The following is a 142,771-nucleotide window of genomic DNA, read 5'->3' on the forward strand; positions in this document are numbered from 1 at the left end:
CAAAAATTGAAGAAATTCAAGGAAATAACTTTTTTAAAATTAATTGAAACCGATGAAATTCGAAATAAAAAGTTGATTATAACTTCCACATGAAATGCCATACAATATGAAATTAAACAAATTCATGTCATTTATTATGTATGTAAATATAGAAAATAAAATAAAAGTAATCATTGCAAATGGGGTCATGATGGAAACGTAAATAAATAAATTATTAAATAGAAAGAGACACCACTCCGCAGCCACAGCCGCCATTTCTTCTTCCATCACCTTTTCGTAATCATTATTTGTTATTAATAAATTAATAAATAATAATTCATAATTAATAATTAATAATTAATAATCAATACTAATTATTATGTTATTAGCACTTCATCGGTCCTACTGAGAAAGCCCAAGGGATATATGGAAAAAGAATCGATAGAGACTTTCCCCAAAATATTTTATTTAATATTTAATATTATATACACAATAAAAAAAGAATAAGAAGAAAGAACAAAAATTGTAGGGGGTAAATTTAAAGTTGGAATTTTTTTTAAAGGGAATTTTCCTTGAAAGCAATTGAAGATCTAAGTTAAGATTTTGCTATTTATTTGTCGAATATGCACCCAATTATTGTAAAGCTACCAAATACCCCCCCCTTGTTTTTTTAATAATTAAATATTAATTTGGAATTGGAATAGAATTTTCGAATTCTGCTGAAAACCTTCAATTTGGAGCTTTCCAGCTATATATTATTTGAATCAGAATTGAGATATCACGAGATTTCAATTTTTAATTTACATAAAATAATCTTGAAAAGTTTATTACTTTCAAAAAATCATATTTGTTATATCAAATATTATTATGGATTATATATTATAGGTGAATGAAAAAGTTGAATTTTTTGATTTAGAAACAAATGTTTTAATTCCAATTTCTAATTTTTTTTCCTTTTTTCTTAACAGAATTAAAATTAATTTTCCATTTAAAAAATTAGAAATTAAAAAGAAAACCTAAAAGTGAAAGCCCCTCTCAGAAACCAAGTATAAAAATTAAAAAGGTTACTAAACGGAGCACTAGTCCAACATAAACCTAGCTCTGAGAAAAACTCTACTGAAGAAAACACGTTTTTCTCTCGCACTAAAATCGTGTTTAAGAAACACGATTTTTTGCACCTTTATCTTCCTCGTGCTGTTCTTTCTCTGCAACTTTTTTTAGCCCTCTTTATAACCGTATTTAGATTTTTCAGGCTTCTTTTCTGACTTCGAATACACGTCATTGGCCTTTCAAAGGGCACCTACATTTATAAATACAGAGACGTGTGTGTGTGTATGTATACGGAATTAATTAGAGGAGAAATGGCGGCGGAAGACGGCGGCGTGGCGGCGGCGACGGTGGTGGTGAGGGAATACGACGAGGGAAAGGATCGGGCGGCGGTGGAGGAAGTGGAGAACAGATGTGAGGTTGGGCCGAGCGGCAAACTTTCGCTTTACACCGACCTCTTGGGCGACCCCATTTGCCGCGTCCGCCATTCCCCCGCCTACCTCATGCTGGTGGCGGAGACGGTGGTTGTCGGCGGCGGCGGCGGCGGCGCAGGTGAGAATGAAAGGAGAGAGATAGTTGGGATGATAAGGGGTTGCATCAAAACCGTCACGTGCGGAACGAAGCTCACCAGAAATAATAACAATTGCGGAAACGCCAAACCACTCCCTCTCTCCACCAAACTCGCCTACATTTTAGGCCTCCGTGTTTCTCCTCTTCATCGGTACTACTTTCTCTCTCTAAAACAGTTTCTCTCTCTAAAACAGTTTCTCTCTCTAAAAATCGAAGTTTCTTTCCGGAAACGGATTATTAATCACAAGAGGTCCCTTTTTGGTCTTATTTCTATATTTACGTGTGAAAAATAATATTTCTTTAAACTGTAGGGACAATTTACCAATTAAATTAAAAAAAATAATTAATTTTTAAATTTTAATTATTTTGCAGGAGAATGGGAATTGGGGTGAAGCTGGTGCGAAGAATGGAGGCGTGGTTCTCCGAAAACGGCGCCGAATATTCCTACATGGCAACGGAAAACGACAACGTGGCATCCGTTAACCTCTTCACGCACAAATGCGGCTACTCCAAATTCCGTACACCCTCCATTTTAGTGCACCCCGTTTTCGCCCACCGGGTCAGGGTCGATAAACAGGTCGCCGTCGTCGAGCTCGGCCCCGCCGACGCGGAGGTCCTTTACCGCCGCCGCTTCTCCACCACGGAGTTCTTCCCCCGGGACATCGACTCCGTTCTGAACAATAGACTCAGTCTGGGCACATTCCTCGCAGTCCCGAGACGGTGGTGCTCCGCCGCCGCGTGGCCGGGGGCGGAGGAGTTTCTGGCGAGTCCGCCGGAGTCGTGGGCGGTTATCAGCGTCTGGAACTGCAAGGAAGTTTTCAGGCTCGAGGTCCGGGGCGCGTCGCGCGTGAGGAAGGCGGTGGCGAAGACCACGCGCGTGGTGGACCGGGTTTTTCCGTGGCTGCGTGTCCCTTCGGTTCCGGAGGTTTTCAGACCGTTCGGTTTTCATTTCTTGTATGGGCTTGGAGGCGAAGGCCCAAATGCGGTGAGTTACGTAAAAGCCCTTTGCGGTGTGGCCCACAACCTGGCGAAGGCGCGTGGGTGTGGAGTGGTGGCGACGGAGGTGGCGGGGAGGGAGCCGCTCAGGTTAGGAATACCGCACTGGAAAAGCTTATCGTGCGCGGAGGATTTGTGGTGCATTAAGAGGCTGGGGGAAGACTACAGTGACGGGTGTGTGGGTGACTGGACAAAGTCACCACCTGGTCTGTCTATTTTTGTTGATCCTAGAGAGTTCTAGAATCTTCCTAGTAGAGTGTCCTTTTGTTTTAGCAAAACAACAAAAGTCCTTTTGTTTTATTTTATTTTATTTTTTCTTAATTTCTTCGAATTGGGTTTTTGTTTTGTTTAAGGTTTTAGTGATGTGTTTGGATAAACACTAGGATGTGGTGGGATAAGAATAGAAGATTTGGTTAAAAAGGGAATATCCCCTCTTTATTTGTAAATTTGGTGGTGTTGTTGCAAAGATTTTCTGTCAGGTGTGTGAACGGACCGAACTCGAGCTCGAATTCATTTTGTCGACCTCAAATTCGTCGAGTTTATTTTTTTGGCTCGAGCTCACGTTCATTTTTTTTAATTATTAAAAAATATTTAGATTGTAATAAAACAAATAATAAACTGTAATTATATATATTTTTTTCATATTTATATGTTTTGCTATGTTATTTTTATAATATTTTATATTCTTATACATTATTTAAATAAAAAATAATATATAAAAACAAAGAAAAAATAAAATAGTAAGGCGCGCGAGCTAGCTCGTAACCTCTCGAGTCGTGACCTTGCGAATAACTAAAAACAAGCTCTAGCTCGAAAAACTCGAGTTTGAGTTCGAACTTTTTTTAAGCCGGCTCATCGAGCTTACGAGCGGTTCAACTCGTTTACCACCCCTAATGGTAACTATTAATGTTATGTTTACATACATCCCCAAAAGTATGATATAGAAGTTAGAATAGTTAGGCCCGATTTGATTGGAAAGATTCGCTAAGATTAATAAATATGACAGTATTCAATTAAACTATATATATATGTAATTCGAAAAGAAAAATTATTCAAAAAAATAAAAAATAAAAATAAAAACAAAGACGAGGGTCGACCCTTGAAAAAGTACATATGTTTTGATGATTAACTAAAAAAGAAAAAAGAAAAAGAGTTGGACTTGTTTTGGAGATAAAATATGAAATATTGTAGTCAAACGAAGGTTGACCCGTGAAAGAAATATTAAACAGGACCAATTAAAGTACAAAGTGTTAGGCCCAAGATTTAATTAAGGCCTTCTTTTTTATCCAAAATTTCAAATCCTTTTTCAAACAACGAAACTAGGGTTCGTCAGTCTTTAAAGGTACGCTAATAATTTTTCTGCTCTTTTTTTTTTTTTTTTTTTTTTTTAAATCTTGTGTAAATTGCGGTTAGGTTGAAGATAACGAAAGGTTTGGCGCTGTTTTTTTTTTTTTCTCGTTCGATTTCTTTATTATTGCGTTCATATTATACACAGTAGAACCTCGATAAATTAATACTCGATAAATTGATAATCTCTACTAAATAATAGTTTCTCACGGTCCCGACTCGATGAAAAAGTATTAAATTATTGACTCGATAATTTAATTATTCGCTAAATTAATAGAATTTCCCGAGTCCTTACTGTATTAATTTATAGAGGTTTAACTGTAATTGTGTTTTTGTGTGAAATTATATTTATTGCTTTTCTCGAGAAAAATATAGTTTTCATCCCTCAAGTTTGCACTGATTTCACATTTGATCCTCAATGTTCATTAAAAACACATTTGATCCTTCATATTTCAAAAATTCAACCCTTTCAGTTTTCTTCCGTTAATTTTCCGTTAGTATCAAACTTGTGCCGTCACTGTCTTAACAGACGAATTAACAGTAAATTGACGGAAATGACCAAAAGTGTTAAATTATTATAACATAAGGGACCAGATGTGTTTTTTTTGTGAAAATTGAGACCAAATGGGAAATCAGTGCAAACTTGAGGGATGTAAACAATAATTTTCCTGTTTTTCTCCGTAATGTTTATTTCTTAGGCTTAGGCTATGTTTGGATTTTGGATTTCAAAACGAAGAATTGGAATTGAAATCAGATAATTTTTAAAATCAGAAAATTTGTTTTAGCAATTTTGGTGGATTTCAAATTCAAATCCCTTTTCATTTAATTGCATTTAAAATCCAGATTTGTGTTGGTGTGTGTGTGTATTATCCAGGAAATTCAGGGGGGGAAATAATTAATAAAAAAAAAGTAATGTTGTCGGACAAGGACCACCGTGAAGTCCATTACGCACTAGAATACGCGACGGCAACCAGGCTGAACAAGCTGCCGCCGCCGGTTCCCTCGCCATCTACATGGTCTCAAATATGTCAAAATTTCATCGACTTAAAAAACGGAACGGTGCGCCCGATTCCGGTCCCACGCGATTGGGCCCCACAACACACCGTGGGACCACACGTGCTCGCAGCTAAAGGAACGGCTCTCGGAGCTGCGGGACGTGATTGTTGAAACCCTACACAGACGCCTCCGCATGGGCCTCTGTCACAACGGCTACTTGGTGAGGGCTTACAGGTACCTCGTCACGGCTAATAATTACCACGTTAGTGCTATCGAAGAAGAACGAAGGGCTGATAATGAACGTGTGAGGGCTGAATCTGATCAATGGTTGGCCGAGAAAGAATCGAGGATTGAGATTGAACAGTTTACGGATCTGGCTGGAAAATACAGTTAAACCTCTATAAATTAATACAGTCGAGACTAAGAAAATTCCTATTAATTTAGCGAATTATTAAATTATCGAGTTAATAATTTAATACGTTTTCACTGAGTCGGAACTGGGAGAAGCTATTATTTAATCGAGGTTATTAATTTATCGAGTCGATGTTCTACTGTATAGGGCTTAGAAACACAAGGATTGAGGCTATAAACAATGTCCGAAATTCTGATTAAGTTTCGTGCTTTCGACTCCAATATTTTCTTTTGGAAATAACTTTAGATTTCGCGAAATCGCCGTGTCGTCGAATCGCAAAATGAATAGTCATTTCGGGTGCAAACACATAACCTGAATCTTCGAGTTTGAGTTTCATCACTTACAAGAACTCGTATCGAAAACGCAGCCTTTTTCACTTGTGTTTTTGCATATGAATCTTTTGTCTCCGATCCCGTTTTTCGCGGAGATTTAGCGTCAAGGTAAAACCCGATTGAACAAATGAGGAAAAAACAAGGTCTCGTTACTACAAATTCGTGGCCACTAATACACAACTAAACCTACAATTTTCTTCTCTGCTTGAAAATAAATAACCAAAAAATTCCAAAAGAAAACTATTACATTACCGGTTTTCCTCAGCACCCAAATTCCCTATCTTGAAAGTTCCAAAAGCCCGGCACTAAAAATTTACTCTTTCATCCGCCCAATCATTTTCTGCCAAGTGTCACTTCCGTTGTACTGGTTTAAGCACTTTCACTTTCACCGCCACCTCATTTTTCTCTTCGGCGCTCGTGGAAGCAAAGCTCTCCGAAGTAGTATCGGAGCTGCTATTCTCACCCTGCCTTTCTTTATTTGACCACAGCCTCGAAAACACCTTCTTCACCTTCTTCGACTTAATAATATCGTCACCATTATTATTAATATTATTATTATTATTACCACCACCTCCTACATTGTTGTTTCTCAACCTAAGAGAAGCGAGCTCCCCTTTCAAATCCTTCAATTCTTCGGAAGTTTGATTCCCTTCCCAATCATCGTCAGAGTTAGTGGTGGTTGACCTAGAGCTCCCGTAAGATCCCCTAGGGAGGAGTGCCCTAACGGGGCCCGGCAAATCGTGGGCCCCACGAGACTGCTCGAAGAAAAGAACCTGCACCACTACTCGTAAGGGCAGCCTCTCGTTTTGCACCGCGTGCGAACATGCTTCGGGGGATAGCTTACGGCAATCCATTAGCCGGCATATTCTCTTCTTGTCACTCTTGCTCAATCCCGCGTGCTCCTGCAAAAGAAAAATAGGACAACTTTTGGTTTTAGAATAAAGTTAAGCAATTTTGTTGCAGCCCAAGACACAATTCCTTAATATATATCAAGATAAGAGCTAATTCTTCCTAAAATATTCGGACCCACCCGATATTTTCGGACCGACTCGAAAATATTATTTTCTTGTTTGGTTCCCAAGATTAGAGCACGAAATCTTATGAGAAGTAATTGTATAACCTAATAAGCCAAGTTTCTCGTTTTTCTATGATTGTGAGCCGGCCCGGCTCGGGGCCCGGAAATTTATTGCACTAACCGAACATCAAACAAGAACTAGTTATGTAATTAATGATGGCTTATCTTACCAACCAAACAATGCCTTATTCAAGGTTGGCCCGCTAATTAGGCATGGGTGGGTCCGAAAAATAAATTATATATATTGTACTCGACGCCCAATTTTTTTAATGAAAATATATATAATGAAAGGGCCTCAAATTCGTGAATTGTATATATGAAATTAAAAAAAAAGTTCTAACTATTTCACTACTTAATCAAGATTTATGTTGTCAACCAAACGAGACCTTAAATGAACTCAAAAATTAAGTCAAAAGCAGAGGGTAAAATGAAAAAACCCGGAAAGAGTAAAAATGATTCGAATAAACAAACCTTGAGGTACATGTCAATCGCTCGGTAAATCCCATCATGACTCGATCTCGGAAAACCCGACACCATTTCCGCTAAATCCACAAATTTCGACAAAGGCAAAGACGAATCTCTCGCAGCTTCCGCCAAATAGCCGTCAACTAATCTAGCCACCTTAGCCTTGGAAGCTTCCGAAGCAAAATCATCGTCATCACTATGCTCCATCATCACAAACCGCTCGATCAAATCACGCACTAAATCCACATCACACACCGTCGATTCGCCGTTAGGGCAACGGATCAAGAGATCGCCAGCTGTCGCCTCATCGAGCTGCTCCGCAATTTTCCTCATAAGCTCCCTCCTCCCCGTTTCTCCCGATTCCAAAACCACCGAAGCTTGTAGTAACTTGAGCAAGAAGCTGCAAGAAACGCAATTTTTCTCCTTCGGCAACAACCAAATTATGGTATCTAACAAGTACTTGTATTTCAGGATATCGCCCCCTTGGATATTGCCGAAAATCGGAAGTCGTTTTAAAGCGTACGCCTTTAAAGATTCTCCGATAACACCTTCGGACACCCTTTCTTTACTTCGTATCGTTGTAATAACCCGTTTGTACAAATCGATTTGGAGTTCGCACAAGTCCTCGACCCACCAATCCCTAGGCACTTTTTTAACCCCGCCCGTTTTCCAATGTGGGTCCGACCCGTTTTCTGTTTTACGGTTATTGTAACTGTACGACCAATCGACCCTCAAGGGTTCAACGGACGCCCGCGTGGCGATCGAATCGAGACAGTGGCTCACAATCTTCAATTCCTCGGACCATGGGAGGAGGGATTTTGTCGTCTGGAGTACGATGATGGAATCTTTCCAGGTGCTACGGAATATGCTCGACGTAATGAATACGTCTATTTTGTAGACAAGATTGCCCTTTTCGAGGGTTTCGTACATTTCGAGATACTCCGCCGCACATCGAGCGGCCACCACGTTGTAGGCGTTTAGGGTTACGACCATTCCGTAGCAGAACTTGGCACAGATCTCGAATGCTGCGGGCCCGCCCGGTATATCGTGGATGTCAATTTCCTCGCTGATGTCATCGCTTGATGTGGCGACGAGCTTTTGGAGGTGGGAGCTCTTTGAGAGAAGAGGAAACTACATACAGGGTATTGCTATTAGTAAAAAAGTTTTCTTTTTTTTTTTTTCTTTTAAATTCGAAAACGGGGAAAAAATGTTTTTAGGGAAATAATACCTTGTGGACATAAAACTTGACATCACCTACACTAACGACCATGTCGGTTGCTAATTCGGTTGCTACATACCTGAAATACGAATGCTTGTCAAAATTTGGATTTTGCAATAAAGATTATAAATAATAAAGGAGGAACTTCGATCGAAGTACTTATGAATACTTTAAGTTGCACTTCGATTCTACGTTCCTTTTTTTTCAATTTAACGACACGGGCAAATGAATCAATTACCTAGTTTACCCTAATGCAGACATGGGAAAATGTGATTTAAAAGCTTAAACAAAACTAACTCCGATGAACATAATAAAGAAATTACTAAACATAGACAGAGTATATGCAAACCTGATCGAGTCGCCATCTGTCTGAAACTGATCAGGCTTCGATCCAAGTTTCATAAACTTCATTTTTACAGGCGAAAGTTCGTTCCAATTCAATCACTTGCACCTCAAATCGAAAGTCGGAATAGCAAATTGGAGGCCAAACGAAACGAAGAATATATGTATAAACGGAGAAAAGTTGATCTTTTTTGTAAAGAAAAAAGACCCAAAGATGAGATTTTTTATATACTTCTCAAAAAGAAAAAACTGAGTTTCTCTCTCTAGAAATCAAGAAATCCACACTTGTCAACAAAATGAAGTTTCATTCACCAATGTAAGTTGAAGAGAGCACCTGTTAAAACCAAAACAAAAACCTCGGTAAGGGAAGAGGTGGACAAAAAAACCCTAAATCACAGACAAAAAACATATGAACAATCAAACACAATAACCAACAAATTTGTTCCTTTGAAATTGGAAATGTAAAAAAAAAACCCTAAACATCAATTACCCAAATCCCAAATCAAGAACCCATTTTTTAGGTTTAAAGCAGAACCCAAGTGAAGAAAATGCATAAATATCAATTCTTTACCATGAAAAATGCAATATAACAACATCTCACCTGAGATTGGGAAAAATAAATAAAAAATAAAATAAAAAAGAAAAGCCCTAATTCTCTCTCCATACAAAGAAAGAAGAGCAAATCTGAATGGGGAACAAACAAGTACAAGAAACGGTGTAAGAAGAGCACTAACTAAACAATATTATACGACAATACAACTTTTTTTTTGAGAGGAACAAAAAAAAAACAAAGGAAAGAAAACAAATTAAACCCCACCACCAAAATACTATTACCAGAAAAAAGATGACTTGTCCCTAATCTTTTGCCAGCCACCATAGCTACACCATGTCTTTACACACACACAAAACACACACACACACACAAACACACAAATACACACAGTTGGGTTCAGATTTCAGAATGTTCGCAGTCTCATCTATCCCTTTAGAATCAGCACCACCGCCCCACCACCACCACCAAAAAACAAACCCCTCTCTCTCTCTCTCTCTCTCTCTCTCTCTACCTCTTCAATAAAGAATGCTTTTTTATAACCATGAATCAAGAAAAATGACCATTTTCCAATAAAAATCTGTAAATAATACTGCCAAAGGTTCAACACATATTAAAAAAAAAATTAAACTTTAATAAAAAAAATAGCCGTGCTGCTTTTTTCACCCCCTATTTTTATTTTGGCTAAATTACAAAAAAGCCCCTTATATTTGGATAATTACAACCAACCCCCTTAACTATGAAGCTTCTTACGCGTCCACCCTAACGGTGTCAAACTCAACATAATTTTCTACATTCAGTGGAATACTGTCTAGCTTGTACTCGACTACTCGTGTTGTGTAAAAATTGCAGTTTTTTATGCACCACAATCTGATGTTTATAAGCCAAGAAGCATCAAAATGTGAAGTTCGAATGGGGTAAAACGAGTACAAATTGGAGAATATTGCACGTAATGTAGAAGATTCTACTAAATTTGACATCGCAATCAACCTGTTGATAGATTCATAATTGAGTGGATTATTGTAATTATCCAAACATGAGAGGCATTTTCATAATTTAACCTTACCTTAGGGAGTTGGCCGTAATTTACGGTTTTATTTATTTATTTATTTATCTTGGTAGCCAATGAGGACCCCTCAATCTTTTCAATCAAAATAAATATATAAATTCAAAAACTTTATTATAGTGTTAGGCACGCCAAGCTGACACTGTTGCCTCCTCCTTTTATCATAATAAACTAAACTTTTTCCTCTTCTGTTTGGAATTTTATCAAATTAATAATAATAAATAAATAAATAATGTATAATTTATTTATTTATTTTTATTTTATTTTTTAAAATGGAAAACGACTCATCCATCTTTTTTTTCTTCTCGGACTTCGATAATAATGGCATCCAACGCTATCCATATTTAAAACAAAAAATTGGAGAAGTATATAATTTATTTATTTTAATTAATTAATAGAATTTAAAGAATTTTTATTTTATTTTATTTAATTTATTTTGTGAAAATATATATATGAAAGAATCATATGGGGTCACATGGGTTACTCATGACTGATTACTTTGGAGTTAGGATTCAATCACACCCCCACTATCTTATGTGCCTAATTTTATTGTTAATTGATTATAATGTTAATTTATTTCAATTAAAAACTAAAAAGTGTTTAATTAAGACATTAATTATATATTTCCACCGTTTATAACAATAGTTGTAAAGTAGAGTATAAACAATCGAGTTGAGCCGAACATATGATTATTAACTTATGATTATTCAAAAGTTTCCTAATTTTTATTTGGATTTTAAAATTGTATTTGAATTTGGTTTTAATAAATCAAGCTAAGTATATTTGGATTTTTTCTGATAATGAATCGAGCTCGAGTAGTTTGATATTTTTACACAGTATAGTTTCCATTTTTGCATGTAGTTTATTATATTATAAGTTGCAATCATATATAATTATTCAATATATAATGAATAATCTCTTTGGAATATACGAATTGTCGATCATATATTATATTTTTTTAATTGTACCTCATTCATAAATTTGATAGTAGAAGGAATACATGTAGGTATTGTCGATGTTACATTCTCTGAAATACACTGGATGATAACTATTGATCTGTATATATAATAACACACACTCATTTATACGTGTGCTTAATAAATAGTTATCTATATAGATATGCAATTCAAAACCACTCATTGCATCACACCAGATATAACATCTAATTAGACCATACATATAAAACTACTTAAAATAATATATTGGATGTTCATTCTATTTACACGTGTAGATACAAAAAATGATTTTAAAAAGAAATATTAGTAGAGAAATTTTAAAAAATAACCTAAATTCAAATAATTACCTAGTTTTATACATGCATATATAAGCATTCTGTTAAGTATATATTTTTATACTTTATTGTACCTTTTTATTTGAGCTTTTGGTGTGATTTAACGATAATTGGTGCTTAAAAAGTTGATTTATTGTATTTTAGGTATAAATTAAAGTATTGGAAAGTTTGGGGTCAAAACTGCAATTTTGGAGAAAATATGGGCCAAAAGTGAAATAATCAAAAAATGCTGAAATTGGCTGAAAACAGGCCCGCACGGCCGTGCCAAAATTGGCCTATTTTTGGCACGGCCGTGCCAAATGCTGAATTTGGGCAGAAGGTTCGGCGATTCTCGCGCGGCCGTGCGAGAATTGCACTGATTTTCGCGCGGCCGTGCCAAATCACGTTGGAGGCAATTTTGGACTTTTAAACACACAAGGAAACCTAGAATCATCTACCAAGTTGGGACAACTATTTAAGCCCAAACCAAGCACGAATCACGGGAGACTTTTGACACAACCTTGGAGCAAGAGGAGCGAGAGAACGAAGAATTGAAGACGGAGAATTGACAACTCTTTATCACAATTCTTCTTTTATCTATCTTTTCTTAATCTTTTCTTTTTATGTTTTTATTTTGTTTATCATAAGAATTACGCGTAGATAAGTTTTTAATCTAGGATTTTGTCGGAACCCTATGTGGGGATGGTGAATCCGTTTTCTTGAGATTATGCAATTATGATTTTATGATTATTTCTTATACTTGTTATGATTGTTAGTGCATGAACTTGATCAATTTATGTGCTTTATCTGTGATTATTGGGATTGACTCGATAGAGCTATTTTGATAATTAGACGGTAAGTATAAGAACCTTCGAGTAGTTTTCACCGGATGAGTGTGTCAATTGCATGTGGTGTCGTAGACATACAGATATCACCTTAGGTAGCCAATTACGAGACTTGTTAGTTAATGCTTTATTCATAATTTGTTCGCATAGACATATAGTGAACCGTTTATGAATAATAGACTCATAATACACGCGACAGCGGGTTATGAGTAAATTAGTGTCTCGGGTTAATAATCATGAATCATATATTTCATAATTGAGGGGTTTTGGGTGAGCAATTCTTGCATAGGGGGAAGATAAAATCCTAGATCCGTTTTTACATTGATACTTTTTCGTATTTATTTGCTTTTTTAATTAGTTTAATTTATTTAGTTGATTAATTTGACAACCTTGCGTAGGCTGGATAAAAATCGTAATTGTTAAAATTTGGTACTTAGGATTAAATAATTTGCGTATTCCATGTGGGATCGACATCCGACTCTCACGAGTCCACTTTTACTACTTGTTCGCGATACGTACACTTGCGTGTGGGTATTTAGCACCCAACACATTCATTATAGATATACTTCCATTTTATTTTACATGTGTCACAAAAATCCATGTTAGAAATAGAATCCAAGCCATTGTGGCCGACAAAACAAAAGCTAAAAGTTGAATACTTTGTTTATCTCAATGAACACTCTTTGTTAGGACAAATCATATTTAAATTCAATTTCATATTTTAATTCATCCTCATATTGTTTAATCTATATATATAGCAGACTTCCTCATAAGATGAGTATTAGTTATATCAAGTTACTCGTTGTGGCGTACGTATTAAATTTTTTTAATAAATATGCATTGGTTATAGTTAAAAAAAATGAAATTACTAAAAGATCTTTATAATGAATTATTTTTTAGTTAATTAATTAAGAATGCTGTAAAATTAAAAACATAGTAGGTTATAATTCATTATTTGGAAAAAAAACTCTTCAAAAAGACAAATAATATGAAACATCGACAATAACAATTAACAATGTTGCTAATATCTTTATCAGCTATTGAGAAATAATATTAATCGTCCAATCATATTTTATCAATATATAGCCCCGTAAAGAATGGTCTAGCAATTGGAAAAAAATAATATTGTGTCAATTAATTTACAAATTATTATACGAGAGTGTAAATTTATGCAATGCATCTATATTTTCTTTTATTACTAAAAAAAATAAAAATTCAATGATATATATTCGGATTTTAAAATAAAATATTAAAATGGTCAGAAAATAATGTACATCGTTTCAATAGCAGTGGACAAATTGTGACCACAACTTTTTATATTTATCTCTATTTTATCCAAACACTGTTTTAATTCTTTATTACATCACATGTTATGCCCCAATACTCTGCTCCCAACGTAACCAAAATTCCATAAATATTCATTTTTTAATATTTTTGGTATGTCTATATTCTCCTCCTTACAACATGTTACCTGCACTAATGTGCGGTTTAAGTTAATTAAATATTGTCCTGTTGCTTTTTTAATTTTTTTTTTATTAATTTAAATATCCTCAACTATTTGTATTAGAGGATCTATGCCTTCAGATTGTAATAAATAATTTAATTTTGGCTTAATCTGACATAAATTTGCACCACAATCTTATAAAAGATTTTGTCATGAGAATTTGTCGGATTATAGTATTTTTTTATTTACATTTATTGTTTTATTAATATAAGAAATATAGTTTGGCAGATGAAAATTACTTTAATGCATCAAATATTTCTAGTTTATGTAGTTTTTTTAATAGTATTTTGTATATATATTTAATTTATACTATTTTAATTAAAGTTTAAGAGATTTTTACTGCTTTACAATTTTTTGTGAGTAATTCTCAAAAAACAAATTAATAATAAAAATGTAATAATTATCTTAATTGTTAACAGTTAGTGGTTAAGTGTCCATTTCAAGAAAGAGTTTGCCACTAGCAATTTTGGTTCACAATGTTGACTTTGACCAAACCCCTATCAAATGCACATTTTTTTTTTCTAACTCATAATATTTCATTCAACATTGGTCCCCTACTTTGGTCCCTTTCAATTGACTGAATTTTAATTAATTATATTAGAATAATATTCTCAATTTGTTATATTCTTTTAATTACAGTACAACTTTGATAAATTTAATCTCACTTAAATAATAATTTATTCAGGTCCCCATTTGTTGAAAATGTATTAAATTAATAGTTCAATTATTTAATATTTTGCTGATTCGAACTGTATTAATTATTCTATTTAATTTATCAAAGATTAAGTAGTTACATAAAAAGCAAGCTAAATTAGGATGATTAAAGGACCAATTAATTGCTAATGACGATGGTTAGTGTTCTAATTAAAGTATGAACTGAGAAACCAGAAATCTTAATCACAATTATAAGTAGAAATCATCACAAATCTTTCTCCTTTCCCCCATAAGAGATAAGGTTGTATCTTGTGCTCGATCCCTCCCTTTATTATTATTATTTTTTTTTTATAGCAAAGCCCAAATTTATCTTTTACACATATTCAAGAATCTAATACTTAATTTTTTTATTTCCAAATAAATAGTTGTTCATAATAAATAGCAAATTTGACAAACAAAAGTTAATTTGGAGGGGGGTGAATTGGCGTTTTCATAATTAGCAAAAAGTTAGCCGAAAAGAAAAGAATATTTGCAATTAAAAGTTAAAAGTAGCATTTTGTAAGGCTTTTCGTAAAGCACAAAAGTTATGATTAAATTAAAAAAAAAAAAAAAAAAAGGATAAATTACAAATAACCCCTAAAAAAATAGGGTAAATTACAAATAACCCTTCAGTTATGACTAAATAACTTGTATATTCATGTGGTATTGATAGTAGGGGTGGTAAACGAGCCGGCTCGACAAAGGCTCGAACTCGAGCCCAAATTTAGTTGTTCGACAGCTCGCGAGCCGGCTCGCAAGTTGCCTTTTTTTTTGTTTTTTTTACTCTCTCTCTCTCTCTCTCTCTCTCTCTCTATATATATATATATATATATATATATATATATATATATATAACTAGAGTTCATTATTTATTTCATATTTTTTTTATTTTCCTATAAATAATTTTTAATAAAAAAAAAAAATTAAATAAGCTCGAGCTCGAGCCAAAAAAAATTGGCTCGATGAGCTTGAGCTCGGCAACATGGACTCGAGCTCGAGCTGGCCAAAAGAGCCGAGCTCGGCTCGTTCCCACCCTTAATTGATAGTTGCAAATACTCTTCGCAATTATTAATTTGTTTAACAGTTACACCCTTACGAAATAATGACTAACAAATTTTAAAGATTCTATAGAATTTCGATGCGAATTTCCAGATTTACTCATTGGGTAAATGTAACATACTTGAAAATTGTAACAATTTTTCTTACCTTAGCGGGTCCCATGCGAAATTTGAATGCAACTACCATACAACAAGCCAAAGTTGATTATCAATCATTTTCCTCCTCCAAATTCAATTTATGGAGTGATAGTTAAGTTGCTCTCACGAGAATATCTAGAATTTTAGGGAATAAAAGCATGACTAGTGAATACCACTTGTCTATTTCAATAATAAAGTAATAAACTTTCAATTATTTAATTTCAAGAAAATTCCAAGTCCAAGAAGAGCAATCACTATAGTGAACCACAATTTAAAGGGAAGAAAAAAAATTCAATAAAATTCTTTTTGCCAATACAAAAAATGAAAGTGATTGTGTTGGTTCCGGTGGCGAGCGGGTTGCTGCAGCCTGGGTCTTGGCCGAGGACGAAGGGGAAAAGAGGACTGAGCCGGTGTTCGGCTCCTTCTAGGTAGTAGATGCATGTGTTGGATCGAGGGTTATATTTAAAATTAATATTAAATTTGTATTATGTTTCCTCTTTCGTTCATTCTTAGGTTATTTGTAGTCCCATAGGATTATATATTTTGTATTTATATTCATATTGGTATATAATTTACTAATTTGAAGAAAAATAAAATTAGGAAAAATATTATGGAATCACACTCACTAACAACGACAATAGTCTAATAGATGCTACACCGCTGTAACACACCAGGTGCTTTCGATCCGTAGTTTAATACAAATAACTACCAACTGAGCACACATACATATGGATGTGTGATCAATGATCCAAAATCACCCCGGTGTAATCCACCAGGTATGGCATCTACAAAACCGAGCGATCTAAGAAAAATGGGCCGGTGCCTTACCTTATTCGTCAAAACCCAAATATACAAAAATAAAAAGATCCGGATTTTTTTAAGTGGGCTTAGCCCAAATTTATTATTTAACGGGCCTGGGCTATTATTGTTGTCTTCAAATAATGGTTATTATTTTCCAAGAGTTTATACTTTATTGCAATAACAAAATTATCAAATAAATTCCAATTATTTATTTAAGGGTGAATTACGGCTACAACTTTGTACTATCTTACAAAAAAATCCCTCCAGAGGTAAATTTAGGGGTGTTAAATCGGTAAAACCGAACCGAAATTTTGGTACGCCAAACATTTCATACCGTTTACCAGACTAAGTATACGATTTGCTTCGGTAAATGACCGAATTAATAAATTTTGTAAAAATATTTAAAAGAAGAGGTGGTTGTAATTACCCAAACAAAATGATTTTTTTTTTAATTTGGCCAACCTAAGGGGGTGACCGTAATTTGCCCTTTAATCTAATTATAACTAATTTGATCAACCGAACTTTGTGGTATATATATATATATATATATATATATATATATATATATATATATATATATATTATTGTTGGTGAAATGAATGTAAATGTAATTGTTGTTATGCCAAAGGAATCTTTGGTAGAAAAGATTGTCCGAAGTCATCAAATAGAAGCAAAGGTGGGGGTGATGCTTAACGTGGGACATCAACATAGAATTTCCAACTTTTCTAATGTAATAAGCAAACTTATTATAATAATTATTAAATAGTATATAATTATTTAATACTAGTAAAATGAGATATATAGAATGAGGTATTTGTACTTTTTTTATTTTTATACTATGATGATAAATGAAAGCCAAGAACTAGTCTATACATGCATATGCTCTTGACGTAATAAATACTAAGTTTGTTGTAATAAATATTAAAAAAAAAGATTTAAATTAAATAATACCTGCATAATAATATTGAGTAAGTAAAGTTAAGGTTGCTGCTTGATGACATAACTGATAAATCCCACTCACATTTTCTTCATGTTACAGTCTCTCTTCTCTTTCTTCATCAAACCCTAGTGACAAATTCAACAATTTAAATTATTAATTTATTATATAAATATTATATATATGTAAATAAATAAAAGCAGAGATGAACAACACAATGAAATCTCATTACATCATCATTTTCTTGATCATCACATCACTCAGAGGAGAAACCAAGCCCCAAGATTCACTCAACCATGAAAAAAACAGGAGAATTCTCCACCAGCCTCTTTTCCCAGCCATTTCAGCAGCACCACCACCGCCGCCGCCACCGCCGGATTCACCAGAGCAAGAGCAGCCATTCTCCAACGAATTTCCCACCGGGCCGATACCGGACCAGTGGGGGCAGCTGCCCCCACCATTGCCGCCGCCAACTCTCGCAGCAGCAACGATAAATCCGGTCGCAACTCAACCACCATCCAGCCCAGCAAAGAAAGCTGCAATCGCAATATCTTCGGCAATTCTCACACTAATAGTCTTATCTGTACTGGCATTCTTTCTATACAAGAATCGAGCAAAACACTCAAACAGGTCCCACAAGCACGTCGATCAAAATTCACAAAGAACCATCAACGAAGAATCAAGAACGCCGCCACCACCGTCCACTTTCCTCTACATCGCCGACACAGCGGAGGCTTCCACCGCAAGTCTACTAAACAAGACTAGCGGCACCACCACTCGCCCACTGCCCCCCACCGTAAATCCACCCCCACTGATGTCATCTTCCGATGAAGAGAGCCGTTGCTATAAGAATGTTCCTAGCTCTTTACCTCATTCTAGAAGAACTTCACCGAAATCCCGTTTTTCGATATCATCTCCAGACGCAACAAATCATGTAATAATACCACCGATCAAGCTGTCATTATCTCATTCGCCAACTTTGTTGGGCCCACTACAGTCTAGTAAAACACTACCATATACTCCTAAGAGAGCCAGTTTTTCCCCATCACCAAAAAATGAGCAATGCGAATTAATCATGAAGAAGATATCTAAAATCCCGGTCCCACATCCACCACCACCACCACCACCACCACCACCACCACCACCACCGGTTTCAACTTCAAGAAGATATGAAATTTCAAAAGCATATAATACACCTTTAGAAGTTTCCCGAAAAGTGACAAGTCCTAACAATGTCACTTCATTTGATGACGAGGACAAAGTACGAGCCACGTCAGACATAGGCACGGTGTGGGACCAGTTAAAATCGAGCTCGTTTAAGTAAGCGAACTGAATATTTACTTTCTTTATTTGAGCTAATGGTGTTTTTTTGTAATTCCACCTTATGAAATATGTATACATATATACAGGTTGAACGAGGATGCTATGGACTCGTTATTCGGACGCAATTCTGTGAAAGCAGTTCCTAAAGAAGCAACTAGGAAGTTCGTTTTACCGTCTTTTAAGCAGGAGAATCGGATATTAGACACAAAAAAGTCTCAGAATATTGCTATTCTACTACGTGCATTGAATGTGACAAGGGAAGAAGTTTCCGAAGCACTTTTAGATGGTATGTATCTCTTTTTATACATCCTAAGTTAAAAATGTGGATTCAAGCTATTCAATAATTTATGTAGCACATTTTAAATATCCATCCAGTTTTATACAAAGAAATGATGACATGGCGTATACAATTCTTCAACGAACCTAAAAACAAAACACGCTTCACTAAAATACACACATTTCGTCACAAATTGTAATTACTCGTAGATTATATAAGCATGATAATTAAATTTAAAGTCAAGTACTCGGTGGTGCAGGAAATCCAGAAGGATTGGATCCAGAGCTTTTCGAGACATTAGTGAAGATGGCACCGAGCAAGGAGGAAGAGACAAAACTTAAAAACTGCGAAAACGAAAGCTCTAAATTGGGCCCCGCAGAGCGTTTCCTAAGGGCAATACTCGAAATCCCATTTGCCTTCAAAAGAGTCGAGGCAATGGTGTACAGAGCAAACTTCGATACGGAAGTGAAATATCTTCGGAAATCTTTTCAAACCTTAGAGGTATACTACACTACGAATTAATTCTCCATTCTTAATCCCGTTTTTACTCGATTTTCTTTTTCTCATACGTTACTCTTTGAACATATAGGAAGCAAGTGAAGAACTAAAGAACAGTCGCCTATTCCTTAAACTCCTAGAAGCAGTTCTAAGGACAGGAAACCGCATGAACAACGGTACAAACCGAGGCGAAGCAAAAGCTTTCAAATTGGACACACTATTGAAATTAGTAGACATAAAAGGAACAGATGGAAAGACAACCTTACTTCACTTTGTTGTCCAAGAAATCATTAGGTCAGAAGAAGCATTTTCCGATGACCCTGCAAACAAAAACACACCATGTAATAAAAGCAACCTCAAATTCAACGAAGACGATTTCAACAAACAAGGGTTGCAAGTCGTATCAGGCTTAAGCAAAGAGCTCGCAAATGTTAAAAAAGCCGCAACAATGGATTCAGATGTTTTGAGCGGCTACGTGAAAAAACTCGAAACGGGACTTCAGAAAACTAAACAGGTTCTACAGTACGAGGAACAAAGTCTATTAAGGGGGAATTTTTTCGATTCGATGAAATTGTTTCTGAAAGAAGCTGGCGATGAGATATCTAGGGTTAAGGCTGAAGAAAGGAAAGCTTTGTCTCTAGTGAGGGAAGTCACACAGTACTTCCATGGGGAAACTAATGCAAGAAACGAGGGACATTCGTTGAGGATTTTTACGGTAATACGAGATTTTCTGTCGGTTTTGGATAATGTGTGCAAAGATGTGGGGAGAATGCAGGATAGGACAACGGGGTTAGGGAGATCGTTTAGAATATCAGCAAACGCACCGTTGCCAGCGGTGAACAGATATAACGAGCATAACAGTACGAGTTCAGATGATGATAGCATATGATAATGCGGCATAAACACAAAGTAAACACGTATTTAAACAAATAGTAGCCAAAATGTCAACATTCTTTTTTTTTTTTTCTTTTACCCCCTCGTTCTTGTGTTTCCCCCTAATTTTGCAACATAACGCTTCAATAAAATAGAGAACCGAAAAATCTGGACCTTTGATGCTGTGAGTAAATGGTTCAACTTAGAAAAAAAGAGTCAAGAATGTGACACTAAAATGGTTCAAATTTATTACAAATAATTGTGGGATTGCCTAAAACCAGAATTTCCGGTGTGGTCTTCCTGCATCCTCGTCTTGCATGTGCTGCAACGAAAATTACCGTCGGATGAATACTTGATCAAATTTGTAAATTTAAATACGCACAAACAAACACATACGCAGTGTAGATCTTATTATCTACACGATCAAGATCAAAGGTCCAAAAAATAATTAAAGTGAAGAAGCATCGATACAAGTACAAGTGTACAACCATCATTTGATGAACTACAGTAGAAACTCGATATATTAATAACCCTCGTTTAAATAATAATTTCTTACGGACCCAACTCGAAAAAACGTACTAAATTATTATCTCGATAATTTAATTTATAGAGGTTTAATATCTGTCAAGTCGAGCAAACTAGAATCAAATTACTGATTCAGAAACACATGATAAACACTTGATAATTGAAATAAATTGGATTAATAATACAAGATATAATTGGTGGCACTATACTATCTAATTGTACTACTTCGAAAAAGTCGCATAATTCGCATTCGAGCTTAATCTATTACAACGGAGACGAAGAACACAACAGCTATATAATCAATTCCAAATCACAGCAGCTGATACATTGTTCAGTAGCCAAAATCAAAATAAAATAGCAGAAAAAAGCGTTGATTCAATCAATCGGTTAGTGCACAAACAGATGGAAAATAGAATCAATCAATGATATCATCGTAAGAGAAAAGGGGAAACTGACAAAATCTTTGACGATGCCTTTGTAAACGAGTACGGGGACGGCGATTCCGAATATTCCGGCGAGGGCAAGGTTGCGGCGGGTCCATCGGAAATGGTGCTCCAGATTCTCTCTAGCCGTTGCCCATTCCTCGATCCAATGGTTCTTCCGCATCTCCATTCCTCCTCCCATCCTGTTGATTACTTTCTCTCTCTAGATTATTTTCGTGAATCGATTTGAACAAAAGGCGGAAATCTGGCCTTCAAATCAGACTGAAGAAATTTCGAGCCAGAAAACGAAGAAGAAATATATGAAATGTTTTTGTTCATTTTTCTTTTGGTCCAGAAATCTAAAGTCTGGCCCAAAACAAATTAACCAAAAAAAATTTAAATAAATAAATAATAATAATAATAATAAAATGAATCAAACAAAGCAGTCAGTATAATGTAGTGAACTGTTACGGATTGCTATAAAATGAGCGAACTGAATTAATTAATTTAGTTCGATTGCTCTCCGATTAGGGGTGAAAATCGGAGTGAAATTTTTGAATTTCATCATTTTGGATTCGATAATATCCGAATTTGGAACTATATTTGTCATTTCAGTTTCCGAGTTCCTATCCGATTTTAATTCCCAATATTTATATGGTTTTTGAAATATATAATATAACTTTATGATATATTTTGTAATTTCAAAATATACCTTATGTTATATTTTATAGGGTAAATTACACCCACACCCCTGAGGTATGTTTAAATAATTGTAAGGTCCATGTGGTATCGATAATTACACTCACCCCCTTGAAACGTAGTTATAAACTCTAATGAGATAATATGCATTGGATACGTTACTACGATAGAATTCTAACGGTCGATTGATTTTATGAAGTGGTGGAGACGACAAAGAGTTATGGGTGATTTAAAAAATATTAGGGGAGCCATGTCACCCCATAACTCTATATTTTCTCCACCACTAGCTAAAGGTAATAGTCCATTAGAACCCTATCGGAGTAATGTATCCAATGCATTATCCCGTTAGAGTTTCTAACTGCGTTTCAGGGTGAGTGTAATTATCGATACTATTGGGACCTTAAAATTATTTAAGCATACCTCAGGGTTGTGGGTGTAATTTACCCTATTTTATATGAAAAATATACATATCGAAGCGTCAAGTAAATTAAAACATTGGAAAAAAATATCGAATCGGTGTTAGAAATTTGATGTTGCATTTTTTTATAAGAAAATATATGTTTCAACTTGATGTTCCTACGTGTGTTTCCATTTATTACGTTTTGTGGAACTCTATTTTGGATTTTTTTGCATTTTTCTACAAAATATTGAAAAAATAGAAAAATATTGGAAAAAGAGATTATAAAATAATGTAATTTCTGAAATTTTCAAAATTCGGCAGATTCCGAAAATGAATGATTTTTTGCATTCCAATTATTTTGGGACGAAAAATTAGAACCCATTTTTTATTTCCGAAGAAATTGTAAATTTTCCGAAAAAACTAATTCTGATCCATTCCGTCCGATTTCCACCCCTAACTCAAATTCATTCACCGTCCTAGTGCGCTTTATGTCTTCTCTCTCTTTTTTTTTCTTTTCTTTTCTTTTCTTTTCTTTTTAAGAAATATATCACAACAAGTAATTAGAATGCATGCATCAAATCAAATGTGAAGGTCAGAAAAAAGCTAGACATTTTGTGAATCGATCAAAGACTAAGAGCCTGTTTGGCTAAGCTTATAAGCTCCTAAAAACATCTTATAAGATGCCTAGGAGCTTATAAGTTGTTAAAATGTGTTTGGTAAAAAAATTGCAAAAGATCTTATTTTTTCCAAAAATAAGCTGTTAGGGAGCTTATAAGATGTTTTTTAAAAAGTACCTATACCCCACATTTTTTCTTTAAGATCTTATTTGCTTCTTTACTAAAACACTTAAAATACAAAATTACCCTCAAATACTTTATTATATTACATGAATATTAATAATATTTATATTTTAACACAACAACGTATTCTTGTAATCAAGATTAATAATTAGTTAAATATAACTATCGTAATTATCATAATAATTATAAAAAAAAATTATTCTCTATTTATATTTTATATGTATATAAAAATACACGAATATTCTTATTATCTCCATATTAAATTATATTTCTTTCATCTATAAAAAAAATTATATTTCTTTTACAACTTTTATTTTATATTATTATATAAGTTTATATTATTATTATTATTTGAAAAAATAATTTGTAAATATTATAATAATATTTTAGGAACAAAAGTATTTGAGTCAAATAAGTTTAATAATTATACTGGCGTCATGTACTTTTTTGTCATTATAGCAATAAACAGACCTTTTATTTCCAAACACCTGAACAACTTATAAAAACAAAAAGTAACTTATAAGCTACATATCCAAACACCTTAAAAAATAATTTTTAAAGGGTTAACTGCAAAAAATCCCCTAAACTTTGGACGGTTTTGCGCTTTACCCCCTAAACGGAAAAAAGTTGCACGAGCATACCTGAACTTCTTTTTTCTTAGCACCGGCAGCTCAAATTGATCGGAATTCAAATCACTGCCTCACACGTGAATATAGTTGGGTAAATTAGTCTTTTCCTTTTTACTCCCATTTTCTTCATTTTCTTTTTAATAAATATAAATAAAATGAAAAAAACTAAAAAGAAATATGAAAGAAAGAAGAAAAGAAAAAAGAGAATATTGCTGCACCAGCACACCCATCGTCTTCAACCCACCTCCACACACAAATCTGACAACTATACCTCTACAAATCAAACACCACCCACCGGCCACCACAACCTCTTATCCGCCGCCGCACCACCACCACCACCGAACCAATTTCAATCCATTCCTCATTCACCATCACAAGACAAAGAAATTGGGGGTTTCGCTGGTGCTCCAGTCGCAAAATTTGACCGCCGGTTGGTGGCTCGTTCTTTGCCGCAATCAATCAACGGATGACGGCGACGGCGAATTCCAGCGGTGGAAGAACCCAATTTGGTGGAAATATGACACGGTAGCAAAGGATAAACCTTCCACCATTGAAACCTCTGGCGACGGTGCATCAATTTCAGTCCAAACCAATTTTTTTTTCTTCTTTGAATCAGAGTTTAATTCCGCCGAGAAATTTGAGTTTTTGGAATCAAAGCTTAATCAACAATACAATCCTCAATTTGGTGCTTTTTTTCGGGAGAGAGAAAGATTGATAATATGATGTTCTGGTGTGATGTGCTTTCGAAAGCGGCGGAGGGCGGCGCAGCAGAGGCGGCGGAGGGAGGTGAAGCAGCGGCGGGTGAGGGCTGAAGTTGTTGAAGAGCAGCTTTGTTGGGGCTGGGGGTGACGAGAAGAATGGTTGGGGATGATGGTGGCGGAAGAAGAATTTTTTTTTTCCCTTTTAAGATTTATTTATATTTATTAAAAAGAAAAGGAAGAGAATGGGTGTAAAATGGAAATGACTAATTTACCCCCACGTGTAAGGCACGTGATTTGGATTCCGGTCAATTTTGGCCACAAATAGACATTTTGGATGCCGGTGCTAAGAAAAGTGAAGTTCAGGTATGCTCGTGCAACTTTTTTCCGTTCAGGGGGTAAAGCGCAAAAACGTCCAAAGTTTAGGGGATTTTTTGCAGTTAACCCATTTTTAAAATAAGATCTAACAGCTTATCAGCTCCTAAAACATCTTATCAGATGTAGGAGCTTATAAGATGTTTTAAATAAGCTTAGCCAAACGGGCTCTAAGACAACATTATTGATCAAATCCCACCAACCCCACACACAAAAAAATAAAAATAAAGAATAATAAAAACCTCAAGTAGGGAAGAATTTGGCCATTATTTAATTCAATAATGAAAATAAATTATAAGATAAATAGTTTTAAGAAAAAAATATCCTCCAACATAAATCGAGACAAATCAAATCAATCAATGGCAGAGCCAGAATTTCGTATTTACGAGGGCCAAATATGCAGAAACAATTCAGTAATGAGCCGACAATACTAAACGATCGATAACAATTTTATTTCAAGTTATTTGTATAACTATAATCCCACTAAAGAAAAAAAAAGATGATAGTATGACCATATTAATAACAAACTTTCTTATTGCGTAACAATATTTATGAATGTTGTGATTGATTTGTGGGTACAAGTTAGGCTGGCAAATAATAATAATAAAAATAATTATTATTATTGTAATTATAATTATAATTAATAAATAAATAAATAAAAAGATGAACGTGTGGGAATTTAATTGAGAATGGAGGAGAGTCTTGGTTATGAATTATGATATTCCCAGTTCATCGTGGTCCATGTTTCTGGCACACGTGAACCGCTCCCTTGTTCACCACCAATCATATTTTCTTATTAAAAATCAATTTATAAATATGATATAAATTGGGTAAATTACGAAACCCCCTGAACTTAGGCTAAATAACGAAAAACGCTCCCATCTATCTATAATAATCAAAATTCCCCCTCTGATTAACTGTTGGTCGAGTTTTTTAACAAAAAATGTGTACAGTCTATTATACTTTCTGTTAAATAGGTGAGAAATAAAAGAACATATTTGATATTGTGTAAAGTCTATTCGCAGGAGCAAAAAGAAAAAAATATGTGAAAAGTCACACTGTAAGGGATCGTTGTAAGATGGAAACAAACCTCAGGAGTTTTTTGGTAATTAGAAATAGATGGAAGTGTTTTTCATTATTTAACCTAAGTTGATAGGAGTTTTTATAATTTACCCTATACATTGGGACGCCTCCCATTGATATATATATATATATATATATATATATATATATATATATATATATATATATGTTAGAATTATTTCGTGCAAATTAATTATAAATTTGTGTCCGATAAATCCCAGATTCAGTTTTAGCTACTGTTCTACTGTTTTACGAAGAGTTGCAACAGTTAATGGAACAGTAATAAAAAGACACAAATTTTAAAGTGGTTCGGATACAATTGTACCCTACATCCACGGGGACCTGCAAATAAAATTTACTAATTTTTAGTTTTACGAATACAATATTAGGACTTAATCAAAATACAAAGACTCCCTCTTTGTTGACGCCGTTCTTGTATACTACGCTGAATTATAAATCTTCAATTTGCACCACGTCCCTTGCTCCGCACGGTTGAACTCCCTTCAACGCTGAATCCCTCAGTCGGCGGATCGATCTCCTCCCGAGATCTGTTTAAGCCCCTCTCCCGAAGAACCGATCTTCTTTTTGTGTAGAAGAAGCAAACTTGTGATACTCCTTGAATCTTGGTGTCTTCACCACAAAGCCTTGAAGCCGATATATTTTCTATGAAAATCACGTATCACGATGGAACAATAAAAACGAGAGGAAAAATATTTTCTGTGAAAAACTTCTCTCGATAAAAAGACGTTCCTGGAGCAGCAATCAAAAGAGCAGAAAAATATTATTTTTCTCTCCAATAAAACGCATGAAACCTATTGCTGAGGTAGCTCTCCTTTTATATCCTACGCCATAAGATCCCTATACAAGGAAAAGTCAGAGACCACAATCTTAGAAATACAAGTCACGTAGGAATCTAAATCTTAGAGATATAGGAGATTGATTTGCCTTATCAATAAATAATTCCTATATAAAATAATATCTCAAATATTAATGACAACATATAATAAACCAAGGAAACCACTTCTTCCTTTTTCAATAAAAAACACACGGCAACATGAAGACTTGTTCCCCAAGACTTTGAGAATAATTAGACTCCAATTTTGATTCTAACAATAGGAGACCTGCACACAAGAAAGTCTTGGGTTAAAATAAGAATAACTCTTTAGAAGAATAATTCCTATTATAAATCAATTAATGACAAATTAAAAGAATTAAAAGCTACGAGGACTCTTCCCTTCTTTAGCTCACGGTATATGCAAACTTGTGGCACAAGTTTCATTAATTCTCGTATAATTAGAATCCAAAGGATTCTAACAATCTCCCCCTTTGTCGTTTATTGATTATAATCATTTTCTCTCACTGAGTAAAAAACCTGAAAATAAAACAATCAGATGATTAGACGGAAGCAAATAAAACTAAAGATCATCATCAACTCTTTCAACAAGAGTGGCATCAACTGCTGCAATAGTAAGTGCCACAGTTTCAGCAACTGTTCCCACAGTAGTGGCTTCGGCAGGTGGTTCACAACGGAGTCAGCTCCCCCTGCATGTGTATCTCCCTCTGTGAATGATCCTTAGGCAGCTCCTCTTGTAAATGCATTCATTCTTCCCCTTTGCTTACTCGGCTTGATAGACTTGGAAGGCGGTGGATGACAACGTGGTAAATTATCCACGTGATAAGAGACTCAGCAAATAACGTCGGCATTAGCTCCTCCTTTTATATTCTTGTGAAGCTCTGGAGAAATCAAACAAGGAAACCAATTAATGACAATTACCACAGTAGAAATAAAAAGATGGAATTCCTTCTATTTTGGATAGACACGTTCAGGTGATTAATATGGAGAGATAATTTATTTCTTCTCAAATTATCTGATGAGATAACTAAGGAAAATATGTTCCTCATATTAATACACATCTCCATAGAATTCCACTTGGTGTTGTGGACTTAGAATCCCACCGAGATTCTAACACTCTCCCCCTTTGGCATTGATTGGTCAGAACATTTACTCCCCCTAAATATATGATATATATGCATGAACAAGGGTCAGCAAATTCAAAATAACGTCTGCAAATATAAACTGTTGCAACAGTTTATCAAACAGTTCAGCAGATAAAACAACTCTTTTCAGTAGCAGAATCAACTTCCCTTGACAATGAATTCCTCTGAACTCCCCCTGCATTCCTGCACTGTTCCAGCAACTGTCTGATGCACTGTCGCAACAGTTGTCGGAACTCCCCCTGTGTTCATGCCATCGTTACTGTTCTTTTCTCCCCCTTTCTGGGCAATCACCATGCATAGATAACTCAACATGGTGCACGTAGATGTTCAAACACTTAACAAAAAGATCTTGATGATTCGAGCAAGCTGTTCAAACACTTAACAAAAATATCAAACGTAGAGAGAATTTTGAAAGTAAGTAAGAAGAATCACCATACATGACGGGAACACAAAATCACAAACTCACACACTCAATAACACACGATAATTGCAATACGAAATCAAAAGGATAGTGATATCAAATCCAGCATTAAATAACAAAGACTACAGACTTTGCCAAACTTCATATGAAACGTGGAAATGTGAGTAGTAGGCCCAATAGATCCGGTTGCAACAAAAATCAAATTTAACCAGCACATAAACAAAAATCCCGTCTCTCTCTCTCTCTCTTTTTTTTTTTTTTTTTTTTTTTTTTTTTTTTTTTTTTTAATGCCTAATGCAAGACAAGAAGTAAATATGAGAAATAAACATGAGTGAAGAGACATATGTGAATAGAATACTGCATGGACAAACAAAACATATGGGATTTATCTTCACATTCACGATAAGCGCAATCCCCAAAAATCCGACTGCCAATGCAACCAACAAACTTAATAATCCCAAGTCAAACACAAAGATGCTCGTATTAGGTAGCGTACACACACGTCTAATGGTAGTTTTTTTTTTTTTTTTTTATGAAAAATAGAGCAAATAAAAAGAACGAGATTATGGTGGTCGTGCAATGTGTAGTCCCCTGGGCTTTCTAATTGAGCTTTGTAGTAAGTGTTCGGTCAAGTGGTTTACTGGCTCGACTCAACTAGGCTTCGAACTATTCACTGACCATATATATATAATTTATATTGGCCGTGCAATGTGTAGTCCCCTGGGCTTTCTAATTGAGCCTTGTAGCGAGCTTTCGGCCACGTGATTTACTGGCTCGACTCAAAAAGGCTTCGAACTATTCACTGACCAAATGGTTGTAGATATATATATTAGTAACAGAAGTTCAAGAGTAGCTTTCACTCATTAAAAGAGGTAGCTTTTCCCTATAAAAACATCCAACCATGACAAGACTATTCAGAGAAATAAATAAGTTGGAGCCTTTTAAGTAATCATTTTGGCAATTGGTGAAGTTCTACCCCACAAAATTTAGAAATACACGAAGTATCAAATTCACATTTGTCTCAATCATATGCAGTATGCTTAATGCAGGTCCTATATGAGATGCAAAAACATATGAAGTGTCCTACCTCTAAAAGTTGCAAGTCTGGACACACAGACTGTTGCAACAGTTCATGCAACTGCATCAGATTAAACAACATAAATTCCCAGCGATTTTCGCAAGGAATCAAATTTCTGTGCATCAAGGGTTTTTGCAAAAGCATCAGTTAATTCATTCTCCGTTGCAGCATAATCAATTGAGACAACCCCCTTTTTAACCAAGCCCCTTATGAAAATATGACAAATATCAGTAAGCTTAGTTCTCGAATGCTGAATTGGATTCATAAACTTATTTTTCGCATACAAATTATCACAATTCAGATTACCAAATTTTTCCTTCCCCAAACTAGCTTTGTCACCAGAACTGTTGGAACAGTTAGTACTATCATCACATGATTTTAAAGAAGTAATGGCAGATAAACAATTAAGATCAGACTTCTTTACCCAGATTTTTTGTTGAGATTTATTCACTAAATCAACCTTTATCTTGGGTTTTTGAGACGACACAAAAGTGTGATCAATTTTAGCGGAAAGTGGTGAGCGGGCCATTATTCTTTTAACTAATTTCAAGTACTTAAAACACCTAGGTCGTATATGACCAGGAGCATGACAAAAATGACAGGTAGGGACAAAACGTTTTCTTTGAGATGACTGAGTTGATGCAACTGTCGCAACAGTTTGTGAAACAGTGGATTGTTTAACAAAATTGATTTTTCTTTTTGGATCTTCTTTCTGTTTCAATGTATCATTAGATAGCTGATTACGTCCTATACCTGTATGACCGCAATTCGGCTGATTTTGGTTCAAAATATCATTCAAAGTTACCCTACCAGTATTAAACTTAGAAATAGCATCTTGGGTTTGAGCAAATTTAGCCTTCAAGCTATCTGTTTCTCTACTAGCAGAAATAATATTTTGTTCAAGAGTAGAAATTCGTACCTTCAATACTTTGTTTTCCTCAATTAGGACAAGCTTCTCTTTTTCTAAGAATTTATTTGACTCACACACCTGAAGAAATTTTTCGTACATCTTTTCATAGCATTGCTTTATTTCTTCCAAGGATGACACGTCATCATCGCTGTTGTTTTCTGAATCCCAATCATCACCTGCAAGATTTAACGGAGTTAATCTTTTATCAGATATTGAATGCAACTTATCATACCTAAGTTCTGTCTGAACAGTCTGTCCAACTGTTGCAACAGTTTCAGCGACAGTCTGTTTGCACTCGTTTATCTGAGTTGTTCCTTCGTAGGCCTCTTGTAGAACATCCCATGCCTCCTTTGCTGATTTGCACATTGATATCAATTTGAATTGATCTTCATCGATACAACTCAAGATAGCATTGGTTGCCTTGGAATTATAATCTGCTATTCGTACTTCTTCATCAGTCCACTTCTCTTTTGGGGTTTGAATGATCTCGTGTGACTCATTCATTGAGGTAGGATGTGTCCAACCAATTAGAATCGCGCGCCAGGCCCATTCATCAATAGATTTAATGAACATCTTCATCCTTATTTTCCAATCAGAGTAGTTCAATTCACCCAAGAAAGGTGGTAGGAATGCGCCTTCACGATGATTATTCATGTCTGCACAAAAAAAATAAAAAAGAATTCAATCCCAAAATCTCACTAAGTGTATCTAGTGACAGGCTCTTGATGCCAATTGTTAGAATTATTTCGTGCAAATTAATTATAAATTTGTGTCCGATAAATCCCAGATTCAGTTTTAGCTACTGTTCTACTGTTTTACGAAGAGTTGCAACAGTTAATGGAACAGTAATAAAAAGACACAAATTTTAAAGTGGTTCGGATACAATTGTACCCTACATCCACGGGGACCTGCAAATAAAATTTACTAATTTTTAGTTTTACGAATACAATATTAGGACTTAATCAAAATACAAAGACTCCCTCTTTGTTGACGCCGTTCTTGTATACTACGCTGAATTATAAATCTTCAATTTGCACCACGTCCCTTGCTCCGCACGGTTGAACTCCCTTCAACGCTGAATCCCTCAGTCGGCGGATCGATCTCCTCCCGAGATCTGTTTAAGCCCCTCTCCCGAAGAACCGATCTTCTTTTTGTGTAGAAGAAGCAAACTTGTGATACTCCTTGAATCTTGGTGTCTTCACCACAAAGCCTTGAAGCCGATATATTTTCTATGAAAATCACGTATCACGATGGAACAATAAAAACGAGAGGAAAAATATTTTCTGTGAAAAACTTCTCTCGATAAAAAGACGTTCCTGGAGCAGCAATCAAAAGAGCAGAAAAATATTATTTTTCTCTCCAATAAAACGCATGAAACCTATTGCTGAGGTAGCTCTCCTTTTATATCCTACGCCATAAGATCCCTATACAAGGAAAAGTCAGAGACCACAATCTTAGAAATACAAGTCACGTAGGAATCTAAATCTTAGAGATATAGGAGATTGATTTGCCTTATCAATAAATAATTCCTATATAAAATAATATCTCAAATATTAATGACAACATATAATAAACCAAGGAAACCACTTCTTCCTTTTTCAATAAAAAACACACGGCAACATGAAGACTTGTTCCCCAAGACTTTGAGAATAATTAGACTCCAATTTTGATTCTAACAATAGGAGACCTGCACACAAGAAAGTCTTGGGTTAAAATAAGAATAACTCTTTAGAAGAATAATTCCTATTATAAATCAATTAATGACAAATTAAAAGAATTAAAAGCTACGAGGACTCTTCCCTTCTTTAGCTCACGGTATATGCAAACTTGTGGCACAAGTTTCATTAATTCTCGTATAATTAGAATCCAAAGGATTCTAACAATATATATATATATATATATATATATATATATATATATATAGAGAGAGAGAGAGAGAGAGAGAGAGAGATCTAGTTGTATCGAATTTGGCTTGGGTAACTGATTACAAGATTAATTATCAAAAAAAAAAACTGACTACAAGATTGACTTTCCTTATCTTTTGAATCTAGTTTGGAGGGAAAAAAAGGGTAATTATAACTACCCTTGAGATATGGTCAAATTACGAAAACTCCATTCCTGTTTGGATAATTAAACCACCTCTTAATTATAAATCTTCTTACACGACCATCCTCGCGGTTTTAAATTTAGTGGAATCTTCTAAATCATATGGAATATTCTCAATTTTGGACCCAATTCGAGCTTCACATTTTGAGATTAGATGATCATAGTCTCTTGTGCTATTATCAGCTAGCAACTGAGCTAATCTCTATCACGGGAGAATTGAGTAAATTCGAAAAAACAAATTAACTACTTGTTTAAAGAAAGAGGGGGGTGGGGGGGAGCTTAAATAGAAAAAACCATTTGAATGCAAGAGTTTTGTATTTTTTTGGGGGAGGGGGGAGAGAAAAAAAAGCATAAAATTCCTACGGACTTTTTCATAAGTAGAAATTCCGGCCCCCAAAATTATTGGAAAACCTCGAGACAACTATTTTATGTCATACTATATATGCTGAAACTTGGTAATAACATTTGTCATTATCAAGGTTAAATTACTTGTAATAGACTTGTAATAGGATCAGTCAAAAGAATTGAACCCAATAAACCTAAACCAAAAGGTAACAGGAAATTCGTAACAGTAGAAGCAGGAAAAGTGTCCGCCCCCGAAGCCGACGAAGCATCGCGGCGGCGACGCTTGGCAATATATAGGCAGAATTTTTTGACGGGAAGCAGCCATGTAATTGGTAATGGGACAGGCCGGTGAATGGGAAAAAGGAAAAGGGAAAAGAAATTGATAAAGCGGGGCCACACGGAGGAATTTTGGAATCGAGCTGCTTCCAGAATTAAACGGAAAAGAAAAGAAAGACGACCTAGGATTGGAGGAGAACATACGAACGGCGCCGTTTCAATATAAAATGGGCTGAAAAAAAAGAAGAAAGAAAATAGAAAAGGGGGAAAATGTGGGCCCCCACCTCCCAAAACATAAATATAGGGTTTTTGCAAAATCTACTCCTGTGAAATCTCTAATTGCTAAAAACCCCATCGTGTTAAAACAATTAGCAATGACCCCCCTATGAAAATAACTCAAAGCCAAAAAAATCCCTAACAACTCATCGTATAATGCACGCGCGAATTGTGCGTGTAGGAGTGTGTGTTTTTACGTGAAAATTCGAAAATACCCTTGGATTGTTTTGTTAAAAAAAATCCAATAGAAATCACCACCACCACCAAACTCACAACACCACCTCCGGGCTCCGGCATCACCTTTTCACGCCGCCGCCGCTACCCCTTCCTTTCACCACCCGCCTCATCTGCTCTTCTCGCCATAGACACCCTGACCCTCCACCGCCAAATTCTCAAAATCCCCGCCCCCTATCTATCTCCCCCGTTAGCCACCTTTACTTGAGATTTGATTATGGCGAGATATGAGGTATGAACATTGAAGAATCACCATTTTTTTCCTAGAGTTGGAGAAGAGGGACCTCGATTGGAGAAGAAGACATTGGGTTGAGTTTTGTTGCAATTGTTATTTGTGTTTTGTTATGTTTTTTTTTTGTTTTTTTTTATATTTCCTTACATTTTTGTAAGGGTAGTTCAGCCATTTCATATAAGTCAACATTCAATTTCGAAACATGGACTGGTGTGCTTTGAAAAGTATAATATATGGGTTTTTTCGCTAATATTTTAACACGAGGTGTTTTTTACCAATTAGAAATAACACAGGGGGGTCTGTGCTATTAACTCTCTATATATAATGATATATATATATATATATATATATATATATATATATATATATTTATGTATATTAATTCAACATAATATGAATACAAAAAATAATTTGGCAAAATTTTAAATAAAATATTAAATAATTTAGGGAGGATATATTTGTATAATTTACTTTTCTTTTTTTCTTCATCTTTTCTGAAAGTTACTTCAATGATATCGGACCCAAGTTCTGGTATTTCCATCAACTTTTTAAATGGGTTTTGTATGATCATGGTTTGAGCTATATTAAATGATAATGGTTCTGATATTGCACATTTTCGAGGGTACCCGCTCCGCTGCCATCTCTAGTAGATACGGTAAAATCGTACCGGAATTTCGTATCGTTTACCGAACAGAGCTATTCGATTCGGTACGGTACTGTTCGATACCGGTAAAATCAAAACAAAATAAATATCCATAGAGATTAATTTGTAAACAATGGAAAGAAAATATCAATCTAATAAGTATTTTATAATATTTGCAAGAAGTTAAAGTATTTAAATTAAAAGAAAAGAATAAATGTATATTAAATATTTCGGTTTGAAGACCGTATACCGTATCGAAGACCGGAATTCAAAAAAAAAAAAGAAAATGCAGAACACGGAATATAATTTTCGGTTCAATATTTGCGAATTATATTTTAGGTTCGGTCAGTTTACGGAAAGAGGGAAGAACCCTACTAAAACTAGCCCTACTAATAATAATATATTGTTTTAGGCCCAAGACTTGTCTCAAGCCGTCTACTATTTATTTCATTAATCCGCTTCTCTTATCATTTTTCAATTTCGATTTGGATTTGGATTTCGAGATAATAATTGAACGAGGTAAATTCCTTTGTTATTTCGTGTGCTTTATTATCCTTATATGATTTATTTTGGGTTTTCTTGTGATTTTTGAATGTCAATTTCCCCGTTTGGTTGAAGATAATTAATGAAAAATCTCTCTCTGCGGTTGGTGTGTTGTATTTTTTAATATAAGATTTCATATTTGGTCCTCCATGTTCACAAAAAACATCTTTTGTTCCTTATGTTTTAATAATTTAATAATTCTGGTCATTTATGTTAATTTACGTTAGTTTTAACCGTAATTGACGGAAATGACTAAAGGTGTTGGATTTTTGAAAAATGAGGGACGAAATGATTTTTTTGTGAAAATGAGAGGTCAAATATGGAATCAATACAAACTTGAGGGACAAAAACTCTATTTTTCCCTATACAGTGAACCTCTATAAATTAATGCAGTTGGGACCATCAAAATTTTATTAATTTAGTGAAATATTAACTTATCGATAAATTAATAATTATTAATTTATACATTAATCAATAACTTGTTAATTTATGAAATTATTTTTATTATTATTTTCAGTAAATACATTTTTTAATTTTTTTACTTATATATTATTCATTATACCATTAATTCAATATACTATATAGCCCGTTTTTCGAACGAAAGCTCTTAAAGCAACAAGGGTATCGAACAATAATTATACTAAAAGTTTTAACCATGTTAAGAAAAATGAGGAACGAGGGTGACGGTGATGTGAACTTCAACAAGAAACAACCAACAATTAAATTATATTTTATTAAGTTTTCATATATGTGTAAAATATGTATTGTACTATGTAATTTAAGAATTATTTTTATGCATTATTAATTTATATATTATATGGGGCTTCTTAAAATTTTCGAATGCGTATTATCTTATATTAACGAATTGATTAATTTAGCACGTTGTTCCCGATTCGGGACCAGGAAAAAATATTATTTAAACGATGTTATTAAATTATCGTGTATTAATTTTACCGAGGTTGTACTATAATTGAACTTCACCGGGTGTAGGATAAATAAAACCTTATAACTATCCATTGATATACTTACCTTAGAACGACGCAGTTGGAAGACATCCCGCCGAGCAACATAATAGTAAACAACCAGAGTGACCAAATCAAAACCCTAAAATGATCGATTTATAAAATGATTTTAAAACCAAAAATTGGGGATCAATGAATTAATTTTCTATTTTTTCATACTAAAATTAATATTTTGTTACTTTAGTTGAATTTTGATCGACTGGCTCTCAATCGCAACAGGTTTTCTGCCTTTTCTTGTGATTTTTTCTAATGTGACAAGGGGTTGAAGATAATTAATTAATGAAAGAACTTTGCTTTGGTATGTGTGTGTGCGTTTTGTTTTGTTACGGTTTGATACCGGTAAAATCGAAACAATATAATTATCCATAGTGATTAATTGTTAAACAATGGACGAAATGAATTTTTTGTGAACATGAAAGGTCAAATATGGAATCAATACAAACTCGATGGACAAAAACTCTATTTTTCCCTATAATTCAATTTAACTATCCCTTGATACACTTACAGACTTACTTTATAATCGGCCATTTATTTTATTTAGCACCCTTGTGTTTACTTTAATTGTCAAACAACTCCGTGTTTTATAAATATTATCAAAATGCATCATATGATTCAATTTTACCAGCAACCTATCTCCTAAAATTGAATCATTAGGGTTTTTTTTTTTCTTACTAATATTTATAACACTAGAAGTTTTTAGTAGTTGGATATAATACAAGGGTACAAAATGCAATGAACGCTAAAAGTCGGCAAATTTTCAAGCAACAAATGTTTGTTTCTTTTGAAGAGTAAAAATTTTACCTTGCCCATGCCGAGGTGCATAGGTAGAGGCGTTTATAAGTACTGTCGAATACTATCCCGTTTGCAAATCTTGCAGTGTAATGGACCTACATTACGCCAATTACACAGAGGTAAAATGATTGAAAAACTATATATTCCACCGTACGGAATAAAATTCCTGCTCTGCCACTGAACTAGGGTATCGGTATTTTCTACCACTAGGGGTATATATGTAAAAAAATCGGGAAAAGCTAGATGGATGGTTGTTCAAGCTTGTTTAAATGTTTATCGAGCTTTAAAATTTTAGTCGAGCTCGAATACGCTTTAATCGAGCCGAACACGAATTAAGCCTAGTTGATTGATTTTATTATACATACTATATTATTTTATTTTCTAATGAGCTGAGTTACATAATTTAGCTGAGCAAAAGGGACCGGCTCCCCGGAGCCAACAATCAAGTCGCAGTAGCCCGCAAAATTCAGCTCACACGGTGGGTCGGAGACGATGGCATAGTACTGCATCCGGGTGGCACAAAATTTAGCCTCTACTCCCACAATGAAACAATCCCTTATATGTTGAAAACCCAACATAAACAGATCAAAATTACACATCTAATTTTTTAATTAAATAGAATAGATCATAAACACCGATTGCAAAAATATATTTTGAGAACAAATTATTATCAGTAAATGAAAAGAGGAATTTGCACTTGTTGGTTACCAAATTGGGTTTGATTCTTCGAAAACCCTCCAATCGAATTCGATGTCCTCATGTGAGAATTTCATTGTCCTGTGAATTTGTTTGACTTTTTTGGATTCAGCAGTTAACGACCATTTGTAGGTTACAACTTTAGATAGTTCGGGTTATAGTTTATTCCAATTTAATTTTAATTCACTCATTACTAATTAAATTAATAACTTATTCATTTGTAAATTAATTTTAACTTTAATTTAAAGGATTTGATGTAATTTAACTTATAACTTAGAGGTTGTACTTTGTTTTATTTTTAGTTTTTTTATGGGGATGCAAAATAAAAAATTGAACTATTATTTTCTTCAACCTACAACCTAATTTCGAGCTCACAAAGTGCGAAAAAAGAAAACACCGGATTATTAAAAAAAAAAAAACTATATTTTCTCACAAAATAAAATAAAATTAAATTTTATCACTGAATTATTCAATTGATAGATTTTTTTTAATTTTAATTGGTAGAAATATGAGTATGAGATAACAAAATAGCTGAATATTTTGTTTTTAAAAAAATATTTTAAATCAGAGCCCAGCCCATCAGAATCATGGACTGATAGTATAGAATATAGATTATAAAAGTTAAAACGAAGAAGAAAGAAAAGAAAACAAATAAAAGCCTACATGTCATTTATTGAGTCCGATCCTTTAACATCCGCCGCGCTATAAAACCCTATACCCTTAAGTAGACACGGTCACGGGTTGGTTCGGGCCGGTTCATACCAGTTCACGGTTCATTATTTCTGGAACCGGAATCGGCCTGTAATGTACACGGTTCGGCGGTCCGGGTCGGCCCGTTGGTTCGGGCCGGTTCCGGGTCGGCCCGGAAAATTAGAATTTTTTATTTTTTTTATTATTATTTTTTTTGAAATATTTGATGAATAAGTAAATTATAGGAAAAATTGGGGTGTGAGGGTATTTATAGGAAAAAATTAAAAAAAAAGTAAATAACGGCCGGTTCACCGGGCCGGTTCGGGCCGGTTCACTAACCATTATTTGCTTTTTTCTTTTTGAATTTTTTTGAATTTTATTTTATTTTTTTTAAATTCGGGTGAACCGCTGGGCTGGCCCGGCGGTTCACGGTGCACCATTTCTTAGAACCGGGCCCGTCCTGGGTAGGACGGGCCGGTTCACGCATCCGGGCCGATTCACCCGGTCAACGGGCCGGTTTCGGGCCCAAAACCGGCCCATGGCCATGTCTACCCTTAAGCTACAAAAACCCTAAACACCATTGACAACCCTCCCCCCACAATCAGAAAGAAGGACCACTACCACCGCCGCCGGAGGTTCATCAAGATCCAGTTGCGCCGGCGGTTCCTCCACCTCCCGGCATAAACCCACTTCAGCCTTTCATACATTCTTTCATATATTTTGCCCCGCCTCCTAATCCACCGCCGATTCCTCCGGCGGTACCTCAGGCACAGGCCCAAGCACAGGCCCCTCTGCTTCATCCCAATGACATTTTATATCCCGTCGTGCCTTACGCATTTATTCCGGTCCCCAGATTATCAGATCTGATTCCCATTCCCCATGACTACTATTGTTACGGTCTAGTGTATAGACAACAAGAAAGTCCTTCGTTTAGTGGTTTATCTATGTTGGCTGCTGCAGCTGCTCAGCTGCTTGACCAACAACCAGCCCCTTTGGAAGCCACTCTGGATGGGGGTTTTGTTGTTCGTAGGCCGTGAACCCCTGGCCTCCGCCGCGGAAGGGTACTTGTTAGCGGTCGTGGCGCTCCTCCAGCCGCGAGGGGCCGTCGTGGCGGTCCCGATCAACCTTAATAGGTAATATTTGTTTATATTAAATATTTTTATTTTTACTTTGTATTTGTAGGGTATCAATCTGCCAAGCTCCATAAAGCCTAAATAAATATAAATTCCCCTTGTGCAGTATTGATTACTGCCAAGGAGAATATATATATGTATAACATAAAAATAGAACTAAAAGGTGAATAATTGAAAAATAAATAGATTAAGGATATCAGTCTTCCAATTTTCACACCAGAAATTCACACTTTCTGTATACACCACCAGAGTACCTCAAGAAGAACAAATCTTCATTTTCTCTCAACACACAAACCCTAGTTTACCCAGAAAAACCACGAAGGAAGAACAGATCAAGCACTCAAGCTTACCCACTCACCAAAACCCCAATTTCAGAACTCACAAATAGAAAACTGAGGGATTTGGGTCGGATTTAGGGCTTTATTTGTGTCTTACCCTCTTCCAACCTCCATGCCAGTATTTAAAGGGACTGAAGTCAAATAGAGCCGGTGAAGGCTGTACTGGAGGCTCAAAGTCAGCCATGTACCATGCTTTTTGACCTCAAGCCATTAATCAGTCAAGGTAGTACAAGGGAGGAAGAAGACAGAAGTAGGAGCGGCGGAGAAGAAGAGGTAAGGCTAGGGTTTCAAAATGAGAGAAAATGACAGAGAGAAAAGAGTATTTAAGTGAGAGGATCAACGGTCCAGATTCAGCCAGAAATCCAACGGATGGATTTAGCTCAGATGTGGACTTGGGCTCACTTACTCATTCTTGGGCCTAACTCAAAATGGTGGTGCATAAAAGGAGTTGAGTAATTGGGTTCTCTGGCCCAAACACATTTGGACCAAAAACCAACAATTCTCCACCTTGGACCAAATGTGAATCATTAGTGAAAATTTAAAAAAAAAATTGGAAGTCATCATTGCTGATTTTTGACACACCAGTAAGAACACACAGTTCATACAAGTATATCATGTTGTGTTCACTCAGAATACAACTTACAAGCATTTAGAATAAAATGCAGTAATGCAATCACATAGAAAGCATAATCTTATTCACACATAAATATATTAGACAAGCAATCACAAAGAAAGCATAAATATAAAGTCACACAGACTACAAACTAGCACACAACAAGTCAAGGTTTTGAAAGAATGTTCAAGTTTTTCAAACAAGAATATAATTTTTCAAAAGGCAGACATTTTGTTCCCATGTCAGCTGGATTGAACTCAGATGGAATTTTCTCAAGATCAATAACCCCTTTTTCAACAACATCACGAATGAAATGGAACTTCACATCAATATGTTTAGTTATGTCATGAAAACAGGGGTTTTGCACAATTGAATGCCAGATTGACTATTAGAAAATATTACCACTTTGGAATTAAGAATATCAACTTCCAACAACAACCCCTTAAGCCAGATGGCTTCTTTTATAGCTTCAGTAGCAGCTATATATTCAGATTCAGTAGTAGACAGAGCAACAATGTTTTGGAGTTGAGATTTTCAACTAACACAAGCACCATTTAAGGTGAACACATAAGAGGTAGAGGATTTTCTATTGTCCCTATCATTGGCAAAGTTTGAGTCCGCATAACCACATAGTTCAATCTCAGTTTTGCCTTTAGAAAACATCAAACCAGTATTAACAGTACCTTTCAAATATCTAAGCAGCCATTTTAATGCCTCCCAATGGGGCAAACCTGGATTAGACATATATCTACTCAAGCAACTCACAGAATATGCAATGTCAGGCCTAGTACTAACCATCAAATACATAACAGACCCGATGGCATTGGCATATGGCACTTTTTTTCATTTCAGAGATTTCAGGTTCAGTCTTGGGAGACTGATCCTTACTTAACAAAAAATGAGAAGCAAGAGGAACAGATACGGGTTAGGCAGACAACATAGAAAATTTATCAGGGATTTTCTCAATATAGGAGGATTGATTTAGGAACAAAGTACAGCCAGGTCTATCTCTGATTATGTCCATGCCAAGAATTCTTTTTGCATCACCAAGAAGTTTCATATCAAACTCATCACTACGGCATTTAATCACATGATTAACAGTTTGAATGCAAGGACTAGCAATGAGCATGTCATCCACATAGATAAGCAAGAACACAAGAATTTTTGCAGACTCTTTAAAATACAAGCATGGATCAAATGAACTTCTTTTGAATTTTAAAGACATCATGCATGCATCAAATTTCTTGTTCCATTGCTTAGGTGACTGTTTCAGTCCATACAAAGATTTCTTTAACATGCATACATAATCAGGATATTTTTTATTAATAAAACCCTCAGGCTGGTACATATATATTTGCTCATTTAACTCACCATGCAGAAAAACAGTTTTCACATCCATTTGTTTTAATTCCCAGTCAAAGTGAGCAATTAAAGCAAGCATGATTCTAACACTGGTGAATTTCACAACAGGGGCAAATATTTCAGTGTAATCAATACCTTCCTTTTGGGTAAACCCCTTAGCCACTAGCCTAGCTTTGTATCTAACAGAGTCAGACTCATGTTTGACCTTAAACAACCACTTACAGTCAACTAAAGAACATGTAGGAGGTTTAGGTACAAGAATCCAAGTATATGGTTAACATGTAAAGACTTCATTTCATCATTCATAGCATTTAACCAATCAACAGACTCATTAGAATTCAAAGCTTCCCTATAAGACTTAGGTTCATTACCATCTAGAGAATCAAACACATGAAACACATGAGAAGCAAGTTGGTAATCATTCAAATGATGAGGCCTAACAATGTTTCATCTATCTCTGCCCCTAGCAAGTTGGTAATCACTAAGATCATTCACAGAGGGAACATCAAGATTAACATTTTGATCAAAAACAGTGTTTTCAGGCATCTCATTATTACATCATCAGAGTTTTCATTTTCAGTTTGAACAGAATTAACAGGTGGAATCTCCACCTCAGAGGAAGTGGTATCAGGTGAAACAATATTAGAAACAGATAAGCATGGAAATTCATTTTCATTAAACACAACATTCCTGCTAATCACAGTTTTAAAACCTTGATCACCATACAACCAACACCTATAACCCTTAACCCCTTCAGGGTATCCTAAGAAAACACATTTCACAGATCTGGGGTCAAGTTTATCAAGCTTTTGATGAACAAACACAGTACAACCAAAACTTTCAAATTGGATAAATCAACAGGTTTACCACACCATTTAGATTCAGGCAATTCCCCATTCAAGGGCACAGAATGAGACCTATTTATCAAATAAGCAGCTGTAAGAACAGCTTCACCCCAAAAAGGTTTTTTCAAGCCAGAAGAATTTAGCATAGATCTAATTCTATCAAGCAAAGTTCTATTCATTCTTTCTGCAATACCATTTTGTTGGGGAGTGTACACAACAGTTTTATGTCTCTTAATGCCAGATTCAGAACACAAAGTATCAAATTCAGCATTACAGAATTCATTTCCATTATCAGTTCTCAGAGTTTTGATTTTCTTTCCAGTTTGATTTTCAATCAAGATTTTCCAGTTTTTAAATCTTTCACACACATCAGATTTATTCTTGAGTAAAAACACAAACACTTTCCTAGAAAAATCATCAACAATAGACAGAAAATCAATTGACGAATTTTAATCAACTGACGCAGAACGGAAGCACGGTAAAAAATTAATTTCTACGAATTAATCCTATAGAACAAATTAACATTCGGAATCCACCGAAAACTCTGGAATCCACCAGAAAAATAGAGAAAACTCTAAAGATTTTATTAAAATTCGAAATTCTTCTCAAAATAAAGTGCTAAGGCAGCTATTTATACTAAAAAACTGAAAATTCTAATTAAACTAAGAAAATACTAAAAATTACCAAAAACGGCAAAAACGAGTTAAATCCTAATTCTAGTAGATCTCGTAATTTTGGGTACAACCCAATTTACGGAATCCTAATACGATTTTTTTATGATTTGATATTAATTTTCTAAAACTTGCCTAAAATAGCAAAAACGAACTTTTAGGAGTCTAAACGATTGGATTGCTGAAATTGGACGTGATTAATATATTTGGATTGTATGTATATATATATATATAATTCTTATTCTTATTCTTATTATTATTATTATTAACTAGATAGTAAATAGTCTATAATAATAAATATTTCTAGTATTTAAATAGAAACAAATATGTATTACTTAAATAATTCATAATAATATAAAATATAATAATAATAATAATAGAAAAATTAAAAAAAAAAAAAATATATATATATATATATATATATATATATATATATATTATTCTTCTTCTTATTATCCAAATTACAGCAGCTGATACATTGTTCAGCAGTAGCCAAAATCAAAATAAAATAGCAGAAAATTGTTGATTCAATCATATATCATCGTAAGAGAAAAGGGGAAACTGACAAAATCTTTGACGATGCCTTTGTAAACGAGTACGGGGACGGCGATTCCGAATATTCCGGCGAGGGCAAGGTTGCGGCGGGTCCATCGGAAATGGTGCTCCAGATTCTCTCTAGCCGTTGCCCATTCCTCGATCCAATGGTTCTTCCGCATCTCCATTCCTCCTCCCATCCTGTTGATTACTTTCTCTCTCTAGATTATTTTCGTGAATCGATTTGAACAAAAGGCGGAAATCTGGCCTTCAAATCAGACTGAAGAAATTTCGAGCCAGAAAACGAAGAAGAAATATATGAAATGTTTTTATTCATTTTTCTTTTGGTCCAGAAATCTAAAGTCTGGCCCAAAACAAATTAAACAGAAAATAATAATAATTAAAAAAAAATGAATCAGGCAAAGCAGTCAGTAATCAGTATAATGTGGTGGATTATATGGATTGCTTTAATATTAGCTCATTGAATTTGATTGCACTCAAATTGGGGTGGAAAATCGGAAATTTTCAAATTCCGCCAATTCCGATCCGATAATATCTGAATTTGGAGCTATATTTTTCATTTTCGATTTTACCGAATTTATTTGAAATGAGATTGGAATGTTTCAATTTGTTTTTCATACATGTGTTTCTATTTATTGCGTTTTGTCGGACTCTCTCTTGGATATTCTTGTATTTTCCTACAAAATATCGAAGAGAAAAAATAGAAAAAATTGTGAAAACTCCTATTATATCCGAATTTGAAAAAATTATAAATTAATGCAATTTTTGAATTTTTTAAATTCCGCAGATTCCGAAATCGGAATGGATTTTTGCATTTCATTTCTTTTGGGACAAAAAATCAACTTCCAAAAAAATTGTAGATTATCCAAAAAAAACTATTTTTGATCAATTTCATCTGATTTTCACTCCTAACTCAAATCCATTCCCCGTCCTAGTACGCTTTCTGTTATTTTTTTTTTAAGAATTATATCACAAACAATTAATTAGAATGCATTAAATCAAATGTGGAGGTCACAAAAAAGCTAGACATTTTGTGAATCGATCAAAGACTTAGAGGGTGTTTGGCTAAGCTTATAAGATGTTAAAAGGAGCTTATAAGATGTTTTAGAGCTTATAAGATCTTCCAAAGTGTTTGGTAAATTTTTAGAAAAAAATCTTAATTTTTTTTAAAATAAGCTGTTGGAGAGCAAATAAGATCTTTTTAAATAAGTACCTCTACCCCATCTTTTTATTTAAGATCTTTTAATGAGTAAAAATAGAAAATAAGCTCATTATCCAAACACTCTAAAAAATAATCCTAAAAATAAGATGTAACAGCTTATCAGCTCTTAAAACATCTTATCAGACGTAAGAGCTTATCAGTTGTTTAAAATAAGCTTAGCCAAACACCCTCTTAAGACAACATGATGAATCAAATCCCAACCAACCCCCAAAAAAATAAAAAATAAAAAAGGCTCAAGTAGGGAAGAAATTAACCATTATTTAATTCAACAATCAAAACAATTTATAAGATAATTAGTTTTAAGAAGAGATTATCCTCCTATGTAAATCGAAACAAATCAAATCGAGCAATGGCAGAGCCAGAATTTCGTATTTACGAGGGCCAAATATGCATAAACAATTCCGCAGTGAGCCGACGATACTAAAAGATCGATAACAATTTTTTTTAAAGTAATTTATATAAATATAATCCCATTGAGGAAAAATAAAAATAAAAAGATGATAGTATGACACAAATAATAATAATAACAAACTTCCTTGTTGCGTGACAATATTTATGAATGTTGTGATTGATTTGTGGGTACAAGTTAGGGCTGGCAAATAATAATAATAAAAATAATAATTATTATTGTAATTATAATTATAATTAATAAATAAATAAAAAAAAGATGAACGTGTGGGAATTTAATTGAGAATGGAGGAGCGTCTTGGTTATGAATTATGATATTCCCAGTTCATCGTGGTCCATGTTTCTGGCACACGTGAACCGCTCCCTTGTTCACCACCAATCATATTTTCTTATTAAAAATCAATTTATAAATATGATATAAATTGGATAAATTACGAAACCCCCTGAACTTAGGCTGAATAACGAAAAACGTTCCCACCTATCTATAGTAATCAAAATTCCCCCTCTGATTAACTGTTGGTCGAGTTTTTTAACAGAAAACAGTGCCGGCCCTGGGCAGAAGCCACGGAAGCCATGGCTTTGGGCCCCCAATTTTTGGAGGGCCCCACAAGAAAAAAATTGTTATAATATATGAGATAATTTTTTTTATATATATAAAAGAATGTACAAATCTTATAAAATAAGATTAACTCAAGGGCCCCACATGGCAATATTTAGATAGATATATGTAAAATATATGTACGTATATATAGAAAATATCAAAAAAAATTATGAGAAGTTTTGGTTTTTCCTTTTTTTTTTTTTTTTTTTCTTTTTTCTTATCTCACTTTCTTGTAAACCCAATTACTTCTTTTATGAAAATGGCTTAATATTAAGACTTACAACTGCACATAAGGAAATTCGAACTTTTATATATATAAAAACGGGCCCCGATTTTTACTTCGTCTAGGGCCCCCTAAACCCTAGGACCGGCCCTGACAGAAAATGTGTCCAGTCTATCATACTTTCTGTTAAATAGGTGAGAAATAAAAGAACATATCTGATATTGTGGAAAGAAGTCTATTCCCTGGCATAAACAAAATAATCCGTGAAACGTCACACTTTAAGGAGAATGGCGTAAGACGGAAACAAACATCAGGGTTTTTTTGATAATTAGGTATATGTATGGGTATTTTTCACTATTTAGCCTCAATTCAAAGAGTTTTCGTAATTTACTCCATGAATTGGGACGCCTCCAATTTATTTATTTATTTATATATTGAAAATACTATTCTTTCTGCATAGTAAATAAAAGTCTTTTGAGAAATTAATCGGCAATTGGCACTCTCGTATAATAGTTCGCAAAATAAATGAGATATATAACATCACATTAGGTTAATCATATGTGACAAACTCGACCTAGTAACCGTTGGCAGCACTTCAAACTTTGATCAATTGATACAAGTTCACTTGCTCTAACCGTTAGACCATTTATTGCGATGCGAACACCCCAATTGTTTCCTGCCTTTATTAGTTCATCACTTGTAGCTTATAAGTTGGTTTGCATAGAATATTCCAATTTTCAATAAAATTTTACCAAGAATCTAAAATGATATCATCAATTAAACTAAATATTTAAGTTGGATTTGACTTTAATTGCTTCATTTAGTCATTTGGATTTAGTTTTTGTCCATACTAATCTAACAGCAAAATTAATTTAAAATACTAGGATATGCTTTTATATTACATTAGTGTAATATGTGTACTTCATATTGTACTTTACGGATTTTAGTATATGTTATATTTGATGAAATATTGCGATTTATTATTTATTTATACACTCTAAAATAGATGTACGCTGAACAAATAATAATGATATACTCGTTGTATTTCACATGACGTATATCAAAACATACATCAAGTAAACTTGACATACAAGGATAAATTAAAGTATCGAACATTCTTAAACATTGACTAAGTATATAATATTTATGGAAAAGATTTGCTAAATATTTATAAATAAATAAAAAATCATATTACAAGAATTATATAATTCATTAATCTAGAGAATTACCGATTTTTTTTATGAGAATAATATTAGATGGCCACGTGGCATCAATGTAACATGTCATTCATATGTACACCGTAGATACGTAAACTCAAAAAAGTGAGATACACTTTAAATGTTTTCTTATAATATTATTATATTAATAGGAAACCAAAACTCAAAAACAAAATCACGAAATATTAAAAAAAAAAAAACAAAAAAAATTAAAATAAAAAAAACATTCCCTATATCCCATCCGTTAAATTTGGCGGCAGCAAAACCGCAACTTCTCACACTTTCGCGCAAAAATCAAGATTTTCTCGAATCTCTTCTCCGTTAGAGAAAACCTTCATTTGACTACTGAATTTTCCTTTTCCGTATTTTTCTCCCAAGATTCTTGCAGAAAAAAAAATTAAATAGAAAAAATGGAATCTGAAACTGCATCTCCGAATCTTTTCTGTGAAGAAGATGCATCAACTTTGAACGAACACAGCGAAGAAAAAGATGAAGATTTGCAGTACTGTTCAGTTTCCGATGCAGACAACGTGTTTGTCGAAATGCCTCTTCAACGATGATGTGGTACGATTCCACGTCACGGTTTGCAATTCCTCCATCGCACTTCTTGATTCCTCGCGTGGGCACTACCTGCATCACAAAAAGTCGTTAGGGCGCCGGGATTGGTCCCGGCGAAAACCCTCCGACGCTCAAGTCAGCTTTGTATGATAGAAGAATTCAGAGAATTCTTGAGACTGCTAGGGAGTTATGAATTGCGTCCCTTTAATTGTGAGGTTTCCGGGTATTTATATGGAGATATATATTCTCATGGGCCTAAGCCACTTAATATGGGTCAACTTGGGCCTAACTGTTTAGATCATGCCAGTTTAGGCCTTAGCCGACTTGGGCTTGTACTATTATCTTTAGTCGATTTGGGCTTGGTTTGTGTGCCTCTATGGGCTTGTAGATATGGGCCCATCATAAGCCCCCCACTCTCAATCGAATCTCGGGTAGCGAGAATTGATGGAGAGTAGTTAGTGTGTGTAGTCATGTTAGGGACATTTGTGATTTAGTTAGTCGATTTGACAGCTCGTAGTGGAAGCAACTTGGCGATTGATGAAAATAGTTGTAGGGCATTTCGCGATGCCGTTGACAAATTGGTAGCTCATGAGACGGTGAGTTGCTCAACGATTAGTAGAAATGACGGTTGCATGCCATTGGCAAATAAATAACAAGTGAGACCGTGGTCAACTCAAAAATTTATAGTGACAGTTGGCAGCTTGCGCTATCATTAACAAGTAGGCATCGTGAGGTCGTGTCGGCTCAATGATTAGTGGAAATGACAGCCGATTGACATGCCATCGCCAAGTTGGCAGATCAATAATTAGTAGAAGTGAAATTTGATGGCTTGTCTTGCCATTGGCAAGTAGGCTGCTCATAATGTCGTGGGCGGCTCAACAATTAATCAAGTGGCGATTGATGGCTTGCCAACTCGTGACACACTTCATTTTCAAGTTGGCAAATCTGGAGGAGTCGTGTGTCTGTGCACAATTCGTGATATAATGATTGATGTTAAACGGATTATATAGAGCTCTGCAAGAGTCGTGTGTCTAATAGCAATTCGTAAAATTGTGAATGATGGTGTTGCCCCGGAATGACAAGTAGTAATAGAGCGTGGTGCATTCCTGTATTAACAGTCAAGACCTCAAGATAATCCTCGAACCTGAAATAAATATCCGAGAATAAAAATAATCCCTCGACAATCATATTAAATCGGGAGAAACGAAGAGTTTCCTCCATAAAAATCACATGTTCACGAGGAATTTCCTGCATAAAAAACACATGTTTGGGTACCAAGTTATCAACGAAAAAACATAAGATTGGGTGTACAAGGTCTTTAATCGAGCCAATTAGATATGGACTATAGGATGCCATCTCAAAGTTTTTCAAGTTCTTAACTAAGCCACCAGAGGACAGACCGCGAGTTGCTAGCTTAGAGTGTACCGACTTGGAATGAGACAAATCAAGGGTGTCGTCTTGGAAGGGGACAACCTGAAATAAGACAATTAATTAGAGGTAATAACTTTTTGGGTGGCAGCTTGCAAGCCAATCAGCGGCAAGACGGCTCAAGATGTGTCGTCTTGGAAGGACATGGTCATACTATCTTTGAAGATGACAACTAATTAGAGATGACGTCTTAGAATGAGAGCGCTTAAGGTATGCCGTTTTGAAAAGACTAGCTGTGGTAACCATAGACGTCGACTTGTATGGAAGTTGTCAATTGCGAGGTGGCGAATTTGGGGGATGCAACCTGCAATATGATTATTTATGAGTTGGTGAGTTTCGTGACGTTATTTGTTTCGCCCACAAGGTGCCATCTTGGACGGATACTGCAAAGTGGAAGGTAATGGCTTTTTGTCTTCACATAGTGGCGGTTTGTGGATGCAGATACAAGGCTTGTCGATTTTTCGTCGGATCTTGAATAATGACAACTCAAAGGATGCCGCCTTGGGTATGATAATTAAAAATTTTCCACCTTGGGTGACGGTTGTTTAAAAGATGTCATCTTGGGTGATGATGGGTGTTGGATGAAGATGATTCAAAAAGTACCAGCTTGGGTGGCGACAGTTCAAACAATACCACATGGGGAGATGAAAAATTAAAAAATGCCGCCATGGGTGATGACATTTCGAAAGGTGTTAACCTGCAAAGAAATGTAACCATATATCATAATTTCAAGATGGTGCTTCATGAGGTGGTTGCTCGTAAAACGGCTGCTTCCAAGGTTGGGTGATGACAATTCAAACGATACCGCATGGGGAGAGGACAACTCAAAAAATGTTGCCAATGGTGATAAAATTTCAAAAGGTGTCAACCTGCATAGAGATGTAATCATATATCACAATTTCGAGATGGTGCTTCGCGAGGTAGTGGCTCGTGAAATGGCGAATTTGAAGGTTGGATGACGGCAGTTCAAACGATACCGCATAGGGAGATGACAACTCAAAAAATGCCGCCATTGGTGATGACATTTGAAAAGGTGTCAACCTGCAAAGAGATGTAACCATATATCATAATTTCGAGATGGTGCTTCGCGAGGTGGTGGCTCGTAAAACGGCTGATTCCAAGGTTGGGTGACGATAGTTCAAACGATACCGCATCGGGAGACGACTACTCAAAAAATGCCGCCATTGATGCTGATATTCCAAGGTGGCGTTTTTAGGCCGCACTAGCGGGTAGAAACGGTTCAAAGTGCCAGCTTGGACGGAGGTTTCTTTGTGCATCGCGTTTTGAGTAATGACAAGTCAAAAGATGTTAACCTGCAAAGAGCTAATAAACTATAGAATGGTAGCAGTTCATAAAAAGGTTACTCAATAGAAACTTTCACAAATGGCCGGTTCTAAGGTGTCATTTTCGGGCCACATCGGCTGGTAGGTATGGTGCATAATGCCGGCTTGGACGGCGGGTACTTTGTGAATGTCACAACTTCAGTAATGACAACTCAATAGATTTCAACCTGCAAAGAGCTGATAAATTATAGAATGACTGTAGTACATAAAGAAATTGCTCTATGAGGAGCCAACAAGGGCTAGAGTGCATGCATCAAAGGGACTCCACAAATTTCTCGGTTCTAAGGTGACATTTTCAGGCTACATCGGCTGGTAGCTATAGTGCATAGTGTCGGCTTGGACGTCAGCTGCTTTGTGGATGCCGGCGACTTCAGTAATGATAACTCAAAAGTGTCAACCTACAAACAGATGGCAAATTGTTGAATGGCTGCAGTGCATAAAACACTTGTTCAATGAGGAGCCGGTGGCGGCGAAGGGGCGTGCCATTGGAGGACTTGTCAATGTGATCAATGAATTTCCACAAATTTGAGTTAACGCTTGTTCCGGAGGGACCATTGACCTTTTCAGGACTGAGCTTGATGTCGACACTGACTTTCAGGTTGAGCCTATAATCTCTCTATCGACTTTTATGGAGTGTTCAACTTCCAAGTTGTATTTTGAAGGGATACTTCTTTTTCTCTTCTGCCATTGCCAACGTCATCTGTTCTTCATGAGTGGAACTTCATTCTCAATGATTAGGTAGTGTTTCCCACAGACGGCGCCAAAATGATGTGGTACGATTCCACGTCACGGTTTGCAATTCCTCCATCGCACTTCTTGATTCCTCGCGTGGGCACTACCTGCATCACAAAAAGTCGTTAGGGCGCCGGGATTGGTCCCGGCGAAAACCCTCCGACGCTCAAGTCAGCTTTGTATGATAGAAGAATTCAGAGAATTCTTGAGACTGCTAGGGAGTTATGAATTGCGTCCCTTTAATTGTGAGGTTTCCGGGTATTTATATGGAGATATATATTCTCATGGGCCTAAGCCACTTAATATGGGTCAACTTGGGCCTAACTGTTTAGATCATGCCAGTTTAGGCCTTAGCCGACTTGGGCTTGTACTATTATCTTTAGTCGATTTGGGCTTGGTTTGTGTGCCTCTATGGGCTTGTAGATATGGGCCCATCAAACGAGAAATCGCGTTTCGATGGAATCAAAGAAGGTGGCTTAAAGTCGCCCGTTCCGACGCCATCAAATGGATTATAGATGTCTGTAATTTTCTCAAAAAATAAAAAAATAAAAGTAATTTATTTTATTTTTTTGGAAATTTGAAATTTTCTTGTTTGCAGACAAAGGCCATCTTCAGATATCAATACCGTACTGCTTACCTCTCGTTGATTTATATCGATCGGTTTCTAGCACGAAGATGGATTTCTGTAAGTATATTTTTGGTGTGTTGGTTTTGAATTTAACTACGACATTTTCTTGATTATTTTTCGATATATTATAGGAAGGGCAATTGTGGAATATTAAATTATTATCGGTGGCTTGTTTATCTCTGGCTGCAAAAATGGAGGAAATTCGAGCAATGCCGGTAACTCGGTATCATGTAGAGGGATATAATTTTCAAGGAAATACGATTCAGAAAATGGAATTAATGGTCCTTCATACATTGGAATGGAAAATGAATTCCGTCACCCCGTTCGCTTATCTCAACTACTTCGTCACTAAATTCTGCGACGAAGAAACTAGGCGTCGAGAACTCGTGATCGAAGCTGCTGAGGTTATTTTCACCATAATCGGAGGTAATTAATTTTCCGGTTTTTTTTTTTTTAAGTTTTTTAAAGATTGCTTTTTTAAGTATTTGATGAACTTGTTTAATTTGCGCGCAGAGATAAATCTAGTGGAACATCAATCATCTACTATTGCAGCAGCATCGGTTTTAGCAGCTTATAATTTTCAATTAACGAAAACGGAATTGGATTCTAAGATCGATTTAGTTCCATCTTTGGAGAAAGTGAGTTTTTTTATCTTATTTTGTTTTTAATTTATCTTTACCTCATTTGATATGGAGTGACTCGTAAAATTTAAACGTTTTTTTTCCCTCGTTCGAATAGGAGCATACTTCTTCGTTTTATCGTTTACTTCAAGAAATGTTGACGCTGAAAACCCCAGAATCTGCGGCTATTCCTCCCAATTCGTCGCAAATCGATGAGTCGACAAATGCATCGAGAGTTGGTACCAAAAGAAGACTCGATTTTGACGATGGTGATCAAGACAGTCCCTCGTAGAATATATATCAGAATATTAATCTGCGTAAAATTGGATTCTTTTTGCTATAACTAGAGTTAAATACCAACATATGGTATGATATTTTTTAGCCCTTACGACAAAATGACGAATTTGCGTATAATCAAGAAAACCCGAAAAAAAAAAGTAAATCTTTAGCTTACAAGTGATGAATAATAAGTTGACTAAAGTACAATAGCCAGTTGGATGTGGGATTGCCAATTTTTTTTTTTTAGTAGTGTTTGGTTGGTTTTTATTTATTTATTTATTTTTATTATTTTCTTTTTCTTTTATTTATTTATTATTATTTATTATTATTGCAATTTTTTGGGGGCCATTGAAAAAAGCATGTTAATTAGAACAATATTGTCTTTGTTTGGTGTTACAATGTGCTGTCTTTGTTGTCATAAAGCCCAATATAATCATTCTGCTTAGGAATTTACTGTTCAAATCAAAATTAAATCATGGTTTGATTATTACACTATACAAATTTATAACAATAGGGGATGAATTTTTTTTGAAGAAAAAAAATAAAGATTTGATTTTTAGCCCTCTGACTGTATATAATTTATCAAATGGTCCTTGTTTGGTTTGATTCATGGTGAAATTTTTGATCACATGGTTGTCTGTAAACTTGTACTGAGGTTTACATTAAATAACCATGGTCTCATTCTGCAGTGTGCAGCTGGTTTTTTAATTTTTAAGTTGTGGTCCAGTAATTATGTATAAAATACCAAGATATGTTATAGTACAAGAATTTTCAATTCTTGTTTGGCTGCAGTTGTTTGCTTTTAAATTAATTTAAAAATTAAATAAATGGGTATTGAGTAAAAAAAATTCAGAAACATTGAAGAGTTTTTTTAGTTTTAATAAGCAGAGGTTAGTTATAGTTCAGGAAGCTTTTAATCATTGGTTTTGGTGAGGAGTAGGCACGAAAATCGAAAATCGTATCGATCTGAAAAACTAATTCCATTTTTGTTCCAATTTTGTTCCAAAATCCGGAAAATCGAAATTGGAATTTGGAAAATCGGACAAATTACGGCCACCCCTCTCATTTTAAATATTTTTACATCAAATTTATGTAATTCGGTTATTTACCGAACCAAATCGTATATTCAGTTCGGTTTTACCTATTTAACATCCCTAAGTTTACTTCTAGAGGTATAATTTACATAGCTGAGGAGTGGCTATAATTACCCAAACCGGAGGGTTTTTTTATAATTTGACCATAACTTAAGGGGTGGCCGTAATTGCCTAAAAACAACTTAGATGAAAAAAAATTAATTTGAATATTAAGAATTATTTAGAAATTGAATTTGAATCGAAAATCCAAATCTCAAACCTTTTTTCGAAAAAATAAGAAATTGGAATTTTAAAAATTTAAATAACAAAAAGGTTTTAAAGTTGAATATTATGAATATAAATAAGTGAATTTTAGAAATTACGTGCCGATTTTCACCCATAATTAAAGATACACAATCTAATAATAACATGCGAAGAATAAGGCCGATTGAACAAAAATAAATATTGAGCCAAAGTCGGAAATTTTCGAGTCGAAATCGCCAGAAATCGAGAGTAACAGATGATTAAATTCCAGTCAACTTTTCTGTTTGCAGCAGTCATAAACAAATTAACAACAATCAGTGAAATAAATCAACTATACATAAATAAAAGAAGTAAAAATCCTACACTAATAACAGATGATTAATTATTAATTAAATACCTAAGAAGCCAATGAAATCAAGAATTTCTTACAATTAAATCCAATAAAATTATTGTCACAGTTGCATTAATTTGTGTTATGTCTTCAACTATCCATAGGAATATACTTCTTCACTCCCGCAGCAATCGGCATGCTCAAAAACCCGATAAAAACGCACACAAACCACTGCACTAAAGTCAGAGGAATCGTATTCGCAAAAGTCCCGAGGTATTCAATAATCACGATCTGAAAAACTACAGTCGAGCCAAGAACCGTCACGAAAACATTATTTCCCAAAATGCCCTCGAGCACGTTTATTTTCTCCATGTCCCTCGAGTTCACCTCATTGAACAGCTGCCCAAATAAATAAATTTTTAAAATAAATTCAAGATAAAAAATATGGAGCAAAAATTAAAAAAATTAAAAATAAAAACAGAAAATAAATTTACCTGGCAAAAGACAAAAGTGTTGAAAATAATCGTATTTAGGATCAATCCGGAATTCGAGCTTCCGTTAAGTTTGAAAACCGATTCTCCGTAGGCTTGAAGAAACCATATCACGAAGAACTGATACAACGACTGGCCTAGGATGTTTCTCCACATGACAGCACTTATGAAATTACCCTTTCTTCCGACGGGCGTTTTCGTCATTAGTGCCTCATTTGGCGGCTCGGTAGCTAGTGCGAGCGCGCCTAGTGTATCCATAATCATGTTCACCCACAGAAGCTGAACCGCCGTTAGGGGAGCACTTCCTGAAAATTAACATTTCATTCGAAAAATTAAGAATAAACTTTTTTTATATGATTGGAATATATAATTCTAAAAATAAGTTTTTCTTTATTACCGGTTAAACAAGCCGAAGAGAAGTTCACGACCAACGCAACGATATTAACAGTCAGCTGGAACTGCACAAACTTTTGAATGTTCACGTACACCGAACGGCCCCACTTGGCCACGGTCACGATGGTCGAGAAATTGTCGTCCAGAATTATGACATCAGCGCTCTCTTTCGCAACCTAAAATTCAAATAAATAAATAAATAAAAAACAAATGATGCTACTTTATATTTAATTATAAAATTAATATAAAAAATCACCTCGGTTCCAGCGATGCCCATAGCAAGTCCGATATCCGCTTCGTGTAGTGCGGGAGCATCGTTTGTTCCGTCGCCAGTTACAGCAACAACTTCATTAAAAGTTGTCCTCAAATGCTTCACTAATGTATGCTTGTCCAAAGGCGACGAACGAGCCATCACCTGCGAGAAATAATCGATATCAGTAACAAAATTAAATTTAAAAAAAAAAATTAATATAATACAGAGAAATACGCGAAGCTAATTAATCACCTGAATCTTGGGAATCACTTCTTGTAATTGCTCCAAGCTCATCTCACGGAAAACGGGGCCCTCAATAGCAATACCGTCATCAGTAAGTATCCCACATTCTCTAGCAATGGCTTTCGCAGTGTTGATGTTGTCTCCAGTTACCATCCGTACAGTTACTCCAGCCGAACGGCAAAGTGCAACGGATTCTCTAACACCCGGGCGGACGGGATCTTTGATTCCCACAATTCCGATACATGTAAATCCGGAAGAGGGAATCGCCTCGTCAGCAGAAACCCCGTTTTCCAGATCCGTGTAAGCAAGGCATAGCGTCCGTAGCGCCTCGTTGGCAAACTGGTCGATAGTCTCCGTCAAATAATCCCGCGACGCGTCGTCGAGCGGCACCACTTCACCGTTCGAATCGATCGCCTTGTCGCATGCCGCCAGTACTATTTCTGATGCCCCCTTCGTATGGGCCCGTAGACCCCCTTGATCAGGAAGCTCCAAAACGACCCCCATTCGCTTTTTAGTCGAATTAAACGGCTCGATTTTCACGAGCTTACACGTGTTTCTCTCCATGTGGAAATCACCTCCGAGCGAGAGGCCGAATTCGAGTATGGCGGTCTCGGTGGGGGTCCCCAAAATCTCGCGCTTACCTTCCTCGTTGACCACCACCTCTCCGGCGGTGTTGTTGAAGATCGATTGGAGGAGGACCTCCACCGCGGGCCCGGGCAGCTGCTGCTGCTGGCCCGGGACCACATCGCTCACGGTCATGCCGATGCACGACTTCACGACCGTCATGTGGTTTGTCGTCAGGGTCCCGGTCTTGTCGCTGCATATGCTCGTGGCGGACCCCATCGTCTCGCACGCCGCCAGGTGGCGGACTAGTGCTTTGTCGTTCATCATCTTCTTCATGGCGAAGGCCAAGCTCAATGTGACGGCTAGAGGGAGCCCTTCGGGCACCGCGACGACCACAATAGTGACGGCGACTGCGAAATATTCGAGCAATTCGAGCGCGTCGTCGCCTGACCAAATTAAGGTCGTACCGTCTTGCAATTTCCTAATGAAGATTTTTTGGACCAAGACCGCGAAAGTCACTATGGCGAAGAAGAGTCCGATTTTCCCAATAACCGTCGCAACTCCGTTGAGTTTAACCTGCAACGGGGTTTCGTCGTCGCCTCCTTCCGTGAGCGTCGCCATCAACTTCCCCCACTGCGTCCGCATGCCGACATTAGTGACGAGCATCTTGCAAGAACCGTCTTGCACTTTCGTACCGGAGAGTAGAAACGGATTCTCATCGCTAATTATAACGGGCTCGCTCTCGCCCGTCAGGCTTGACTCGTCGATCAAGACGGAGAACCCCTCGAGGAATAAACCGTCCGCAGGGACTTGATCGCCTATGGCGAGGTGCACGATATCACCCGGCAGGAGCTCGTAGATTGAGAGCTTCTGTCGGTAGCCGTTCCTCGTCACTTGGATCGAGATCTTCTTCTTCTCCTTGTCCAAATCCTTGAATTGCAACGACTGTCGGTAATCGCTAGTTGCAGTGACGAAAACGACGAGGAGAATGCTGGCCACGATTCCGAGGCCGTCGTGGGCCCCACTGGGCCAACCCTCGGTGGCAATGCCAACTATGAGAGAGAAGAAGGCGCACACGGCGAGGATCATGAGAGTCATGTCATGGAGCGCTTCGTAGACGAAGAGCCAGAAGCTGCGGGATTGGACCTCTTCGAATTTGTTGATGCCGTAGATTTGCTGGCGGCGGTTTAGGGCGTCGGCTCCGGTGGGGAGGCCGGTGGTGGGGCTCGTGGCGAGCTTGGCGGCAATGCCGTGGGCCCCACCGTGGGTTTTTAGCTTTTTTACGTCGTGCCCTTCGGCGATGGAAGCTAGCTCGTCGGCGCATATTTGGAAACCGGCAGCTTCGACTTCTTTGGGAACACTATAATCGGTTAGGTGCACACCTGAAATATAAATATTTTGGAAAAGAATCGGCATAAAAGATTGGAAAAATAATAAAATTAATAAAAATCAAACAAAATTTTACCTTTTACAAAGTGAATTGCAGCTTTGGATACAAGAACTGCAATTCTCAATTTCTCCTGAAAATTTTGTCCCCATACAATATATTATTGTTAGCCACATTATCAAAACAATAGCTAAAATTTATCTTTTTAAATTGCTAAAAAATTAGATTTTATTTAAAAATATTACTAATACTAGAATTTTAGCACAATGATGGTAAAAAAAATACAATTACAATTTCAATTACGTAATACAGGTAAAACTCTGTAAATTAATTCAATTGAGATTAACAAATTTCTGTTAATTTAGCGAAATATTAAATTATCCAACTAATAAAATAATATGTGACCGAGTTGGGACCAAAAGCTAATTATTATCTAAGCGAGGTCGAGTATTAATTTATCGAGGTTATACTCTACAGTTAAACCTCTACAAATTACTACAGTCGGAACTATGGAAATGGAAATTCTATTAATTTAGCGAAGTATTAAATTATCGAGTTAATAATTTAACATGTTTTCACCAAGTCGGGACCAAGAGAAATTATTATATTAACTTATCGAGATTCTAGTGTACCGATTTATTTTGATGTGAAAACATATGTTTGTCACTTCCATTCTAGATTTATTTTAAGACATTCTTGCCCTTTTCCATTTTCTCTTAATTAATAATTTAATACTATAATTCTCAATTTTGTAAATAAAAAAAATACGGGGGCGAAAAGAAAAACCTTATTGGTTTTGCGCATTTCAGAAGCCTCGTTGCGCTTGGGGATATTGGCGGTGAATCTGAAGCGGCGCTTGGGGTTTTTCACCACCGAACACCGATCGCGCCACCGCTGCAACGCCTCCGCCGTCGCATGTTTCGACTCGAAATTCCAATTTTCACTCAATAAATTCTCCATTATTTCCCCGCCCTAAATTCAAAATCAAAAAATCCTATCTTTTCGTCTGTAAATTAAAATTAATTCCTTTTTTCCCCTTTCTGTGAAACCAGTCGTTGCGTTTCAACTCGTAATATAGGCAGCCATTGAAAAAATGTAGAGAGAGAAAGTGCTGCGCAACTTGCAACAATTAACAATGGAAATTGAAGCTTCGTCGAAGAAGAAGTCAACCTACCTAGAAAGTGACGATTAAGAAAATATTTACATTTTTTATATATTATATTATATTATAATTATTATGATTTATGAATTATGAATTATGAGAGATTCTTCTTTCCGATTTTGTCGTCTGAGTTTCAATTGGTTGTTGAGCGCGTAAAGCTATAAATTGACATTAAAATAATGAGAAATTTAAGGTAATGGGAAAGGGAAAATGATTAATCATAAATACTAATTAAATTTAGATTATGTTAATTAACAGTATTAATTATTAAAGGTGATTTTTTTGACTAAGTCAATTGTCTAGTGGGGGAATAGACTTTTATTGGTCGTCGTTTACGCGTTCCATACGCGTGGGGTGCGAATGGGATGGGTGAAACTATGAAAGTACTTTGGGATTTATTTTTCTATTTCTTTTTTGAAAATAAAGATTCTTACAAGAATAATTTAAGAAATGAAAGTAATTTTTTGAATGATTTTGATAGTTATTATTATTTTATTTTGAAGAAATACTTTGAGATAATAATTTGAGAATAAAAGTAATGTTTGTTTATGATTTGAGATTATGCACAATAAACGGTAGCAGTCAAATTATGTAATAAGAATTTATAAAATAAAATGACTCTTTTATTTTCTCACTGTAACAGTGAAATCATATTTGAAGGATTGAACTTTTGAAATGGTCTTGATTTTTTTTTTTTAATAAGGTTAACAAACATAAACTCATTTACGAGAAAGAATAAGAATGAGATGATATTGATCGTTGTAGTTATTGAATTCGAAGAAGAATTTGATAGATTAAGTGTTGTTTGTTTGTTCTTTAACGAGGACACGATTATTAAAGAAGGACTTTTGAAAGAAAAAAAAATATATTTTATAGTCAAATTGCAAACCCTCAATAAACATATTTTTATTTTGAAAAAGGTGTGAGAATTTTTTTTAAACCGGACAAACATTAATTAATACATTTCTTAGATATATAGTTTCTTTTTTTAAGGTTGTTGTCTTCTTTTGAATCTATTTTAAAAGGGCGGGCCGAGTTCCTATACCGGGCCCACCATGCTAAACTTTTTGAACCTTGGTCTTTGTATATATAATGGGTACATAAAATTTGGGCTAATTACAACGGAACCCCTGATCTGAAGTCTATTGATGAACAAATCCCTCGTTTTTCTATAATTACGTCTACCTCTGAAATTTATAGATTTTTTACATTGACACCCCTTCAAAGGGAGGTGGATGTAAGAAATTTACAATCTTCAAAAGGCTGGATGTAATTTTTCAGAAAGTAGGGACTTTTTTATAATTACACTTTATTTCAAGGAGGTGGTTGAAATTTGGCCTATAATCTTCTTAACTATTTTAAAATATTGTTGGCCCAAGCCTGTTGACCAATGTTTTGTCAAGCATAGAGAGTGATTGGACAAAGATGTACTGTGGGAAAACATTGAGTTTGAAAGTAACAATTGTAGTTAGGAATTAAAATGAGCTAAGCCGACTCAATAAAATCTCGAGCTCAATCTCGAATTTTGACTTGAGTTCGAGTTTATTAAATGAAAGCTCGACGAGCTTGAGCTTGAGCTCGAAAAAACTGGCGAGCTCGACTCATTTACACTCTCCTATTTGTAATGTAAATGTTATGCTTTGAATTTTTTTTGTTGGTTTGGAATTCTATACATAAATATGTTTTATATATCAAAAAATAGTTCTAGGTATAAATACAATCTTAACATATGTTCTTAATAATAATAACTAGCATTTTTTCCCCGTGCGATGCACGGAGTATTATTTAAATAGTGAAAGAAAAAAAACCAATTTAATACATAATAAGAAAATATAGTACAGTAATATAGTAAAATTTAATAATGTAGTAATCTTTTTAAGATTTGAGATATATTGATGAAAAATAGGATATCAATAATTGTAGAAAATTATAGTTAAAAAATTAGTACAGAAAAAATATTAAAAATAAATAATTACATAAGTAGCAATAAGGTATGATTCTTCACGGGTTAGTTTTAATTTTAATAATTGTTAAAACTTATAGCTATAAATTAGTAGAGAAAAAATATTAAAAATAAATAATTACAGAAATACCATTAGGGTTTTTTAGGGTTGCCCAGCTTTTCTTTCTTTTATATATAAGATTATAACAAAAACTATTACCATGAACTAAATCACAATTATTGAACACATCCAAATAATTTTTAAATACCAATAGTTACAACTAAAAATTGCAATTTAACTCATTAAATAATGTATTTTAAATAACCATGACGTCATTTTATTCTGATATGGACTAAGAAGCCCATTAGATGTGAAGCCTAAATTAACGTGACACAAAGGTTGTAAAAACTCAGCAAACCTCGTACGAACCAAGCCCACTAGCATATACTTTAGCAGATAATTTAAATTATTATTATTTTAGGGAAGATAATTAAAATTATTTAATCGTGTGATCAGCTGTTTATTTTGGAAGATGTCAAAACCTAATTATGAAGTCAATATTATTTTATGATCTAATCAATAATCATAGAGACGTGAGTTAGTTCACGTTTTCACGTTCCAATTAGAAGAGACAAAAAAAACTGTATTATAATATAATAAGCTATGAAAAGTTCAAATTTTTAGTGGGGGTTATAAAGAGAAATATTATTATTATTATTATTATTATATATATATATATATATAAGTGTTGTTTAATTTGTTCGTATTTTAGTTTAAATATTTATTACTAAATACAAATTACGGCCACCCCTGAGATATACTTAAATTACGGAAAAAACCTTTCAAGTTGAGAAATATGATTGTAATTATCCAAACACTAGTGATTTTTTCCGTACTCAGGGGGTGGCCGTAATTTTCCCTATTAATAAGAAAGTCGAACAAAAAAATAAAAAAGTCTAGCCGTTAGAAACCGTCTAAAGATCGAAAGATGATATGGATTTTCTTGTTTGAAGAGAATGAGTCAAATTATGCAAAAAAAATCTTACAAACAAAACATATTAGGTAGCGCCAATGATTTTGAAATATGTAGCAAACTTTGAAAACGAACTTTCATACGTAGTCAGTCGATTCTATATTTGTCAAGCATGTATTCAACCCCCCCCCCCCCCCCCCCGCCCTTAGGCATATTTCGTTTCTCAATAAGGATATCGAAAGAAATCATGTTTACGGATGTCGAAAGAAAATTATTTGAATAAATGAATTTGAAAAGTGCTACTTGTTAGTCTTTCGAGTATAAATATTTTGTCACTAATAAATAAGGCGACGAAAAAGAAAATAAAAAATAAAAAACCGAACAGAAAATTGAAAAATCGAGCCGTTGTGAACAGCCCCGAAGTATCAACAAATGATAGAGATTTTTTATTTATAGTATTAGATTTCCATTTAATTTCTTTTAACAAACATAACTTATTAGGAAAGGGCAAAACGATTTCGAAATAGCAGCAAATTTAGAAAACTACTTGCATACATATATACATACATACGTAGCCAGTAAATTCTACAGTGTCACGCCTGTGACGGAGCGACCGTCACCTTCTGCCTCTCAACCGTACGATCATTCAAATCAACGGTCCACAACAATCTGATTTTAAATCACCACCATAATTCCGAATATTTACCATTTTCCCCCAAACCTGCGTTTCAGTGTTCACCACGAAAAGACGGTTTTCCTCCATTTCTTCTTCCTCAATCCACACACACACACACACACACACTCTTCCCTTTCATTTTAATTTGACAGAATTTCTCGAATTCAATCTCTCTCACTCAAATTTAGAAACGAATCAGCTGCAGAAAATGAGCAAAGGACCGGGACTCTTCTCAGATATTGGCAAGAAAGCCAAAGGTTCAGATTCTCCGATCAAATCATCAATTCATAAATTTCTTCAATCTCGTGTTTCTGGTTTGAATTTCTGATCGATTTTTGATTTTTAAATTTTTTTTTTTTTTTATTATTTTTAGATCTGCTGACCAGAGATTATCTCTCCGATCACAAATTATCCGTCTCCTCCGTTACTGAATCTGGACTGGTACAATTTTTATTTATTTATTTTATTGTAGTATTTATCGTGGATTATTTATTCGCTGCTTATGCCTTCTTTTTTTCTTGTATCCGTTTGCATTTTATTTTTCCATTGATTTTGTAATTTTGTCCTTGGGTCGTTATTTTTAGGGTTACAGCGTTCATTGATCATGTGCTACCTGTGGTAAATCAATGAGAGATAAAATTGAGATGCAATATGTTTTAGTAGATTCTCTGTAGGCGGAGGAAGGTGGAATTAGGAAAGTATTGATGCAGTTGGATATTGATATGTATATTGCTATGCTCGATTTTAAAATTTGAATACGCTAGTGTTTGGTTGATATGTTATTGTTCCCGATTGACGCTGAACATTTTTATGTTGAATGTGCCTTTAATTGTAGGAAGAACTTATTTTGTTCTCGATTTATTAAATTTTGAATAAGAACTCGTTTCGTGATTTCATTTATTCATGGTGGTTGAATAAGGTCTAACGAGGCCACTGTTTCTCGTATTTGGGTTGAATATAGGGACGTGTTCGCATTCTCATCTGTAATGAAATTATGAACAGTTATATTATGATGATCATCTAGTTTATTGTAATTATAATAGAATTTGGCTATGGGACTTTGGTAGATGTAGTTTGAACAATGATGTACTTTTGTTACCGTTATCAATGTTTTCTCTTGTTTAATATCCTTCTTATTGCTAAAGAATATCTTGACAAACTAATTTGTGTAAATGATTTCTTCAAAAGGAAAACGGAAAATTTTCATTTGTTTAGTCAAAATCTCGATGTGTCATTTTCTTACTAAACGAGATTGAATTTGAGCTTGAAACTCGGAGTGAACTCTTTTTTGATCTATATCTGAAGCCTTTCAATATGGACACGTTGAGCTCCTGCTCGTAATATTGTACTCGAGCTCTCAGATTTTGTCAAACTTAACTTACGACATCCCTGGCCAATTATCATTTATGAATTGCTTAGATTGTTTACCGTTATTTTTTGTTTACCATCATCATTTAATTCCTTAAATGTTTTACGTAGAATCTGAAGTTGCATTCATATCAATCTCGTTTACCTTTTGAATGCAGGCCTTGACAACATCCACAGTGAAAAAAGGAGGCTACTCATCTGGTGATGTGGCTGCTCAGTACGTGTACAAGAATACTTTTCTTGACGTCAAAGTTGATACGGAATCGAATGTGAGATTCTCAAACCTTTTTAATGTGAAACTCCTTTTCTTTTCCATTTACAGTTACGTTGTAATAAATTATTACAATTGGAAGAACCAGAGTAAGATTGAAGAATAAATTATATTTTCGCAATTGGAAGAACCAATTCGAAGTAAAAGTCACCTTCTAATTTTGATGGAGTAGAAAAAGTACCAACCTCGTAAAAAAAAAAAAAAAAAAAAAGTAAATACTCATTTAACTGATCCCTCCTTTCGTTTTGGCAGATCTCAGCAACTGTAGCGATTACTGATATCGTTCCCTCGTCAAAGACCATCGCCACACTGAAATATCCAAATTATGAGTCTGGCAAGGTACCCGCTGTCAATTTATTGTTTTAACTACATAAGTTGATGAGAAAAATAAATAAAGAATTAGCCTTACTCTTTCTCTAACTTGAACCCCCCCACCCCTCTTTTTTTTTTTTTCTTTTTGCAGATGGAATTTCAATACTTTCACCCTCATGCAGCCCTAAGTGCAGCTGTTGGTCTGAACCAAACCCCTCCAATCGATCTTTCAGTCACCCTCGGTACACCCACATTTGCATTGGGTGCAGAGGCAGGTTACGAGACAACTTCCGGTAAATTGACAAAATACACCGCCGCCATAACTGTGACAAAACCAGATTCCTGTGCCTCCATTATTCTGTAAGTCTACAGTATATACCGCATCACTTGTCCTATTTTGGTTTTATTTTTTACTAGAATTATAAAATAAAATAAATATTTTTAAGGGGTGACAAAGGGGACACTATAAAGGTATCAGTCATACACTATTTGGATCAATCAAAGAGGAGTGCTGGTGTGGGTGAGATCGCAAGAAAATTCTCCACAAACGAGAACACATTATCAGTCGGAGGGTCTTACGCAATTGACAGTCTGTCGCTCGTGAAAGTGAAGCTTAACAATCATGGCTCACTGGGGGCCGTTTTGCAGCACGAACTGGCTGGAAAATCACTTGTGACTATATCCAGTGAATTCGACACTAAGGCATTGGATAAGACACCAAAGTTTGGTGTATGCCTTGCTGTGAAACCTTGAGAGCCGTAGTAGTTGAGTTTCTTTTTTGAAAGTTGCGTTGGAAATAAGTTGTATACCGATATACAATTTTTAGATCGTAGGGAATCAAAGCGTCATTTGATGTGATGCAAATGGGGTAGTCGGTTTTCCTCAGTTTTTCAACTATCCCTTTATCATTCTTGTTGAGGATTTTTTGCATGAAAGATATTCTTTGGAGTTGTTAACTCTTTGGTTTGCAACTTTGTTTCATGGCACATTTGGTTTCTTTGGAATAGCTCTACCCTTCTGTCGGTAGAGGTAGTAAGAATTTCAGGCGAACTCGGTGCAACGATACTGGTACAATTGGTTGATCTAAAGTTGAATTTAGTTCAAACGTTTGAACTAAATTGTAATCTAACTTTGAACTTCAAACAAGAGTTAATCTAGTTTTTTGATTCCTCATCTTTATATGCTTGCTTGTTTATTTCAAGCGTCATCATTTTGTTTTTGAATTTTAGCATAAGTTAAACAGCTAAAAATTAGAGATCGTTTGCGTACAAATTTTCATTCTTGTGATGTACAAATGTCTATTTGTAAAGCCATTTTATAAGGCCAACTTTGAAAACATGTGGTATATATCAAATAATTTCTTATGCCAACATACCTCGCTTCTAAAAAAATATGAATTTTTCGGATAGAAAATTACAATTTAAACTGCTAGAACATTGCACAAATGGAATGCTCTTATATTATTCTCAAAAAACCCGAAGAGAATTACGATTAATCATTTACTCAACCACAGAGTAGAACCACCTATACAAATAAACCTTAAATTTGTACCAATATCTTGAAGAACTCTTTATTTATAGACACCAAATTTATCAAATAGTACGATCATGGATTCCAACACATAGGGTAATGCATTGACAAAATCAACGATATCCAAAGCAAGTATAAGACAGCTAAATACGAAAAATAAGCAAAAGAGTTACTTAACTCAGATGTGCATCTATCTAAGAGTTTTAGCTATTTCAATTTTCCTCAAATGAAAACTATAACCAACTTAAACTGGATCGTACTAGGACGAAAACGAGCAATCTATGAACCGTAAAAGAGTATATGGCTAAAATCAACCCTACAAGGGACGGCCAACTTGCAAAAAAAAAAAATATCAAAATTTTAAATCTGAACTTATCAAACAAAAATGATCCAACTCGCTATGGTCCTGCAATTTGCAGTACCGGATTTAATCCGAACAATGAAAATTCAATAGACTGCATATGAAAAAGTCATTGCAAATCTAATTATCTATACTCCAAATAGCTTAACCACTGCAAATAAAATCAATCAAATCTCACGAATTCGAATACGCAATTATTTCAAGAAATGCAAAACACAATTATCAGCAAAATTTACGAAATGGCCAACGCATTTAATACTCTAAGAAACGTCGGCATTTCGACCGAAACAAAACTAAATCAAAAGTACCATCAAAATAAACATAGATTTCGTCCCTCTCTTCCTCGCATCAACATTCATTAATATAAATCCAACAATAAAACAAAAAAGTACTCAATTTCAGAAAGATTAAAAAAAACCTACTAATCGATAGTCTGCATAATATCTTCGGTGGTGAACTTGGTGCCCTTCTCCTTGTCAGCGGCGGCGCGTCCCTTGGCCTTGCGGTCGAGCAGAGATTTGCGATCCTTATCAAGGCGGAGCTTGGTGATGACGACCTTGGAGGGGTGGATGCCGACGTTGACCGTGGATCCGTTGACCTTCTCGCGGGTGATTCGCTCGATGTGGATTACCCATTTCTTACGGTACACCTGCACCACCTTTCCTTCTCTCCCCTTGTACGTGCCGCGGACCACCTGCACCTCGTCGTCCTTGCGCACCGGCATCGACCGCGCGTTGTACTTCGTGCGGAGGTCGCCGGAGAGCGGCGCGCTCATCAGCACGCGGCGGACGCTCGACGGCGCTGTGAAGTGCGCCTTGCGGCTCTTGCGCCGGGACGAGGAGACACGTGGATTGTACTTCATCTTCTTCTTCTTCGCCGGCGGCTGCTGCTGCTGTACTCGGTGGTTGCTGTGAGGCTGGAGAGTGTGGAAGATTAGGGTTTCGGCAATTTATAGTAGGTGTGAAGAAATGTTTTCAGGGTTTCGTAATACGGTGTCGTATGAAATGAACTTTTTTTATTTTCGTGGCCCGTTTAATATATTTGGGCCTTGGGCTTTTGCATCTTGTTTTACTTTATTAGTGGACTTGTTGGGATTGAGGCCCATTGAATCTAGATTCTATTTATTTAAATTTACTTATAAATTTATGGTAAATTACGAAAACCCCCCTGAACTTAGACTAAATAACGAAAAACACCCTCACCTATCTGTAATAACCAAAATCCCCCTCTGATTAACTGTTGATCAAGTTTTTTAATAGAAAATGTGTACAGTCTACGATACATTCTGTTGAATATGTGAGAAATAAAATAAAATATCTGAAATTGCGTAATGCATATTCACTAGAATCAAAAAGTCCGTGAAAGTCACACTGTAAGGGGTTGGTCTAAGACATAAACTAACGTTAGGGTTTTTTTTTTTTTTGATAATTACGAATAGGTGGATGTGGTTTTTGTAATTTAATCTAAGTTCAGAGGGGCTTTCGTAATTTATCCTATAAATTTTTATTTTATTAATTTAATTAATTTTTTGATGGCGAAAATACTAAAGAACAATTAAATTAATTCAAAATTTTGAATCACAGTCCAAAATATATTCAACATTAATTCCTTTTCAGATAATTCAAGTATGTGATTAGATTGTGCAAATATTGGGTGTTTTCGTATAGACAACGGATCATTAAAATCCGTTCGAAGTCTTATTATTAGTTGATGGGAGTTTACAACGATGAACGTAATTTGCAGGATTCATTACATTTAAAACGTATATGTTATCTGGATTTAGTTCATGTATTTTATATCTTTAATTTAATAGAATCATCGACGTAACGTATTTTAAATTGAATATTATGTTCATTAAAAAATGCTAATAATGAATTTATAAATTAATATAGGTTGTCAATTGACAAATGAACTAATAATTATTATTTTTCGATTATTCAATATTCCATTTCAATTATATTTTTATCAATCCAAAATATATTAATTTATATAGGTTTTATTACTTGTACAATGAAAAACAAATAGACTACATCTACATAGATAGGGGTCACAAGTTCCACATTCCCAAACTAGTAGGTTGCATATGAATTTAGGTAGATCTAACTATGGGCATTTATCTCCTGTATTATTATGATTTCTGAATATACTGTCAAATACAGGAATTACAATTTAACCCGCCTGGTGCCACCCGGAAAATAGTAGGGAATACCCGTCTGGAAAAATATGGAGCGGGTAAGGGGCAGGGATGTGTTATGCTATACGGGCCCACATCCCTGCTCCGTAGCCCCGCCCCGTCATGGTATTATAATACATATATGTTTAAATTTACTACAATCTTAATTTAAACAAAAATCTTATTTCCATAATTTATTTTATTTTACTTTTAGCTCGTTACCATGAAATTTAATTAAATCTTATTTCCATAAAATTTAATTTACTATTTTTTTTAAACTTGTTTTCACAAGAATAATTTAAGAATGATACATATATGTATAATTTTTCCGGAGATTTTGGCGGGACGGATACCCGAGGGTACCCGCATAATGTTCATGGAGTCGAGGATGGGGAATACCGGACGGGGATTTTTACGGAGATGGGAAGGGGATTTTCAATTATTTTTAAAATAATTTTATAAATAAATTGTGGGGTGGTGAAGTAAAATAAAATATGTCTTCGCAGTAAATAAAAAATAAAAATTGCGGTAAAAATATAATTTTAACCTAGTGAAACAAATTGGGGGTGCAAACAAAGTCAAAAAAAAAAACTGTCAAAGCAAAAACAGGCGTTGTAGTACAAATGGTGGGCATCTATCAAATCAAATAAATGGTTTTCGAACCACGCGCTTCACAAATTGCTCCCGCCTGAACTGAGAAAGCCTTCTCTCCGGTTGGATTTAAAATTCCAGTAGAGAGAGAAACAAGAGAGAGAGAGTGAGAGAGTGGTGGGGGAGGTCAACATTTATGGTTGTTCACATGCCCATACTTAATGCACCAACACACCCAATTTAAATTAAAAATTAAAATAGAAATAAAAATCATACAAGGTAAAACAATTTCAATCCATCCCCATTTATTACTTCACCAAAAAAACCCCCAAATACCCCTCAGATTTTCTACCTAAATTAAAAACCAAATCCTGCCATTTTTTTTTATAAGAGAGAGAGAGAGTGACAGAGAGGAGAGAGAAGGAAAAAAAATGGAAGAATTGGGGATGAGTGGGTGGAATCAATTGGGGGTTGTTGGCACAATTTATGAAGAAGAAAATGAAGATTCGTATTCATCTTCTCCGTCGACTATACCTTCTCCGGAATTCACCCCTTCTCCCACCCCCCAACTTTCCGGCGCGGCGGCGCAACCGTGGTAATCACACTCACACTCACACTCACTCACACACCCACACACACACACGTGTATATATTTATTCGCGTAGATCTCTGATATGTATACATTTGATCGGAATCAGGTCATCGGAGAGGAGGCATGATCCAGATGTGGTGATACATGTTCAGGATTCTTCTTTTCGCCTTCACAAGGTGTGTGTGTGTGTTTTTCTCTACATTTAATTTTATTTTTGGCGGAATTTTTTAATTTTTTTTAATTTATAAAAAGTCAAGTTTTATTGACACTACACCATGTGTAATACATGTGATAGTTTTCGATATTTGATTGACACACAATTCATATATATCTATAATAAAATATACTGATTATACATGTGTATTGTTAAATATAATTCGATAAATTTACCGGTGTGACATATAATTCGATAAAATTTTCGAGCATATTTAGTGAGTCATAAAGTTGGTGAATTGCAATTCTACCAATATCTTAAATTATATGTATATTACAATCGTCTCCCTGAGGTATAATGTAATTACGAAAAAAACTGTTTTTTTTAAATTACATCAAAGACCCTGCACTTTGTAAATTTCTTACATCCACGTCCCTACAAAAGGGTGTTAATGTAATGAATCAACAAGGACTGGATGTAATTATAGAAAAAATGATGATTTTCGTAAATAGACCTTACATGGATTGATTGTTATTTATCCTAAATTATATTAGTTTATATTATCATTTTTTTTTGGTGTATCGTGTTTTATCCTAAATTATATTAGTTTATATTATCATTTTTTTTGGTGTATGGTGTTTTGTTGAATGAAATTTTAATCTTTAGAATAATTTGGGGTTAAGAGGTTTAAATTCATAGTAGCAATTTTTTTAAACCTAATTTAATGTACTCGTTTTATTATAAACTAGTTTTTCGATTATTATAATGGATTTAAATTTCATTTTAAATGGATAAATCCAAAATTTCAGCCCTGTTTTATTTTTCTCTTCCCCATAAAATTAATAAAAATTTCAAGTCACAAAAGGGATGTTGATACATAATACCTGCAATGGCAGCAAGTATTTAATTTTTCTATACGTTAGTTCGTTACCCTAAATAAATGTGCCAATGTGGGGTGTTTTTCGATATAAATGAAAAGTGATGGTGCATTTACTCTATTTCACTGTTTCTCAGGGGGCATTAACTGCAAAGAGTACCTATCTGAAACGGCAGCTCACCGAATTCCCCGAAATAACCCTCTCCCCGCCGTTAAACATAACGGCCCAAACATTCTCCTTAGTAACGGACTTCTGCTACGGCAGCCACGTCGCCGTTACTCCGTTCAACGTCGCTGCGCTCCGTACGGCGGCGGAGTTGCTCGGGATGACGGAGGACGGCGGCGGACCGCCGGGAGAAGAGAACTTGCAGCAGAAAACGGAGGCGTATTTCCGTCAGGCAATTTACGTGAACAAGGAGTACGCGTGTATCGTGCTGCGGTCGTGTTTTCCGCTGCTGCCGGAGGCGGAGACGGCGGCGGCGCTCGTGAGTAGATGCGTTGAGGCGTTAGCTTTGACGGCGGAATCTGACGGCGATATGAGCTGTTTGGAAGGATTCAAGAGCGTGGCGTTTGAGGATTTACAGGTTATTCTGGAGTCCGTTAGTCAACGCTTGACCGACTGTCACGATCTTCTTTATAGAATCATTGACATTTATCTCAAGGTATGCATGCATATATACTTTTTGAATTTAATGATTAAAATTTAACAATTTATAATTTATAATCATTTTAATTATCAATATTAGTCAAATTTAAGTACAACCTTATACAATTAATTCACATTTTTAATATTAATAATTCAAATTTTTATTCATAAGGACCAAATTCTATTTTTTAATTTGCAACACCAAACTATTATGGAAAAATTACAATTTTCATCCATCAAGTTTGCACCCATTTCATATTTAGTACCCTATGTTCACAAAAAACACATTTGGTCCCTCGTGTTTCAACAATTTAACGTTTTTTGTCATTTTCATCAATTTACCGTTAGTCTCTCAGTTTAGCATATGCTCGATTCCATTAGTTTTAATGAAAAATTGACTGAAATGACTAAAAATGTTGAATTTTTGAAACACGAGGGACTAAATGTGACCGAAAATGTATTTTTCCCTATTGTATTATCAATTATCATCACTATTTTGACATTTCTTCACTTATAAAAAAAAAAATAAAAAATAGGAGAACATCGAAACGGTGTCGGAGGATGAGAAAATCCAAATGTGCAACCACATAGACTGCAGCATCCTAACACCAAGACTCCTCATGCACGCCGTACAAAACCCGAAAATGCCCCTCCGATTCGTCGTCCAAGCCATGTTCCTCCAGCAGCTCAACACCCGCCACTCCATCATCTCCGCCGCCACCTCCTCCCCCGACCACCACCACCCCCACCCCCGCCGCATCCACCAAGAACACTCGAAAAAAGACCCCGTCACCCTCGGCGCCATACTCGAGCGCGACGCCGCCCTCCGCCAGGTGTCGCAGCTCAAGTCCATCATGACCGCCACCAACTCAAGAATCCAAACCCTAGAGAAAGAGCTCCACGGAATGAGGCAACTGTTAAACGAATCGGAGAGTGTCAAGAACCGGGCCGGGTCGGGTCGGTCCGCGAGCTTTCGGTTCAGCTCCGAGCCGACTAGTAGAAACTACAACAAGATCGAAAGGGGACAAATGGGTTCGATTTCGGCGTCGAGTTTTAGGAGCCTCGCCGAACGGGGTAGGAGAACGGAGATTTCGTCTTCGTCGGAGGAGTCATACTCCGACGGGAGCTCCGGCGGCGAGAAGAGTTTCGGCCGGAGATTAATGAGCGGATTGAAGAGTGCTTTCCGTCTTCAGAAGAAGAAGTGTAGTAGTGAGAGCAAAGTGCCGGTCAAGATTAATGGTGAAAATTTGAGGGAAGATGGAAACAAGGACAATATTGTCATTATTAAAAAAGATCAAGCCTTTCACAGGCGCACTCGCTCTCGATCGTAATATGTAGGTTAATTAATAATTATTACATTTTTTTTGTATTATATTATTTAAGTTTTTTTTTTTGGGTATGAACTAGGGATATTTTTTCCCAATAAAACATGTTTAAAAAGTTTTGAGTGTTGTTGATTATTGCCCCGAATTCAAATGGGATAAAGAAGGTAGTTTGACTAGGGATTTTGTGACAATCTCAAGATCTCACTCTAATTAAATTCTACTCCTTTCACATTATATTGTCGAAAGGTATACTGGATGTCGGATTTGGGTCCGACGATAGCTAGACGGTTGATGGAATGTAGTAAATACGAGAGAGAGAGAGAGAGAGAGAGAGAGAGAGAGAGAGAGCGCTTTTAGAAGAGGGTATTAAGAATATTTTTATTGTTGATGTTTTTTTGTTTTGTTAGACCATTTTATTGTTGATGTTAAAAACGTGGCTTCACTCATTTTTTATGAACCTTACATACAAAGGAGAGAATATTCAATTAGCATCAATCAAAGATCCTACTTGATCTTCTTTACATATCTATGGTTATTTCATTTAGGGGTGAGTTCGGGACGGGATTTCGGGAATTCGGGATTTTCGGGATCGGGATTTCGGGATTCGGGATAGAAATTTTAAATCCCAATCCTGTTCCATAATATTAAATCCCGGTAATATCGGTATCCCTAAATATTTCGGGAATTCGGGAATGGGATCGGGAATCCCATATTTTGCCTAAAAACTAAGAAATATTGTTTTTTTTTTTTCCATTAGTATTATTTTATACATTAAACTAACTTGAATATATTATATACATACTATTATTATTGCACTATTTATTTTTACCACAAAACTTGGAACAAATGAAATTTGAAAAATTTAAAAATAAGTTGAAACGATATATTATAATGTATTTCTCATCTCCTTGACAAATATATATATATATATATATATATATATATATATATATATATATATATAGAATAACTTAATTTTGATGAATAGTAAAATAACAAAAGCAATCACACCAATTAATTATTCAAAAAAATCACAGTCGGAAGAAAAAATTGCAGAAATTAGCCTCTAAACAAGTTAGAGGAAACAAACATATAAGAAAAATACATACCTCCAAGAAAGAATACCAGGGTAAAATATTTAAGCCGATATTGAGATTTGTTCGTATAAATAATCAAATTCTTTCTTCTTCTCAGATGGAACAAGGTGTTCTGATCGTGTATGGTACTTATATATATATATATATATATATATATATATATATATATATATATATATATAACCAATCCACGTTACTAACCTAATTGGAATATATGTGTGTGTGTGTTTTTTTATTAGTTTTTTTTTTCTTTTTTCCTAATTCGGGATTAAAATATCCCGATCGGGATTGAACCAATTCCCGAATCCCGATCCCGTATTTGTTCCTAATCCCGATCCCGAATCCCGTAATTCCGAATTCCCGAAGTTTTAATCCCAAATAGTAAAATTCTAATCGGGACGGGACGGGATCCCGAATCCCGATCCCAAAGTCCCAGCCCTAATTTCATTTATGGCAAGAAGCTCTTATCAAGGCTTGTTGCGAGCAGCCGCTATGATCTGGATCACTCGTTCTTAACAAGTCTCATTGGGCTTTATTCGTTCATGGGCTTCCCAATTCGTCGCGCGAGCTCCTCAGCAAGAGCCAACTCGCTTGGTGGGCTTCTACTATGGATCATATGTAGTATGGTCCACCCTCTATCCTGGGTATACCCAAATCAACCATCATCATAGGTGCACCGAGTAAATCTACACTCTCGTATAATAGTTTGTAAACTATACGAGAGATATAAATCATACTAGACCAACAATATGTGACAAGTTCCACTTATCGATATTTTCGTTGCCAACGAATTTATTTCATTGCAAAACTATGGTCTGAATTTTTATCGAAGCCGGACCCACATCCGCCAACCCGACCCACATCCATTGGACCACCGAGCCAAGCCGGACCCCCACATCCATTGGACCACCGAGCTACTTCGGAATATGAATATTTGGGTCGAACTCACGACCGGCCCAACGGGCTGATAAATGTTAAATATATGAAAATATGACAATGGTAGGAATTGAACCCTGGTTGATTTGAAGTTATAGCCCCTTCAAACCGATGGGGCAACATTATATTTTGCAAATTGGCTGAGAATAAATTTATAAAAACTAAATAGATAAGGAAAAATGTTTAATATAGTTATATAAATAAATAAGATTTTTTTTTATCATATTTTATTTTATATAATAATAATAATAATAATAATAATAATAATAATAATAATAATAATAATAATAATAATAATAATAATAATAATAATAATAATAATAATAATAATAATAATAATAATAATAATAATATATTCAATAAATTAAAATCAATAAAAAAATAGTTGGTTTGTAAATTGGCAACGATTATATTTTGTTGCCAAATCACTTGTAACATTTACAAACGATTATATTTTGTTGCCAAATCACTTGGAGCATTTACAACAAAATATTTCGTTGTCTTTTATCACTTACTGGCAAAAAATAAATTTGTTGTCGTTGTATATGTATTTACTACAATTTTATATCGTAGCAAAAAGAAACACTCTTTTGCAACAAATGAAGTTGTTGTCTTACATTAAATTCGTTGCGAAATATATATGATACTATTCACAACAATAGTTTTCGTTGCCTATGAGATTCAAAGGCAACAAAAATTTCTTGTTACAAAAAGGTTTTTTTAGTCACAAATACTATATTTCGTTGCTAAAATATAATTATTGGCAACGAAATTAATTTCGTCCACAAAGAAATCGTTGCCTATTTTACATTTTCTTGTAGTGTATACTTAATCACTTGCGGAACTTAGTTGACTATCCATACTTTGATTACTTTCATTAATTTATATTTGATTCAGATATGATTTTTCGTAGACATTAAGTAGCTACTTAGCTAGTACTTCTTAATTAAAATAGTTGACAAAATTAATATATAGCTTCCCTATGACATACAAATTAGATAAAATTACATCTCACATATGGAGTAAATATATGGCTTAATTCCACTTTGTACCCTCGAAATGAATTAATAATACTTTGTACCCTCGAAACACAATATATCATGCATTGTAACCTGCATGAATTTTTAAAACTAATTTAATATTTTTAGTGGTATTAAGAAAATATATTTTTTATCATAAAAAAATATTTTATGAAAAAAAGTCCTACAGCTATTTCGTTATTAAGTTATTTGAAAATTATATTTTCTTCCAAATATTTCTACCTAATATTTCCACCAATTATAATAAAAGATTTATCAATCGAATAATTTAGTGATACAAGTTTATTTAATTTTATTTTGTAAGAAAATATTTTCTTTTCAATTATCCGGTGTGATTTTTATTTTTTCGAGGTTGAAGAAAATAACAATTTAATTTGTTAATTTGCATCCAGGAAAAAAAAACCAATAAAAAATGAATTATCCTTTATTTATTCAAATTCATGGTGCATTATGAATGATTTATTGTGTTTTGAGGGTGCACAGTGCAAAAATAGTATATTTTAAGGGTGCAAAATGAGATTAAGCCGTAATATATATATATATATATATATATATATATATATATATATATATATATATATATATATATATATATATATATATATATATTTAAATGAATATTTTATATATTGTAATGCCCCGGTTGGCAAGATAAGATTAACCAAGATAAGATTAAATAATCTAATGAGACTCAATTATTTATTGAAGCTTGAAACGTCCAACAAAAAAACTCATTAGAAGGCAAGATTCCATGATTATATAATTTTGGCGAGTCTACTCGACAATTTATTGAGGCCTGAGGGTACCAAACATCAAATTAAGTCCAACTATTTAGTTAATCTTGAAAACCATACGGGGCCTAAATGTGTTATCCGTTGTAGAGAGATATTCGGAATCCTAAATGTGTTAATACTCATTGGAATCTCAAAAGTTTCGTTATTTTTAAGGCAGTTAAAGAAATGTAAAATTAAATCGATAAGAGGTAAACGGCGATTTATAAAACGGCACAAAAAATTGAAGGGCAATTATAATTTAATCCCTCATCCCATTTTATTTGCCGTTTTAAGCTGATATACACGTATTAAGAAAACTAATAGCCTCGTTTGGTTGTCAAGATAAGATTAGTTAAGATAAGACTAAATAATCTAATGAAATTCAATTATTGTATTAGATATTGGAAGGTCCAAACATGCTTAAAAGGGAAGATAAACCATGATAACATAATATTTGCGGGTCGACCCAGCAAGTTATTGATAATACCAAATATCAAACAAAATCCAACTATTTAGTTATTCATGAAAAATCTCTCCAACTAAACGTGGCCTTAATGTACATAGAATAACATTTATTAATAACATATAAGTAGATTTAGTGATAACATAATAAAGGTAGCAACTCGTTGTCAAATAATAAAATAAAGATTTTAGTAACTCATTATCTAGAATATGCAAAGTTATTGTGCTCTTTAAATTATAGTATTCATAGGAATAAATAAAAATGAAGTTCGAATTTCAATTAGAGAATCAAATTAAGTTCCATAAAGAATCTACCGAACCTGAGCTAGATACTACAGTATCGTTCAGGCAAGCTATACTAATTTGTGTAAGAATTTGTCCACAATTAAGTTATTAAAATGTACCAAACATGCAATAATGGTTTACCTAGGGGTGGCAATTTGGATTCGGTTCTATGAATCTGATTAGATCCGGTTCAGTCCATAAGAATCCAATTTAGATTAAGTCTAGTTGAAACGATCGAATCAAGTTGAATTTTTTTTTTTAAAACAGGATCCATGTGAATCCACTTTAGATCCATTGAAAGTTTAACCACAAAATAAAGTGGGTCTGATTGGATCCAACCAAAACCCAATTAAATACCAAAATAATTTTCTCAAACAAAAAAAAAGTCAAATATTATTTTAATTAAAAGTTTAATTGATAAAAAATTATCAATGAGTATATTAATAAAAACTATGAGTGTATGTCAGTGAGTGTGATGTGTGTGTGTGTGTAAAACAGTGTGTGTGTGTTTAGAAACTGTGTGTGTATGCCAGTGTGTATGTGTGTGTGTGTAAAACAGAGTGTGTGTGTAGAAACTGTGTGTGTATGTGAGTGTGTGTGTGTGTAAAACAGTGTGTGTGTAGAAAGTGTGTGTGTGTGTGTGTGTGTGTGTGTGTGTGTGTGTTTGTGTGTGTGTGTGTATCATACACTATAGGAAGAATAGAAAGAGAGAAATAATAATACGTAATATAAAAGAAACCCCCATTGTGTTATGGGTTGATTACATGGAATATATATAGAGAAATATTGCAAGGTAATAGAGTTTGACTAGGTAACTAAATCCTAACTAATCTAGGTAACTCAATCATACTAGAATCCTAATATTACAAGAGTTATTATAATATAATATTCTCTAACACGCCCCCGCAGTCGAAACGTGACGAACGTGAAGACTGGACAATCACTTGCTAGCACGCTCCCGCAGTCGGAACGAATATACTCCAAACATGACGACTGGATAAAAAAAACAAAAAACCCGCAAAATCCAGCAGTAGTGAAATCTTTGATAAAAATACCTGCCAAATTAATAGAAAGAAAATAATAATAATAATAACATGGAGAGATTTTTTTTTTTTTGTTTTTTTTTTTTTTTTTTTTTTTTGAATCGAGAGAGAGAAGATATGAGATGGGGAAGAAGAAGAATAATTAGAAGAAGGATAGAGATCCAAGAGATAGAAAAGAGATTAATCGACTAAGAAGAAGAGGATGTCGAAGAAATATATAAGTGAAAAGAAGAAGAGTACCACCACCGAGAGAATTGGTTTGGTGGTCGCCGGCCATTGAGAATAAGAAGAGGCGGCGGCTAGGTTGTAGACTATGGAGAAGAAAAGAGGAGGAAGAATAGAAGCGGCTGCTAGATTTTAGGCCATGGAGAAAGAAGAAGAATAAGAAGAAAAAAGATAGAAAACCACCGGGGGAGGGAGAAAATTTGGGTGGTGTTCATAGAAAAGATAGAAAAAGAGACGAAGAAGAAGAAAAAGATAGAGAACCACCGGGGGAGGGAGAAATATGGGTGGTCACCGCCATAGAGAAGAAAGGCGGCTAAGAGAAGAGGAAGAAGAAGAAAAAAAGATAGAAAACCACCGGGGGAGGGAGAAAATTTGGGTGGTGTTCATAGAAAAGATAGAAAAAGAGACGAAGAAGATGAAAAAGATAGAGAAGATGCACCACCGGGGGAGGGAGAAGATTCGAGTGGTGTTCATGGAAAAGATAGAAAAAAAAGAAAAAATATTAGAGTACCACCACCGGGGGGAGGGAGAATATTGGGTGGTCACCGCCATGGAGAAGAAAGGCAGCTAGGTTTTCACCGCCATGGAGAAGAAAGGCGGCTAGGTTAAAAAACCTAAACCTGGTGCTCTGATACCATATAGGAAGAATAGAAAGAGAGAAATAATAATACGTAATATAAAAGAAACCCCCATTGTGTTATGGGTTGATTACATGGAATATATATAGAGAAATATTGCAAGGTAATAGAGTTTGACTAGGTAACTAAATCATAACTAATCTAGGTAACTCAATCATACTAGAATCCTAATATTACAAGAGTTATTATAATATAATATTCTCTAACATACACAATGTATGTGACTGTGTGTAGAAACAGTGTGTGTATGTGAGTGTCTGTGTGTGTGTAAAACAGTTTGTGTGTGTGTAGAAATTGTGTGTGTATGTGTGTGTAAAACAATGTGTGTGTGTAGAAACTGTTTGTGTATGCGAGTGTGTGTGTGTAAAACGGTGTGTGTGTATATATATATATATATATATATATATATATATATATATATATATATATATATATATATATATATATATATATAAACATGTGCTCTGTAATTATTTTATTTTGTGAAAAATGTGTGTGTATATGTGAGTGTATGTAAAAGTATGTAAAAAGTGTGTATGTGCATGTAAGTGTGTGTGCGTGTGTGTAAAAAAGTGTGTGTGTGTGTGTGTGTGCGTGTGTATGTGTATGTGTGTGAAGAGTGTGTGTCTGAACATGTGTAATTGTGAAACTTGAGATATTAAACCACATAAGTTGAGATATTCAACCTCATAAGTTGAATTAAAAATGCAATGAATCCATGTGGATCCAATCCGGATCGGTCTAAACTCGATCCACATTAAATCCATTCATGTAAGTTGATACTGGATCCGGTTTCTTTTGAATCCGATCCACATGGATCCGGATCGGATCCGGTCCAAGTTGAGAAATTGCCACCCCTAGTTTTACCAAACATAAGATCACACCTATGGCTGAGACTTGGATCGATCTAAAAATCAAATTGTTCGACAAACTAATTTTGCTCAAACTTAAAAACTATTGCCACCCGATATTTGTGGGACAGTTGATTGTTGACAACCGAATATTTGGTTTCGAAATTTATTGATTAATGGGTGTACCCGACACTTATTTCACTTAAAAATAAAATCAAATTTTGGATTAAAAAAGTATGCACATTCTACATAATGCCACTAAACGAATAGTTAACAACAATTAGACAAAAAGTACAATTCGAAAATTCAAATTAATTCAAAACATGCATATTCGCAAATTGTGGTGGAAGATTTATGTAAACCTTTTTTCATTGTTGATTTTTTATATTCAATTTAAAATTTTAACTATTTTTGATAATTTCGATAACCACTTAGAAAATACCACACCCTTTATTTTATATTTTTTTTTACGAAAATTTTATTAATATTTATGGTTCTCCGATAATTATCGGTCAAATGACTTTTGACTATATTAGAAACCATTACCCGATCCATTATATATGAGTTGGTTAAAAATTTCGACTCGATCCAATAAATTAATTAAAAATTTATTATACGATTGAAAATATAATCGAATAGGTTGTTGGGTCAAAACCAATTCAATCCCAACCCTACCTATATGTATAGTGGGTGTGCTAGATATTAATTGGTCAAATATACAGGGTATAATATTTATTATTTATTATTTAGAATGAATGTCATGTGTGTGAATGTTAAGTGTATATTTTTACACTTTATCGTACCTTTTTATTTGAGCTTTTGGTGTGTTTTAAAGATAATTGGTGCTTAAAAAGTTGATTTATTGTATTTTAGGTACAAATTGAAGAATTGGAAAAGTATGGGGTCAAAACTGCAATTTTGGAGAAAATATGGGCCAAAAGTGAAAATATCAAAATTCTGAAGATTTAAAGCTCGGACCCCGTCCCAGTTTTAGTGCAAATCATGGGACCCCCGTCCGAGAATCCGAAGTTGCGCAGTAAAGGGATTTTAATTGCACAAGGAAACTGCCTTCTTCCCCAAGTTCTTCACCCTATATAAGACCAATCCAAGCACACAATTAGGGGATCTTTTTACGCAATTTGGAGAGCAACAAATCAATAACGAAGACGAAGAATTCGAAGACTCTAAGCATAGATTTATCGTTTATGACTTATTTTATTTGTGTTTTTCCTTTAATCATGAGTAGCTAATTTTCTTATTTCTAGGATTTTATTTGGAACCCTATGTGGGATTTATGAACCCTTTTCTATGATTTTATGCAAGTTTTAATTCCGGATTATTTCTTCTACTTGTTTTATTAACTGCATGAACTTGATCAACTTATGTGCTTTTATGTTATTGTTAATCGCATGAATCGGAAGATCGGGTTAATAATTAGAACTGTGGTAGAAGAGCCTTTGTGGTATTAACATAAGAATATAGTTAATCTCTTAGGTAGCCATTATTGAGATTTGTGTTTAATGCTGTGTTCTAGAATTAATTGCATAGGAATATAGTAATCGAATCTAGAGTATTAGAATCGTAATACACGCGGAAGCGGGTTATGATTATTTTAGCATCTTAGGTTAATAATCCGGGTTAATTGCTTGCATAATTGAAGGAATTGGGGGAGTAATAATCACATAGGGGGAAGAATAAAATCCTAGGCTTGCTTATCTTGATTAAATCTTCGTTTTAAATTGTTTTCTTGCTTTGTCGTTTTAATTTGCTTTTTAATTTAATTTAGTTAATTCTCTCTAAAATTCGACTGTGTAGGGTGGGCTTGATAACAATTGGTAGAATTTAGCGTCTAGGATTAGATAATTAAATATTCCCTGTGGGTTCGATATCCGGACTTTTAGTCCACTATATTACTTGTACGATACGTGCACTTGCGTGTAGGTATTCGCCCAACAGTGAACGATTAAACAATTAGATTTTTAATCCGATATTTCAAATTTTCTTCATAGCTTATATTCTGAAATTGGATATATTGTGTCATATGTAGCACGAATACGGAAACGGTGATATGAAAAAACGGGAAAAAAGATACAGAGAAATGGCATATCCCAAAATGGGAACACGGGAACTTAGGGAAAATATGTAAATACTAAAATTATAAGGGTGTACTTATAAATATGATATATAAACATATATATAAGTTTTTATTTATATATAAATTCTTTTGATATGTTTTCATAGAAACATATTCAAAATAAATTTTACTAACAACTATCAATTTGCAATTGATCATTAAATCGTGTAAAATAATTAGAAAAACAATAAAAGTATTTAAAATTTTGCTATTCAAACATATTTTTAACTTTTTAAAAATTGCAAAATGACTCATAAGGTGTTCGGCAGTTGTCCTCGAGTGTCCGACACAATTGAACATCTAGTTCTAGTTGAATTAAAGTGAGAGAAACTAACTTGAAAAATATAATTTGATTTTAATAATGAAATTATACAGTTATAGATGCAAAACATAATTCAGTTGAAAATAAAATATTATGTGGATTTACAGCTCAAATACTAAATAAAAAGACACCATGTGGCTTGCAAGTTGCAACTGGCTAGCCAATAAACTTCCTTGTGTATCAAAATAAAATCAATAAAATTATTTTAGTTTAACAACTAGTACAAGTATATAGTATAGAAATAAAATGACAGCACAACATCAATTAATGAATCAAGAAATAAAATATTTAATTGATATGTGCAACTTTAAGAAATAATATTTTTTGTCTCTTTTTGAACGATATATGCACTCAAATTAAAATAAAAAATTATCTACCAGCTTATAATTGACACTTATCTTATGCTTCGCGTGCTTCACATTTTAATCTAGAGGGCCACAGACAATTTTGAATTTCAACCATTTAAATATGTGGCATTAATTATTTTTTTAAAAATTGTACCAAAAAGAAAAAAAAAAAAATCAAACGACAACCTCAATATAAGAGGTAGAGTTTGATTTACTGTAATAATTTGGTCTACTATTTCGAGATATATTTTGATTGTATCATAATTCAATTACATTAATTTTAGTTACATGTAAGCATGTTTGTATGGCATAAGTCTCGTGTTATGTTAATTATTTACTTTGGACGATTCTTAATGTGAAGTTGGTCCGATGTCTTTTTTGTTTCTATATATTAAATTAAATTATTTTTGGGATTTTTATGCAAAAGTCCCCAACCAAGCATGTTTATTATTCTAGGTTTAGGGGACATATCTCTTTTACCAATAAGCCCATCCCTTTAATATTTATTATAACTAAAGGAAACATTCATGTATATCCCAATATTACCCTCAACCATTTATACCCAATTCTTAATTGTAATCCAAATTAATCAATTTTGTCCATAAAAGTTCAATTTTGACCACAAAAATTCAATTTTGACTTTTTTTTGGAGTATAATTTAATATGCTCCAATTTCATCCTTAACTTAATTTAATCTCAATTTGACCCCAAATTTCACAAATTATTAAATTTTGACCCCAAAATTTTTTTTTTTCAAAAAATATTTTTTTTTTCAAAAACTTTTTTTTGCCGCCGGATTCCGTCGTTGACTTTTTTAAATTTTTTTTTTTTTTTTTTTCTTTCTTCCGGATTTTTTCGCCGGTTTCCAGCGTTGACCGGCGGTCAACGCCGGTCTCCGGCGTTGACTTTTTTTTTTTTTTTTTTTTTTTTTGCTTTTTTCTTTTTTTTTTTCTTTTCTTTTCTTCCGGATTTTTTCGCCGGTTTCCGGCGGTCTCTTTTTTTAGTGTTTTTTTAAGTTTTTTGTTTTGTTTTGTTTGGTTTGTTTTGTTTTTCCACGTCCGCCGCTAAACGTTGACCGTAATTGTGCTGTCACTGACAGTAAATTAACGTAATTATACTGTCAATGATAGTTAATTAACGTAATTGTACTGCCGTTGACATTACATTTATGTAATTGTGTTGCCGTTGACAGTAAATTAATGCAATATTATATTTTTTTATTTATTATTATTTTTTTTTATTTTTTTTTGATTTGTTGACAAGTCAACGTAATTATATTACTATCGTTGACAGTAAAATAACTGTAAACACAATAATATTACTGTCAACAACATCAATATTATTATTTTTTTGTGGTGTTTGTATTAATATTACTGTCTATTATTGTAATATTACTGTAAACACAATAATATTACTGTGGTTGACGGTAATATTACTGTTTGTTATAGTAATATTCCTGTCAACCACATCAATATTATTCTTTTGTTTGGATATTTTGTTTGTTTGAGTTATTCACGGAGTAACGTAATAATATTACTGTCTACTATTGTAATATTACTGTTGCTATAGTAATATTACTGTTGCTATAGTAATATTACTGTCACTCACAGTAATATTAATTCTTTTGGTTTTTTTTATTTTGTTTACATTTGTTGAACGGACAACATAGTAATATTACTTTATTATACAATAATAATGAATTTTGTTGTGTTAATATTAATGTGTTAGAGATTAATATAGCAATATCACTGTGTTAAACTATAGTTTAGTTATTTTTACTGTGTTTAACAGTAATATAGTTAATATTACTGTCATTCAAAGCAATATTGTTGTTTAAACGGAAAAAAAAGTTACAGAAAAAAAAATTAAAAAAAAAATAAAAAAAAGTCAACGCCGGAGACCGGTGTTTACCGCCGGTCAACGCCGGAATCCGGAAAAAAAATCCGGAAGAAAAAAAAAAAAAAAAAAAAAAATTAAAAGTCAACGCCGGAATCCGGAAAAAAAAAATCCGGAAGAAAAAAAAAAAAAAAAAAAAAAAAAAAATTAAAAGTCAACGCCGGAGACCGGCGTTGACCGCCGGTCAACGCCGGAATCCGGAAAAAAAAAACCCGGAAGAAAAAAAAAAAAAAAAAAAAAAAAAAAAAAAAAAGTCAACGCCGGAATCCGGCGGAAAAAAAAAGTTTTTGAAAAAAAAAATTTTGTGAAAAAAAAAAAGTTTTGGGTCAAAATTGAATAATTTGTGAAATTTGGGGTCAAATTGAAGTTAAATTAAGTTAAGGATGAAATTGGAGCATATAAAAGTATGAGGGGTTATTTTAGTCCTTTACATAAATCTGGACCATGTGTGGACTTATTGGTAAAGGAGAATATTGTCTGGATCTCTTTATGAATAAGTTCCCACTGATGGGCTTATTTGTAATATGCCCATTATTTTTTATTATATTTTTTGTTGGAGCGTGTTTTGTTCCATGATAATTTAATCTTGAATTTGTCTCTGTCATTTGCATGGGATGAGATACTAGGTTTTTTTTTTTTTTTTTTTTTTTTTTTTTTTTTTTTTGACTAAATTTAAGTGAATGAGGTGAATTAAGAGAATAAACAATTTATATATAAAAAAAAACATTAACGAATGACAGTTTTCGAAGCAAAAAGAAAATTAGCCTACATAAGATCTACCTAAGCTTTAATAAAGGGGTAAAATTGTATTTTACACTAAAATTTTAAAAACTTGCCGATCCTTAATTTTTTTTATTAATTCAATTGGAATGCAAATTAGACTTTAATTTTAAATTTATCTATACAACAAAACCTCGATTAATTAATAATCTTGTTCAAAAATAAAAATTTCGTCCACTTCCAACTTAAGAACAACAAGCTGAAAAAAGAAATCACTAAATCAATATCTCGTTAAATTAATAAAATTTTGGCTAATCCGAACTATATTAATTTATAGAGGTTCAACTGTATATTCAAAAGTTCTTATTCTCTAAAACTACACTTATAATACAAAACGAGTAAAAACCGATTACGATTCGAAACAATTCGATTTTGAAACTATTTTGTTTGGTTACATTTCTTTTTCATTCAAGTTTTCGAGATTCCAACGGGCCGTTGAGTCACCATGAATTTACATCCCTCCATCAACTACTTATCGGACCAAATAATGGGGGAGCGAGGAATTTCGTCCTTTGGTGCAAGTTTTCGAGATTCCATTTTTACCAATTAGATTAAAATTATTTTCTCTTATAAAAAATAGAATTTTTCCGAAAATGTTAATTTGTTCCGTTTAATTTCCACTATAAGCTCAACCAAGAGCCATATAAAATGGGAATTTGAATAAACATTAATAGAAATGAAAGGAGCCTCCCAACATCAATCAATATTCAGTACGGTGACTCGTGGCGTTTGCGTCTATAATATAATGTAAGTATATATCGCATATCGGTGGGATTCCAATGTGTATTTGCACCCACATTTAAACATCAATATCATCAATTATTTATTTTTTTAATTTTTTTGGGAATAAAATCCAAATTTATTGGCGTATGCTGCAAAATAATTGAACAATTTGCGGTTTTACGTGTTTTTTTGTGCGTCCGAAATTCAAGCAGCAGTTCAATCCAATCGTCGTTTCATCGTCGTATAATGCTTTTGCTGAATTCCGTCACAATTAAATCGACGGCGGTTTCAGTTTCGCATTTTTTTTAAAATTATTTTTAATTTTTGTGTTTTTTGTTTTTTTTTTTTTTTTTTGTTTTTAATTTTTTTTTTCCCGATTGATGTGAAAGGAATTGGCTTAGTTTGTAATTTTGAGGAATAAAATAAACATGGCGGCGGCGGTGCTTGGTAATCAGACGTTGAATTTGTGTAAATTAGACCCTTCGGAGGCATTATACGCCAAATCGACCCCTCCCAAGGCGACCGCGTTTTTCGGCGGCGTTAAGAAATTCGAGATTTGCGGCGGTGCTGCGGCGAGATCGAGATTCTTCGCGCCAATTAAGGCAATGGAAGCTTCCAAAACGACGACGCACTCCATCGGACAGGCGAAATCTCCGCGGCTCGATTACGCCGCCGCCGACGCTGTAAACGGCGATTGCGGCGGTTCTTCTGGTACCTTTTTTTTTTTAAATAATTATTATATGTATTTCTTCTGCGTTGTTTCCTTCAGCTATCTAATATGGATGATTTTATTGTTTAAACAAAGGGAAAACTGCGGTTGAGATGTCTACAGTCGGAAATTCGTCGAATATTGTGTGGCATAAGTGCTCTGTGGAGAAGAACGATAGGGAGGAGTTGCTTAATCAGAAGGGCTGTGTTATTTGGATCACTGGGCTGAGTGGATCAGGTTAATTCAGGGACCATAAACTCTAAATCTGATTGTTAATTACGATTAATTTCGGTATTACCCATAAATTAAATGTAGTTGTGATTGTTGAATCTTAAATCTATAGGTGCATACAAATTTCCTATTATTTCTATATCTTGAAACGGAGACCGCCGCGGCTAATTGAAATTCGTTAGCTTAACGTCGTAATGGATATATTAACGCACTAGATTTCGGGACACAACTATTATGGTATTGGATAAGAGAGTCGTCATATGATTAGTTTTCGATATGCAGTTCTAAAGTTACGATTTTCAGAAGATGCGAAAAAGAAAGATAGTTTCTGATCGTAATTTTTTCGGTACTGAGTTAGGTATGTATGTAGCAGTTATTGAGGAGAAAATAGGATTCTATTGACTTTTGCTGCAATAGGTTAAGTGCTGTATCTTTATTCATGTGATCCATTGTAGAGTCGTCTTGAAATCTCTATAGAGATTCTTAGAATCCCCGAAAGGGGAAAAGTAAGAGAAGTCGTTAATTTAGGCCTCTTTTATTGTAGCTACTTTTTATTCTTCAATCCTGAGAAATTGGTATTTTATGAATTACTTGGATTTTTACTTCAGGAAAGAGCACTGTGGCTTGTTCCTTAAGTCGTGCCTTACATGCGAGAGGAAAACTCACCTATATACTTGATGGGGATAACTGCAGACATGGTTTGAACCGTGATCTTAGCTTTAAAGCTGAAGATAGAGCTGAGAACATAAGAAGGATAGGTTGGTTATTATCTTCACACTTTTTTCATTATTTTGAAGTTTGATGTTCGATTATCAGCTGATTAATTATTTGTGTTTTTTTTTATACAGGAGAGGTGGCGAAGCTCTTTGCAGATGCTGGACTCATTTGCATTGCAAGTTTAATATCTCCTTTTAGGAAGGAGCGAGATGCCTGTCGAGATTTACTGCCTGATGGAGATTTTATCGAGGTTATTTCTTCCGCCTTTGGAAATTTGACATCTGTTCTAAGTTTCCTTTTGTTTCTGCATGTGAACAAGCAAAGTACTCAAGTAAGAAAAAGCTGCGTGAAAGTTGAACTGTAATTGTTTAATCTGCAGGTGTACATGGATGTGCCTTTACAAGTTTGTGAGACAAGGGATCCTAAGGGATTATATAAGCTTGCGCGCGCTGGAAAAATCAAGGGTGTGTCCCATATTCTCATCGAGAAATTTAGATTCTAATATCTTGTTCTTTCTTTTCTTTTTGCATTCATCAATCCACTATATATATATATATATATATATATATATATATATATATATATATATATATATATATATATATATATAGACACACACACACATCACCTTTATAGCCTGGGCTTAGCAATCTCCCCAAACCGTTCTCTTTTCTTGATACTTTTGCCTTCGGAACAGCATATTTATGTCCACTACACAATCGTTGGGGAAAAAAATAAATAAAAGAACTACAAATGTCGTTTATGACCTTCTGATTTGGGGTGGGTGGGAGGTGGGGTACCCATTGCTCCTCTTACCATTGCCATTATCCATATGCATTCACATGCATTTGATTTTTTTTGCGCCCGATCATGGAACAATGGCTACATGGAATATTTTTAAAGAATGGTTGGTTGTTGAATCACTTTATGTCGGTTTTTTGATGTTCGTCTATTACTAGTAGTACCAGAATCGTAGGTGTCGAAATGTGGTTTCCTGGGCAGAAAAAAATCACCAGTTTTAATTTTCTAGGCAGCTAAATAGATCATCTTTATTTCACTACGCTCTGTAAATACGTACCCCCAAAATGAAATTCTTAATATTTATTTGATGCTTCTACATGATGTTTAAATTTTCCGATTTTCAAAAAATTGATATTTCTGCTTGGGCTTTACACAGGTTTCACAGGTGTTGATGATCCATATGAACCACCATTGAACTGTGAGGTATGTATTTCTATTTGGCAATGAAAAAATGTTGATTTAACTCACTAATTTCACAACCCTCTTTTAGGTGTATTTACGACACGGGCAAACAAAACGGCCTTTGTCATCAAATCTTTTTTTTTTTTTTGCATCTATTATTTGTGACACCATAATATTAATACGTTTTGCACTTTCCCAGATAGTATTGCATCAAAGTGAAGAAACGTGCGATTCTCCAGCAGTTCTGGCCGAAAAAGTTGTTTCTTACTTGCAAAAAAAAGGTTACCTCGAGGCCTAATTTGCAATTAAAAAAAAACGATAGTTGTTTCGTGTTTGCAGCAGACAGTCATTTTGGATAAGGAAATCCCTTGTTTCCTTGTACATAACAGTTAATATAGCAAATACCGATTAATCAGTTTGTTCGTGGTGCCAGCTGGAAGCTTGTAGTTGATTGATCAATCAACTCCCAACAAATAAATTAAAATGCCCTTCTGTGAGGTGCTCCTCCTTTTTTTTTTTTTTTTTTTTTTTTTTTCGAGTTTGTGATTCGGATATATGTATTGAATTGAATAATCAGCCAGTCTTGATTAATCAATCTGTAGTCTGCTTGTTGTACTAAATTAAACAAAACATAAAGCCCAGGAAGTTTGTATTCTGATTTTTCTTTTTTAATTTATTAAATCATGTGTAAGATATGTGTAATATGTTAATCAATCAGTGATTATGACATCCAAAGTAAATTTAATATAACTTTGTTTGTATTTAAGGTGGTCCACATCATATCTACGGCGTTGCTATATTTAACGTCTTATATTGACTTTTGTTCTTATATTTGTAATGCTTTGCATGCAATGAATATCTTTTTGGTGAAACCAAAATTATTAAATATAGGATTTTCACAATAGATTTGTATGATATATTGTAATTTGTATGTAGATGCGTGTAAAATAAGTATAAATTTGTATGCGTATGTAAACCACAAATTTTTCAAGTCTGTAAAATATAATAAATACGAGACAAGAAAAATAGGGAACAAATAAATTTATTAATCAAACGAAAGCGGATTACAAATCTCCGTGATTCTCCTGATTCTTCTCTCTTATTCTAATTTTGATTCAAGGGCTTAAAAGCTTGTTCTTGAATCGAACATATGATTTCCTATCACGAACATCTCGAATTTAAATATGTTATGAATTCGAGGAATCGAATATATATGATTTCCTATCACGAACACCACGAATTCAAAATATATTATGAATTTGAGGCGGAGGCTCGAGACGTGAGCTTGAGAGCTCGATATGTGTCTGTGTGAGTCTGTTTTTTACATGCACCAAAGATCTTCTTTTATAGACACAATCTAGGGTTAGGGTTTCTCGACTTGTAGAGTGGGCCAGACATTTTAAAGCCCAAATATATTATGGACTTTAATTTGAGACCTAAATTAATAACCGATTTATTTTGGTTATTAATTAGTAATTTATCTCAAAATTTCGATGTCTACAGCGTATACACATACGTATATGGTAGCATATAATTTAGTATAAATCACCGGACATAACATAGAACAAACTATTTGGAGGTTCATGTATATAACAAATTACACTGAATTTTGTAGATGCGACACGACGCCGTTCTACTAACATAATCGCTTTTTTATCATATATTTTATAACACAAATCATGATACTAATTTTATAACATAAGATAATCAAAAATAGTAATTGAAACCATGATATATAATTTTATAACAAAACAAATATATGTCATGAAAGATAAACATATATTTGAACCACCATCTATATATATTCTATGTCTAAGTTTGATATAAGCCAGAGTTTATAAATTAGTTGTAAACTATTACATGGACACAATTTTCTTTTTTTAAATATTTACAACTTTATAACTTACCTATATATCATATGGGCATGGTTAAAAATTGATGAACAGATTGCCACAATTTTGACGACGGAGTTACAAAGTTGCTCCAAACCGGCGATTCTGCATATTCATGAAGAAGGAAAAAAACGTCATATAAACGAAAACAAGTTGCAAGTTCATAAATATTTGAAGTCGGTCGATAAGATGTTAGTAGATACCCAAAAACAAAATTGAGTTTATTGTATTTAGTACCCTCTGCTTTATACCGAATTACTACAATACTCCCCGTATAATAAATATTAGCCAAAAAAATCCATATGAGGGATTTTTAGAGGTAGTTAGCGGGGGGAGTTTTGCTAATATCTATAACACGGGAAGTTTTTGGACAATTAGAGTAAACATAGGGGTGTTAAATAGAATAAACCCCTAGTTATTTTCACAACATTTGCAAACACGGCCTAAGGATGCCAAAAAAAAAAAAAAAACCGCATAAAATTTCCTTTTTACGAACAACCAGAATTCGAAGGATTTTGAATATTACCAGGCATGGACGAAGTTATAATTAAGCGTCTTTTGGGCTGCGTTAGCAAAGCAGTGCGCGGCTTCTGCTTCGGCTTCTGCTTCCTCAGCTTCTAATGCAGCTGCCTCAGCTAAGGCAATTGCAGCTTCTGCTTCTGCAAGTGCTTTTGCAGCAGCTGCAACTGCTTCTTTCGCGCTCATGCTTTTCATCTTCTCCAGCTCAGCGTCAATCTGTGCCTTGGTAAGAGGAACAATCCCGTTTCGCTCCCATTCCAACAGATCCTTCTTTGCTTCAAATTGAGTCAACGGTGGCTCTTTGACTTTCAGCACAACCGAAGCTATTGACCTCGGATTTGGAGCGATCCTGTACTGACGCTTCACCTGTCCATTATAGATTGGTAATAAGGAAAACAAAAAAAATAGACAACCGAAACAAATTAATAAATATACACACTTTAGTCCCTAATGTCTCAATTGTCTCATTATCATCCTCCAGCTCTACAATCTATCTCAATATAGACCTTCGGTATATAATTTAGTTACCTTTAACGGAATGTTTTATTTATTGGATGAAATATTCTATTCTTATAATTATTTGTAATAAACTATAAATAAATTAATAAAAACTAGAAAAACATATATAATTGAATTAGTTCTTTACATATTAACATAAGATCATAAAAATTTATTCAAGTCATATATCCATAAAATAAATGATTCGTTTTATATTAATATAAATTAATATTTAATAAAAATAGTAATTTTTAAGTTATATATTTATACGTTATATTTTTGTTGGTTGCAAATATTATTTTAAATTACAAACTTTATTATTTATTGAAAAAAGTCATAATTTATCAAAAATAATTCTAACAATGGAATATTCCATCCGTTTTTAAAAAGATTCCGTTGAAGTTAACATGTTTATACACCAAGGAATGATATATGAGATGGATTATGGAGATGAGGGATGAAAATGAGACAATTAAGACATGAGGGACTAAAGTGAGACTAAATGTGAAGATGAGGGACCATTAATGAGATTTTAGCCGAATTAAAAGTACCTTAACCAATTGTCCATTTCCTGTCAGAATCTTCAGATTTGCAGCCAAATCCCTTTCCAAGTCCGGAAATGCCGAGTGATGATCCTATCGTATTTAAACATTTATAAACCAAAACAATCAGAAATCGCATCATGGGAAGTTGTATCGTGCGACTGATTTGAGACTGGATCCTAAATATTATTACCTCTATGTAAGAAGCAATTGATTTGCGATTGGATCCTCGAGGTTCCTTCAATTTTGTTATAGCCTCCAAAATTAGATCGTCCAGCCTATGTTCACGAAAAATAATCACATCAGAACTTATTAAATATATTCGAAATTAACATGTTTGAATTCCGAAGCACAAAAGAGCACATCGAGAGCATATATAACCACGCAACCACTAATTTGTAATAAAGCAACCAACGTTTCTTGATTTTTTTCCACTTTAGGGGAGACTCGATATAATTAAAGATGTTCACAATTCGACATACTGCGTAAACCGAAAATCCGTTATTTATCCAATACCAACAGAAATGCCAGTTAGGCGTTCAATTATGGTTTTGGCTCGCTATTCAATTTAGAATATTAGCATTATGAATTTATAAAATATTTATTTCAACTAATAATGTTCATCTAGGGATTCAGAAGAACTTGCCGACGTGGTTGCAAAAACAAAAGTGACCCTTTTTTCCCAAATTATGGTTTACAGATGTACCAAATGAAGAAAATCGAAACGAAAACTTGGTAATTTATTGAATCAACGACGTGTTTAATGTGATTATTTGGTTAGTGAGGCTTTCGGTTTGTTATTTATAGTTATTGAGGTATAATTGAAAAGTAAAGCCACAACAATAATTAAGGAACATGACAAAAAAAAATGTAATATTAAACCTTGGAATTTGATTTATCGAGCTACCATCCTTAGCATCCTGAATTGTCTCATCTTGAATCGTCTCGTTTATCGCAGCAAGAGGTGTGGCGGCATCAAGAGCAACAGATTCCTTTTCAATCACCACATTCTCGATTGCAGTGCCTTCGTCGATCTTTGGAGCCGACTGAGTGTTCTTATTTGCACTATTTCCCCTGTTTCGAGACCCCAATCCATTTACCATGCAATTCAAATTTCGCCATTTATCCTGTTGAATAAATAGTATTAAACGAATCGATTTAGGAAAACGACAAAAAAAAAAAGTTAATAAATATATTGAGGTAACAATTATTAAAATTGTTCGCATATTACGTCACATTTACAAAATTTGTCGGATAAGGCAACACATTTCTACCTTAAGATCCACGTTCGAGCGCAATCGCAATACTGGATTAAACTCGGGATCTTTAAGTATGACACTCCATTTTCCAACACCGTGTTTTTGAACACCGGCTTTGAGTGCCGATTCTTCTTCTGATGTCCACCTTTGCTTAGGAGCACCCATTATAGGATTAGGATCTTCTCTACAAAAACGAAAGAGACACGACAAATAAAATACTAAATCTTCCAACCAAATACTAATCTTCCAACCAAATAAAAAATAAAAATAAAATAAAATAGATGAACTTGTTTGACAAATAAATTTCTTAATAAGATCAAGCTATTATAAGTCCACGGGAGCCGAATGAGGGGTCCGTTAATGCTATTATACTCGAAAAAAATATATATTTCAATATAAAATTACAAGGTTTGAGAAATGTTGGGGGGCCATGGCCCCCCTTTCCCCTGTGCTCTGCATTTCACAAATACTGAATGTTCCCAGCATATACTGAATCGTAAATCGCCTCAAAATTCTAGATAAATTAACAAAAATTTAAATAAAAAAAAGAACTAAAATTGACGATCCCTAAGAAATTTTAATTTAATTAAATTTAATTAATTAATACAAACAACCTTTAACATGCACGTCAATTCGCAAAAAAAAAAAACAACTTTAAACCATCATCAAAATCAGAAGAATTATATCACATTCAAAAGAGAAAACTCATCGGCGCCGCCATTGAACCACGGCGATGGGCGGAGATGAATTCGAGTTCTCGCCATTTAAAGGCGGAGTCCGCGGCTAGACGCCACCACGCCTCCTTCGCCTTCGGCGGCAAAGCGGGAAAAAAAGCTAGTTGAGAAACCCTAATTCAGTTTAACAGGACTGAAAAAGTAGGCACATACCGATTCACGGCGGTTTCGCCTCTCCTCCGTCGGTCTAGAACGCCACGTCTCTCGCTCTCTCTCTATCACTGTGCTGTTTCTGTTCTTCTTTTCACCTCATTTATTTTTTCCTTTTTTGCTTTTCTATGTTTCTATAATAATTGTAATATGGGCTTTTTTTTATTTATTTTAAATAGTTGGGCTTTACTGTATATTGGCCCGTTAGTAAGTGAACGGGCCCACTACTTTGTCCCACCTAATGGTGTTTACCGAACCGAAAATTCGGTGTATGTCGTAATTTTTTTTTGGATTCCGGTATTCGGTATGGTTTACGGTATCGATGTTCGGTATACCATACTGTACCAAATACCTAAATATTTAATATATATTTATTTTTTTTCTTTTAATTTAAATTCTTTTAAGTTTTAAAAAAATTATAAAGTACTTATAGATTGATATTTTTTTTCGTTGTTAACAAATTATCCTGTATTGATAATTTATTTATTTTTGTTTTTAGGGTCGATTATTGACAATTGAATGTCAAATTCAAGAATTATTTCGTTTAAATTGTTTTTTTTTTACCTTTTCTAAAATAAGAAAATATATTTCGGTTTTACTGGTAGTAACCTGGACTGTTCTGAATTTTTCGGTACAAAATCCTAGCGAACCGAATAGTTCTGTTCAGTAAACAGACAAAATTTGAAGTGGTGAAATTCCGGTTCAGAACAATACGGTTGTAACGTATGAACACCCCTAATCCCATCTAAATGAACATGTTTGATAATCTAATGAAATTTATTTTTATCCCTTTCATTTGTTTAACTATTTTATTTTTTTCGTAGATTGTGAAGCTCATCTTTATTTGCTCTTACGGCCAGAGAGAAGGGACGAAATTCGGTAATCTTAGAAGGTGATAAAGGCTCTTCGCAACGGAGAATCATCGACATTCGGAGCTTATATTGAGGATTGTTTTTTTTTTTTTTTTTTTTTTTTATTATTGCTACATCATTAGTTCATTGTTCTTATTCTTTCGTTAAACGATCTGATAATTGTTTAGCTCATATTTTAACTAAACTTTTATTGCAATAAAACTTGGTTAAATAAATAATCTCGTTTAAATAATAATTTTTTTCTAGTCCCAAATCGGTAAAATTTAACTAAATTATTAGTTCGATAATTTAATATTTCGCTACTTTAATAGAATTTTACTAGTTCATACGGTATTAATTTATATAGGTTTAATTGCGATATTAAATGTGATTTATGCATTATCTCCAATTTAAAATTAATCACTTTTATTTTATAGTATTTAGCTCGATTAAAAAGAAAATAATTTTCTTATTTCAAATCGAATAAAAAAACATTATTTTCGTCCCCACAGAACCTTCTAGTTTCCCGCAAATTATTAATGAATAATTTATAATTCGTTCGTTCGTTCGTTCCAATAGCAATAGAAAAAATCAAATCGAACAATCGCGAAAAATGGCAAGCTATCTCCGACGTCGTATAGCGATCAATTCCGGCAAAGCCTACCGATCGGCTTTGACTCCACTTTCGAAAGCGCTCTCAACAGAGGATTCTCTGGCGGAAATCAAACCGGTGGAGATCGGTATTGTCTCCGGCATCCCCCAGGAGCACCTCCGCCGCCGGGTACGGTTGTGCTTTCTGCTTCTTCTTTGATTCTCCGATGTTGTTTTCCGATCTATGATTTGTTATATGACGATTCGAAATCGATTGATTTCTCAGTCAGATTAATCTGGAATATGTTTTGGAAGACCGAAATTATAGATTTTATCAATTGTTTCTTTTTTTTAATTTTTTTTCTTCAGTTTTTGTATCAACAATTACCTCTTCGATCGGGGTTTACGATGTTTCTATGTTAGGGTTTCGTCACCTTCCGTGTGCTTTGTTAAATGCCGATTTGGAATTGATTGATTTATCAGTCAGACTACATGAATTGGAAGACTGAAGTTACAGATTTTTATCAATTATGTGTGTGTATTGAGTAACTTTTTTTTCGAAATCCTTTTTATTGTTTTTTTTTTTTTTTTTTTTTTGTGAATTTTTTTATAGGTTCTGATATATTCACCTGCTCGAACCGCTACGCAACAAGGATCTGGAAAGGTCGGGCGGTGGAAAATTAATTTCTTGTCCACACAGAAGTACGTGCCTCTTCTCCAATTTCTCTCTGTTTTTAACGTGTGTAATTCGATCCACGTGTTATCGGGATTCGCCTTTTTTTATTATGGTCTTTCACCATCGGTAAAACGAAACAAGCAAATCCTAAAACTAGTTATTTTTATGATATCACTACACATATAGCATTTGTGACCAATTGGGGCATGTTTTCTCCGTTTCTCTCCCGGGGTATATCGATTTTCAATAATTAGTGATGCTAATTGGATGATCTGTCATTTAATTTTCCGTGTAGATTATATGCGTTCAAATTTAAATAACCATGGGTTGTTTGGTAAAACGTAGATGGGAAAATCCGTTGATGGGCTGGACATCGACAGGAGACCCGTACGCAAATGTCGGTGACGCTGGATTGAGTTTCAACAGTGAAGAAGCTGCAAAAGCTTTTGCAGAGAGGCATGGTTGGGAGTACACGGTACTGTCAAATTTCTATTTAATACCAATTTTGAAAAAATATTTCTTAATTTTTGTATTTAGGACGAGATTGATTAGCTCTTCGACATTTGTTAAACCGAGTTCCGATATGTTATCATATTTTATTTTGACTTGCAGGTCAAGAAGCACCATACGCCTCTATTGAAGGTTCGATTTTATTATTGCGTAGTTAACCAAATTTTTATTGCATGCGTCGTTATTGCAGTTGAAATTCGGTTTCTATTATTGTCAGTTCGGTTTCTATTAAATTTTTAGGTGATACGTATTTACTAGTCATCTTGTGATTATTTGAAAAAACATTGATTTTTTTTTTTTTCTTGGTAGTTGGATAATATTAAGGATTGCATGCTTATTTACCTATGTGTGTGTTTGCAGGTGAAGTCATATGCAGACAACTTCAAATGGAAGGGGCCTCCTAAGGAAGAGGAGAAATAATTAAAGTCTTTCAATATTTTGAGTTTTTCGAGCGATATATCGTTATAGAACCATATATAGTATATTTTTATAACGAGATCCTTAAATCAAACAAATCTAACATACATTTATGTACGAGTTAGATGCGGTGTTTCCTATGTAGCACGGACACGGAAACGGTGATATGGGGAAACGTTAAGAAGTTGAAGTTTCCGTGCTATATAAGGTGTTTCTTCATCTTAGGTTCTAGACCTATTTATTATTGTGGTGTAATGACAGTTGAGTCATTTTGTTATTTGGTTTAGTAGATAAATGAGATTAGATTGTCGTATTAAGAAAGTAATGGTGTTCCTTACTTATGAAGATTATGGATATTTGAAAGTGTTAAATTTTTTTAAATAAAATAAAAATAATTGAAATAAATAGTTACACCTGAAATTTAAAGCAAGAACGACCGCATAGCGCAGTGGATTAGCGCGTCTGACTTCGGATCAGAAGGTCGTGGGTTCGACTCCCACTGTGGTCGATTTTTTTTTTTGGGTCAATTATTAGTAATTAATGGGTTTTTTAGCCCATAATTTTCGGGCTTTTCTGTGGCCCATCACTAAAAAATGACAATAAATCGAGACAAATGAGTATAATTTAACACCCATAAATCACAATTATATATTTCATCTCACTTATTTTTTGGGAAAAGTACGATCACCACTAATGTTAAGGTTAAATAACGAAAAACCACCCCATCCCCTAATGTTAAGTTTAGATAATGGAAAACCACTCGTCAACGATGAATTTTCTTAGATGTTCACTTCTTACGCTATCAAATTTAACGAATATTCTAGATTCTGTGTAATATTGTCTAGTTTGTATCCGTTTTATTAAAAAAAATAGTTTGATATGTACCACAATTTAATATTTATAAGCTTAGAGACGCATTTTATGATCAAATTTGTTTCAAAGTGGAGATCTGGAATGGGTAAAACAATCACAAACTAGATAATATTCCATAAAGCCTAGAAAAATCTGTTAATTTAATATCATGAGGAGAACGTTTAAGAAAATTCATAATTGAGAAAATAGTTGCAATTACCCAAAAATTAGGGGTTTTTTCGTAATTTAACATTATCACGTGGCTAGCTATGATTTACCCTTATTTTTCCCCCCAAAAAAATCGAGAATTATTTCAGCCCACATAGTTTCAAATTCTTAAAAAAATACCGGTACAAATATTTGAATATTAATAAACTAAATCAACAGATTATTATTGAAATTAAAATTGAAATTGAATTGAATAATATTTTTTTTCCTTTTTAACACAACTGTGCGCGAAGCAGAGAATAGTTTTCCTCGTTTTTGTTAGTGAGAGCTGCTTGCTTACCTTCATCTTCACCAACGTTTCCCCACACAGAAAACTAATTTTTTTTTTTTTTTTATAAAATCGAATCATAATTGTCAACCCGGTTCGTCGATTTTCCGATTCTTCAAAAGTATGATTGATTGTTCGGGGAAAACTTCGCTAAATTTTTTGAATTAACTGGACATTTTCACTGCGCGTATCGATTTCCTCCGTAGGTCGTGCAGAAAAAGATACAAGGTAAAATTTTGAAACTGATTATATATTTATGTATATACATTCAGAAGAATCGATTGTGTTTGGGCAAATGAGAAGGATTCATGTTTTTATAGGTTTTGATTTAGCATTGATAAATTATAATCAAGCATATGAAATATGTGAAGAAAGTTTAGGGTTTAGAAAATTCATGGTTTGTAGGTTTCTTATTGCAGGTTTTATGTAATTATTGTGAACTAAATTTAGGTTGTTCAAGTTCATTACAAATGTATAAATTAGTTGGATTCTATGATTTTAGCTGAAATTGGATACTTTTGGGGGTTTTTGAATGTTCAGTTTAGGGTCGAGTTCATTCGTTTTGTTTTTTCGTAATTTGCTTCAAATGGAATTACTACATGATTCTTGATTCTGTTTTCACTGGACTAGGTTCTTTTTCTTGCTGTTTTTGCAGTAGATTGAAACGAAGAGGAGCTTATTGCAAATTTCGTTTTTTTTGTGCATTGGGATTTTAGGAACTAGAAGACAATGCAGTAACTGAAAAAGGAGACGAGCTCGATTGCCCAAGTACAATTATGCCAAGAGTACTTTCGAAGAAATTGCGCGTTCTCTGTTTCAGTTCCCATGTTCGGTTATCTGCTTGCAAGGCGAACACTATTAAAAATAAATTTATTTCGTCGTTTCATTTCAATGAACCATCAAAATCGCTACACTATTCAACCTATTCACGTCTATTTTCTCCGAAAATTCCATCACAAAAACTCACCCCACCTCTCGAGCCTGTTAACCCCGTTTCCAAAGACGGAATCTTTAACACAATGAATCAACCGATAAAAGGGTTTGACAATCTCATACACCTCAAGAACGAGCAAGAATCGCATGCGGAGAGAGAAATTCAAGAACCCGATGATTATTTCTTCGCCGACGTTGAAAAGGTATATAGAATACTGAGAAAATTCCATTCTCGAGTCCCGAAATTAGAACTCGCTCTGCAAGGATCTGGTGTTGTGGTGAGGTCTGGCTTGACCGAACGGGTTCTTAACCGCTGCGGTGATGCTGGGAATCTAGGGTACCGATTCTTCGTATGGGCATCGAAACAGCCTGGTTACAGGCACAACAAAGATGTGTATAAATCGATGATTAAAATATTGGCGAAAATGAGGCAGTTCGGAGCTGTGTGGGCTCTTATAGAGGAAATGAGGAAAGAAAGTCCTCACCTTTTATCGCCCGAGGTTTTTGTTATCTTAATGAGAAGATTCGCATCGGCAAGAATGGTGAAAAAGGCTGTTGAAGTGTTGGATGAGATGCCAAAATACGGGTGCGAACCGGACGAATACGCGTTCGGTTGTTTATTGGATGCTTTGTGCAAGAACGGTAGTGTAAAAGAAGCTGCTTTATTGTTCGAGGATATGAAGATTAGATTCGAGCCCACTATAAAACACTTCACATCTTTATTGTACGGTTGGTGTAAAGAAGGGAAATTAATCGAGGCAAAAGTGGTGTTAGTTAAAATGAGGGAGGCTGGTTTTGAGCCTGATTTAGTTGTTTACAACAATTTACTCAACGGATATTCGGTGGCGGGGAAAATGGCGGACGCATCTCATTTATTGGTTGAGATGCGGAGAAACGGGGTCGAGCCGAACGCCACGTCATACACAATCATGATTCAAGCTTTATGCGGTCGAGAAAAAATGGAAGAGGCTACGAGGGTATTTTCGGAAATGGAGAAAAATGGATGCGAGGCCGATGTTGTTACGTACACGACTTTAATAAGCGGTTTTTGCAAGTGGGGCAAGATGAAGAAAGCCCACGAGCTTCTAGAAGCTATGATACGAAAAGGGCATATTCCAAACGCCACGACTTATTTATACTTTATGCTAGCTCACGAGAAGAAGGAAGAGCTCGAGGAGTGCTTGGAACTTGTAAACGAGATGAAAAAAATTAGGGTCTCGCCCGATTTGTTCATATACAACACGATTCTCCGACTTTCTTGCAAATTGGGGGAAATTGAAAGCGGGATCCGAATCATGAACGAGCTAGAGGAAAACGGAATTGCGCCAGGTGTCGACACCTACATCATTTTGATTGGCGGGCTCGTGGAGCGAGCCCGTTTGGTCGAAGCGTGTGATTATTTCCAAGAAATGGTGGAAAGAGGTCTTTTTTCCGCTCCGCAGTACGGTGTAATGAAGGATTTGTTGAATTCGCTATTGAGAGACGATAAATTACAGCTGGCGAAAGATGTGTGGGGCTGCATAATCGAGAAAGGGTGCGAGGTGAATGTGTCTGCATGGACGATATGGATACATGCTCTGTTTTCAAACGGGCATGTGAAAGATGCTTGCTCTTACTGTTTGGATATGATGGAATCTGGGGAGATGCCGAAGCCAGATACCTTTTCGAAGCTGATGAAAGGTTTGAAAAAGCTCTATAATCGAGAGATTGCAGTGGAGATTACGGAGAAGGTGAGGAAAATGGCTGAGGAGAGAAATATTACGTTCAAGATGTATAAAAGACGAGGCGAAAGAGATTTGAAGGAGAAAGATAAGGCGAAGAAAGACGGGAGGAAGAGGAGGGCGAGGCAGCGACAGTGGGGGAGTCGAACTAGGAAGGCCGATACTTTATGATTTATATTTTTTTAATCGAAGATTGTACTTTTTTTTGTTTCTTTATATAGTAATTTTTTTTTAATTACTAGTGTTGTTGATGTTTTTTGGGTGAGAAGATATGTAATTTGCACTTTCTGCAGTACTTTGTTCAATAGAGGAACAGAGGATACTCTGTTTTCTTGTTCATTTGTGTGATTTTAGTGTCATAGCAAAACTTGTGCAGACATTCTTGTAATTCAAAGTTAAATGATTTAATAAAAATAAATGACGTCATAAATATCATTTATCTCGGCCCAAAGATTAAACACCACCTTTTACAAAAAGCCCAAAACGATAAAATAATTTTAATAATATAAATTTGCAAAATAATTAATTAAAAGATATATTTTACGAATGTCGATTTTATATTTCGTCATAGATTTCACTTCATTATATATTGAAAAATAGTTCATAGTTTTTCTTCTTTTTTTTTTGGCAAATCCTATTATGCAATTGATTTGCAATGAAGTTAAATCTTCAATTAAATTGGGGCTAAACTAAAAGTAGAGGTAAGAAAAAAAGGGGTTTAAGCAGCAAGATGGACTGAGAGTATAAAAAAATGGTTAGTTTGAGGACTAAAATGTCACAAAAAATGTGCTTCTTATGCATATATTGCTATAATCTTTATGTGAACTTATATTATTCTCTCCCACTCCACTCTGATTGAGTATAATTTGATAATAAATTACATTAGTTTCAAACGTGCAGATCGAAATCTCATGCAATTCCAGATGTCTAGCTAAATTTATAAGCTGTTAAAAAATAAATTATAAGAGAAAATTAAGAAACTGCATGTTGTAATTAATAATTTTTTTTTTTTGGTTGAAGAGAGAATAAAAAGTTTTAATAAAAAGTTTTTAAAAAATGTTGTAATTAATAAAAAGTTGGGTTATCAACTTTGATTTGATTAATTATTTTAGGGCTGGGACTTTGGGATCGGGATTCGGGATCCCGTCCCGTCCCGATTAGAATTTTACTATTTGGGATTAAAACTTCGGGAATTCGGGATTACGGGATTCGGGATTGGGATTATGAACAAATACGGGATCGGGATTCGGGAATTGGTTCAATCCCGATCGGGATATTTTAATCCCGAATTAGAAAAAAAAGAAAAAAAAACTAATAAACACACACACACACACACACACACACATACATATATATATATATATATATATATATATATATATATATATATATATATATATATATATATATATATATATATATATATATATATATATATATATATATATATATATATATATATATATATATATATATATATATATATATATATATATATATTTGTCAAGGAGATGAGAAATACAATATAATACATCGTTTCAACTTATTTTTAAAATTTTCAAATTTCATTTGTTCCAAGTTTTGTGGTAAAAATAAATAGTGCAATAATAATAGTATTTATATAATATATTCAAGTTGGTTTAATGTATAAAATAATATTAATGAAAAAAAAAATATATATTTCTTAGTTTTTAGCCAAAATATGGGATTCCCGATCCCAATCCCGAATTCCCGAAATATTTAGGGATACCGATATTACCGGGATTTAATATTATGGGACGGGATTGGGATTTAAAATTTCTATCCCGAATCCCGAAATCCCGATCCCGAAAATCCCGAATTCCCGAAATCCCGTCCCGAACTCACCCCTAAATTATTTTGTATATTAAAATCGAGATTGGTAAAATATCTTTCTTGGATCTTATGATTAATTAATTTTGCAAATTTATATTATAAAAAAAAAAATTATTGTTTTGGGCTTATTGAAAAGGGTAGGGTTTATTTAATATTTGGGCCGAGATAAAGGATTTTGTTCTAGAATAGTCTCCTATTATTTAAAATAAATAAATAAATAAGGAAAATAGCATAAATAAGGAAAATGTAATAAATAAATAAGGAAAATAGAATAAATAAGGAAAATATAATAAATAAAGGGTTTATTAGGGATAACCCCTTGTTCATATTTTCTAATGAGGTAGATCCAATTTTTTTTCCCCTTTTTGATATAGATCCAATTTTGCCAACTTGGCAAAATATATTATATAATTTTCCTTTAATACCCCTGTTTTATTTTTAAACCGCATTTATTTCCTTTACTACGTGATTTGAGATTTGCTGATACGTTGCCTAAAATCACGGAATAAAATTACGTGAGATCATTGGACGTTATATCAAATCGTGTACAATATTTTTCGAAGGTTCTCTTCAGCGTTCCAGCGGTTCTTTATCGTCTTTGAAGATTTCTGCACCGTCGTTGAAATAGGATCGAATTTGAGCGTTCGATGTTGGACGTTGTTAACCGGGTATGAATGCGTTATTCGTTTTTATTTTTCGCTCAATGTCTAGGATTGTCGATTACGGTGGTTAGAAATTTTAAGAGTTGTGTTGATACTTGATTCTATGAAGTAGAACGTTTTTTAACAAAATTACGTCGTCATATATACATCGTTATTTTTGGCGGATGATGTTTGTTTGGAAGAGGATTGACAGAGTTAGAAGATGATGGTTCACGCAGATCGGACCAGAGTTGTTTTATATGAGTTTCGTAGTTGGTTTATGCAATAATCGGAATAATTGTCTGTTGTGGTCGAGTTCATGTTTTTGATCCCGATCAATAGTTGGTTTATTTGTTTATAACAGCCGATTTAAGTGTGCTGGGTAGTACATTAAAATATAGTTCGTAGTCTTTTTTAAATTAGCGTATGGATTTTGCATTTTAAGTTTATTTTTGATGATATTAATGTATTGTCATTCAAATGTATTTGCAGTCTATTTAATCATTTTTTAGTATTCTGCATTTTTAATTTTGTTTCATGATTTTAGGTTTTTTCGATGGCGAATTTCGTAAGGATTTTGTTGAGGTTTGGTGGGTTGGTTGCTATAAAGAGGTGTTTACGATGTAATGGCTCGGTAACTTTGGTTAAGTTTTAAACCGTTGTAATACAGTAGTATACTATTATGAATACCGTATGATACTACCATTATCATTTTATTATACTATTATGCGATTATTAATGTACTAGAGTTTTTTAACTCGACATATTGGTTTGATTGTGTTATGATGTGTTTTATGTATTTTATCAAAACCCTAGATTGAAATTATGAGATTATTAATGTACTATTTTATTGGTTATGTTGGAATACTTTACGTTGGTGTTGTTCTCAATGTTCTTGTCATTTCAGTGGTATATTGTTTGTAACACAATTCATATCACTACTATAACCGTAATATACTATCATAGCAGATCAATGTACTATATTGAAATTATTAATATACTATGTGGTTGAATAATACGGGATCCATAGTCGATTAACGAGATCCTTAGTCGAATTAGATGAGTAAGATAGTCTATTACATGATATAAGGAAAATTACCCTAATTGATTAGTATTTCAAACAAACATATTATTCAGTTTCCATATATATTATTATTTTTTCATATATATCATTATTTACCCTAATCGTTTTCATATAATAAGGAAAATTACCCGAATTGATTAGTATTTCAATCAAACATATTATTCAGTTTCCATATATATTATTATTTTTCCAATAGTCAATTAACTAAACCCATAGTCGAATTAGATACATGGGATAGTCTATTAAAAGATATGAGATAGTCTATTAATTTTAAAACACAAATCCGCCGCCGTCACTTCTCAAATCTAGGGTTTTGATGATTCTTCGGCCCATAGTCGATTAACGAGATCCATAGTAAAATTATACCAGTGGGATAGTCTATTAAATGATATGGGATAGTATATTAATACAGATGTAATTCGACTATGCATCTCGTTAATCAACTATGGGCCGAAAATTTATCAAAACCCTAGATTTGAGTAATCCTATATTTGAGTAACCCTAGATTGGAGCAGGACGGCGACGGCGACGGCCAACGACGATATCACTTCTGGTGGATGTCCTGCCCATCAATTGTTGCAATATCACTGATTTAGTGCTCGAATGCGGTATGCGATTATGACAGATTTGCAAATACACAAACGTGATAGTCGATTTAGCCAAAACATATCAACAAATCGATGGATGATAGCGATTCAGCGAGTGGCGACGACGTACCTACGGCAGCTTGCTCGGAGTGCACGAAAATCGTCGTTTCACGGCAGTGCAGACGTCTTCCCCTTTCAATCGGCCGTACCGGGAAGTTGTTCTGGGAGGTTTTGCAGTTTATCCGATAGTGGGGTTTGGGATGATAGTGATTTAACGGGAAAATAGGAAGGGATTTGATTTTATTTCAAAAGGTAAAGTAACGGGTTTTGTGGGATTTGATTGAGGGTAATTATGTGATTAGGAAAAGTTTGGGCTCTTATCAAAATGGCAAATATAAATTTGAGTCTACCCCTATTATTTGAATGTTTAAGGGGGTTATATCTAATAGACCCATAAATAAATAAGGAAAATAGAGGGTAAAGGCTCCCCTATAAATAGGACTTGACTCTCCGTAATTTAGAAAAAGCCCTTTCTTCGTTTCGTCTTCTCCTCTTCTTCGATTCGAATAGAAACATCGTTCTTCTGAGATTGATTGATTGATTGATTGATTGAATAAAATCATCGGATATGGATATAAAATTGGTGGTTTACGCAACGGAGGAGTACGTGAACAAACTCCAGTACGCATTGGACACGTTCACATCGGATTTGATCAATCAATTCGGGCCAGACGCCATCGCAACCATGTCGAGCCCGCCGCCGCCAGGTGCGTTGAAGCCGCGTAAGCCGCTGCCGAGAAGGGCGGCGCCGATTCCAATTAGATTGCCGGAAGGAATACCGAGGGAAGTAGTGGAGGAGATGGTGAAGAGAATAGAAGAACTGGATTTCCAACACCAACAACAGCTGGCACAGATCAAAGGTGATTCAGCACGCATCTTGGATGTGGAATCAGTACTACAACTCGCCTGACTCACCTGTTTACGAATACCTTCTCGATCTCTCCCGCTTGATCAAACCCTATCTCGATAGAAAAGGCGCTGCTTTCGATTCTTTTGCCAAGAATTGGAATCATCTCACTACCAAATTGGGTACCCAATCCCAGCAATTACCTGCCGACGACGACGACGATGGTGATTCTATTCCGGCCACACCTTTTGAGAATTGGCGGCTCACGGCTCTTATGCTCCACCAGCTTTTGTCAACGGAAACATCTTAGATTCAAAACCCTAAGGGTTGATTTAATTAGGGCTGCTCTTTTTTTTTTTTTTTTTTTTTCCCTGATTGAATCCTATTTTCTTTGATTTGGTAAAACCGTGTTTTGTTAGGAAAATAACGGAAATTTTATTAAAAATATTTTAAAAAATTGAATTTTTAAATATTTTATAAATTGTAGTATAAAAATTATATATTTTAATATAAATATTAATATAACATTATATAAATAAAAATAAAAATTCTGTACAAAACTCGGTTCGATTTACCGATCGATTCCCTTACTATGTGAAAAGTCACATTGTAAGGAATTGCTCCCACGGGATAGCATTTCAAATGAAAATAATGATTAGTTTAATACATGATAATAACAATTATAATAAAATTTATTAGTGATATCGATAACATCATCAACATTTATACAAATTTAATAATACAAACTCATTCAAAAAAAAAAAAAAAACCTATAAAAACTTAATTGTCATAATATGAAACTGATCATTTAAAATGAAGCAAATTTTTTTTAAAAAAAAATAGGTTGGAAAATAGGAGATAAAATAATAATAATAATTAAAAAAATATAGATGTAGTGGATTATGATTGTGCAAGCCGATGTTTGGTGTTAAAGTAATTAGAAAAAAATGGCTGTAAAATAGGAGATACAAAAATTATATATACACATAAATTAATATATTTTTACAAATACGTCATTAGGGTTTCTTAGGTTACTCTAGCATTTCTTTCTTTTACATATAAGATATAGATGGTCGGGAAAAATTAGAGTGTCGGGATGAATATGTGTTGAATTTGATTACATAACGGAGTGAGAGAGGCAAGGTTCCAACAAAGAATTTTCCGAACCCTTGAGGATAATGTCTTCTTTTAAGGGAATTGGGAATGAACTTAAGGAATTACTGTGAAAGTGAAACACCATTTGATGGTCAAGATTCCAAGGGCAAGTTCCAAGCTTTGAATGACCCTTCAAGTAGTTTTGTGGAGTCTTATAAATTGGGACACCCTCTCCATTCACGATTCATTCAGAAATCATCAAGTCAACAAAAACACATAAGAACAACTAGCTACAACAAGAGCAATAATGTATTCTAGTGTTAGGCAGAAAATTGAGAGTGGATTTTTCAGAGTTCCTAAGGGAATTGAGAGGTATTGTGAGTTGTGAGTTGTAGAAGAGAGTGTGAGTGTATGTAAACATTGTTCTTGTTCACCCTATAATAAAAATATGCAGCAGCCCGTGGACGTAGCCCAACTTGGATGAACCACATAAATCTCGTGTCTTCAATCTTTTTTATTTAATTTGGTTGTTCAAATCATAACAATTGGTATCAGAGCCTCAGGAATTATACATTACTGGGGCAACCAGATTCGTGGAAGAAGTAATGGCGACAAAAGAAGTAAAATTCAAACTTGAGAAGTTTGATGGTGCAGACTTTGGTTTCTGGAAGATGCAAATCGAGAATTATTTGTATCAAAATAATTTGTATCTGCATCTTGAAGAAGAGAAGCCTGAAGCCATAAAAGATACCGAATGGCAACTTCTCAACCAACAAGCTCTTGGAGTTATTAGATTGTCATTATCTCGTAATGTTGCTTTAAACATAGTGAAAGAGAAGACCACAACCGGTCTTATGAAGGCTCTTTCAATTATGTACGAGAAGCCGTCAGCAACAAATAAAGTACATTTAATGCGACGATTGTTCAATTTAAGATGACTGAAGGATCGTCGGTGGCCCAGCACCTCAACGAGCTCAGCACAATCACATCACAATTAAGTTCTGTTGAAATAGATTTTAATGACGAGATACAAGCGTTGTTACTTTTATCTCCCTACCAGATAGTTGGAACGCTACTGTCAGTGCTGTGAGTAGTTCATCGGGAAATAATAAGTTGAATTTCAAAGATGTTCGTGACCTCGTTCTCAGTGAAGAAATTCGACGTAAAGAATTGGATGGTGTTTCGAATCTTCTGCCTTATCAACCGAGTCAAGAGACCGTTCGGTGAAAAACGATTGCGGAAGATCTCTTCAACGAGGAAAATCGAGAAATGGGAGATTGAAATCAAGAAATTCCAGAAACACTAAAACCGTTGAGTGTTGGAATTTTGGCAAGACAAGTCACTTCAAGAATCGGTGCAAAAACGCTTCAAAAAATCATGACACGGAGACTGAAGCTAATGTTGCATAGACATTAATACATGATGATGCTTTAATTTTCACCTTGGAGAAAAAGGAAGAGTCTTGGGTTTTAGACTCTGGAGCTTCATTTCATGCGACTTCTCAATGCGACTTCTCAGTAAGAGTTCTTTGAAAGATACAAATCTGAAAATCTTGGAAGGGTATACCTCGGCGATGACTAACCTTGCGACATTATCGGAAAATTCAAGGGGATGATTAATTTAAATGGGCCTATTTTAGAGCTGAACAATGTGAGGCACATCGCTGATCTCAGAAGAAACTTAATCTCGGTAGGTCAATTAGCAAGTGGGGGATATACCATAATTTTTCATGGTAACGATTAGAAGATTTCTAAAGGTGCCATGACAATTGCACATATCGTCAACCGTTGGAATTGGAAATCTGTCTTTGACAGCGACTTCGTTTAATTTTCTGTAATCTGTACAAAAATGCCAAGATCCATCCTTCTTTCGTACTAATAAAACTGGCGACGAGAATGGACTATTACTATGCCGAATCAGCCCCGACTCGAGTAATTCCGCTACCTGCTTCTCTATTTCATTTTTTTGAAAGTGAGCGTATCTATACGGTGGAACGTTCACCACTTTTGATTCGTCGGTAAGAAGGATACGATGGTCGAACTCTCTCGGTGGTGGTAATGTTTTTGGTTCCTACTGTACATCAGTGAATTCCTCCAGAATTTGTTGTATGGCTTTGGTTTCTGCATGTTTAATTGATTTTGGTTCGTATTGGTGAATCGATGTAAGCCCAAATAGTTCTCCACCTTCTTCCCAATCTGCCAAAATTGAATTCACGTCACTCTGCTCAATTTCTTTCCTTGTACGTCCCTTAATGTGGGGTTCTCGATCCCCTTTGTAGAACCACATCGACCTAGCACGATAATCTGTTAGAACAGGCCCGAGGGATTCTAGCCAAGGCAAGCCGAGTAAGACATCCAAGCGAATAATCGGAAGAGAAAATATAGTCGTTTCAAATGCATATCCTTGTAGCTCCATAAGTACCTTTACAAACTTCTCACAGCATTCTAACTTCTCCCCATTGGCAACCTTGACAAGAAACGGTCGAATTCGAGTCACCGGAATTCGTAGTTCCTCAGCAAGTCGTGGATTAATGAAATTCAAACTGGACCCACTATCAATCAACATCTCTACCCTTGCCTTACCTAACAAACCCGCGAGGCGCATCGTAGGGGCCCCGGTTTCTTCCCCCAATGCGTTTAATAAAATCTGGGGTTCGTCTTCAAAGTCCCCTTCTTCATTTTTCTCCATTTTAATCAATAATGCTTGTGCGCGTTTGCATCGATGCCCCGGAACATATTTCTCGTCGCAGTTGTAGCATAAATTTTTTTCTCTCCGTTGTTGCAACTCATCCCACGATATTCGTCGTGTCTCCCCTGTCAGCGGCGGTTGACTAGAATTACTTGTCGTTGGCGCCCCTTTCCCTGCTAGGCGATTACCCGAATTCCATTTTCGTGTTGAATGTAATTGTTCATCCTTTCTCTTGGCCAATTCGATAGCAGTTTGCAAATCATTTGGTTTAAATAGCCGAACATCACTCGCTATTTCTTCTCGGAGGCCAGCCATAAAGGCTCCCATGAGTGCCTCTTCTCCCCACTCCGGCAAACAATTCATGAGGCGTTCGAATTCTCCTAAGAATTCACAAAATCGTCCTCTTTGACGAAGACGACATATTGACTCATTTGGATCTTCATAGTCTCCGTGTCCAAAACGAAGAAAAAGTCCATTTTCGAAGTGTTTCCACGAAATTCGACGATCTCGATTTGCTCGCTCGAACCAATGCCACCATTGATTGGCATCCCCTTCTAGATTAAATGACGCTAATGTAACCTTTCTTGTACCGTGGATTTCGTTGGCAAAAAAAAATTGTTTTGCCCGACTGAGCCAAACCCTCGGTTCCTCCCCAGCAAACCTTGGAAAATCCATTCGTATTTGATTCCTCCGTCTGTCCCTAAATTCCTGACCCCTCTGTCCCGACGCTCGACTTCTCACTGAGCCGTTGGACGTGTGACTCCCATCGCTATCTTCCCCTTCAGTCGACGTGTTCGTCGGCGAACGACTGTTCCGTTTGCCCCAAGGATTACGCTGATTGCGTTGTTCTCGCCCTTTCTCCATTAACTGTTGCATCGATGTCTTTATTTCTTGGATGAAATTCTCCAACAATTCCAATCTTTCTCTGTTAGTCGCCATCGTTCAAGCCGGTATTGATATTATCGCAACCTGGCTCTGTATACCAATTGATACAATCTCCTGGTAAAAGAAGCAATATATTGCTGTAGATGAACTTCAAGTTCCATGTTTGCCTTAAAAAAAAAACAACTCCTACAATAGTTCCCCATTAATACATTAACTTCCCTACAATAACTACCCATAATCTAATAATAACTACTAAACAAAATATAAGTAAATAAATAATAATATTTAATTAAACTTCTCTCGTGCATATCATTCTAGCCATCTGTTAAATAGCGTGGATTGGGTTTTGGCTTGCGAGAGCTACGCCGAATCGTATACGAGACTACGAGTGTCTAACGGCGTTGTGAATCGAAGAATCAGCTATTATTGAAAGCATTTTTTTGACTAATTGCATCTGAATCTGATTATCTTTTAAGAGATTTTGCTTGGTTCACGCTAGAGTTTGGCGGCAGCTGCGTTTGGCTGCTAGGGTTGGCGACGGCCGAGAGTTATTGCTGACTAGGGTTTAATAGTACATCATAGTAAAACATATTATACCGTAGTATACAATTGTACTATACTATAGTATATCGTAGAATACTATAGTCTACTACATAAAAATATGTATACTGGATTAAAAAATGAACAAAAAAATAGCATGCTTTTGTTTTTGTAATAATATTATATACAAAAAAAAAGGAAAAAAATAATTTTATTTTTATAATTTTGTATAATGCTAAAATGAAGAAAGAAAAGTAAAAAAGTTATAAAAACGTTAGAATTTACTAAATGCAAAATAAAATAATAAAAGAAACTATTAAATGCAGAATAAAATAATAAATGCAGTTCGAATTTACTAAATGCAGATTTTGAATTTGTGAGTGGAAGGACATTTTTGGAATGAATTTTATAAATGATTGAAGCAAATATTTAGTTGGACTTTTTATTTAGTTCTAATAAGTTTTGTCACCAGGGACCTATATCTTAAGGCCCCTAATTATGAAAAACAATTAATAATAGAGGCATTTTAGTTATTTTTGTTCTTTTCCGCTATCGTTATTCGTTTTTTTTCCCCTTTTTTTTACCGTTCATTTGTTTTGGGTTTGATTGGAGAGCCCATCTAGTAATTACAAGCCCATCGGTAGTTCTTATGGGCCCTAATCAATTGAATTAACCTAATAATTAAACCTTCATGATTTTTGTGGACTTTATTTTTTCTATCACCATTTTCATTTTAAAAATATTTTAATTTACTATTTAATTTTTAAAAAAAATTCTTTTAAAATTTTAAAATAGTTGTTCGTGTATCGCTATCTCAGTGTGAAATCAGTTTTCATAATGGGAGAAAATCGATTAATTACTACCAAGAAGGCAAGAACAAGTTTGTTTTGTTTTTCCTATGTTAGGAACCGGCAAAACAAGGTTGATATACATATAAGGGAAAGGGAAAAAGTCGGAACGAAATTTTCAATTTCCGATGGTTCCGTTTCTAAAGTTCCGATTTTGGAACAACTTTTATCATTTCGATTTCCAAAATTTCGATTTTCGACACTTTTCAAATTTTTTATATAAAAAATATATTGATTTTTTTTTTTCATTTCCGATCGGATTTGATTTCCGAAAATTATTAGAATTTATCATATCAATAGTTTTAATTTTATAATTTTACGAAAGTAGGTGTTCTTATTTTTCAAAATTTATGAAATTTTCAGAAACTTTTAAAAAATATTAAAACCAATGTGATTTCCAAAATTTCTGAAAATTCGAATTTTCTATAGCTTTTAGAATTGTAATGAATTTCTAGATTCCGAAAATTTTGTAATTGGAATTAGAATTAGTTTTATACTTTCGAGAAAAATGAAAATTTTCCAAAAAGATTAATTTCGATATGTTCCATCCAACTTTCACCACTATATACGTATGATTGGGAAAATGTTGTATATAGAACTATTATTATTAACATTTGAAAACTTATTAATCATCCTAAACTTGCAAATTCACCTGAGTGATACGACTCGGGTGTTGCTCAGTGCCGCGAAGGTTATTTCTATGCTACACTCGGTGAAAACTACACCGGATGATTTTTTACCGTTGATCTACACACACCAATGTGGGTGTGTGTGTGTGTTTGTGTGTATTTGAATGATATAGATCTACCCGGTGTAGCATAGAATAGACCCTGCAGCGAAATTTCCCCAAATCAGATTTAATGTCATTAATTAATTGCGAAAAAAAGCAGTTTTTACATGGTATAGACTTAGGGGTGGGTTTGGTAGGGCAACCGTACCAAACCCCTCGAATCACTACCATTACCGAAATTTCGGTATTCTGAAATTCATTATCATTGCCCTACCAAAAACTTTGGTATACCGATTTTGGTATACCAAAATTTCGGTACGGTAGGGTATGATAATGGTAATTACCAATTTATGTTGACTATTATTTAAATCTAAATTGAATATCATTTTTTCAAAGCAATTCAAGGTATATACACGTTTAAAATGTTCAAAGCTAGTATATATGATATAAGTATTCTAAATATATGTTCTTATTTTACCTAATATGAAATATTTCGTAAATAAAATTATAACATAAAAACCTTTAACATCAATTATATCATCATTAATGAAAGCAATTTAAAATATTTTTGACATACCTAAAGAGTATAATTAATTTTAACTAATAGTAGTTAGTTAGGATATTATGTTCACTTTTTATATATAATAAATTAATTATTAAAATACAATTTTATTTATTAATAATATTTCGGCACGGTAGGGTAATATCATTTTAATAATATTGAGTGTCGTTGCCTGGGGCGAGTCCACCCCTTTGGGAGGGTGGACTTCCCACCCTTAAATTACAAAATTTTCCCCACATTATACCTATATATCAATTAAGTCCACCCAATATATATTAATTAGCCCACCCAAAATATAAATTAATGCGAAAAAAGCCCCAATGATTATTAATTAGCCTATCCAAAATTTAAATTAATATCATTTTTTTCCCATTTTCTTATTTTGTCACAAAAAAATCCTAAATTTTTTTCGGGGGCGCTGTCCCCGTACCCTTGAAAATTTAAGCCCACTCTGTATCACATTCCTGGACTCGCCCCTGGCCGTTGCCCTACCAAAATATTTCGGTAGGGTACGGTAGGGTACGTACGGTAATAATTCGGTAGAAATATTTCGGTAGAAAATCAGTAAGGTTCGTTAGGGCGACGGGTTGGTAGGGCAATTTGATAAAAAAAATCCACCCCGAGTATAGAGCGATTGCCAGAAGTCATGAGCTACTACAATTATTTTGCAATTTCATGGTTCGCCTATTATATTGGAATAGCTTCGAATATATATATTCTTCATACCGATGTTGACTTTGAAATTCCATTAAAATATTTGGGGCCAAATTTATTTTAATTATTCCACTGATAGTCTTCTGATACAAATCTGGTATATTTAGTGTTATTCATAAAAAAAAAAAGGTATATTTAGTGTCAATGTCAAAAAAAAAAATAATAATAATAATAATATTCATGCCAGCTATCCAAAATTTTCTATAATGACAAATTTTATAATTTTGCCCAGGGCTTCTGAATCACCAGTGCGGGCCCTGTAATTATTGCAGGACTAAAATGAATTCAATTTGGAGTTACGTACGTTTGTTTTTGTCTCAAGATCTACATGCATATTGCATGGATATGGATATTGTTACCGATCGCTAATAAATTTTATTATAATTATTACTGTCATGTTTTGAATTAATTTTTATTTATTTTTAAAATGTTATCCGAAAAAAAATCAAAAATACTAGTATATTTAAAACTAAATTCACATGCATAAATTAAACAGTAATTATAACTTTATTAGCTTAATGCATCACTTATAATATACCATAAGTATTACAATAATTTTATTTATTGAAATCCAAAGAGAGCAAATATTAAAATAAATATAATCTAAAGAAGTGTTCCTGGACTCATAAGTATAGACGTGCACCATGCAAGCGACGCCGGCGACAAGGTAAACCCTAGCGGACTGAGGGCCCCACATGTTTTCTCGAATGATTTTCTAGATTCTTCTTCTTCTTGATCTACATCAATATTAATAGCATCATCCCAATTCTCCGATGCATGGAAGAATGCCGCCGGCGGATATAGCCTTAGAGGTGGCGGCGCCACCTCCTGCAGCCGCGTGGGCTGCCGGAGCTCCGGTTTCAGGCCGGTTAGCTTCTGGACGGCATCCTTGAAATCGACCGGGTCCACCTTGTAGAGCTTCGGCGGGGTCCGCGGAACAGGCGCGATTGGTAATTTCTTTGGAATAAAGCTCTTCGCCGGAAACTTGCGCACGGAGTGGAGGGCGGCGGTGAAAGCTGGCGGCGGCGGCTGTTTCCGGTGAGCCCTGATTTCTTGCTGCTGATCATATTGATTGTAATAAGGAAACTTATGAGTTGAATATGAGTCCATGATTTGTGCTTGGTGTAGACAATGTGATGAAGAGACTCTTGTGATTTATATAAGACACTAACTCATGAGTTAATTGCATTCAATACCCCTACATTATACTATATTTTCAAATATATTTCTCAATTATTAATTATAATTATTAGCATAATCTCTCGTGTACTTTACATATTTATTTTATTTATTTTTTAATCAAGCAGTCCGGAACCAACTATATAGGTGCGTCATTGGGTAAACCTTAACTCTCATGCAATAGCTCGCAAACTACACAAGAGATTTATATCACACTAGCTCAATTACCACGTATTTGAAGTAAGAAATAGTTATTTGATTATAAGAAGGATTGTTAATGGGCATAAGCGATAATACATAAGGAAAATAAAAGGTTTCCTTACAATATTCGAATTTGAATTCGAAATTAACATTAACTATATATCATGAAAAACAACTCAATAAACAATACTAACAAACGCTACTCATGAAACACACCAGATTTCATCAACCCAATGTCGTTTAGACTCTAAAAAGTCCAGTTTTTATTTTTATTTTTTTATTTTAAGAAAGAGGTTTAGAAAGTTAATATTAATTCATAGAAAATTCAGATTAAAATTTCGTAAATTGTGGTGTTCCCAAAACTACAAAATCTATTAGAATAGTCTTTAATAGTGTTTGTTCTATATAATTAATATTTTTTTGTTTTCTCCTAGTTTACTTCGATTTTCGAGTTTTATTAAGCTTTTATTACTAATTTTAAAATTTTTAAATACTCCCTCCGTTCCTAAATATGTGTCGTTTTTCACCTTGGCACGGGTCTTAAGAATCTCAATAAATATGTCTTGATTTTAGGAAAATATATATAGATAGACCAAAATACCCTTGTTTACTAATTAATGTAGAAAGGGTGTTGGAGAGTTGATAAGGGTATAATTGAAAAATATGCAATTAATGCATCATTGGAATTGTAAAGTGACAGATAATATGGAACAAAAAAAATTCTTAAAAAAAACATATATTGTGGAACAGAGGGAGTAGATCTATAATAGTGAGAATTTCATGGCTTTTTAATGTAATACAATTCTTAGAGAATTTTCACCTTTTTTTTGGGTGGGTTTTGGATATTTCTTTATTCTATTGGATTAATTCGTAAAAAAAAAATTCCTTTCCACGCACCGTGATGCGTCATACAACGTAAGCTCTATTTTCTTTTCTTTTTTTCTTTTTTTTTTTGCCTTTTACTTTCTATTTAGGCTAATATAAGAACTAATGATATTTCAATAATTCATAAATGTACCTCAACAATTTGCAAGAAATTGAATTAAAAGCAATTAAGAAGGGAAAGTAGTGAAAGAGACCTTGAAGTTGAATAAACTAAGAGAGAGAGAGAGCCAATATTTTGAGTTTTGTCTTCAGCGTCGGCACACCTGACCGGAAGCATGGGCAATTTTGACCGTCAATATTATACACTATAGTATAATACTCCTTCCCTCCGTTCCTAAATAGGTGTCGTTTTTCACTTTGGCACAAATCTTAAGAATCTCAATAAATATGTCTTGATTTTAGAAAAATAGATATTGATGGACCAAAATACCCTTGTTTATTAATTAATGCAGGAAGAGTGCTACAGAGTTAATAAGGGTAAAATTGAAAAATAAGTAATTAATGCAGCATTGGAATTGTAAAGTGACAGATAATATGGAATAAAAAAAATTCTTAAAAGAAACAGATATTATTTGTAAAGTGACAGATAATATGGAACAAAAAAAATTCTCAAAAGAGACAGATATTATGGAACAGAGGGAGTAATATTATAAAATATTATTTTATTACATCCATTATTGTGTTATTATTACTTGGAACATAGTCTAGTTGTACTTATCAAAAAAAATAAAAAAATTAGTCTAGTTGAAAATCTCCCGGATTATTGGTTTCGTCACTATTTCTCATAATGCACCTATTTATTGAGTGCAACGTAACTACAGGTGGTCGAGATTTATTGGATAACCAGCCGCCATGCCTTTGATAATTCATCCTAATTTTATTTATTTATTTTGTGTTGCATCATATTTGTCCAATGCAAATATTTAATACTGAAAAAAAATATTACGTATATAGTATGTATTTGTGATATACGCCGCGCATGGGTCGGTTTGAACGACCAACTGACCCACTTTCAACCCATTTTCAATAGTTGATAATCGATTATTAACTGACCTATACAATCGGGCTGATGATTTTAACCGGCTCATGTATAAATAGGTCGAACGGTGATTTTCAGATTACTTAAAAGTTGGTTGGCCGATAATTACCAGACCAACCGATTTTTTTAACAATAAAACTTTATTATAAATATTTAATTGTAATTCTTATTTTTAAAAGTTAAAAATAATATATTAAAGAAGTCAATAAACTAAAAAAACTCAAAATGCAAATTTTATAGACTCTACGAGCTATTTTTATTTTATAATTCTTATTTCCTATTCGTCTTTATATATTTATTTATTGTAGAAATTTATTAAGAAAAAAATCTTAATTTTAAAGTCAGAATTTTCAAAACATAAGTTTTCCAAAAAAATTGAATATCTTTTGAAAAAACTTTTAAAAAAAGTTGATAACATAACATCTTATTATTGTAAAAGAATAAAAATAATCAATAACTAGATGGTCGATAATATAATATCAACCAATCGCCCCATTTTTTACCCGACAAAATTGGTTGTCAACCATTATCAACCCACAATGACCGAACCATAATAATTTTCAATAATTAACAAAATCATTTAGTTGGGTCAAATAGATAATTGGCCGATAATTATTAGACCCGACCCAGCACAGCCGAAAGAAAATATATAGTACTCCCTCCTTCCCATTTTATTTGTTTTTCTAGAGAATTTTTTTTATTTCAAAATAATTGTCACTTTGGATTTCCAATGAAGCATTTATGGTATTTTTCTCATATTTGCCCTTACTACTATTAATAAAATTAAGTTAAACAATTAATGGAAGTTTTTTTAGTCATTTTATTATGATTTTTCTATAATCCATGCACATTTATTAGTTTTCTTAATACGTGTGCATCAGCTCTAAACGACAAATAAAATGGAAAGGATGGAGTAACATATAATAATTGTTTTACTCATCAAAAAGTGTAATTTGAATGTGTTCTATAAATGACGGCTTATGACTTATGAGCCTAAAAGTAGGATTGAATTTAGAGGGTGTTTGGCTAAGCTTATTTTAAACAGCTGATAAACTTTTACGTCTGATAAGATGTTTTAAGAGCTGATAAGCTGTTACATCTTATTTTTAGGATTAATTTTTAGAGTGTTTGGATAATGGGCTTATTTCCTATTTTTACTCATTAAAAGATCTTAAATAAAAAGGCGGGGTAGAGGTACTTATTTAAAAATATCTTATTTGCTCTCCAATAGCTTATTTTAAAAAAAAATTAAGATCTTTTTCTAAAAATTTACCAAACACTTTGGAAGAGCTTATAAGTTCTAAAACATCTTATAAGCTCCTTTTAACATTTTATAAGCTTAGCCAAACACCCTCTAAATTCAGTTTATAATTAACGGTCTAATTCCACGCCACTAACATTTAACAGAGAAGTCAATAAGGGCAATCAGTACTTAATTTATTGAAGACTTTTTTAAATAAATAATAGTAAATATTATTGTACTTTTCGAATATATATTGATCATTACACACCTTATTATTTAGCAGCGGCGCCACTACTTCTAGGAGGCGGGTTGTCTCTGATGATGCTAAAGATAGATCACCTTAGAGTGTTGAAGTAGGATGAGCTGGAAGAGCAGAGTGGATCACTGGCTCACGAGCTTGATGACCTTGAGATACCTGCAATCATAGAACACGTGAACTAAGCCGGGGGTTGATCCGGCGGAAACCCCTCCGACGCTCAAGTCAGACGTGCTGATCATAGAAATAGTCCAGAGAATACATATTGTAGTATTGCTCAGTTAATAGGACGTACCTTATAGAATGAGTTCAAATGTGTATTTATAGCTTAGTTAAGATTGTCGGGCCCAAACCTTACTTGAAGGTGATTGGGCCTCGGTGATAATGGTCTTCGATATTGGGCTCGTGGCCCAATAGGTAAAGAAATTGTAGGCCCATTAGGTTGGCCCAATTAGGCATATCATTAAGCCCCCCACTCTCGAGTCGATGTGGGGGCCATGTCGAAATGGGTTCTCGATCGTGTCGAGAGTAAAAATTGTGGTGGTCGTTCTTTGGCATATGGCCTGATGGTGTGCGAAAACGCATTGGAGCGTGTGTCGGAGGGGCGTGGAGGCGCGTTGGCGCGTAGCGCGACCAAGTTGTCGCGATGTAAGTTACTTGAGTCGTCGTGTTGTCCCGCGACGATGTAGTAGCGAATTATCTCCTCGTGGGAGTTGTCTCGCGATAATGTAGTAGCACGGATCAAGTAATCTCCTCGTGGGAGTTGTTATTTATTGAGCGACCAAGTTGTCGCGATGTAAGTTACTTGAGTCGTCGGTGTTGTCCCGCGACGATGTAGTAGCGAATTATCTCCTCGTGGGAGTTGTCTCGCGATAATGTAGTAGCACGGATAAAGTAATCTCCTCGCGGGAGTTGTTATTTATTGACATTGTCATTGTTTTGACGCGTTGCTTATGTGTGTTTACATATAGCCTTGTGCGTGATGTACTTGAGGAGGGGATCAAGCTCTCAAGATTTTTTTATGGGGATCGTGCCCCTTATTAGACCTCGTGGGTCGTAAGTATGTTAGGACCGTGGCCACGTTTTAATGAAGGACCCGTCGAAGACAAGTAGAGAAATTTGAGTAATCGAGCTGGCCAGGCTGTATAGATTCCCATAATATCTCTAAGTGTTTCTAAGGTTCTAATCATGCTAACTTGAGCTTGCGATTGTGTAGTGAATTGCGAGCGAGTTGTCTCCTCGAGAGAGTTATCTTGCAGCGAAGTTGTAGGAGCATTGGATGACGCGCGACTGAGGAGCGTGCGGATTGAGGTCGCTCAGAGCGAGTTGTCTCCTCGTGGGAGTTGTCTTGCAGCAAGTCTTTTTATCGAGCGAGGTGGCTGCACGTGGGAGTTGTCTTGCAACGGATTTGTAGTGCCGAGCGAGTTGGCTCCTCGTGGGAGTTGTCTCGCTGCGGGTTGTAGTATTGAGCGAGTTGGTTCCTTGTGGGAGTTGTCTCGCTGCGGGTTCGTAGTACCGAACGAGTTGGCTCATCGTGGGAGTTATCTCGCTGCGGGTTCGTAGTAGCGAGCGAGTTGGCTCATCGTGGGAGTTGTCTCGCTGCGGGTTCGTAGTACCGAGCGAGTTGGCTCCTCGTGGGAGTTGTCTCGCTGCGGGTTGTAGTACCGAGCGAGTGGCCTCCTCGTGGCAGTTATCTCGCTGTGGTTTCGTAGACGAGTTGGCTCCTCGTGGGAGTTGCCTCGCAACGAGTTATAGGACGGAGCGAGTGGTCTCCTCGTGGGAGTTGTCTTGCTGTTGTGTTGAGACCCGAGGGAGTTGGCTCCTCGTGGGAGTTGCCTCGCAACGGGTTGTGGTACCGAGCGAGTTGGCTCCTCATGGGAGTTGTCTCGCTGCGTGTTGTAGTATCGAGCGAGTTGGCTCCTCATGGGAGTTGTCTCGCAGCGGGTTGTTTCGCAAGCCCCCCACTCTCGGTTCGATGTGGGAGCATAGTCGAAAAGGGTACCGAATCGTGTCGAGAGTAGATCGGTGTTGTGGTGTACCGTTAATTGCTGGCGTGGTGTGGAGAAATAATAATTTTTATTTATCCGTTTGAGAGCGTGCGCGATATGGTGAGGCGCGCTGGAGAGCTTGCGCAATTTGGTGGAGCGCGTTGAAATTCTCGCGCGATTTGGTGAAGCGAGGTGAAATCTACGCGCAATTTGGTGGATAGTAGTAAAAGTTGTGCCCAATTAGATGGGAGCGCGCGCTCCAAGGTGGCCTTGGGAGGCGCGCGCGCGTGCATGGGAAGGCGCGCGCAGGTGCTGCCCCCCAGGCGCGTGAGCACGCGCTTCTCTATTTTATTTTTATTTTCTTTTGCTGACACGCGCGTGCTGTGCATGCGCGCCTCTTCTCTCTCTTTTTTTTTTTTTTTTTTTTTTTTTTTTTTTTCTGCTGGCGCGCGTGTACGCCACACGCGCGTGCTGTGCAGGCGCGCCTCTTCCTTTTTTTTTTTTTTTTTTTTTTTTTTTTTTTTGGCTGACGCGCCCGCGCCTTGAGGAGAAGGCTGCGTGGCTTGCGCGCGCGCGGCTTGGATGATGGCTTGGCTTGGCTTACTTTGTTTTTTTTTTTTTTTTATCTTCTTCTTTTTTCTTCTTCTTTCTTCTTTTTCTTTCTTCTCATCTTCTTCTTTTTTTTTTTTTTTTTTTTTTTTTTATTCTCATCTTCTTCTATTTTCTTCTTCTTCTTTTTTTATTCGATCTCATATTCTTCTATTTTCTTCTTTTTTTTTTTTTTTTTTTTCTGCTGGCGCGCGTGTACGCCACACGCACGTGCTGTGCAGGCGCGCCTCTTCCTTTTTTTTTTTTTTTTTTTGGCTGACGCGCCCGCGCCTTGATGAGAAGGCTGCGTGGCTTGCGCGCGCGCGGCTTGGATGATGGCTTGGCTTGGCTTACTTTGTTTTTTTTTTTTTTTTATCTTCTTCTTTTTTCTTCTTCTTTCTTCTTTTTCTTTCTGCTCATCTTCTTCTTTTTATTTTTTTTATTTTTTTATTCTCATCTTCTTCTATTTTCTTCTTCTTCTTTTTTTATTCGATCTCATATTCTTCTATTTTCTTCTTCTTTTTTTTTTTTTTTTGGGCGGTTGATGTTCATCCCTTTGGGGATGTTCTATTTTTTGAGTGGGGAGATTATACTCGTTTCTTGAGATGGGATGTGCACCCACTTAGGGTTGAAAAGTAAGGGTGATGCCAACCTTGGGATGGGATAGCCCCCCACTTTAGGATGAGGCGCTCGAGACCTATGGTCTGAAATGGATGCGCACGGTTGTGCCATTGCTTCAGTGGCAACACGAGTTGAAACTTTAGCGGTCGTACGCTGAAGGTCCTTATCGGTTATTGAACCGTTAGAGGAGCATGTAGAAGTTGATCTTGTGGAAGGTTCGGCGATCATACGCTGAAAGTCCTCTTCGGTTATCTGAACCATTCGAGGGGGCGGAAGTAGGCCCCCAGAGAGTCGATGACCCATGGCGAACGAAATGTTTTGGGTGCACTGTAAACCCCCAGGGAGTCGATAACCCTTGTCGAACGAAATATTTTGGGGGCACTATAAACCCCCAGGGAGTCGATAACCCTTGGCGAACGAAATATTTTGGGGGCAGATGTAAGCCCCCAAGGAGTCGATAACCCTTGGCGAACGAAATGTTTTGGGGGCACTGTATACCCCCAGGGAGTCGATAACCCTTGACGAGCGAAATATTTTGGGGGCAGAGGTAAGCCCCCAGGGAGTCGATAACCCTTACTAGCGTTGAAGGGCCTCATCGGTTGTCTGAACCGATCGAGGGGCGGGAATAAGTGAATACTGTTGAGGATCTAGTGGGACATCCGAGGAAGGCCTCGTAGTGGATCCCGAGCGTGGGGAGGAGGATGTGACAAGCCAGAGCCTTCACGAGGTGGGAGGTTGTTAGCAGTGTCACACTCCCCTGAGCAGATGTCTCAAGGCCATCATGTGCGCTACGTGATTGTGTTTGCTTTCCCACAGACGGCGCCAAAATGATGATGCTAAAGATAGATCACCTTCGAGTGTTGAAGTAGGATGAGCTGGAAGAGCAGAGTGGATCACTGGCTCACGAGCTTGATGACCTTGAGATACCTGCAATCATAGAACACGTGAACTAAGCCGGGGGTTGATCCGGCGGAAACCCCTCCGACGCTCAAGTCAGACGTGCTGATCATAGAAATAGTCCAGAGAATACATATTGTAGTATTGCTCAGTTAATATGACGTACCTTATGGAATGAGTTCAAATGTGTATTTATAGCTTAGTTGAGATTGTCGGGCCCAAACCTTACTTGAAGGTGATTGGGCCTCGGTGATAATGGTCTTCGATATTGGGCTCGTGGCCCAATAGGTAAAGAAATTGTAGGCCCATTAGGTTGGCCCAATTAGGCATATCAGTCTCATTCGAGATCGTAAAGTTATTGCTTGTAATTGAGCATATCGAGAGCAACTCCAATACTAAATATCAAAATTGAATTATCAAATATTCATTTAAAATTGAATTATCAAATATTCATTTGATATTTGAGATAATTTAATATTTATTAAAATTCATACTTTCTCCGTTCCTAAATATGTGTCGTTTTTCACCTTGACACGAGTCTTAAGAATCTCAATAAATATGTCTTGATTTTAGGAAAATATATATAGATAGACCAAAATACTCTTGTTTACTAATTAATGCAGAAAGAGTGTTGGAGAGTTAATAAGGGTATAATTGAAAAATATGTAATTAATGCAGCATTGGAATTGTAAAGTGACAGATAATATGAAACAAAAAAATTTCTTAAGAGACAGATATTGTGGAACAGATGGAGTATATTCCAACCATGGTTATCAAATTAATTATCAATCGGAAGTTTATGATTGATTGTATTTGTAATCGCCACATGTCAACTTGTGATTGAATGTTTAGATATTTACATTTTTTATAACTCAATTTACAGCAAGTATATTTACATCTCAATAGGTGAATTATCAAAATAGAACACTCACGTCCCGTTTGGTTGCCAAGATAAACCATGATTAACTAAATAGTTGGACTTAATTTGATGTTTGGTATCCCCAACAAATTGCCGGGTCGATCCGCCAAAATTATATAATCATGGTTTATCTTGCCTTCTAGTGAGTTTTTTTTGTTAGACATCGGGAGCTCCAATAAAATAATTGGGTTTCATTAGATTATTTAATCTTATCTTGACTAATCTTATCTTGTCAACCAAATGAGGCCTGAGGCCCATTGAAGTTAAAAATTTCTATTTTTTAGTGTGTAAATGAAGGTTAAAGGTTTGAATAACATGTTTGATAACCCACTTGAGTTGCTCTTAGTGTCTAATTAATACTAAACTATATGGGAAGAATGTTTAAATAATACAATATGTTATATTCGGCAAATTTTGTTGGCTAATTTTCCGATTTTGATTCGTGTGTGTAAAATTTGAATTGAAGAAATACAAGTGTATGATAGGATATAATTCGTGAAATTCATTACGTGTGGCTTAGAAAAAATCAATATTTCGGTTATTATACTTGATGCTGCTCCAAAATGTTGGGTCAGCCCAATGGTCTTGAAGCCCACAGGTCTCCTAAGTCCGGTAATCTTCAAGCCCAATATCAGAAATGCCGAGAGTCCTTGCCACGCGTCCGAGGTAGTCAAAGGGACGACTTCACTTGTTAACCTGCAAAACAGTTGAAAACACTAGGTGACACGCCAGGGGTGGCCCGACGACTGTCCTCCGACGCTCAAGTCAGAAAACTATCACAATATAAACAATTAATATTAATTAATTGTCTAAATAGTGAGTACCTTGTTATGTGATTGATAACACATATTTATAGGTAGAGTTTGGTATGATTTTCTTGTAGAAAACCAATGTGGGACAACAAATATTAGCTTTATTCCCATAAGCTTCTTATGAAGTTCTTATTAAGGGCCTTTGTGTTGGACTTTTCCTTTTAATGAGCCTCTTGGGGTTTTGGGTTAAAGCCCAATTAGGCACATCATTAAGCCCCCCACTCCCAGGTTGAGGCACGGGCCCGTGGGTCTGCCTGGGAGTAATTAGGAATAGTCGCTCGAAGACGAAATATTTTTTTTGTTTCCTTGAGTTTCAAGGTAGCAGGAAATTTTGAAGTCGGCTACATGGATCTTGCAGAGACGGGCGCTGCAGTTAGGCGATGATATTTTTTGAAGGGAGCCCCATTTGTTGTACGGCGGCGATCAGTCGCCAAAATTATTGGAGGAAGTTGTGCCATTGCGAGGGCCTAGGCCGCGAGCTCCCCGGCAAAATTTGACTCTCCGGTTTTTTGAGTTGAAGTAATTATAATTTTTGTTAAAATTTTTACAGGTCCACGTGATATTTGTTGATGTCGTAGCAAAGTAGTGTGAAAATTTTGGAATCTATGCACACAAATTTTGTGAAATTCATAGGGGATGTTTGGTTATGTTTCCAAAACGAATTTCTAGTTTTCAAAATTTCTGATGGAAAAAGTAGATTATTGGTTTTTGTGTAGAAAATGGGAATATGTTTGGATGAAGGTGTATTTTTAGTTTTATGTAGGTGTAGAAATGAGAATATATTTGGTTGTGGTGAATTTTCTCTACGAAAGTACGTGCAAAAGTAGAATATAATGATTGATGATGATGATAGTGATGATGATGATGATTATAATAATAATAATAATAATAATAATAATAATAATAATAATAATAATAATAATAATAATAATAATAATAAAAATAAAATAATAATAATAATAATAATAATAATAATAATAATAATAATAATAATTTTATTATTATTATTATTATTATTATTATTATTATTATTATTATTTTATTTTTATTATTATTATTATTATTATTATTATTATTATTATTATTATTATTATTATTATTATTATTATTATTATTATTATTATTATTATTATTTTTAGTAGTAGATAGAGAAATTGTGAGGAAAAAGAGTGTAGATATTAATGAGGAGAGAGGAGAGAGAGTGTGAATATTAATGAGAGAGATAAATGAATTGTTGGAATAAAATATATAGGTTAGTAGTAGGTTTTAGTAGGTTTGAAAATTGAAAAAAGTATGAATAGTGTATTTTCAATAGAAATTTGATAAGAAAAAATGAGAATTTCTGGATAAAATTGTGAAACAAACATGATCTCGGTTTTATGAATAGTATAAAACTGGAAAGTGGGTTTGGAAATGAAACCAAACATCCCCATAGTTCTTGGCGAAAAGTTATGCTAAAAAAATGCCTTGGTTCGAAAATCGAGCAAAGGGGGAGATCCAGATGGCGTGGCACAATTACCGAAGGCAGCTGGGGTCAGCGTGATGTCAGCACGGTGCGGCTGACATCATGCGTGTTGCTGGCTCGCTGAACGAGTGGACTCGTTCCACCGGGTCAACTCGTGCGGGTGAGGTGGGAATCGGTGGAAATGAGGGGCGGGAGGGTGATGTCAGCGTGACGTCATGCGGGTACGGGATTCAGGGCAGACAGCTGGAGGTGGCAGTTGGTGGGATGTGACATCAGTATGATGTCACGGGGCAGACCCCACCTTTTTTTTCTTTTTGGCCGTCTCTTGTCTTTCCCCTTTCTTTCTTCCAATTTCTTATTTTATTATTATTATTATATTATATTATATATGTATAAATATATATATAATATAATATAATTTATTATATTATGTTATAATAATAATAATTTTATTATTATTTATTACCTAGTGGTAAGTTCGTTCACGCAAAGAATGAGCTATGTTTTATCTTTTTGTGCGGGGGCAAATCCTTTGGCTTTATTGCCTAGTGGGAAGCGCGCATTTCGTAAAGAATGAGTTATGCTTCATCTTTTTCGGTGAGACGGTATCTCTTAGCTATATCGCCTAGTGGGAGGCTCAACTCTCGTAAAGAGTGAGCTTTACTTTATCTTTCGAGGTAAGATGGTATCCCTTGGTTTTGTTGCCTATTGGGAAGTCCGTATTTTTGTACTTGTTGGTTGATCAGACCCTCAAGTTTTTTAAGCATGAAGTCAACCATTTGCCTAAGTGTTCTATTTGAACTTCTTATGGCGTGTCAGACTACCTTGAGCTTCAGTTGCTCTATTTTTTGGAGCTTTGGGGAGTGAGAAAACAAGGTTCGAGTTGGCCAAACCCTTTGGATCCTTGTTATCTTCCACTTTAGCTAAATGTTTTTTTTTATCAATTTCTTATTAAATTAATTGTAGAGGCATTGAACAAAAATGCGCAGAGGAGATAAGTGGTTGATGTAGAAATTGCGGCGGGCGGTGTGTCTCCGACTAAAATAGTTTATTAAGAATCATGCGGCTGGCGGTATGCCCCGACTTATTGCTGAAAAGAAATTACATGGGGTCCGCGTGGGGCAATAGTAAATACTAAGTAAAATATTTCTTCAGGATTGCGATTGTTTTAGGAATTCTCTCAAGTGCCCATTTTGGACAAGTCTCCCGAGCGCTCGCATAAGCTGAAAACACTCCTCAGTAGTGTGACATCGATCTCTATGGTATTCATAGTAATCATCCGAATTTTGTCGTTCTGTATTCTCCTTCATCCATCTCGGTGGTTGTAGAATTCATTTATGCTCTGCGATGATCATCATGTCAACAAACTTATCCTTGAGAGGTGAGAACTTCTCGAAGGTGCGATTTTTGGCGGGACGCCTCTCTTCTTCTCTATTATAGTTGTGGCTTCCCTCATCGCGCTTTCGCTTAAGGAGTACCCTCAGCCTCCTCGATCCGAACGTACTTCTTAGTGCGATGTACTCTTGAAAACGAACATGCTTCAAATTGTTTTGCAGTATGTTGGTTAAGATTTCATGATTAAGGAGGGGCACTTCATGTACTGCTTTGACAAATCGTTGCAGGTAATTCATGCGTGACTCTCCGTCGCGCTGTATGACCTTGAAGAGATACGACCTAGTTTTGGCGTATTTCTTGCTTACAGAGTATTGGTGAAGGAAAACCGTCGCTAGTTAGTCCAGATTGTCTATGGACCATCCGTGCAAGCCGTTGAACCAAATTTGTGCCTGATTAGCAAGCCTGGTCTGAAAAATCTTGCAGTGAGCTGCGTTACTAAGACCGTAGAGGTCAATCTTGGCGTAAAAATTATTTCAGTGATCTTGGGGATCCCCGGTTTCGTCGAATTGGGGGAGATTGGGATCCTGAATTCGAGAGGCAACACTTCTTCCATAATAGCAGGAATAAATGGGTAATTCGGATGGAGAATGCCCCAAAGTGAGCGGTCGTCGACCTCGAGACTTCTCGCCGAGGACTCCTTGAGTTGAAGTCGCTGGAGCCTGCTCGATGCCTTCTTGTTTCCTGGTGTCGGGAAGCTCTACTTCCGAGTTGGTTTCGAGGGGAGTTTTCGCGGTGGTGCGCATCTTCGCGGTGTCCCCCGCCTCGAGGCCTTTGACGATAGTCATACGACCGGGAATAACCGCTTTTCGTCCGATGGCTTTGCGTCGCTCTCTCCCTTGAAGGGGCGCTCCGGCTCTTTGCCTAAGTGTACGCTGTGATTGGCGACGAGTTTCCCTTCGAAGCGCGCGGTCTGAGGATGTGTTACGCTGAGGCGAGTGGTGGTGAACGTTTCTTCGAGGCGCGCGGTCTGAGGATGTGCTACACTGAGGCGGGTGGTGGTGAGCGTATTTTCCAGGAGCCCGTTCGGAGGAATAATTTTGGCCGTTGAGCGATGCTGTTTCCTCTGAGTCATGGAGCTCTACGATTGGCGGATTGGTATGGACATGCGCGGAATCCGTATGATCGCTTCCCATATGAATAGTTTCTTCAAAGTCAGCTGTACTTTGAGCAGTGATATACTGAGCTACAACGTCCGTCGCGGCCCAAGCTGCTACTTTGGCCACCGTCTTCTCCGGTAAGGCTTGTAATTCCTCTGCAGTCATCTAGATGACCGGCGCTGAAGATCCCGCAAGGTTGGCCGCTCCTGCCGTTCTCTTCCTTCGAGGCGTCTCTATGACTCCAGCGCTACCTTGAAGCGGTTGGTTGAGATCGCTTTGACCACCTTCGTTGGCCGCTCCCGTAGTTCTTTTCTTTCGAGGCGGCTCTAAGACTCCACCGCTACCTTGAAGCGGTTGGTTGGGATCGCCTTGAACCTCTTCGTTGGCCGCTCCCGTAGTTCTTTTGCTTCGAGGCGGCTCTGGGACTCTGCAGTTACCTCGAGGCGGCTGGTTGAGATCGCCTTGACCACCTCCGTTCGCGACACGTGCTCTATTTTGCATTCCCACAGACGACGCCAAAATGATAATGCTCCAAAATGTTGGGTAAGCCCAATGGTCTTGAAGCCCACATGTCTCCTAAGTCCGAGCGGCTTCACTTGTTAACCTGCAAAACAGTTGAAAACACTAGGTGACACGCCGGGGGTGGCCCGGCGATTGTCTTCCGACGCTCAAGTCAGAAAACTATCACAATATAAACAATTAATATTAATTAATTGTCTAAATAGTGCGTACCTTGTTATGTGATTGATAACACATATTTATAGGTAGAGTATGGTATGGTTTTCTTGTAGAAAACCAATGTGGGACAAAAAATATTAGTTTTCTTCCCATAAGCTTCTTATGAAGTTCTTATTAAGGGCCTTTGTGTTGGACTTTTCCTTTTAATGAGCCTCTTGGAGTTTTGGGTTAAAGCCCAATTAGGCACATCGATACTCTTGAATTTTTTTTTTTGATTTATATATATAAAAGGGTAAATTACAATCACCTCCCTGATGTAAAGTGTAATCATACAAAATCCTTCTTTTTGACAAATTGCATCCAGCTTCCTACAGTTTGTAAATTTCTTACATTCACTATTGTATAAAAAAATGTTAATGTACGAAATCTTGCAATACTCAATACTAAACACACTAATCCAATATGTGTAAGCAATATTACAAATTTGTAGGACTTTTAAAGAAGCCAAACACATGCATTATTCTTTGTATTGAATAACTTCCTAAGAATTTACCACACAAAATAATATTTTTATGAAGCTTTTGATTTTTTTTGGACTCAAGGCAAAATTCAATTCTTACTCCAATTTGCATGGGCAATAATTATGAAAAACCGTCGTCCACACATTTCATGGCAATTTGTACTCCCTCCATTTCGTATCAATTATCGTTTACTCCGTCCGTTTCTAATTAATTGTCTTTGCACAATCTCAATAAATATATTTTAATTTTAGGAAAAACACATTAACAAAAACTAAAATAACCTTAATCATTTAATAATGATAAGAGAAAGTTAATACTTAGAGTTGAATTAATAAGTTTAAAACAAGAAAAAATGCATTAATGCAGTATTGAAAATCTAAAGTGACAGATACTACGAAACAAAAATATTTTTAAAAGAAATAATTGTCGGGGGTAACAATTTGGTACAAGTATTAAGATTTTTTTTTAAATATGCATGAAATTTAGGAAATATGCACTTGATGGACGAAAATATCATTTATTATTATTTCTCTAATTAATAATTGTCTCTCCATTAATTATGAGTATGAAGGCCAAAATTGAGAAAAAAAAATGTATTATTGAATTCTAAAGTGACAGAAAATATAAAATAAATATTATATATATATATATATATATATATATATATATATATATATATATATATATATATATATATATATATATATATATATAAAAGCAAGCAATCTAAACGACTTCTGGACTCATAAGTACAGACCAACACCATGCGAGTGATGAAGGTAACAAGCTAAAATCAATTGGACTTATACTAATTGTTCCACAATTATTATTCTCATTTGATTTTCGATTATTTTTTTCTTCTTCTTTTTCATCTTTAGCCGCAATATTAGCAGCATCCCAATACGGTGAAGCTGGACGCAAGAATGGCGGCGGAGGGAGGCTGAGAGGCGGTGGAGCCACCTCCTGCAGCCGCGTGAACTCCGGCGAAGCACCTGTTAGCTTCTGAACGGCATCCTTGAAATCGTCGGGGCTCACCTTGTAGAGCTTCGGTGGGGTCCGCGGAAGAGGTGCGATCGGTAATTTCTTGGTAATATATTTCTTCGCCGGAAACTTACGGACGGAGTGGAGGGCGGCGGTGAATGCCGGCGGCGGCGGCGGCTGTTTCCGGCGAGTCCTGATTTCTTTCTGCTGGTAATATTGATTATAAGGAAAGTAATGAGTTGAAGAATAATAATAAGAATCTTCATGAGAAGAAGAATTTCTTTTAATGTATGAATTTGAGTCCATGATTGCTAATTATTTATGATGTATAATTATATTTTAAATGTGATGAAATTTTTTTTCCCTTTAGGTGATGTATTTATAGTACATTATTTTGAGCAATATATATAACGCGGAAATGAGTGATAACCCCTAGTTTTGAAAATATATATGGGGAAGCCCCATAAATTTTTTCTCCCTAGTCAAAAACCCAAATTATGATCTTAATTAGGGAGCCCCCAAGACAATTTGAAGTACCTATTTTACCCTTTTAGTTTTAATTCAACACACAAAACCCTAGCCCACCCTTCTTTTTTCCACTCACAGCCGTTCTCCCTAACTCTCTCTTTCTCTCAAACTCACGTGACTTTCCCCTCTCTTCATCTCTCTCTCTAACTTTCTCTTTGTAACTTTCTTCTCTCTCTTCATCTCTCTCTCTCTAACTTTTTCTCTTTAATTTTCCTCCATCTCTTCATCTCTCTCTCTAACTTTCTCTCTCTAACTCTCTCTCTTACAAATCCTCCGCCGTCAGATCTCCTTCCCCCACCGCCTTGCGCCGCTTGTCACTATTTTCCACCGCTGCTCCGACATCGTATTCCGCTGCTCCGACACCGCCGCACGTCGCTGTTCCGCAACCGCCTTGCGCCGGCCGTCGTTGCTCCTCCCATCGTTTTGAACTCTGTATTAAAACATCTACTTCCGTTTGAAATAATTTCTACGTTATTGTTTTAGTTTCGTTTCTTTTTTTTGGTTGGTGTTAAGTGTATATTTATACACTTAATTGTACCTTTTAATTGGAGCTTTTGATGTGTTTTTACGATAATTGGTGCTTAATATGGTTATTATTTGTATTTTAGGTGCAAATTGAAGAATTGGCAACTTTTGGGGTGAAAACTGCAAATTCAGAGAAAAAGTGGGCCAAAAGTGAAATAATCAGAATTCAGAAGATTTGAAGACCGCGCGGCCGTGCGGGTTTTAAGTGTATATTTCACACGGCCGTCCGGATGGACGTAGGGGCGCAGTGAAGGAAGTTTAATTACACAAGGAAACCCGCCCTATTATAGTTTTGCACCCTATTTAAAGGCCACAAGCACACAATTAGGATTATCTTTTACCTTTTATCTTTATTATTAGTTTTTAGTTTTTTTTATCCTTTCTACACGCAATCAAGGAGCAAGAGAACGAAGACGAAGACTTGACGACTCTTCATCCTAGTTTTCCTTTTTCCTTTTCTTTTCTGATTTTTATGAATTTTCGTATTTTTATTATGCTTTTCGTAACGAACATGAGTAGCTAAGTTTTTATTCTAGGATTTTATTGGAACCCTATGTGGTAATTCGAACCTATTTTTCTACTTTTATGCAAGTTTAATTCTTCGATTATTTCCTCTATCTTGATCTTATTTAGTGCATGAGCGTAGCTAACTTATGTTGCTATTTGTTATTGTTAGAATTGATTGACAGATCGTTTTAATAATTAGAACAGGGATAGGAGAGCCTTCGAGTAGTTTTTCACCGAATGTGTGTGTTAATTGCATGTATTATCGTAGACATACAGATAATACATTAGGTAGCCGTTTGCGAGACTTGTTATTTAATGCTTTATTTATACTAGGTTTGCATAGACATATAGTGAATCTTTTATGAATAATAGGTTTATAGCGCAGCGACAGCTGGTTATGAATAATTTCGTGTCTTGGGTTAATAATCGGGAATCGTAACTTGCATGATAGGAGAATAATTGGGTGAAGAATTATCGCATAGGGGGAAGATAAAATCCTAGGTCCGTTTTTATTGATATTTTCTCGTGTTTTATTGCTTTCATAATTAGTTTAATTGTTTAATTGATTTAATTTGACAAACTTGCGTAGGCTGGATAAAAATCATAATTGTTAGAATTTGGTACTTAGGATTAGATAATTTGAGTATTCCCTGTGGGATCGACATCCGACTCTCACGAGTCCACTTTTACTACTTGTTTGCGATACGTGCACTTGCGTGTTAGGTATTTAGCACCCAACAGTTGGGGAGGGCTCAAACCAGATCTACTATTGCTTATAAAAAAAAAAAACCAGATCTACTATGTTTTTGAAGATCTGTGAACAATTAATATTAAAATATTTTTTTTTGGATTAATTTGATTTTTTATTTTGTTTGATTGTTATCTTTTTCATTTTTATTATAAATTGTATGTAATTTATTTTTTGTATTTATTTGAAGATGATTCAAAATGCCTCAACTGTGAGATTTGTGAAAAATTAATATTAGAATCTTTTTTTTTGAATTAATTTAATTTTTTATTTTGTTTGATTCTTATCTTTTTCATTTTTATTATAAATCATATGCAATTTATTTTTTGTATTTATTTGAAGATGATTCGAAATGCCTCAAGTGTAAGAGCTTTGTTTGTCTTTAGTAAAAATTTAACCAGTAGTGGTTATTTACATGGGTGGTTTGAGTCAGGTGAATATACAGTTATATTTAGTCATATACAGTCATATATAGTCAGTCATATGTAGTCATGTATAGTCATGACTACATATAACTATACATGACTATAATACTTGTAGTACACCATAATCATTTGTATCGATTTTAGTACAATAAATTTATCACAAAAAAAAAATCATGGTTTTTTGTATTTTTCATGTAATGTAATTTGAATTTTGCAGGTATTTTTTGAGTTCACCAAAGTATTTTTTGTACAACCATACGAATTTTGCAGTTATTTTTTGAGTTTTGGTTTTAATATTTTTTCTTTTTTTTTCGTGTGAAGCTGTGAGTTTAATTTTAGGAGTCGACTTGTACATAAAACGCGATTGTTGTGGCAAGAAATATAAAAAAAAACTCGAAACTTGTTCCTGGTGGTGGTGCGACAAAACTGACTGTTCATCCATTGAAGGCATAGAAAAGGTAATGAATTTTAATGTGCTTCTTAATATAGTGAATCACTGTTTATTGGTCCTCAAATGATTTGTTTACTTTTTTTTTTTTTTATACTTGGGAGTATATGTAGATTCGTGATGAGAATATTTTGTGGGTAATATGATATTGATATTTTATTTATCGAGAATGACATAGGTGACTACTTTATGTGTGTTTCAACTATTATTTTATCTATGGTGTTCCACTTCAACTTGCTTTGATCTTTGACCTTTGGTTATACGAAGAATAATGACTAACATACTCTGTTTGTAATTTGATTTTGATAATATAAGCTGTCTCGTATCACCTGGAGAACAAAGTCAGGTACTTGAAGGGACAAATAAAGTCACATACATGTATATAGTCACATGTGGTCATATATATTTAGTCATATATAGTCATGTGTAGTAACATACATTAATATATGGTGTAGTCACATATAGTAATATATAGTTACGTGTAGTAACATACAATAATATATGATGTAGTCACATGTAGTAATATATAGTTATATATAAACTATGTAGTCATGTAGTCATGTATGAGTTATGTGGGGAGTATCTATGTATACCAGTAGGTGATAGTGCGTGTGTGCACATTTAAATTTGAAGCAAAATTCGTTGTTTGTTTTAACTCTTTTTCTTTTTCACAGGTCTTGGTGTTTGAACTACTATGTAGTAAGTTTTTGCGGAGTGGATTGTGTTTGTTGTTCAAAACAAGCGGTTCTCGTGTTGACAAGTGCGATTTGAGTCAAATTTAGTCGTATAGATAACTGTAGTCATGTATAGTTCCATGTAGTTATATATATTTATATACAAGCTATGTGGTTTTTCTGATGTATAGTGATCTTGATGATTGTTTTTTTTTTTTTCACTTTTTTGTTAGGCATTAAATTATTTATAATATCAAGAATCAAATTTTGAATTTTTTTATTGGTATAGATGATTTTTTATATATATAATCAACGGTTTTTATAATCGATTGACCATAACTTTGGGATAACAAAATAGTACATGACTATATATAACTATACATGACTGTGGTATACTATAGTCATGTGTAGTCAATTTTAGTACAGTAAATTCAAAATTAAAAAAAAATTTAAAAATTAAAAATTAAAAAAAAAATTAAAAAATTAAAAAAAATAAAAAAATTAAAAAAATTAAAAAAAATAATTAAAATAAGAAAATTAAAAAAAATTAAAAATTAAAAATTAAAAATTAAAAATTAAAAATAATTAAAAAATTAAAAAATTAAAAATTAAAAAAATTAAAAAAAATACAAAAAGAGGGTACGTATAAAAAAAATAATAAAATAAAAATTTATAATTTTTTATTAAAAAATCTGAAAAAATGATAAATGCAGGTCTAAAAATGTGGAGTGCAGTTAGCTATAATGCTGAATGCAGTTGGTTAAAATTTATAAATAAGGGCACAATAGTACTTTTGTCTCTCCAGAGTTGTATCTCAAAGAAAGAATTTTAGGGGTGGACTTATCCCTATATATTTTTCATTCTAGGGGTGTATATCAAATGGCCCCATATATAATTTGCAAGAGTTTGAATTAATTAAAGCAATAATATAATTAATTAGACGGGAACTGGGGAAGTGAAAGATGCCTTAAAGACTTAAAGTTGGTCAAACGACTGAAATATAGCAAAATTATTTAATTTTTTTATTTTATATTTGACCAAAATATATAATTAAATGGACAAAATGCACTTCAACCCATATAAATTTTCCATATTGGCACTTCCCCCCCCTAAAAAATCAGAAAATAGTTAATCCCCAAATATTGATTTGGTTGCACTTTGCCTCAAAATCCAGTTTTCTATGGGCATTGTGCAACTAAAATAACATTTTAAAGGGGTAACGTGTAGACAAATAGTGTTTTTAAGGGGCAACATGCAACAAAAATAACATTTAAAGGGGTAACGCGCAAAAACAAAAAAACACTCAATTCTGGTTAATAATTCATCGGAATTATGCTATCGGGGCAATGTGCAACAAGTATAACATTTTAAAGGGGGACATTCACTTTTTTTAATTTTGAGTGGGTAAAGCAAAAATTAAAAATTTATAGGGGGTGACATGCAATTTTCCCTAATTAAATATATACAACGAAAAAATTATTCTCTTTAGAGATGCACAAATCTACTAATGTAAAGAAACTGAAAACACAAACCATAAAGAATTTGCACAAAATAAATGGGTAAATTACGAGAAAACGCCTGAGGTAAGGTTTGATTACGAAAATTTCCTCCATATTTACGTAATTACGAAAACCTCCATGAGGCATCTTGTCGTCTTAAACAGTCTCTCTATAGTGTTACTTTTGATGGAATCTTTCGATTCCATTAAATATTCCTCTGAAAATGTCATTTTTGCCCTTGAGCATGTGTCACTACTGTTGTAATTACACAAACATGCGAGGGTTTTTCATAATTAGGTCTTATTGCAAGGGGTTTCTCGTAATTTACCCAAAATAAAAATATAAGACACCGAAACAAGTTTAGTTTATAAGGATTCCACTTGATCTTATTTATAATGTAATTTTAAAGAATTTCAATGATCATTTTTTTAATATATGATATGTTACTTAAAGTTTATAACTATTAGCCAAAATACCACTATTTTTTTGGGGATACTTGTGATAAAAATGGTTGATCGAATCTGACGTCATTATTATGTCATTAATAATATATTTTGATCCTAGTCTCGTGGAAAAAAAATATAAAAAATCAGGTTCTTGGTTCAGTCGTCAATTTCTCGTATTTATTTAGTCAACCACAAAATGTCAAAATAGATTTGAAGTGGTCAAGATTTATCGATAATCAGCCGCCAGGGACTTCAATAATTTAACCTGAATATATTATATTATTGTATTATTTCAATTTTACGTTGCATGTATATTTATATTATGCAAATATTCATGTAAAAAGAAATTTCAAATAAGCACTATTTGATTCTTTAATATCTGAAATTAATAGTCATTCCGTAACTTATATAATCATGGATGATCATACATTTTCCTAAAAAAAATGTTTTTATTTTATGTTTCATTAAAATGAAGTATATTAAGTTATATCTTCAAAAGTATATTTGCATCAGCTTTTAGTATTTTTAAAATTAATTAAAAATGGGACTAATTATTTGTGCCACCAAAACTTAAAGTTAATACTAATCACAATTTATAATTATGTGACTTATAAACTCTAATTATGTGACGTACAAAGTCAATTTAATAGAACAATTTTTCTATAAAAAAAAAAGAAAAAAAAGAAAAAAAAAAAAAAAGAGATTGTTAGAACATTTTGCATGCATTCCACATTTTTAGACATAATAAATAATTGAACTTTTACTTTGCAATCACCAATTTTTAGTTTCCTCAAATTCTTGTTCGGTTATTTCGAAGCTACATCCGTTGAAGGTTACACCGGATGAAATTTTGATCGTTGATCTACATACATCAATATAGTTTTATGTGTGTGTATACGAATAATATTTTGATCGTTGATCTACTCGCGCATTGTATTTCACCAAATGTAACATAATATAAACATGCTTGTTCCTTGAGGATTGTGAAGTTGCCCCTTCTACTTTTACACTTTAATAAAATTGTTGCCTCATAAACTTTAAAATATTCATAAAAAATCTAATTTAAATTTGTAAATTAGTACCATCCTCTTTGATGGCTGGCAACCGATTACTTGGTTCCAAAATGAGTCGGTTGATGGGCATATTCGTCACCTAATTCACTTACAAAACAAAAAAAAAATACAGATTTTAGAGTAAAGGTATGCACATTCTGACTAGTGTCACTCGTCATGATCATTTATCCGTTCAAAATAGTTACTAGCAATCGGCAAAAAATATAATTTCGAAATTCAAACTAATTTCAAACATGCACATTCTCAAATTTTGGTGGAAGATTTATATCAATTTTTTTGTCATTGTTGACTTTTTGTTTAATATAAAATCCACTATTTCAATACCAACTTAAAAATACCCAGTTTTAAATAAAATTTTATTGATATAGTTGGTTGACCTATAATTATAGGTCAACCGACTTTTGATAATACTAGAAACCATCAACCAACCTATTATATATGGGAATTGGTCAAAAATTTCGACGGATCCAGTGAGTCGGTGAAAAATGTATTATTTGCCTTAAAATATGTTTGTAATAAATCGATTATTAGGTAAAAACAAATCCAATTCCAATCCCAACCCTAGATAAAACCTTACTTTGTTGATAAATCAAAATCATCTTATTTTCTAATATAGTAGCAATACTCAAATACTAAAACATCGTTATAATCAGCAAACAACCACGTATTATTATACTTAGCAAAAGAAAGAAGAAAAAAACGAACCACGTATTATTACGTAGGACTTGATGAAGAATCTAATTAATTATATTTTGGACAAATTACGAAAACCCCCTCCTGTTTAGGTAATTACAGCCACCTGATACGGTCTCTTGAGTATCATAAGATTTCTTTACTAAACGTAAGAAAACTCTTCTTTATTATTTTTCTGCATTATAAAACCCTAGCACAATACGACTATTTAAATATAAGAAAACCCTAGAATCCTAACATAACTAGAAAAGATAATTACATATACTAATAAAATACTTAATAATCCCCTAATCACTAAACACACGGCTAAATATATATCCTTATCCTAAATATACTATTCTAATTAATTAATCTCCTAACAACTAAACACACGGCTATATATATATCCCTAAACAAACTATTATAATTAATTAATAATAATCAATAACTAAACTATTAATTGAAATAATAATTAAATAATAATTATAATCGTAACATTCCACTCCGCTTGAAATGAACCTTGTCCTCAAGGTTCGAGTCAATTCGGTCCCTCTCCTTTGCGTTTCCACCTATGTTTGACTTCATCGAATTTCTTTTGAAATGGCTCGCCACGAGGTGGAATACTATCAAGACGACTATTGAACAACTGTTTGGCTACTGAATTGCATCTCGTCTTAGTTGGTAGGTCTTTAACATCTTGTTTATGCTGATAAAACGAACTCTCAAAGGCTTCTCGAAAAATCCTCAATCTTTTTTTTGATAAATCATTTTTTTCAATCGTCTTTTTAGATTTTGTCTCATTCACAATTACCATAGGTTCTTCGTCTCCTTTCCTTTGAACACCATGGAAATCTCCCAATATCCATCGTAGCTCTTCGTTCTCCTCACTTGTTAATTTCCGGTCTTCATCCCAAATTACCTTAAGTGACTCAGATAATTCTTCTTTTGGAGCACTAACGAAAATTTGAACCTCTTCAAAAAAATCATCGTCGTCTTCTTCCTCTGCCTTTTGCGGTAGGCTTGGCATTGGCGGCGGCGGTGGATCTTCGAAAAAGTCATCGTCGTCCTCGTCCTCTTCCTCCGGCGATAGGCTCGGCGGCGGCGGCGGCGGCAGTGGTGTTGTTGGCCGGTGGTGGCGGTCTCTTCGGCTCTTATGTTGGCGTCGTCCTTGACTTTGTTCGAGCAGCTTTTGGAGACCAATCCGTATCTCCTCCACGGATTTTTTCAATCGCTCTAAACGTTTTCTCTCGGACGACATACAGCATAGCTTTGATATAATCGCTGCCTTGCTAACGAAGCGTTGGTGTTATTGCAACTTCGCTCTGATACCAGTTAATTGATACGATCTCTTGAGTATCATAAGATTTCTTTACTAAACGTAAGAAAACTCTTCTTTATTATTTCTCTGCATTATCAAACCCTAGCACAAGACGACTATTTAAATATAAGAAAACCCTAGATCGAATCCTAATCTAACTAGGAAAGATAATTACCTATACTAATTAAAAACTTAATATCTATCCTAATCACTAAACACACGGCTAAATATATATCCTAAATATACTATTCTAATTAATTAATAATTAAATATTAACTAAACTAATAAATAAATAATAAACGAAATAATATATCGTATCAAACCACCCCTCTTGAAATGAACCTTGTCCTCAAGGTTCGAGTCAATTTGGTCCTCTCTTTTGCGTTTCCATCTATGCTTGACGCCATTAAATTTCTTCCGAAATAGCTCGATCCGACGTGAGATACTCGCACCATGAATTTTAAACAATGGTTGGGATAATGAATTACGTCTCTTCATAATTGGTAGCTCATCAACACATTGTTTAAACTGGTCCAACAAACTCACAAAGGCTTTTGGGAAAATTCTCAATATTTTTCCCAATAAATAAGCCTCTTCAATTACCTTTTCAGATTCCGACTCATTCACAATCACCAATTCTTGTTCGTCTTCTTTCTTTTGGAAGTTGTGGCATCCTTCCAATATATTTTTTAATTCTTCGTTCACTTCGCTACTTAACTTCTCGTGTTCGTTCCAAATTATCTCAATTAAGACAAGTGATTCTCCGTTCTCCTCCTCGGTTAATTTCTCATCTCCGTCCCAAATTACCTCAAGTGAATCCGATAATTCTTCTTTCGGCGAACGCACAAAAAATTGGGGCTCTTCAAAAAAGTCGTCGTCGTCCTCTTCCTCTCCCTCCGGCGATAGGCTCGGCAGCGGCGGTGGTGGCGGTGGCAGTGGCGGTTACGGGCGGCGGTCCCTTTGGCTTTTGTGATGGCGTTGACGTCTTCCTTGACTTTGCTCCAATCGCTCCAACCGTCTTGTTTCTGACATCATGATTTTCACAAAGTTTTGATGTGATCTCAACTTTGCTCCAGCTTAACTTTGATATAATCGCTGCTTTGCTAAAGAAGCGTTGGTGTTATCGCAACTTCGCTCTGATACCCATTGATACGATCTCTTGAGTATCATAAGATTTATTTACTTAACGTAAGAAAACTCTTCTTTATTATTTTTATGCATTATAAAACCCTAGCACAGTACGACTATTTAAATATAAGAAAACCCTAGAATCCTAACATAACTAGAAAAGATAATTACCTATACTAATAAAATACTTAATAATCCCCTAATCACTAAACACACGGCTAAATATATATCCTTATCCTAAATATACTATTCTAATTAATTAATCTCCTAACAACTAAACACACGGCTATATATATCCCTAAACAAACTATTATAATTAATTAATAATAACTAAATACTAAATAAATCAATAACTAAACTATTAATTGAAATAATAATTAAATAAAAATTATAATCGTAACACCACCATTCTCATCTATGTATTATTTTACGAAAAGACCCCTCCAGAGGTAAATTTATGGGTGTTAATTCGGTAAAACCGAACCGAAATTTCGATACGCCAACATTGCTTCCGGGGTATTAAGTGCCAGCTCATCGTATTCGAATTCCGGTACTAGAGACGAGGATTTGAGGGAGCTAGTAAGGATTGCTT

The 142,771-nt window shown here is 34.7% G+C and overlaps 15 protein-coding genes, 1 long non-coding RNA gene and 1 other non-coding gene across 27 annotated transcripts; 10 read left to right on the forward strand and 7 right to left on the reverse strand.

Annotated features, from left to right (window-relative positions):
• The first annotated feature begins 929 nt into the window (after positions 1-929).
• On the forward strand, positions 930-3,086 carry LOC105966616 (putative N-acetyltransferase HLS1). The gene is made up of 2 exons (XM_012991206.2): positions 930-1,747; positions 1,969-3,086. The coding sequence occupies exons 1-2, from the start codon at positions 1,314-1,316 to the stop codon at positions 2,831-2,833; spliced, it is 1,299 nt and encodes a 432-aa protein (XP_012846660.2). The 5' UTR covers positions 930-1,313; the 3' UTR covers positions 2,834-3,086.
• A 2,689-nt stretch (positions 3,087-5,775) lies between these two features.
• On the reverse strand, positions 5,776-9,985 carry LOC105966618 (phototropic-responsive NPH3 family protein NPY5). Of its 4 annotated transcripts, none has more exons than XM_012991208.2 (5): positions 9,615-9,985; positions 8,788-9,114; positions 8,448-8,517; positions 7,226-8,350; positions 5,776-6,581 (listed from the first exon to the last, which is right to left on the reverse strand). In XM_012991208.2, exons 2-5 carry the CDS (start codon positions 8,847-8,849, stop codon positions 6,030-6,032), a joined length of 1,809 nt encoding a protein of 602 aa, XP_012846662.1. In that variant the 5' UTR covers positions 8,850-9,114; positions 9,615-9,985; the 3' UTR covers positions 5,776-6,029. The 4 variants fall into 4 exon arrangements, with proteins under 4 accessions (XP_012846662.1, XP_012846664.1, XP_088683574.1 ...); XM_012991210.2 differs by lacking the exon at positions 9,615-9,985 and adding an exon at positions 9,382-9,601; XM_088827448.1 differs by lacking the exon at positions 9,615-9,985 and adding an exon at positions 9,352-9,595.
• A 7,583-nt stretch (positions 9,986-17,568) lies between these two features.
• On the reverse strand, positions 17,569-21,899 carry LOC105966627 (hypothetical protein). Of its 4 annotated transcripts, none has more exons than XR_016034749.1 (4): positions 21,595-21,899; positions 20,867-20,935; positions 20,007-20,060; positions 17,569-17,770 (listed from the first exon to the last, which is right to left on the reverse strand). XR_016034749.1 is itself a non-coding variant. In XM_088826428.1 (3 exons), the coding sequence occupies exons 1-2, from the start codon at positions 21,760-21,762 to the stop codon at positions 20,885-20,887; spliced, it is 219 nt and encodes a 72-aa protein (XP_088682554.1). In that variant the 5' UTR covers positions 21,763-21,899; the 3' UTR covers positions 19,921-20,060; positions 20,867-20,884. The 4 variants fall into 4 exon arrangements, 2 of the variants coding, with proteins under 2 accessions (XP_088682554.1, XP_012846674.1); XR_016034748.1 differs by having other exon boundaries at positions 20,002-20,060; XM_088826428.1 differs by lacking the exon at positions 17,569-17,770 and having other exon boundaries at positions 19,921-20,060.
• LOC105966626 (formin-like protein 6) lies at positions 17,809-20,935 on the forward strand. The gene is made up of 4 exons (XM_012991219.2): positions 17,809-18,962; positions 19,052-19,251; positions 19,502-19,743; positions 19,832-20,935. Exons 1-4 carry the CDS (start codon positions 17,848-17,850, stop codon positions 20,627-20,629), a joined length of 2,355 nt encoding a protein of 784 aa, XP_012846673.2. The 5' UTR covers positions 17,809-17,847; the 3' UTR covers positions 20,630-20,935.
• Positions 21,900-49,940: 28,041 nt separating the features above from the next.
• On the forward strand, positions 49,941-53,490 carry LOC105966617 (cyclin-D5-1). Its single transcript, XM_088826746.1, has 8 exons — positions 49,941-50,077; positions 50,414-50,630; positions 51,762-51,814; positions 52,179-52,272; positions 52,354-52,440; positions 52,515-52,809; positions 52,897-53,021; positions 53,122-53,490. The coding sequence occupies exons 1-8, from the start codon at positions 49,941-49,943 to the stop codon at positions 53,293-53,295; spliced, it is 1,182 nt and encodes a 393-aa protein (XP_088682872.1). The 3' UTR covers positions 53,296-53,490.
• A 1,348-nt stretch (positions 53,491-54,838) lies between these two features.
• On the reverse strand, positions 54,839-59,520 carry LOC105966621 (calcium-transporting ATPase 2, plasma membrane-type). The gene is made up of 7 exons (XM_012991212.2): positions 59,068-59,520; positions 58,360-58,414; positions 56,340-58,276; positions 56,091-56,249; positions 55,839-56,010; positions 55,445-55,746; positions 54,839-55,349 (listed from the first exon to the last, which is right to left on the reverse strand). The coding sequence occupies exons 1-7, from the start codon at positions 59,239-59,241 to the stop codon at positions 55,101-55,103; spliced, it is 3,048 nt and encodes a 1,015-aa protein (XP_012846666.1). The 5' UTR covers positions 59,242-59,520; the 3' UTR covers positions 54,839-55,100.
• A 3,321-nt stretch (positions 59,521-62,841) lies between these two features.
• Positions 62,842-65,957, forward strand: LOC105966632 (mitochondrial outer membrane protein porin 2). Its single transcript, XM_012991226.2, has 6 exons — positions 62,842-63,292; positions 63,409-63,476; positions 64,562-64,672; positions 64,927-65,013; positions 65,138-65,346; positions 65,433-65,957. The coding sequence occupies exons 1-6, from the start codon at positions 63,244-63,246 to the stop codon at positions 65,737-65,739; spliced, it is 831 nt and encodes a 276-aa protein (XP_012846680.1). The 5' UTR covers positions 62,842-63,243; the 3' UTR covers positions 65,740-65,957.
• A 1,171-nt stretch (positions 65,958-67,128) lies between these two features.
• On the reverse strand, positions 67,129-67,872 carry LOC105966623 (large ribosomal subunit protein uL24z). Its single transcript, XM_012991217.2, has one exon. The coding sequence runs from the start codon at positions 67,737-67,739 to the stop codon at positions 67,299-67,301; it is 441 nt and encodes a 146-aa protein (XP_012846671.1). The 5' UTR covers positions 67,740-67,872; the 3' UTR covers positions 67,129-67,298.
• Positions 67,873-69,753: 1,881 nt separating this feature from the next.
• On the forward strand, positions 69,754-73,350 carry LOC105966631 (Phototropic-responsive NPH3 family protein). 2 transcript variants are annotated; one of them, XM_012991224.2, is made up of 4 exons: positions 69,754-70,236; positions 70,340-70,409; positions 71,402-71,926; positions 72,447-73,350. In XM_012991224.2, the coding sequence occupies exons 1-4, from the start codon at positions 70,073-70,075 to the stop codon at positions 73,239-73,241; spliced, it is 1,554 nt and encodes a 517-aa protein (XP_012846678.2). In that variant the 5' UTR covers positions 69,754-70,072; the 3' UTR covers positions 73,242-73,350. The 2 variants fall into 2 exon arrangements, with proteins under 2 accessions (XP_012846678.2, XP_012846679.2); XM_012991225.2 differs by having other exon boundaries at positions 69,989-70,233.
• A 13,292-nt stretch (positions 73,351-86,642) lies between these two features.
• Positions 86,643-90,413, forward strand: LOC105966629 (adenylyl-sulfate kinase 3). Of its 2 annotated transcripts, XM_088826464.1 has the most exons (8): positions 86,643-86,811; positions 87,177-87,498; positions 87,593-87,733; positions 88,336-88,485; positions 88,576-88,694; positions 88,824-88,908; positions 89,622-89,668; positions 89,847-90,413. In XM_088826464.1, the coding sequence occupies exons 2-8, from the start codon at positions 87,216-87,218 to the stop codon at positions 89,943-89,945; spliced, it is 924 nt and encodes a 307-aa protein (XP_088682590.1). In that variant the 5' UTR covers positions 86,643-86,811; positions 87,177-87,215; the 3' UTR covers positions 89,946-90,413. The 2 variants fall into 2 exon arrangements, with proteins under 2 accessions (XP_088682590.1, XP_088682591.1); XM_088826465.1 differs by lacking the exon at positions 86,643-86,811 and having other exon boundaries at positions 86,814-87,498.
• A 938-nt stretch (positions 90,414-91,351) lies between these two features.
• On the reverse strand, positions 91,352-95,380 carry LOC105966634 (single myb histone 1). The gene is made up of 7 exons (XM_012991228.2): positions 95,245-95,380; positions 94,373-94,541; positions 93,981-94,225; positions 93,292-93,376; positions 93,108-93,191; positions 92,066-92,424; positions 91,352-91,644 (listed from the first exon to the last, which is right to left on the reverse strand). Coding segments are annotated over exons 2-7 (924 nt in total). The 5' UTR covers positions 94,523-94,541; positions 95,245-95,380; the 3' UTR covers positions 91,352-91,643.
• A 1,198-nt stretch (positions 95,381-96,578) lies between these two features.
• Positions 96,579-98,693, forward strand: LOC105966615 (NADH dehydrogenase [ubiquinone] iron-sulfur protein 4, mitochondrial). Its single transcript, XM_012991204.2, has 5 exons — positions 96,579-96,873; positions 97,297-97,385; positions 97,705-97,834; positions 97,972-98,001; positions 98,230-98,693. The coding sequence occupies exons 1-5, from the start codon at positions 96,706-96,708 to the stop codon at positions 98,287-98,289; spliced, it is 477 nt and encodes a 158-aa protein (XP_012846658.2). The 5' UTR covers positions 96,579-96,705; the 3' UTR covers positions 98,290-98,693.
• Positions 98,694-98,720: 27 nt separating this feature from the next.
• TRNAR-UCG (transfer RNA arginine (anticodon UCG)) lies at positions 98,721-98,794 on the forward strand. Its single transcript has one exon. It is a non-coding gene; the product is annotated as a tRNA-Arg (tRNA).
• Positions 98,795-99,529: 735 nt separating this feature from the next.
• Positions 99,530-102,627, forward strand: LOC105966625 (putative pentatricopeptide repeat-containing protein At5g65820). 3 transcript variants are annotated; one of them, XM_088826515.1, is made up of 2 exons: positions 99,530-99,862; positions 100,293-102,627. In XM_088826515.1, the coding sequence occupies exon 2, from the start codon at positions 100,411-100,413 to the stop codon at positions 102,457-102,459; it is 2,049 nt and encodes a 682-aa protein (XP_088682641.1). In that variant the 5' UTR covers positions 99,530-99,862; positions 100,293-100,410; the 3' UTR covers positions 102,460-102,627. The 3 variants fall into 3 exon arrangements, with proteins under 3 accessions (XP_088682641.1, XP_012846672.2, XP_088682642.1); XM_012991218.2 differs by having other exon boundaries at positions 99,610-99,862; positions 100,351-102,627; XM_088826516.1 differs by having other exon boundaries at positions 99,619-99,862; positions 100,290-102,627.
• Positions 102,628-116,026: 13,399 nt separating this feature from the next.
• Positions 116,027-116,536, reverse strand: LOC148766179 (uncharacterized). Its single transcript, XM_088826749.1, has one exon. It carries the CDS (start codon positions 116,531-116,533, stop codon positions 116,027-116,029), a length of 507 nt encoding a protein of 168 aa, XP_088682875.1. The 5' UTR covers positions 116,534-116,536.
• A 15,397-nt stretch (positions 116,537-131,933) lies between these two features.
• Positions 131,934-132,494, reverse strand: LOC148766180 (uncharacterized). Its single transcript, XM_088826756.1, has 2 exons — positions 132,125-132,494; positions 131,934-132,079 (listed from the first exon to the last, which is right to left on the reverse strand). The coding sequence occupies exons 1-2, from the start codon at positions 132,492-132,494 to the stop codon at positions 131,934-131,936; spliced, it is 516 nt and encodes a 171-aa protein (XP_088682882.1).
• A 2,059-nt stretch (positions 132,495-134,553) lies between these two features.
• Positions 134,554-136,323, forward strand: LOC148766181 (uncharacterized). Its single transcript, XR_016035069.1, has 2 exons — positions 134,554-135,379; positions 136,044-136,323. It is a non-coding gene; the product is annotated as an uncharacterized LOC148766181 (long non-coding RNA).
• The last annotated feature ends 6,448 nt before the right edge of the window (positions 136,324-142,771 follow it).

Source organism: Erythranthe guttata, chromosome 12 (assembly GCF_056151865.1).
Source record: "Erythranthe guttata isolate IM_541 chromosome 12, IM_541, whole genome shotgun sequence".
In the NCBI taxonomy this organism is placed as follows: Eukaryota; Viridiplantae; Streptophyta; class Magnoliopsida; order Lamiales; family Phrymaceae; genus Erythranthe; species Erythranthe guttata.

Coding starts and splice junctions, on each gene's coding strand:
- LOC105966626 (XM_012991219.2), top strand. CDS start 17,848: ATGAACAACACAATGAAATCTCATTACATCATCATTTTCTTGATCATC. Junction 19,252..19,501: donor TTCCGAAGCACTTTTAGATG/GTATGTATCTCT, acceptor TCGGTGGTGCAG/GAAATCCAGAAGGATTGGAT. Junction 19,744..19,831: donor AATCTTTTCAAACCTTAGAG/GTATACTACACT, acceptor TTGAACATATAG/GAAGCAAGTGAAGAACTAAA.
- LOC105966616 (XM_012991206.2), top strand. CDS start 1,314: ATGTATACGGAATTAATTAGAGGAGAAATGGCGGCGGAAGACGGCGGC. Junction 1,748..1,968: donor CGTGTTTCTCCTCTTCATCG/GTACTACTTTCT, acceptor ATTATTTTGCAG/GAGAATGGGAATTGGGGTGA.
- LOC105966618 (XM_012991208.2), bottom strand. CDS start 8,849: ATGAAGTTTATGAAACTTGGATCGAAGCCTGATCAGTTTCAGACAGAT. Junction 8,518..8,787: donor ACAGATGGCGACTCGATCAG/GTTTGCATATAC, acceptor TTCGTATTTCAG/GTATGTAGCAACCGAATTAG. Junction 6,582..7,225: donor CGATTGACATGTACCTCAAG/GTTTGTTTATTC, acceptor TTTCTTTTGCAG/GAGCACGCGGGATTGAGCAA.
- LOC105966627 (XM_088826428.1), bottom strand. CDS start 21,762: ATGGGAGGAGGAATGGAGATGCGGAAGAACCATTGGATCGAGGAATGG. Junction 20,936..21,594: donor AAGGCATCGTCAAAGATTTT/GTCAGTTTCCCC, acceptor TTTTCGTTGCAG/CACATGCAAGACGAGGATGC.
- LOC105966625 (XM_088826515.1), top strand. CDS start 100,411: ATGCCAAGAGTACTTTCGAAGAAATTGCGCGTTCTCTGTTTCAGTTCC.
- LOC105966615 (XM_012991204.2), top strand. CDS start 96,706: ATGGCAAGCTATCTCCGACGTCGTATAGCGATCAATTCCGGCAAAGCC. Junction 96,874..97,296: donor AGGAGCACCTCCGCCGCCGG/GTACGGTTGTGC, acceptor ATTTTTTTATAG/GTTCTGATATATTCACCTGC. Junction 98,002..98,229: donor ACCATACGCCTCTATTGAAG/GTTCGATTTTAT, acceptor GTGTGTTTGCAG/GTGAAGTCATATGCAGACAA.
- LOC105966631 (XM_012991224.2), top strand. CDS start 70,073: ATGGAAGAATTGGGGATGAGTGGGTGGAATCAATTGGGGGTTGTTGGC. Junction 70,410..71,401: donor CTTCTTTTCGCCTTCACAAG/GTGTGTGTGTGT, acceptor ACTGTTTCTCAG/GGGGCATTAACTGCAAAGAG. Junction 71,927..72,446: donor TCATTGACATTTATCTCAAG/GTATGCATGCAT, acceptor AATAAAAAATAG/GAGAACATCGAAACGGTGTC.
- LOC105966623 (XM_012991217.2), bottom strand. CDS start 67,739: ATGAAGTACAATCCACGTGTCTCCTCGTCCCGGCGCAAGAGCCGCAAG.
- LOC105966621 (XM_012991212.2), bottom strand. CDS start 59,241: ATGGAGAATTTATTGAGTGAAAATTGGAATTTCGAGTCGAAACATGCG. Junction 58,277..58,359: donor TGCAATTCACTTTGTAAAAG/GTAAAATTTTGT, acceptor TTTATATTTCAG/GTGTGCACCTAACCGATTAT. Junction 56,011..56,090: donor TGGGCATCGCTGGAACCGAG/GTGATTTTTTAT, acceptor TTTGAATTTTAG/GTTGCGAAAGAGAGCGCTGA.
- LOC105966617 (XM_088826746.1), top strand. CDS start 49,941: ATGGAAGTTGTCAATTGCGAGGTGGCGAATTTGGGGGATGCAACCTGC. Junction 50,078..50,413: donor CGGATACTGCAAAGTGGAAG/GTAATGGCTTTT, acceptor CATAATTTCAAG/ATGGTGCTTCATGAGGTGGT. Junction 52,273..52,353: donor CCATCAAATGGATTATAGAT/GTCTGTAATTTT, acceptor TCTTGTTTGCAG/ACAAAGGCCATCTTCAGATA.
- LOC148766180 (XM_088826756.1), bottom strand. CDS start 132,494: ATGGACTCAAATTCATACATTAAAAGAAATTCTTCTTCTCATGAAGAT. Junction 132,080..132,124: donor CCCTCCGCCGCCATTCTTGC/GTCCAGCTTCAC, acceptor TTGCGGCTAAAG/ATGAAAAAGAAGAAGAAAAA.
- LOC148766179 (XM_088826749.1), bottom strand. CDS start 116,533: ATGGACTCATATTCAACTCATAAGTTTCCTTATTACAATCAATATGAT.
- LOC105966632 (XM_012991226.2), top strand. CDS start 63,244: ATGAGCAAAGGACCGGGACTCTTCTCAGATATTGGCAAGAAAGCCAAA. Junction 63,477..64,561: donor CCGTTACTGAATCTGGACTG/GTACAATTTTTA, acceptor TTTTGAATGCAG/GCCTTGACAACATCCACAGT. Junction 65,014..65,137: donor CAAATTATGAGTCTGGCAAG/GTACCCGCTGTC, acceptor TTCTTTTTGCAG/ATGGAATTTCAATACTTTCA.
- LOC105966629 (XM_088826464.1), top strand. CDS start 87,216: ATGGCGGCGGCGGTGCTTGGTAATCAGACGTTGAATTTGTGTAAATTA. Junction 88,695..88,823: donor CTGATGGAGATTTTATCGAG/GTTATTTCTTCC, acceptor TTTAATCTGCAG/GTGTACATGGATGTGCCTTT. Junction 89,669..89,846: donor AACCACCATTGAACTGTGAG/GTATGTATTTCT, acceptor GCACTTTCCCAG/ATAGTATTGCATCAAAGTGA.
- LOC105966634 (XM_012991228.2), bottom strand. CDS start 94,522: ATGGGTGCTCCTAAGCAAAGGTGGACATCAGAAGAAGAATCGGCACTC. Junction 93,377..93,980: donor TCGATAAATCAAATTCCAAG/GTTTAATATTAC, acceptor TCGTGAACATAG/GCTGGACGATCTAATTTTGG. Junction 92,425..93,107: donor GAAATGGACAATTGGTTAAG/GTACTTTTAATT, acceptor TATAATGGACAG/GTGAAGCGTCAGTACAGGAT.